We start from the raw sequence: 132,500 nt of genomic DNA, 5'->3' as shown, positions 1-132,500 counted from the left end.
TTTTTGCACGTACGGCCACGCACGTACAGGCACATACTCGTAATTATAAGGTTTATATATTTGATTACGTGGATTGTGAAAGAGCTTCATTTCTTTGCTGAAGTGGATTAAAATTGCATTCTGCAAGCAGGTAGATTCATCAACAATGAGTGATCGATTAAGAATGAGCTCTTTATTTAACAGTTTATAACCATCGTAAGTTTTAATGTAAATATGTCAAAAGTTATGAAATATTACTATTATTTACACTGTAATTGGCTGCTCGGCAACGCTAATAAGCAGAGTTTATGATTATAAGTAAAAGACAAACGTCAATGGGTGGATCTGGAACTTATCAAACCGAAGTTGAAAACAAACTGTGATTGTTATACTTTTGTCGCTGTTCACTACATTGCATATCGTTAACAACAGCCAAGTCGAGTTATCATGTTAACCTAGCACCTTCCTATTTAGATTTGTTGATGTAATTTAGATTAGTAACGAATATAACTATTGTGTAATAGGCTGCGATTATATGGTTGGTCGAGCTTCAATTCATTAACCGACAATAATGCAGTACATTTTCAGTACACTATAACAAGTCATTCACATGCTCTCAATAGATGATGCAATGAAGAAGGCATGCCTTACTGGGTTGATGAAACGATGCTGCGAAACATAAATTGGTATACAATGCAGCAGGCTGTAAAAACAATGAAAATTATGTAGCCAAAAACAATGTACAATACACATCCAGAAATTTCTCCACCTTCAAGGTACAAAGGACACAGAGTCCAGGGGCAGTTGGGTGCGACTCAGTAGAGTGGGTACAGAGAGCGAGGGGTTGGAGACACAAGATCTGTAAGCAAACACAGAATTGAGGCATTTGGCCTTCTCAATAGCAGAGTCAGATGTGGTGCCATTTGAAGTGAGGGAATGGATGGAGTGGGAGCATACTCTGGAGACAAACATGACAAGGCACCACCAGGTTCTCGAGGAGGGAAACAAAGTAGAAAGTTCAGTCTTGAGGTTGGACAGATTTCTGGCTCTCCAGAGTGGACACACACTTGTTGCAGACTTTGTGGAATGATATGAGATTGCCTTCGGTCGAGTTTGCATTCCTGGAAGAGAAGGAAAGTTGTTTCAAACCAACAGCCTCACTGCAAGATTCAGTGTTCCATGGAGGGAAGAAGGGGAGGATAAGTGAGGATGAGATGGTATGGATCTGTACATAAGAGAGAGTAGGTTTCTGTGGAGGAATTACCAAGCTTAATTAATATCAGGGGTGATAGCTATAGGAGACCAGTCCTGAAGTGAGATGACTGCTTGTAGTCCCTGCCAATCTGCTTGAGTGAACTGCCAAACTTGTCAGCGCTGAGGCGACTCTCTGAGGATAGCCAGAGATGTTGACTCTCACAATCATATGATCAGATGAGCCAACTGTAGCAGAGGAAGAGCAGGAGACATTTTGAGGGACAGAGAGGATATGCCATTGGGAGAAATCCAGGTTGGAAGGTTCACAGATCAAGTTGGTCCCGTGGAGTCACAGGAGTCCCTTGCTGAAGTGCTGTAGCTGGTGAGAGAGAGGTACCAACACCCTCCCAATTGTCATCATGACAATTGAAATCACTGCATATGAGGAAGAGATAGTTGGGATGAGTGGTTAAAAGATGGTCCATGTTGTCTGAGAAAAAGAGAGGTAGATGGAGTCATCACTGTTTGGAGGATGGTACAACGCACAGACAAGCAAGAGGGGGGGAATGGAGGGTTAGTAACAGCCGAAGGTATGCCTGGGGGTTGGGAAGTGTTAAATGAGTTAAAAACATGGACAGTAAGACATTGAGTTATTGATGCAAAGTTCAACTCTGGCACTGGGGTGGGGTTCAGGATAATCATATTTGAGGAGACAATAGCTATGGAGAGACACAAAGGAGTCATAACGTCCGGTTGGAGGAAGGATTCTGTAAAACAGATGATGTCCGATATTAGAAGATGATGTTAAACAGATATTAGAAGCGGCCTGGATTTAGAGATCTGTCAGGTTGAAGCAGAAGCCTCGGAACTTTGATGTCCACACACTTAGGGATAGAGGAAAAGGCATTAGGAGGGTGGTAAATGGGGGGGGGCTATGGGGGTGGGGCTCGGAGGGGAAGTTTGAGGATGTTGGGTGAGGGGGAAGCTTTGATGGGATGGGGTAAGGGAGGATACAGAAAGAAGGGACACAAAATAAGCTGAAGAGGGGCATACATAGAGGGGGTGTGGTTGGAAGGACACAGACTTGTCGGAGATGTTTTGTGGAGGATACTGACACCATTAAAGGATGTGAAAGGGATTTAATTGTAGTGAGCAGGCAACCTCTAAAAACTGGACTTGTCAAGATTCCCAAACTGGACTAACGCAGACAAAGATCATGGGACGGGTGGAAATATTTTTTTGTTGAAGGTATGGGGAAAGGTGGTGCTGTGGGTAGGGGAGGAGAGTTTATGGGTCAAGCACTTCAGTGAGAGACTGGTTTGGAAAATAAACTTTGTGAAGAAGAAGAAGAATAAAAAGACGAAAAGATCGTTCTGAAGAAGAAAAACATGTGGGGTACTCACGACAGATAAATAAGAAAGAAAAGCATTTTAAAATGTTTCAAAATGCTTTTAAAGGAAGAAGTAAGAAGCATTTCATTCAATGAAGATTCAGTTTGGAGATATTGAGAAAAGGGAGAGATAAAGAATGAAGTCCAGGCAGAAGGAAATTCAGGCAGATTGAGATTGTTTTGGAGTAAAAAAAAAAAATTTGAAGCAAGGAAGGGGAATAGGTTAATGTTGAGGAGGTAGAAAGGACAATACTTGGGAAAAAAATAAGTGGAACAAGGAATAAGTCATCAAAACAGAGATATAATTTGCATGGCAGCAATCCAAGGAGTAGGCCTTGAGCAACATGAAAACAAATTCAACAATACATCACAAAGTATGATTCAACACAGAAAATTGGATGAAAACTCAAACAGCAACAGAGGAGGGAAATTATAATAGAACAAGAATGGTCACAATGTGGTCACAACCTGTGACGCAAATAAAACAAAAAAGCCGGCAGTGTATAATCAGCAGAGGCCTGATGTCTTAGGCCCACCAGAAAACCAAGATGTCGGCCAAATCATTTTGTCTGGGTGCCATGGTGGGTGGAGTGAAGTGACAAATGTGGGTCGGGTCCGGCAGCTGTCTGACCAATAAGTGCACATTTCAGAAATCGACGCCCAACAACAAAAAAATAACAACATGCAGCTCTTGCAGACCTGTGACATGTTGCAGGTAAAACCATGACTAATCCAGTCTGGAAAACTTTGTTTTGAAGGTGTTATTGGGTTGGTATGGCAAATGATGTTAAAATGCACTGTGGATGTTATACCAGATGTATTATCTTCAAAGAAGGAAAACATCCATACAATTGTTGGGTCTGTTGTCACCAAAAGGCCTTAGGAAATAACTGCCAATGACTTCACTGTTTTGGAGCCAGTTACTAATAAATTCAGAAATGTGTTGCTCGTCATGATGGATATACTAAACTCTTTTGACAGTAGCATGAGTTATGGTGAAAAAGTGGTTCTTAAAGTATGGTATTCCACAGAGCCGACACAGGGACCAGGGTCACAACTTCGGAGACAATGTGGTTGAGGCTTTGTACAGGCTCTGTGGTAATGTCAAGACAAGTACCATTCCATCTCACCCACAGGGGAAAGGGAATCTGTGAGTGATTCAATAGAACCACATACAATCTTCCAAGAACTCTGACACAGGAAAATAAGTGGAAATGACCAGCCCTTTTGCCAGAACTTCTCCATGCTTACAATTGTTTGCCCTCTGCGAGGATGGGCAATGCCCCTTTCCACCTTTTCTTTGACCATGAACAAAGGTTCCCATTGGACTCCCTACTCATGAGACCAGATAAAAGCTTGGAAAATGGAATGGGTAGCTGAACACCATAGACACATGGCAGATGCCTTCCGATTGGTCAGCGAAAAAAAACCGAGAAGACAGCACTGAAGAGGTGAAAACAAGTTAATGTCAAATGCAATGACAAACTGCAGGTACTGGGATGAAGGGTTTTTCTCAGAAGTGCTAGATTATCGGGTCATAGCAGAAAACATACAACTCACTGTGGTGGATCTACCAAATACATCAGACAGTGAGGAGGAAACCAATAATCAATAAGCTATGGATCAGTGGATTTAATTGTTAGAAGAAAACACTGATGAACACCTTCCTTCTAGCCCTCCTCTGGAAGAAGCTGAGCCAACGATAAAAGCCACTGGACATTTTAAGCCAATTAACCCGAGTGATGGGATTTACAGAGTGAGTATGCTCCACACATAAAATGGTTGTGGATGGTAAAGAGGAAAATAGGGGAGTTTGACTTCACTCCTGAGGATGCACCAGTGATGCGTAGGACTACACACTCCACAGCAGGAACACACCCAAACGTGCACAGTATTTTCTTCAAATGCAGACTGTCGGAGGCAGTCCTTTGTCTGTGTTAAAGCAGGAAATTAGTATGAATTTGAACGTTCTAGCCAAGGTAAGTTCTAGCCTGAAGCACAGTTGCTAATGTTCCAGATGCTAGCTGGGGTTATTGGTAGAAAAGAAAAAAACCTCAACGGATCACTATATTATAGTCTACTCGCAGAATATCTGCCCTATGGACGATCTTGTTCCAAGCATGCAACACATTCTTCTGACATACATTTATCTTGGTGGTGTATAGGCAACTGACAGCTGCCTCAATTGCTCGAAAAAATGAAAAATAACCCAGGTTACATGCATGAAGCAAAACATACCTACTGCTGATAATTCAAAACACCACGCTGCATTGGAAAACATGGGGACAGAAACACTGCACTGTAAATGGTAGAGACCTGCAATACCCTCTCCCACCTGGGGTGGCGCTATATGATACACATTTACTTGGAGAATTTGCATCCGCACCCCGACCCCCACCCCCCGCAAGACCAGTGGGAAAGATAAAAACACCCTTATACACTAATCGGGGTCATGCTAATCCTATGTAGCAAGTCTGGATGTAATTGGTTCAGAAGTGTAGCAGAACCGCGACAAACAAATACACGTACAAACACACAAGCAAGAAAGATATTATGATACTTGCGAAATCCCGAAAACAAATTTGATCATAAAAATAGTTGGTGGTCGAATTTAGTGACCTGATATGCAAATCCTCTTCAAATTTCAAGTCAATCAGATGAAAATTGAGAATTTTAGAAATCTCACTGAAGTTGTTGACCTTTGGGTTACATTGATCTTTTGGCCTATGTTGACTTGAAAATAATGGATGCTTGAATTCAGTGACCCGCTATGCAAATCCTCTTCAAATTTCAACTCAATCCGATGAAAATTAACGATTTTAGAAATTCGAGAAAGTTGTTGACCTTTGGCCTATGTTGACCTTTTGACTTCAAAATCAATAGTTTCTTGCTTATGACCAACTCAACCATTTCGTGAAGTTTTGTGAAGATCGGTTTTAAAATGTGACTCAGAGGCATTTGACATACGAACATACTTGAAAAATCTTCGATTTTCACAACTAACAAACACACAAACATCAGCCCTGGAGTAAGGATTCTGGTTTTAAACAGCTGTAAATTCTGTTGAATATTTCAAACCTGGTTATTTTGTCAAAGATGACAATATTTAAGTAGGGGGTGGATGAACAATATTACATATATGATCTAGAAATATTATAAATTGCCTGAACTGTATAAGAACTGTAATTGATTATTTCGTTGTTATTGGAATAAGACATTCGGTGATGATGACAGTGTGAGCTGTATTATTTTGGGGATATTTAATAAAATGGTCCCTTCATTACCCTACTTGCTCGGGGATATTGGCGAGGAACATCTTCGGCAAGAGAGCCACCATTTTCTTTGAACTGTCTTTGAAACTGTGTTTCTGTCTTTGGAGAGCTTTGACATTTGAACCATTTTGAGTGTGTCCAGATTGGGAAGTGATGTTCTGAGTGAAGCTGTCATGCCTGTGGAGTGGTAAAGAACTGCTGTCGTACCCACGTTAGTGGTGCATGACGGTTTATCTGCTGTACAATCAGGGAGTAGGCTTTCCATGTACCGTTAGCACAGAGGGCTCAGAGCCCCTTTAATTCTTGCCATTTTTGTCATGATTAGTGATGGATATCACACTGACTGGGGATGATTATCAGGTTATATGCATTTCAAACTTTATAATTATGTTCACTTCTTGAAATTGTTTTTCAAAGTTAATTTTAATTAATTGTTAGTTCAAGTGAGTTATCTCCCTTGGCAGGGGTTCTGGAATCCATCTGTGACAGTTTAAACAATGTCGTCGCCAAAGTGCTGTGGAATATCTCAAAGTTAACATCATTAATGGAATGAACTCTTGTGGTAATTTATAATGTTTTTACTATTGCGATTGTTTGTGAGATACATCCACAGATTCGGTAATGTAATACATTGACATTCAGTATGTACTGGCGAACCTGGTGAAGGGAACAGAAATCCATTGTGTTGTAATAGTGTGTTTATGATGCAATAATGTCAGATTCAATGGAATATGTGATCGAAGCATTTGTGTTGCTCTTAGAGGAAAACTCACATCATATTAAAGACCCCTTCTGTGGAAACTCAATGGAAGGCTTGAACTGATCATTCGACGATGTCCGTATCGTGGGTTTTCACCAGACACATGTTATATTGGAGGCTGGATCACAACATTTGTCGGCCAAAAAACTATAATTTTTCAGAATCATTTCACACCTTGCTTTGTTTGAATATACATAGTGTGATCACGTGATTGACAACTTTATCCTCAGCGCCTGCACATGGGTCGGTGACTGAGGGCTCAAGAACAATTGCCGATAGATAGCACAATTCCTCATTTTATCGGTGATGGGTCATATTGTTCCACAACAGATTGCTATTACTATCATATCCGAAATGCACAACATTTCAAATGCAATAATCAAGTGCACAGGGCCTATAAATCATATGAGATAAGCTCGATTAAAAAGAGTTGATGTATTTCATGTATTTCATGAACAATGACTGTCTATCATGCAGGTGATGTTACACGCACAGACCGACCATCTCACCTGCATGGGATACAGCGATGACATAACTTCAAGACTTCTTCATTCAATTTATATGATGGTTATGTCGGTTCACGTTGCCTCGAGCACAAATTGATGAAATGTCAAGCATCGCCTTAAAAATAGCCTTCAGATTCCATTATATGGTGCGGGGCTCCTTGTGAGGTTTCTGGTACAATATAAATACAGTATATAAAAAAAGAATCCACCTTCGACCCCAAATGACCGGTATATGTCACCAACAAACAAATTTCAATTTACCTCGCTGTCCAGATGATTGTAATGTGTACGGTATCTGAAATCCCTCGCCGATGACGGATAGTAAAATAGCATGAATTGTTTATCCGAATGTTATTAATGATATTTATACAATAAATTCTGACTGTTTGGCTTCACAGGGTTGCCTATAGCATGTGACATGCATCGCAAAGCATCTGTTTTGGGTTTCATGCACTGTCGCTTCTCAAACTGTTTCTACATGAGAATACAGTGTTTCTAAATACGATACCCTACATCTCATAAGCTGCACTTGAAATGTGCAAAAGTTATTTGGCTGAAAAATATTTTCGTTATAAACTAGTTAAACAGTATACTTTCATACATCTGCTGCAACTACTAAAGTGCAATGAAATAGTTTTGTGAATGTCATTAAAAGTATGCATCAGAAAAAGTTTTCTTATTTCATGTGCAATTATTTGGGGTTCATTGTCTCTGAACTTCCTTCGGTTTCTTTCTCCTCCGTAAGCAGCTTTGGTGTTCCTGCAATGGTAACACGATCCGGGCCAGACAGGCATCTCGCGGCGTTTGGAAAGAGTTAGGGGTGCCAACAGCACTGAAGCATAAAAGTGAGCAGGATTGAGTTTAAAAGGTGCCTCAAAACGCAGAGAGAAACTTGTGCTGTTAGCAGCCCGTTAAATCGTTTGAGTTGACCCCAGCTGCCAAATCGTTTCCTCCCTTCGAAGCGATTATAGCAGGGTGGAGGTCTTACCGACAATGGGAACAAGAACCGTTGTCGGAGGCAGTCTATAGGCGGCTGCTAATGGCGGTCGCCTTCATCTAATTTCCCACATCCTGGCTGCAAGGACCTGTGCCGCGAACAGGAAAAGACCAGGTCGTTCAGAAATCCACACCAACACCATCTGAGAGCAGATACTCACAGGGTGGCCGATACCGGAGGTGCTCCCCCCCCCCAAATTATTTTTTAATCTTTTCTTTACTGTGTCTTTCTCCTCTTTTTTTTTTCCTCTCTCCTCTCTCCTCTTTACCTTTGAAACAAAGTTGTGGAGGGGTCGAGACCTCGACAATGGACATTTTCCAGCTGATGACATTGAATCAGGAACAGTTGAAGTAATCCCTTAATCTCTTTTCTTCTCTGACCCTGGTGGTCAAACGAAATTCACAGGCACATCGTGGATTCAACATCAGGCTCTGCACCAGTTCTCCAACACAGAAATGAAAACTGTGACAGATGAGCTTCTCAATTACTGTGTGCTGGCTATTTTAATAGAGTGCAGGTGCTAAGGTTAAGGACATCAAGGAAATCCATTCAAAACCATTATTGTTTGATTTGGATTGCAATGGATCTATTTTTTTTTTTAAATAAGTTAAGAAGAAAGGTGTAGGCAACAAAGAATTGCACAAAGTAAATATTACTCTCCCCTTTTGTCACAAATAAGAGATATCAGACCTTGTTGCAGGTGACGTTTCATTCATAACCCACAGACTGTTTTTTTTCAATTTGAAGTTCTTGTTTGTGGGCTGATTACTCGACTATATCCATATCTCTGGACGACAGGATGAGTCAATTGATCGAGTATTGTTTCAACAGAATGGCAGGGGCTCAAACTCAAGACCCTAAGATCTCAAGCCAGCCACCATAACCGTTAAGCTAACACCAGGCTTATAATCTGTGGCTGAAAGCACCTGAGAGGGTTCATGGGGTGCAGAAGAAATGTCGCTTGAGATGAGGTCTGTTCTGTTTTGTTTATGACAAAATACAGGAGATGGAGTTGTATATACTTGGTGCATTTGTTGGTAGGCTGTGCATTTTTTCTCTTCTTTGAAAAAAAAAACCAACTGTATATGTATATATATATATATGTGTTACATATATAAACATAATGAAGCTGCATGCGTATGAAGCCTTCAGAAACCCATTGGCTGGAGAGCTGGCTTGACTCCAACCACAATAATTGTCAGGAAGAAATCATACGTCCGCCATGTTGGTATTCTGGTAAGCCTAAGATATATTTGGAAGTCTCGTATTCACAATTTGAATTATCCTACCTTTATAACCACAATCTATTATATATGCACATAAGCAGTAAGCATATTAATTTTTGCTTCATATCGGGTTATTTTGATTTCTGTGAGCGATCGAGGTTGCGGTCTGGCCAATACACTACCAAAATAAAGGAATGAGCAATTTATAGGATAAATGAAGGTTTATGTACGTAATTTTGGTTTTAGATTGGGTTGTCAAGGCTTAATAGTATGAAAATAGAGAAGGATCACCCATCATCATCAACGAACGACAACTGCAGGCAACAATTGCAGGATCACACAAAACGGTGTGAATTCCTGGCATTGCATTGCAGCCCACTGACGAGTCCTTTCCATTTGTTTGGCAACGATAACAGTTCCCATTACAGTACAGCTCGTATTTAGCATGACAATAAATAAATAAGACTCAAGATTAAGCTTTGCAAGGAGTTGAAGTGAACCTGTGAGATCCAGTTTTCGCACATGGCCTACTATATGGAGCTTTCACCATTGTGTTTGTGGGAATTTCAATAACCAAATTTTTAAAAACAGCGTTGCATTATAGATGTTTTATGGAGATGTGCATAAACATTAATCTTTGTAAACAGCTGCATGTGACGGGTAGAAAAAAATTGGCTCTGTAATTTAGAAAACATGTTAATACGGCAAACGGCTTGGGAATCCTGTGTTATCAAATATATTTTGTTTTGAAACTCACAAAGAGAAACCATGTAACCTTTGTAAAGCACACCAAGTCATATAAAATAACCACTTTCTTTAGAAACAGTCACGAGGACAAAGGAAAATGTGATCGCTCCTACGCTGCTGAGGTTAAAAGTTAAAACCTCCACCACCCATCATCATCATAAGATACGGGATGAAACTTTGCCACCGCGGTGCCCGTAACCAAGCATGCAGGCATGCACACACAACCACGGAGAGTCCCTTTACAGATCCAAATCTACCCATATGTTCCTCTGCCTTGAAGCAACTGCTGACTGTACATCCCGATCGGGACACAAACTGCACCGCTATTGACTGTAGGAAACTCGGCAAGTGGCTTCAGCACTCAGGCAAGCACTTCAAGTAAATGGTTTATAAGGTACGGCTGGCTTGGCAAGTAATAGCAAGCTTGGTAATGGCACACACCCACAAAAAAAAAACATTGATGATTTCTTAACATTTTCAGATTTCACTCCAGATTTCCAGTTATTTAATCCATGTGATCCAATCCTCCAAACTCAAATTATATTTCTATTATATACTTGAATTAGTCCGTGAGATTAGATCGTGGAAAATCGCATCACATAATGAATAAAATTACTCCAAACTCCTAATTTGAAAACTATAGCACTCACAAAAGTGTTGTATACAGCGATCTGTAGGTACGAAAATCAGGCATTCAATGATATCAGTGAGGAAAATGAAAAAAAAATACATTTTGAGGACTTTATCGTTAATAAACCATTGCGTCCTGTTCCAAGTCAAGGCATTAATGAGCAGGCTGAACAACATGGAAAATTAAGACCACAGCAAGGTGTAACCGAGGATGCGCCGTAAGACCCCGTTTGAGAGTGAGGTGTCCGAGGATGCACCTGATAAAGGATATAATTAAATAAGGTCGTTAATTATCTTCAAAAGGGGTGTTTTAATTAACCCAAACACCCAATTTTCACTTGTGCACTTCCTTGGAGTTCCCATGGTATGCTTGCAAGTTTGGGGCCACTAGGTTTCATGGTTTTGGAGTTATGTAAGAGACAGATGGACTGATGGACACACTGACATTTGTTAGTATAGATAAACTGTCATGGTTTTGGAAACTTACCCCGGGGAGAGCATACATGGACACATAGGAGACCCGAGGATTAGTTATTTCATTCATCTTTGTGTAAATAGTCCTAAGCCACTTGTCTAAGGGTTGTGGGTTGTTCACGTGGTATGCATTGGTTAGTTTGTGTTTTCCCAGTGTGATGTCTTCCCTTCTCCCCTCAACAATCCATCCTTTACTTCATCGGCCCATTCCCCCCACTCCTTTCAACAATCCCTCCTTTACCCCAGCAATCTGTTCCCTCCCCCCCACACTTCTTTCAACAATCCCTCCTTCACTCCATTGGTCCGTACCAAACCCTCTATTACTTTCCACCCCAATTGGTCCACCTCCCCTCCCCCCCCACCACACTCTGCTCCTTTCAAGAATCCCTCCTTTACACCATTGGTCCGTTCCCCCCTTTGCCTTTCTCAATCCACCAATAACATCCCCTTCGCCAAACATCATTTTGACAGTTCCTCCTTCACCCCATTGGTCTTACCTTTTGCCCCACAGCCAACCCTTCATCCCTTGGTCCAGCGGCATCTCTCTCCGATTTCACTCCATGCATTCTTTAATTGAGCACATTCGGTCCATTTGTGATCATTAATCCTTCCGGCTGATCGGATTACCTTCACCGCATGGGACTGTGTCCACTCTCACATGCATGTCTGTGGCACGAGGTGCGGCGTTTTTCCCGTGCATGGTGGGGTGTGGCACATCTCACAGCCAGGGTACAGTGGAGACTGTAAAATGAATGCTTACGCGCGAGGGAGGGAGTAAGGGCTCTCATCGCAGCCTTGGGCACGTGAAGGGAGGGTAGGGGCTGTGTTGAAATTCCCACAGAATGAGGGGGCATTGTGTACCCACTCCGATCGGATGCACACCAATGAGAAAGAGGCTTACACGAGCAGACATGGAGAAAGCTATATGAACAGGAAGAGGCCAGGAGGGCAAGTGCACAGGACAGTCGCCAAAAAGGTTGTCCTGCGAGGAGGAGAAGGCTCAGAGATGGGAGAAAAAGCGACATCCTGAGAAAGAAGAAGCTGCGGAAGAGGAGGGTGAGCCACGTATCTTGCCAGAGAGGACTTAGCTGCTGGGTCTGGACACCTCAGGGACGTGGCTGCATGTCCCATCACGCCGCATTGCCACTGCCCATCTTCCCCAACATTTCCTCCCTGTTCCCTAGTATATTTGGACGATGGTGTAGCCCCGTTGGGCTGTGCGAGGTGAGGGAGAAAATAAGTGACCCTACTTTTCTTTTCTTCTTGAGTTCTTCTTGTTGTGTTTTTTCTTCTCCCCTGATAGAATTATGGCCTTGTTTCTTGTGTAAATAAATTGTCTAAGAAGGAATATATGTTCGTTAAATCCTCTCTTATGTGCCTTTTGCTTTATTGCCTGTAATTACTCACTTTTAAATGATTGCTTCTGTGTGTGTTTGTGTGTATGTGTGTAATAAATAATTGTTTGTTGTTACATAACATGGCCAAAAGTATGGAGACACCTCCTCACCCAACATCTCATTCGAAATTCATAGGCATTAATATGGAGTTGTCCCCCCCCCCCCATTGCTGCTATAACAGCCTTCACTCTTCTGGGAAGGCTTTCCACTAGATATTGGAACATTGCTGTGGGGATTTGCTTCCATTCAGCCATAAGAACATTAGTGAGATCAGGCACTGATGTTGGGCGATGAGGCCTGGCTCACAGTTGGTGTTCCAATTCATCCCAAAGGTGTTTAATGTGGTTGAGGTCAGGGCTCTGTGCAGGCCAGTCAAGTTCTTCCACACCGATTTCGACAAACCATTTTTGCATGGACCTCACTTTGCGCATGGAGACATTGTCATGCTGAAACAGGAAAGGGCCTTCCCCAAACTGTTGCCACAAAGTTGGAAGCACAGAATCGTCTTGACTCTAGAATGTCATTGTATGCTGTAGCATTAAGATTTAACTTCACTGGAATAAGGGGCCAAGCCCAAACCATGAAAAACAGCCCCAGACCATAATTCCTCCAACAACAAACTTTACAGTTGGCACCCAGCATTCGAGCAGGTTGCGTTCTCCTGGCATCCGCCAAACCGATATTCGTTCGTCAGATAGTGAAGTGTGATTCATCACTCGAGAGAACACGTTTCCACTGCTCCAGAGTCCCATGGCGGTGAGCTTTACATCACTCCAGCCGACACTTGGCATTGCACATGGTGATCTTCGGCTTGTATGTAGCTGCTCGGCCATGGAAACCAATTTCATGAAGCTCTCGATGAACGATGTTTATGCTAACGTTGTTTCCAGAGGCAGTTTGGAACTCAGTAGAGAGTGTTGCTACTGACGACAGACGATTTTTTTCCCCGCAACATGCTTTAGCACTCGGCGGTCCTGTTCTGTGAGCTTGTGCAGTCTACCACTTTGTGGCTGAGCTGTTGTTGCTCCAAGACGTTTCCACTTCACAATAACAGCACTTACAGTTGACTGGGGCAGCTCTAGCAGAGCAGAAATTTGACGGTGCCACATTGCTATCTGATGCAATGCCATCCTATGACGGTGCCACATTGCTATCTGATGCAATGCCATCCTATGACGGTGCCCAATTGAAAGTCACTTGTTCTTCAGTATGGCCCATTCTACTGCCAATGTTTGCCGATGGAGATTACATGGCTGTGTGCTTGATTTTATACACCTGTCAGTAATGGGCATGGCTGAAATAGCAAAATCCACCAATTAGAAGGGGTGTCCATATCCTTTTGGCTTTGTTGTGTATTTTCAATATGTCTCGGTTGTCCTTTCCTTCATTGGTCCGACACAGTGTACAAGTATAGTTAGACGGGAAGTTGTACCCCACCTGATTTTCTCTGCTAGCCGTTGCTGCAAATATCTGTTCAGCTTGGCAGAATATCACCAGGTGTGGTGCCGAGGGCATGGATTCTAGTTAGGTTGCCATGCCAATAGAAAGGTATCACGGAAATATCGAAGCATAAACCTGTTAGGCCGGTCATCTAAGTCAAGCGGACACTGCTGTTTAAGAAGTACAGCTGGTTGGACCATGGGAAATGCCAGTGTCTTTGACTTTTGATTAAACCTGTCAGCAAAGTGACAGGCAGGATTAGAATTGCAATGATAAATGTGTAACAACCTGCACGGAGCAACAGGTCGAATAGTTTGACCACAGTGGTGAAGTCTTAAAAAGTTAGGTGAGCAACCCTAAACTATACGACGGTCAGTTGAGGCTGTGAATCAACTGAACTTGAAGGTGAAGCCGAAGCAGCTCATTCATGGGCTACTCCTGCAGGAGTAGCTTGGCTGTCCCCGTGCTGCAGGCCAGTTTGTGCAGAACAACAACATTATGGAAGACTGTGCGGTACAGGTATATGATATACAAAAATTCAAACTGCTCTCAGGGCATATGATATACTAAGCCACAATGAGCTCTGACCAATAAAAGCCTTGAGGGCACTTCAATAAACTGATAGAGTATATTCCCATATGTTGCTTGAGTTATAGTGATGTGCAGACTCATTATTGTTGGCTTACGAGCTCAATCTAGATGCAGTGAACCAATTCAAGATGGCACTTGAGGCAGGCCATCCACTCAAGTATGAACCAAGTAAAGTGAAGTGACTTGCCCAGGTCCATCATTAATTATAGGAAATAAGAAAAGTTCTTGCCTATGATTTTTAAGTTAATCAACGATTCTTTGTAAATATGAAGTGAGTTAATGCTTAGGTGCTGAACAAAATGTGGGTAAGCACTTTTTACGCGAGTTGAGGCAGTCAGAGCAGGCTATATGGCCGTAGCCTCAGAGGCCATTTTGAGGCCACCGGACACTGTTTTAAGGCCTTCCGAGGCAGTTCACACAATTGTAATTTTAATCAAAAAATTTAGTTTGGTTTTGATTTGTTTTTGCAGGAAACCATGATTAACATGGTTGATTTAATCACAAAACCTGAGGATATGTCCTTTTTTTCTCGGTGACCCTGCGTGAAGCTTTAAAATGCCACACAAAAAACAGTCAAACCTCTAAACATACAGCAAAAGCCAAAGCTGTAAGGAGAGAGAGAGAGAGAGAGAGAGAGAGAGAGAGAGAGAGAGAGAGAGAGAGAGAGAGAGAGAGAGAGAGAGAGAGAGAGAGAGAGAGAGAGAGAGAGAGAGAGAGAGAGAGAGAGAGAGAGAGAGAGAGAGAGAGAGAGAGAGAGAGAGAGAGAGAGAGAGAGAGAGAGAGAGAGAGAGAGAGAGAGAGAGAGAGAGAGAGAGAGAGAGAGAGAGAGAGAGAGAGAGAGAGAGAGAGAGAGAGAGAGAGAGAGAGAGAGAGAGAGAGAGAGAGAGAGAGAGAGAGAGAGAGAGAGAGAGAGAGAGAGAGAGAGAGAGAGAGAGAGAGAGAGAGAGAGAGAGAGAGAGAGAGAGAGAGAGAGAGAGAGAGAGAGAGAGAGAGAGAGAGAGAGAGAGAGAGAGAGAGAGAGAGAGAGAGAGAGAGAGAGAGAGAGAGAGAGAGAGAGAGAGAGAGAGAGAGAGAGAGAGAGAAAAAAAAAACAAGGCAGTGTGAAAGATCATCTTCAGCCAGACAGCTTGTTTTTGATTGGGAAAAAGCAGCATTTAACTATGATCCAAGCCAAGAATATGTGGAGAACACTTTTCTCTCAATAGGAGCCATGGAAACACACTGTCTACATTGCAATGAATTAAAATATGAAGGGGAGTCTCCAGGCATGTGCTGCTCCAATGGAAGGGTTATATTGCCTTTATTACATGAACCACTTGAACCTTTAAAATTATTACTGAAGGGAGATTCTCCAAGGTCAAAGTACTTCTTGGATAATATTCGAAAATATTTTTCCTGCTTTCAAAGGACATCATTTCGATGCTCCAAAGATGCCACTCCAAGTGGTTGGAGATCTACTTTCAAAATCCAAGGTCAAGTATACCATTGCATTGGATCCCTCTTTCCACGAGAGAATGCAGAACCAAAATTTGTTCAAATATACTTTATGGGAAACGAAGAGGAGCAGTATGCTCATAGATGCAAAATAACACCTGGTTTAATGAGGATATTGTTATGTCACTGTAGCATCTGCTGCATGAGAAAAATGCTTTGATAAAGGTGTTCAATTATGCTCTTGAGAAAATGCCAACTAATGATCTACAGATTGTCATCAATGCTGACAAGAGACCAGCTGGAGAGCATGTCAGAAGATTTAATGCCCCAACAACAAATGAAGTTGCTATCCCGTTGGTCAATGAAGAATATGAAAAGAGAGATATACTGCTGAGGAGGATGGACAGTGTCATCTTTACTATAATTCAGGGACTAGTGTTTGTGGGTTTGTTGTAGGTTTGTTTGTTTGTTTGTTTGTTTGTGGGTTTGTTTGGCGGGTTATTCCTCCTATGGTTCTGGCCCAATTACATCCAGACTTGCTATAGAGGATCAGCATAACCCCAATGAATGTATAGGGGTGTTTTATCTTTGCCGGTGGTCTTGTGGGTATGAGGGTGGGGGGATGCAAATTCTCCTGGTAAATGTGTATCGTGTAGTGCTGTTTCCAGGTGGGGGAGGGTATAATAAGTCTCCACCATCTACAGTACAGTATTCTTGTACAGAGCTGTTATACCTATCCAGAGCTGTCCATTGCCTATACACCGCCCAATTAAGGGTATGCGTCGAAAGAACGTATTGAATGCTTGGAACAAGATTACCAGTCGGGCGGGTACTCTGCACGTACAAAAAATACCTGAAATCCACAGATCCTACGATGGACTGCAATATCTTCACGTTTTGTCAGGGAGAAGATGATTATTACTTCCACATTCCTGAAATAGATCCAAACACAGGAACACATCACCAAAGCAAGAAAAGTCAGTGCTGCTGACTTCTATTCTAAAAGACTAATGAAGCACCCACAAAGCTCCAATCACTTGGTCAAAATGCAAGATCTCCTTAGTCCATAAATGGTTAACATGTATGCTAAGGTTGAATCTGAACAGTTGCTTTCATCAGACTGAATCAAAATAAACGAAGAGGAGATGATTACGCTCATCTCAAAGATGCTGTGTTGAGTGATGGCAATGTCACAGATTAGATATCCTACCATCAACTCGTACAGGTGTAGCAAGAGACATGCATGAATAAACTCAGGATGCTATGGCATATGGAAGACCTGACCTGTTTATTACCTTTACCTGTAATCCAGTGGGAAGAAATTTTACAGGGACTTCAACCTGGCGAAAAATCTCAGCACAGACATGACATCATTTCCAGAGTGTTTAGCCAAAAGGTAATCAAGCCAAATGCCTCATTAAGGAGAGTCATGTATTTGGCGAATTAGATACTTTTTGCTCACCATTGAGTGGCAGAAAAGAGATGTACCTCATGCTCATATATTGGTTTGGCTCAAACAAAAGATTCGTACCAGCCAAATTGACTCATTCATTTATGCAGAGCTACCAGATCCTGCAGTGGATAAAGAACTGTTTGACGTAATTAAGTCATATGATTCATGGACCATGTGGAACCATGAACCTAGGGTCACCAGGCATGCAAGAAGGAAAGTGTACAAATAAATACCACAGAGGTTTTGTCTAAGATACCATTACAGGAGAAAATAGCTATCCTCAATACAGAAGAAGAAAGCCTGAAGATGGTGAAATCAGCTTTAATATGAAAGTTAGACGTCGTGAGGAGTAAGTCGACAACAGATGTGTTGTTCCTTACTAGTCCAGGCCGTATCGGAAAAAGACTGTGAACTTCAGAGGACAAATATGCCCTTTGGCACATAGGTACATTGAAGCTTTCTCTTCATTTCAGGAAACAGCCTGCCGGTCTGTCTGTCTGTCGGTCGGTCTGTCTGATGCATCATATCTGTCTGTGTGTGAACATTTTCGTTTGCTGGCCAAAACTTCTAAACTGTTTCATGTATCATCATGAAACTTCACAGACACTTCACACTATTTGTAAAGAAGCGCCTTTTACTATTTTGGACTTTCTGGTATCTTTTTCTTTTTTTTCGTTTTTTTTAATATCTTCTTCTTCTTCTTCTTTCGGCTGCTCCCGTTAGGGGTCGCCACAGCGGATCATCCGTATGATCCGCATAGTTTTACGCCGGATGCCCTTCCTGACGCAACCCTGGTCGCCTCTTACGACACAGGGATATGGTACACCTATTTTAACCGGGGTATACACCGGCCCAGTATACTGGTACTCATTTCGCCGACCTCGGAAGGATGACAGGTTGAGTCAACCCCCTGGTGTATTAATTCAGTGGCCCAACGGGGCTTGAACTCAGGACCTCTTGGATCCAAAGCCGCTGCCCTAACCACTGCGCCAACACCAGGCTATTTATTTCTTTTTAATATATATTTCTTTTTAAAATATTTTCCATTTTATGACCTCCACCACCGAAGGTGAAGGTGGTATGGGCGTCGATTGGTGGGGGATGGGGGGGACATGTCCCCCTCCCCCCACTTTTTATCAAGGGGGGGGACAACATATCGATTGTCCCCCCCCCCCCACTTTTTTCATTGAACATAAGTTACGTAACACTGGAGCCTCTCTGGATCTTTACTTTTAGCCAAAAACAACAAAAGAAAAAGAACCTTTAATTTTATTGGTCTATTATAGTTCTATTAAAGATGATAGGTTAACAATTCAACATTGAGAATCCATGCTTCCCAAGCTATGGTCTCCCACCGGCCAAGCGTCCATAGCGACGTCGCTTTTTGATGCTTCGATGTCGGCTCTTCCTATCATTGCGAAGCAGAATTCGCCAAGCGTTGGATTGTTCACCCACTAACAGGGAACATGACCTGGACATTTTGAGGTATGTTGGGACGTTTTCGGACTTTGTATCATCATTTTATGAGTGTTTAAATAAATCGCGGCTTCATGGCCTGGAGCGCCACGCCTTGGATAGTGTTAGGCCGCAACGGCTCGGGGCCCCTTTAGCGACCAAACTAGTTTATTTCACCTTTCTAACTTATATCGCCAGATGCCTGATGTTATTACCTGCACGATGATGTGTGTGTTTAATTTTTGTGACTTTGCACCGTCGAGTTATAAGCCAATAAAATATTTCGCGGCCTGGTATGCTGATTGAGATGGTGGAGCTTGTGCAGGATGACGCAGTTTCACTTTCCCGGCTTTCACAAATCCCGAAAGAATTACATAAATGTTCGCATTACAACTGATTTTAGCTCATTCCTTTGGTGAACCCTTTTGATGGCATGCAAATCAAGAACACAATCTTCAAAGATTGTGGTTCAAAGTGGTTCAAAGATTTTCCGTGGCTTCATTTTGATCAGAGCATCGGCGGTGTACTCTGTCACACCTGTACGGATGCTTCTCGTGAAAAACTTACCGAACTTGCCTGCTGTGCAGAAGACGCATTTGTCTCAAAGGGCTTTCGGAACTGGAAAAAGGCTACAGAAAAATTCAGACAACACGAACGATCAAACACACATAGGCTTGCCTCTGAAAATCTGAAATGTCGCAGAAGTCAACCTGGTGTCCATGTGCAGCTGAGCAGCAAACTGCTGGAAGAGCAAAGATCTGCATGGTCAGCACTTCTGAAGATTATCACCTCACTCCAATATTTAGCCTAACAAGGTTTTGCAATTCGTGGGAAGGATGCCACGAATTCTACAGTTGATGAGTCATGCCATCCTCAGAAATATCTGCAGTAACGTGAATGAAATGTTCACTCAGTTCGGACTCGTAACTGATGTAATGCAAGATATTCAGGGTGATGAGCAGGAGTCGGTGTGTGTGCGCTATGTGATGGATTCCTTTGATGGTCAAGAAGATCTCATCGGCCCCTACCAAGTATCATCAACAACAGGAGTATCACTTTGTAAGATGCTTCAGGATGTCCTAATTCGGTGTCAACTCCCTTAGAGCACATACTTACGATGGGGCAAGCAACATGTCCGGAAAGTACAAGGGCTGTCAAGCACAGCTAAAAAAAACTCCAACCGCTGGCCAATTATGTTCACTGTGGAGCTCATGTCACCCAACTCATTACATCCAAAGCCCTACAAACTGCACCGTTCAAAAGAGACGCCCTCGATTATGTCCAGGTACTCAGCAACATCCACAACCACTCTGGAAAATTCAAGCATCTGTAGTTGAATATCCATGCTGACACTCCTTGCCCTACACGCCTGAGGCCAATTTGCCCGACTCGTTGGTTAACTCGTTCTCCTGCCGTGAAATCGATATTGGATAACGATGAAGTGGTACTGGATGCCCTTCAACAAGCAAGTGATTACTTTGGTACGAACACGGCATCGTGAGCCAATGGTATTCGAAGCTGTCTTTCATCAGGAAAGTGTGTTCTGGGTCTGTTTGCATCATTGCCCGTTCTCCAATCCCTTGAATACCTCAATAAGGCACTTCAGGGTTCACAAGTTACCGTCTCTGGTATGCTTACTGTTGCAAAGATAACTGCACAGAATCTCCAATCTCTCCGTACCGACCAGACGTCTAAGGAGGTTTTCGAAGCAGCACAACAGAAGCTCCAGCAGTGCCAACTAGATCCAGTGACCCTCCCTCGTAAGCGCAAGCTTCCGAAGAGACTTGATGGAGGCACGCAGGAATACACTGCCAATTCTGCAGAGGAGGTATACAGAGTTGAATTTTTCAAAGTCATCGACAGCGCATCCGAGAACTTGAATGAGTACTTTAGATCAACCGACCTCATGGCGTATAGGGACTTGGGTGAAATGCTCCTGTCTGGGTCATTCAAACCATAAATAGTCCGCAAACATCCCGAACTGTCGGATTCCCGAAAGCAAGAACTTGGCTTCTTTCGTAACCAGTTCAGTGGTTCATCTGTTGAGGATTACCATAAGATATTTGTAGACATGGTGCCGGAAGTCCGTCGAATGTTCCCACAGGTAGAACGTTTGCTTCAGCTTCTATTGGTTTCCCCAGCAAGTTCATGTGAAGCTGAACGGTCATTCAGCGCACTCAGACGTATGAAGACTTGGTTACATTCCACAATGACCCAACAATGCCTCAACCATCTCATGATCTGTCATGTTCACCGAGATCGTCTGACTACACTTGACCCCTAAGACATTGCAACAAAGTTTTTAATTGGATCGGCAGACAAGAAGGTTCATATTTTTGGCAAGTTTTAAGGTAAGTTAATTGTACTCGTGTAATATCAATTTGTATGTCAGTCTAGTTTTCAGTTTATGTTTAGTGAATCAGTTCAAGGGTCGTGAGAAGGAGGCTTGATAAACAATTATATATATATATATATATATATATATATATATATATATATATATATATATATATATATATATATATATATATATATATATATATTTCTTTGATGATACTTGAAACTTTGAAATGTGTATGATTTAATGTTTAATTAATTTCGCTCCGTCTGCTTATATTTGATAAAAAAAGATGGTCGATAGATGGTCAGATTAATTTAAGGGATTTGTGTGATCAGAGGGCAGCATGTCAACGAGCGTATAGAATCAAGAATTTGCAAGGGTAGACTTGCTGTGTCCACGCCGGTACGAAGTGGGCTTCGTGGTCTGGACATGCAATGTCCCCCCCACTTTTCAAAAGCAATCGACGCCCATGGAAGATGGTTATGTTTTCACCTCTTTCTGTCTATTTGTTTGTTTATCTGTCTGTGAGCAGGATATCTCAAAAGGTTGTGGACGGATCCAAATGAAATTTTGTGGACAGGTTCGGGTTGTGATGAGAACGAACTGATTCAGATCCAGCTACTATAATTTTTTAAGTGATTCTTCAACATTGAGAGATAGGGCTAAAAACGATATATAGCACGATATCTCAAAAATGTAATGGGCCCAATACATTCTTGTGGATCAGGCATTGCGTAGCGGAGGTAGCGCTCTACCAAATGTCCTCCTTCTAGTTTTGTATAGCAATCAGTCTGCCTGCCTGCTAGCCTGTCTGGCTGGCTGCTATCATGTCATACAAGGTGAATCTATTTGACATTGAACCAAGTGGCCAGACAAGTACAAGAGAAACACCACCGCCAGCAACCGACTGGAATATGTGTGATCTTTGTCAGAGTGGGACGGTTTAAAACCTGGTTTATCCAACAAAGTCTACAAGACAGAACACTGGCAGCACTATTAGTTACGAAACTGTTGCACATAACCTGAAGACATTTGAAAAATTTGCAGAGGTGCAAATGAACAAGACTAGACTATGGGTTTGAAGTTGAAGAAACACTCATACTTGTAGAGCAAAGTGGCATAAGACTTGCTTAGTTTGAATCGACAATCAAAAGAAATTAAACGAATGCTCGGGAAATAGAAAGCCGATAATGGCAGTGATGTTAGCCAAAAGAAAACAAGACTCCATTGTGATGCAATGCAATGCACCATGGACACTTAATTTTTCTGTGACCACAATGGGGGCTACTGGTAACCAGCTCATACATGCTGCTACCAAGCAACTCCACACAAAAATACATCAGTGTGCTACAACCCTGCAAGACACAAGGGGTTTCGCCAAAAGGGCTGATAAGGACTTAAGGCTGATAAGGATCACGGACAGAGCACCCCCCCCCCCCAAACTGGACGTCCATTACACCATGGCGGAGTAGTACAGACGTGTACCAAACTGTCCTGGTACAAACATTACATTTAACCGCATTTCATCACCGAAAGAAAATGCACAAAAAAAGTTCAACCGTTTAAATAATGTAACAAGTATCCCAAACCTTAAAAGTTATCCCTTTGAAAATGCAAAAGCAAAAAAATAGCAAAATCCCGGACGTTTCTCGACATTTAAAAAAAAAGAAACGGACGGACGGAGGTTGAAAGAGGACACGTCCGGGAAAAAACGGACCCCTATCGAAATATTTAAAAGTGAAATGTTTGTTTGTGACTCAACTCCTCTGAACTCCCAAAATTAATCACCACAAAACTTTATCGGATCACATTGTTCAACATGATGCACCTAAATAGGGGGTTTTAAACGGTCATTTTCTCACAACTCGTCTATCTATAATTCCAGCTGTGTGTGTGTGTGTGTGTGTGTGTGTGTGTGTGTGTGTGTGTGTGTGTGTGTGTGTGTGTCCGCTGTTTCCCGACAACCACTGGTCCCATCTAATTGAAACTTGCCGGGTTTATTGCTGGGGACCTGAGGATGTGCCTTTTCAAGGTTTGATATTAATCGGACAAGTGTTTCCCAAGTTATGACCATTTATTTACCAACCAATGACATGACACGTTGCTGTGTTGGCCGGTGCGCGGCCGGCCGACGATGACGTCACGTGCCATGCCGGTTACGATGGGGAAAGGGAGCCATTTAGTTCCCGTGGCGTAGGAGTGGCAATGGTCAATGGCAGCGAATGTCATGGCAAGCAAAGACAGGGAGGTAAACTTGATTTTAATTTGGATTTTAATTAACTCTGTGTGTGTAAGTATCACAGCAGTTGTTACTTCAATGAAAGCGATAATTCGTGGAATAATGTGAACATTCCGTACGGGCACGCACCACTTCCGGATAGTGATGACTTACCTTATTCTAATAATTTCTCTTTCTTTTGGGAATTTAAAGATAAACACAATGCCCCAATCCAGTCGTCATTTACGAGAGCGAAGGAGCGGCCTGTGTGGTTGTTTCTGGCTCTTGGTTTGAAAGTTTTTTCTTTTTTTGCACGTACGCCGACGCACGTACGGGCACGTGAGAGCGAAGGAACGGCCTGTGTAGTTGTTGTTTCTGGCTCGCAGTTTGAAAGTTTTTATTATTATTATTATTATTATTTTTTTTTTGCACGTACGGGCACGTACTCATAACTTATAAAACACACAAGCTACCACTTTGTTGCCATCTCTGCGAGGAGAGATCCGTATATACAATGCTTTATAAAAAGCTCATTTTCTTTCGTATTTCAACCTGGATACCAATATAATTGGTGAGCTGGTGACCTCCGATCGTAAAACTATGGGATCAAATGTGAAAAACAACTGCGAATTAAGACGTTTCCATGATCAGTAAGATCGGACATCGGCAAAGGAGTCACGTGACCTCTCAAATAAGCTAATCATTCAAAAACGGAAAATCGTACGAACACAACCCATACATCGATTTAACGGTAATTTTACTGCTCATCTGACGACTTAACTCTCGAAGGTGAAAAAAAGTTTGGAGAAAAAAAGATGTTGCCGTCTTCGCTACGAACTTCATCAAATATACACCTCCAAATATACATCATATAGTTTTAATGAACCAAGTTAACATCGTGATTTGTTTCTTTCATCGTGATTTAATCGTAGATGTCTCACCTCAAATGAGCAATTTTTTGGAGTGTGTATTATGGGTAGAAACAGGAATTTAGTGTAAAAATTCAGATGACATCTCGTAGTGGGTGCACGCAGTAACCTTGGCAACCATTAAATGGTTCGTGGGCGCCATCAGTGACCACTATTTTCGTTGTGTCTGTGTGTCTGTGACTCTCTCCAGAGCATAGCTCCGTGACGTTTGATGCAATCTTGATGAAACTTGGACACAAGCTAGTAATCATGGTCGAGTTGTGTCTTTTTGTATGAGGGACGCCCCACACCCCTTGTGGGCATCCCATGCCCACTTGAACTTTTTATTCATTTTTTTTCTCGCAATTTCGTTTCCTAGAAGCTGTGCGTAATGTCCATAAGTGCAACATATAAAAAAATCCGATTTGATTTGGTCAATTTTGACGGAAGAGATAGGTTTTTACGATAGGGCTTCCACTAACTCAATTGTACCTATCGTGACATTGTCCAATAATGCCCACGAACCATCGTCACCTCCCGGCTTGTTTTTTTTTTTCATTTTCAAATGGTTTCTGGTCACTATTAAAGAAATATTCAATCACAGAAGAGATACATTTCATTTCTTACAGTATTATCGATATCTCCGACCTCTTAACGATGTCTTATCTAAGGCGCTGTTATGTATCCCACATGCCTGGTATATTACGTTCCTGTGATATTTGGTGACGAGCACAAAAGACACAGACTCTTCTGAGGTCTCAATAGGCACTGTCTTTATTTTCCGTTTCCACTCCACAAGGGGCGTGCTCATTACAATCCCGTGCAGTACATTACATCTTCACATTTTACAATTTGGAGAAAACAAACTTTTACAACAATATTACACGGAGTTTAATAACAATCCGAGTGATCAGTTGGTATTAAGATCTAAGGTTAACATTTATAACACAAAACAACTTAGTCAGGGTCAAGCAATGCAACTCTATCTCCTCTACCGGACATTGATAACACAAAACAACTTAGTCAGGGTCAAGCAATGCAACTCTATCTCCTCTACCGCATCATCATGTCTTCCCAATATTTTAGAAGTTTGTCTTTTCGAGCTCATAATGAATGTATCAAAGAAATGTCACATGTCAATTTTACGAGTCGGCACAATGAGTCTGCCACTTCTTGTAGTAAGGCCAAAAAAAAAAAAAATGTTGCATTGGCGTAACCCGCCCGACCCTAAAAATTCTGCCGACCCTACGTTTTTTTTTTGTTTTTTTGCTATCGAAAAATTTTGCCGACCCTATTTTATTGCTATTTTTGTTGTTTTGCTATCGTTTTCAAGTATCTTGTTGATTGCGATCGCGATCGCAAAAACCCGGAAGTGTTTCGGACAGAACCCGCCGACAAAAAGGGTGGTACTCGAGCCGGGGGAGATTTTGGGAGGGATTTATTAGGAAAAAAAAAAAAAAAAAAAAAAGATCCCGACCGACCTACCCTATTTTTCAGTGACCCGTTACGCCAATGCAACATTTTTTTTTTTGGCCTAATGGGCTGTCAAGTTGGGACAGTGTCATAGCGAGTTGTGTTTTGACGACATGACTGCTCGGCCAGATCGTGTGCGACATCCTTATTTTGAGGACAGGGTGTGTGTTCTTTCGGGTAGGGGTCGGTCGGGGGAACAGGGAATCTGTGCTTTTGGGTGGGGGTCAGTTTGGGAACAGGGAGTGTGTACTTTTGGTTTTTGGGTCAGCGTGCTCCTTATACCCACACTGATGGCTGGAATGACATGCTTCCAATTGCACCAGAATCATTACCATCCAGCACAGTCAGTACATTACAGCGGGCATTCAAAAATTATGTACCTAACGCATGGGGGTTGGGGTTTGGAGTGGGGTGGGGGTGGGTGTATTGATTGAGTTTTACAGGGGGTTAGGGGCTGTTTCCAGAGACGATATGTCATGACCTTTATTGTTACATATTAAAACAAACTATCAAAGGACTTTATGGATGTTCCTGGGTGAGCTTTCCCCTAACCTTGAATGAGGTTATGATCGAGCTTTTCTCTCTTGGTCTTAGCCATGGCTTTGCCGAGAGATCTCACTGTAGGCTGGTCAATGGAAGAAAAAAGTGACACCACCTCCCTGAGGAGAGGAATAAGAGGGAGGAAGAAGAGGCTGCAGCAGCAAAATAAGTTTTCCATCTCTGTATATATAAGCGAAATGTTTTTTTGTTTGTGACCTTACTGCTTTGAGCTCCCAAGGTTTAATCATGACGAAACTTTCTACAATCAGATTTTTAACCACAATGCTCCTAAATAGGTGTTTTAAATGGTCGTGAGGAGGTCAATTGTGCCCATTGTTGCCGTGTTGCATTCTAGAGTTAATTTAGTTAATAACATGAGGTCATTTCATTACTGCAGATTCACACCCTTTATGGCCTGTAAACCCCATGAGACCATTTACACCCTTTAATTCTCTCACACCTATTTAGACCCTGAGATGTACAGCCCTTATTCGACCCTTTCATCACTTTTCAGACCTATAGACCTTTTAAGGCCTTTTGGACACTTCAGATCCTTTGGCCCTTTAGACATTTCGACCCATTTAAGACCATTGAGACACTTTAATACTTTAGACCCCTTTTTGACCATTTAAGACCATTAAGCCACTCTATACACCCCTTTTAAGACCATTAAGCCACTCCAACAAACTGAAGCTGCTGGATAGGTTGGTCTGGAGGTGCTATATTCATGGAACCCGAGATGGCATAGGCTAAGGCCAATATACGCCCTCGTATGAGTATTAGTAGGAGACACCCTTTAGAAAATCGAAAAAAATTCCCCCTGAAAATCGTTTTTGACGATCTTTTCCGTACACTATTCGCATCGCATCACAAGTTGTGATGTCGAATCGAAACTGATATCCCAAAGTGAACCTGTTACTGAACAGTAAAACTGAAACTACTGATCTATGGATCATCAAATGGGAAAGCAGAATGCAATGCTGTGAGAAATAATGAATGGAAATTGCCGAAAGCAAAGCTTTGGGGAGTATAAAGAGAGGGGGTGGGGGGGGGCAGGTCGGGGACTGAAAAAGCAATGTGGAGAGGAATCAGTGCCTGTTGGTGGTCAGTTGACATGGAAAGAACTTTGGTGATCTTCCATCAGGTGGTAGGCCCGAAACTTGCTGAAATTTGTTTCCCAGCCAAGCTTTCATAATATAACTCTCACTCCCAATCAGTATTTCAGAGATACAACAAGCATGAATTGGAAATCTTTGCTGGTGGAATGGAACGAGGTTGCAAAGGTTACCAGCTCCACCTACTGCGATATCTGCACACTGAATAATTACACTGAATTCCTGTTTCTACCAATACACGCTCATTTGAGGTGAGACGTTGCTCATTTGAGGTGAGACGTGGACAAATCCATCAGTGATGGGTACCCTGTTAGTATCATACATAGAAGAATTGAGGGGGGATGATGATTTTACGATATTTAAACTCGCAAACCTTGCAGAGCTTTATAACAAGAGGCTTTGCCAGTTCGATCAAAACAGAAATGTTCGTTCAACATGATTGAAAAACAGGCTGCTGATTGCTGTAACAGGGCTTTGTTCTGAAACCAAATGAAAAGATATACTGCCCATTGTTAAGCAAGATCTGCATATGTTGTATTTGAAGATGATGTTGGAGAAACTCTATCTCAAGCATGTAAAGCCAATGAGGACAGTGATGCAGTTAATCTTTTGAGAGCAGCCCAAATTGATCGAGGAGATATTTTTGGCAGGAACTTTCAGTTCAATGGAACATTTCCAGAAGCATGTGAGAAAGAGGCAGTACCTGCTTGTCTCATGCAGTTTGTAAACATGATCATTGATTGACTGAATATCATACAACAAATTCCACAAAAATTGTACAAAACCCCAAAAAATAAAAAAAAGCACTTAATTTTTCTCACAACTCTTGATATATCATTCTGTGAAAAAACAATCAGACCTGGAGACCAATGTGGATGACTCGTCCAGAGGCACCAAAGGTTGTCGAGAATAGATTTGATGTCACCGCAAGGTGCTCTGTTACAGGAAATTGCAAGTGGTCTCAGTAAAGTTCATATGCACCAAATTGTGTTCCTGAAAAGGTGATTTCTCCAACAATGAAGACAATTGAAAATGAAACTGTCTTGAATGCTCAGTTAGATTATTAGTAATATGACACAAAAGTAACTTCACATGTAAATTTTGACAGTTTTATGTTTTATTTAGTGTTTAAAACAAGCAAATATCCAATATTCTCACCAATTTATACCTTCGACTCCTCAGCAACAGTCTATATACCAAATAAATACTGGAATTGAAGGATTCTGCCCATAAACGATTTCATTTGTAGGCTCAAAAATTACTCCTTATCTAATAAAATAAGATTTTCATTAATGGTTGTTTTTATTTGTTTTAAAGATAAAAAAAAAATGGTTGCCATGGTTACTGATCAATTTCACATGCTTACATGGGCCAGACAAGGTGTTTCCTGATCTTACATGAAAGAGCAAAGTTCAAAATAGTTGTGCGTAAAAGGGCATATTTGTACTCGAAAGTGCACAATTCTTCCCCAAAATGGCATACACAGCCAAGACTATACTGCCCATTGTTAAGAAAGATCTTCAAAGCTCACATTATTGTTGAGTTTTGCAACTCGGTCAAATCAATCAAACACATTTGCAAGTATGTACATAAAGGATCTGACATGACAGTATTTGGCACCAACATTAAAAGGAATGATGAAATTCCATCCATCCAGTGGGACCGTACTCAGTGCAGGTGCTGCCAAAGCAGCCTCCTGAGCTATTGAGCGCAATCCTGGACGGGTCGCCACTCTAACACAGGATACTCCAATGGCTCAATCATCCCAGCAAGCTGGTTCTCATTTTGACACCCGACCTGGTATTAATTCAACGACCATGCAGGATTTGAACTCAGGACTCTAGGATCCAAGCCCCCCCCCCCCAACCTAACTATTAAGTCAACACCAGGCATCTGAAATAGCATGAAACATTTGTACCAATGAAGCCATATGGAGACTTTTCAAATTTCACATTCATAAGAGGTATCCAAATGTTGTTCACTTGGATGTTAATCTTGAACACCTTAGAGGGTATGTTTCATGGGGGAAACTGCCATAGAACAGGCTATTGCTCCAAAACAGACAAAATTTATAGCTTTTTTCGCATTCTACCAGAAAGACAACCTTGCTCACACCCTACTCTACCCAGATGTTCCAAAATACTGCACCATACCTGGAGTGCCAACAAATGGAAACAGCGAAGTTACAGTGACCCAGTTGAGGGTCATCCTGGAGTAAAGTCATGTGATGCCGAAAGGGGGAATGTACACCATCCATCCAAATCAGTTTGAATGTTTCTGGGTTTTTTTGTTTTATTATACACTGTTGAGGCTCCAATGAGAGCTAACACACAGAACGTACACAAGGGGAGCAGGAGACAAGAGAGGTGGGAGAGGGAAGGAAAAAACAATGTGGAACAGAGATATGAGGAGTCTGTGGAAGGGAGAGGGATGGGGCAGGGTCCACAGGGTAAGCAGGATGGACATTACAGGGACTTTCAGGTCCTTACACGATAGGGACTTCCAGGAAGGAAAGCAGGGATTTGAGGGTGGATTAGCAGGGGTAGAGAAGATCGAGGTTTGGGATGGGGGAAGATAAGAGATGGTGGTGAACAGCTGCTTTGAAGACCTGGAGGGAAGAGTGGGATTGAAGAGAGTGTGGGAGTTTGTTCCAAAGGTGGGGAAAAAGAGGAATGAATGAGTGAAGGTGAGCAGTGATTCTTGATTTTGGTAGTTTTACCAGAAGGGGGTTGCTGGCGGACCTTGAGCGCCCTGTAGAAATAAAGGTGGGACATATCTCAGACAGAGCAGGGGGACAAGGCCAGAGAGGAGATGGCAAAAGACAGAAAGACCATCAAACTGCCTGTGTGAGAGAGTGAAAGACCCAAAGACTTAGCTTCATCGCGGGAGATAGCAATGATCCTAAAATCCTAGTTTTCCACAGCGTGAAACCGAGAAAGGTGAGAGGCAGGAGCACAAGCCTACAGGGGAGAGCAGTACTCCATCAGGCTGTGGATGAAAGCTTTGTATGTGGTCAGGAGCACAGGTGTGCCTAGGAAGGACTTTGAACGACAGAGGATGCCCATTCGGTGATTGGCTTTGGAGGTCAGCTTGGAAATGTGGCTTTCCCAGGAAAGATCATGGCAGACAGTGAGAACCAGAAGCTTGAATGAAAGGACTTCTTCAAGAGGATTGTTGAGAAAGTATATGGGGGGGGGGGGGGGTTCCCAGATGGTACTTTTGGAGAGACATAGTGAGAGTGTGAGATTTGTCCGGATTGAAAGACATTTTCCACGTGTTGGACCAGTTTGTGATTTTGCCCGGATCTGCAGAGAGTGAAGAGGCTGCTGATTGCCGTTCTGAGGGATGGCAGATGGTAAGGCAGAGGGTGGAGTCATCAGCAAAGTGATAAAAAGGATTTTCCCGGCCACATACAACATGGTAAAAATACAACATGCTGTTCATTATGCCCGGCCACTCCTTTAAAGCCACAAACTCCGAACTCAGGGTATAGATACAACTTTGTGAGGGAAGTAACATGGGCTTTGTGGCCATGGTCTCAGAGGCTGTTTTGAGTCCACAATGTGATTTCAAAATGACCAATACAGCAATTTTTGGCAAACAGGATGACTAATTGGTCCATAAAATCTGTTACTTTGATATGAGTAGACAGGATGAAGCCTCCGGGTTGGAAATTACACTTTGGTGTGCACTTATGCAGGACATTACGTCCATTGGAGATCAGGGGAGCGCTTGTCATGCGCCACACATTTTGATTTATCCACCCGATCACACAATGTGCCTTCTGGCTGATTAGTTTGCGTTCACAGGAACAATCGTCTGGGTGACAGACAGGCTGTTGTTCTTTTCAGATTATGCAGTCTTGCCATGTGAGACATAATCCATGGCTGATGCTCACCATTTCAGCCAGGAGGTACAGTTGATACACACACACACACACACACACACACACACACACACACACACACACACACACACACACACACACACACATACATACATATATGTATATTGTTGCGGGCCGGGGGTCGGTGGCGAGAATGACCACTCGGTGGGGAAAGCTACGTGGTCTCCACCAGACTCGCCAGAATTGTAGGCCGTCACTCCGGATAATTCCGTGACATGGCTGGTCCCTGAACCGACCATGGTCGCCAATATTTCAACCGTGTAGCGTAGGGTCTATTTGTCTATAACCAATTTACCTAATTGACTACGCGATTTCGACTACCGGGGAAACCACACCCTCGGCACATCTTGATCGAACCGGGTCACTCTACCGACTGCAGTAGAGTTCCAACTACCGATTACCAACTCCGGTTTGGGTGCAGCCGAGCAGAAACTGTCAAAGCCGTGCCGGCTGGAATTAACGGATTATCGGGGATAAAAACCCGGCTAAGCTCAGATCCGAACCATGCTGGACCAATGCAAGAAGGGACAGAAATGGACTGGGAATATTTCTTAGAAGTTTTATTGACAGTAAAAGACAAAGGCAAGACTTAACGCGAATATGAAAGCAAGGAATATTTACAATGATCCAAAAACACTTATTCAGTTCTACTTAAAGAGGGGCCCACAGGCAGACACACACACAAATGAAAATAAACCCAGAGTTCTTTATTGGACCCTCACAACCGAGGAGAGAGACAAGCTGGGGTTCAGAGTTCGGATGGGTACCTGGCAGTCGGAGAAAGGGGGTACTCCATGCTGTGGCACCTGACAATGGTCGCTGGTTTGGTCCCCAGTCACACATGTGGGACTCGAGGTTCATGGCGGAGCTCGGGTGGTGAATGGCCGGGGTCCATGGAGGGGGGTCGTGCTCGCTCTTTCCTTCTTTGTGGAGGGCCAGCAGAGACACGTTCGCCGCCTCGACGACCTACTGCTCAACCCTCGTGACAGCCCTCGTAACAACCACTGTTATCATCCCTTCGTAACAGCCTTCATAACAGCAAAAACCCACCGAAACTCTGCTCTCAGAGAGTGCTCAGGGATTTTTTTTAACCTCCCTCAACGGGGAAGGGCCCTTGGTGAAACACACCTCGCTTGTCCACCTTTGATTGGACAGTCCGATGGCCCACCCTTCCAGGGCAGGGCCTTGGCCCCTGCCGGGAAACCCCAGCCACTCTTCCACGTGAGTTCATACTTGACGAGCAACAATATCAATGTTGCAAAGAGTTACAACATTTGTGGGAGCTGAGAAACCAGAACCGCGAGATCTTGCCTTAGCACGTCAGGGTGTAAGAAGGCAGCTGGTTGGTGGTGGATCATGATTGGCCGAGGGGTCATGCAGATGGGATGGTTGTTAGATGGATTGTTAGATGTAATAACTTAACTAAAAGAATTCACAACGCACGCCTTTGATTCTCCCACTAGACAAAAGGAAGGGGATCTGACTACACACATACTTAATGACATAACTGACTTTTGGAACATCTGTATGTTGAACGCATATGGTTTCCAGATCCGTAAAAATATGAACAGGCAAACAGACATACGTATATGTGGGAAAGCTATGCACACAGACTGGGTATCAAATCCAGGTCCTCTGTTGAACCATACCAGTGCTTTGCCACCTGAGATATCTGGGTGACCCAGCAGCTGAGTACATAATTCTCCCACATATAGAAATGCCACTCTCTTTCTCTCACTGCTTCTGGGACCCTCACTGCCAACCATAGGAGCAGCGAGGGCCTATCCATGAGAGGACTTGCCCTCTTGTTTTGTTTCCGTCTTCACTGTTATTCTATGCAGAATCGTTTTGCTTCACTGACAGGAGTACTAAGGTGGGGGAGGGGGGTGGGAAGAGGGGTGAGAGAGACTTTGACTTTTGTATACCTTTATATCGGTGGGATATACATGGCAGCCCATTGTGGGCACAGGGGGGACCCCGGAGGCAACATCCTCTTCCATCAGGATCCAAAACTATCTTTGCACACATTAGGATGCCGTATGGTAACACAAAGGTAGTACAGACACTTTTTAGCAACACTAGGAAGTGGAGAGGAACACAAGATCACAGTTTCTGTTAATGCCAGTGATGTTATACGCAACTGCGGAAAGAAGGGGGCATGGATTGCAGGGACAGCATTGATGGTATCTAAATGGAGTCCCAAACTTCTAGAGGTATGCAGAACCTCCTGGACGAGCTGGGAAACAGTTCTCAAAGAGTGCATTCCAACGGGAGTCGTAATATGCCCGACTGAGTGCCATGTTTTGTTCTCGTTCCGCAGATCTCATATGAGACATATACAGGAGTTTATGAAGCATTGTATGTAAGCACATGATTGAGGAATGTTTGGAAAAAGTGCATTGTAGAAGATAGGCTCATCGAGAAAGTTGTTGATGTTGTTGTGAGCCATATCTCAGTGCACTACAAGAGGCTGCCAGGCTTGCAACAGGTCTTGGTAAAACAAGGCAATGGAGAGATGTCCACATGTTGCAAGTCCATGAGAAAAAGTTCCTGATTGAAGTGGAGCACGCCAGCCATTTTCAGCAAATGGTTAGCAGTGGGGCACTATGGCAGTGATGCAGAAAAAAGAAAGCAGTGGACAGTGGCGACTCAAAAGGCCATCAGTCTGCTGAGAATGTCAACAAGATCATGACCACCATCTGCCAATGGAAGGTAAAGGACTTCAGGCTTGACCTAATGTTTTTCACCCCAGAAAAATCAAGCAGATGTTTCTGGATTGTCAGCAGCATTGCTTCAGGAGGGTGCAGGCAAATCATTTTGTGCCACAAGGAAGCCAACAGGTTATTGATCATGAGGGCATGACCTCTGTACGACAAGGTAATTAATATTCCTCTCCACTTCTCTCGTCTATTATAAATTTTGTTAACTGTATTTAACCAGTTCTGAGCCATAAAAGCTTGGGAGCCAATGCACACACCTAGATAGCAGATGCCTTCCTTCTCCCACTGCAAGTTTCTGGGAAGATGAGGCAAACCAACAGTTGGGGTAAGGGCCAATCCACAGAGGTTTACATTTGCTCCAATTTACTGTAGCTGTGCAAGCCAAAGAGAACTTTTCCAAGTCATTTAATAACATGGTGACATCATCACCATTACACACCATGACACACACATCATCAGCATATGCTGAGATAACAATTGGCCTTTCAGTTAGCATCACAGGAAAGCCTGGTAGATGAGCACGAAGGCGAATTAGGAGGGGTTCAATACAGAGGGAGTAGAGAATGCCTGATAACGGACACCCTCGACGGACTCCTCTTCCAACCATCAATGGTGCACACAGGCTATTATTAACTTTAATGATGCTAAAAACATGATTATACAACAATGAGACATGGGATATAAAAGTTGCCCCAAAACTAAACTGTTTTAAGGTGTAAAATACATATTCATGGCTAACAAAATCGAAAGCTTTCTCTTGGTCAAGTATTATATAAACAAGCCAGCATTCTGATTTTGAAGAGCACAGACATCCCACAAGTCCTGAATAAAAAACATATTATCATGAATAGACCAGTTTGGAATACAAAAAGATTGATCAAAATGAATTAAAAAGCTTAGAAAAGGCTTTACACGATTTACAAAAGGGCCTTGGAAAAAATTTGTAATCCGCACAGAGCAGAGAAATAGGCCTCCAATTCTGCAAGGTCTGGAGATCTCCTTTCTTCAGGATAAGGCACACGACTGCACGGCGACAACTTAAAGGGAAAAAAACCATCTTGTAAGCTAAACTTAAAAACATCTAAAAGTGTTGGTCCAAGCAAATCCCAAAATGTTTTACAAAATTCAACAGGTAAACCATCAAAGACAGGTGCTTTATGATCATGAAGGTCATTAAGAGCTATTAAAAGTTCATCTACAGTAAAATCTTGTTCTAAAGAGTGCTGTTGCGATTCTTCCAATTGTTGAAGATTTTGGGTAAAATCAGACATTGCTCGTTCATTACTTTTCTTTGTGGTAAAAACATTCTTGTAAAAAATCCCGAATAAAACACTTCAACTGAGCATTGTCTTCGATAATTTGTCCATCACTTGAACGTAAGTTTAACAGTGAATGATTAGACTTTGTAGTTTTTTTCAAAGTTAAAAAAGTCTTTACAGCAAGTTTCTGAAGTCGACAGACCTTTCACTCTAAGTCTGGTTAGCACTCCGAGAGCAAATTTTCTAATTAAACAATTCAATAGGGCTTGTTTCTCATAAAGCCGCCGGCACCATACATCCTTATCAATATTAATCGTGCTATCTTGTAAAAAGAGGAATTCTTTCTTTAAAATACTTATCCTAGCTTGCTTATCATTAGTGAAGTTATTCCTATATTGCTGACAGAAGACTCGGATTTGTGCTTTTATATAATCCCACCATTGACAAAGATTGGTAAAATCGTTCCGTGATTCTAGAATTCGAAGCCAAATTTTTTTTAAAGATTATTTAAAAAAGGAATCATTTAAAAGAGGTGTTTAAAGAGCAATGACAAGTATTCCTTTGAGGACGAGGAAAAGAAAGACGTATTTTAATTAAAAAAATGATCAGAAAAGCCAGAGGGAGTGATGTCAGTAAAACTTACACGATTTAAAAAGGAGAGACTAATGTAAAATTTATCAAGCCTCGCAAGCGAAATGTTATTTAACAAGCAATGACACCAAGTAAATTGTTGGACGTTCCCATGCTGTAGTCGCCAAACATCACCAAGATCATGTTGTAAGAAGAGTGTGGACAAAGGCCTAGCACTAGTTGGGTGAAGTTCAGGAGATGATTAAGAAAAGTGAAGGATTCAGTCAAGAAAGTTGTACTGACTGTACTGTCACTTGGGGCAAAAACATTGACAATTGATATCCGTTGGCAGTTATATATAAAATCAATTACAGCTAAATATACAGGAACAATTTCTTTTAAAACAAGAGAGGAGATGGAAGACGTGCAGAGATATAAAAAGCAATACCGGCACTCACGGAGGCCATGTTACTAAAAAACCAAGTGCCTTTCAACGTCAGCCTCCAGTCGACCATGCAACTTGCAGTCGCACGAGTTTCTTGTAAAAGAAGAATATCTACTTTTACATTATTAATTATCTGCATCGTTTGGACTTTACGTAAAGGATTACATCCTCCGTTTATATTTAAACTTGCTATAATCATAATCAAGAAGTTTTTATGCAATCAAGTGCTTCCTTGCTTTAATAATATATTTTTTCAGTCTCTTACAAGAAGCGCTGGAAATGGTAGTCACTTCCAGGTTCTTAACAATTATTTGTGCTTTATGGACAAAGGCACGCAAGTTGGGGAAAAAATAATTTAGATATACTCCCTTTTTTCGAGTATTTTTTTTTGTAAAAAAAAACTAAGATATCGCAAATAGAGATTAAAGTATCATCGAGACTACTATCTGGGGAGAGCTCCCCACCAAAAGCACTCGACATCAGAGAGGAGCAACCATCTGAATCATAGTCCTCAATTTCCTCAGGGCCTTCGCCCATTTGCTCAATCTCCATGGTTGATTCAGGAGGGGGGGACTAAAGATGCAAGAGGAACACTTTCAGTGGTTACATCCTTGGGTGTGCCATTAATGATAGTGATGGCGATGTCGCTATCTTTAACAGGAGCACTACAAGGCTGAGATGACTCAGAGAGTATGGAGGGGGTAAGTCCAGTCTGGGGGGAGGGGGGGACTGGTAGTAATAGTTGGAGGTTGCAAACCAGGGAGGGGAGGGGGATGAGGAGGAGGGGGTGGAGCAGGGAAGAAAGAAGAAGATGATGCAGTAGGGGCAAGGGGAGGGGGAAGGAGAGAAGAGCAAAGGGGGGAAGGAGGGGGAGGAAGGGAAGAAAGAGGTGGAGAGGGGATGGTAACATTCGCGTCGTTATAAGACATTTTCGAGGTACCAGGTGGTTCAGACGAGGAATCAACTGGTGAAACCGAAGAACATGGGGTCTGTGTTGCAGGGCAAGTCCCCACAACCACCTGTATGAAGTAGCATGGAGCCGCTGAAGCAGCGAGGATTTTCGATCCAGGCTCAGCGGTGTTTCGAGAAGGGGAAAGAGATCTTTTTGTACTTTTATTTATAGGAGCAGGGGCAGGTGCTTCATGGGAAGCTTCTGCTTCTGTCATGGGAGCATTATCTGGGACGGGGAGTTGTTGGGATGAGGAGCTTCATTACCAGTTTTATTTGGCATGTCTTTGGGGCACGATCTTTTAACATGGCCGAATTCACCACAACGATAACACACGAGGGTTTCTGTGTTCACATATCCCAGATAAGTATGTCCCTCGATTTTAAAGGAAAGCATTACCTGGAACCCTGAAACACCTGGCAGTAAAATCAGAAAACAATCCAACGAAACGACATGATGTGTTTAAAATTATCATTCCGACTACGGAATAGAATCATTGTTAATGGGGATACAACCGTACCATATTAACTGGGATACAATCTGATCACCTTTCACGAAAGGTGGTAAATTTGAAATCACAACTTTTTTTGCGGGAGTATCCAGAGAGAAAAAAGGAACATAAATATCGGTATCAAAGAAAAGTCCGTGCTCCACGACTTGAGCAACCCTAGGCACTTGAGAAACGAAAAAAAAAACAATCTTTTTGTTCATACGAGAAACCGCCTTAACACTCTCAATCCCGATAATCTCACCTACACCGACAATTAACTTCTCCATGTCGATCTCCAATGGAGGAATGCAAACAAAGCCATGTTTCCTGGTTGGCGCTTCAAACTAAGCGTACGCGAACTTTCACCCGCGATGACTCTTCAATGGCCGGATGTAGAAGAATAAATCTGCGAACACCGTTCAAACTTCGACGGGTCGCGAGAAAACAAGAATAATTTAAATGAAAGGAAAAGGTATAATGAATACAAAATAAATAAATAAATAAATGCGATAAACGAATAATGCACAGCCACCGCCCAAAGCACAACGAATGTACCGAATACTGCTGTACATGCTCTTCTCTCCCTCTCAACTCGGGAAAAGGGGGCACAATAGGAGGGGTGGGGGGAAGGGGGCACGAGGATTGGTGGGGGAAGAAACACTGCACAGCTGGGTAAGGTAGACAAGAGAGCACAAGGGACAACACAGAGTTAACACACGCACCAACACGCCGCCATGACACTTACACACAGAGCGGCTGGCCACCGGGGGAGGGGGTGGGGGGAGAGAGATATAAATGGTGGAGAGAGAGGAGGGAGAGTGAGGAGATGGAAGGGGAAAGAGAGAGGGAGGGAGGGGGAGCAAGGTGGGAAGCAGAGTGAGGAGGGTTGGGGGAAGGGAAGGCAGCATGAGGAGAGAGGAAGGGAAGCAGACATGTGGTGGAGTGTTAATTATGATTCCTACTGTCTCATCAAAATGATTCTGCATCAAAATGATCATAAAACAAAAAAAGAATAACAGTACACAGTCAACTGTCCAATATCACGGGTTTCTACCAATCGCGGGTAATCTATTGTGTTCCGATTCCATTATCGCAGGATTTCATTTCGACCAATCGCAGTTTTTGAGCTGAGATGAGTCATCATTTGCATCCCGTGTGTGAACGATTTCCTTCCATTACGAGCCTTGTGGTGTTTGTGAAGCGATTCACCATTTTTAATGAGCTCAAAAATGAATGTGGATAGAACTTCAGACCCCATCAAGAGTGAGGCATCCGAGGATGCGCCTGAGAAGGGATATAATTCAATAAGGCCATTATTTATCTTCAAAAGGGGTGTTTTAATTAACCCAAACACCCAATTTTCACTCATCCACTTCCTTGGAGTTCCGTTAGTCGGCATACAAAGTTTCAGGCTGTTAGCTTACATGGCTTTGGAGTTATGGTGGAGAAATATTGACTGACTGACATCTGACTGACATTTATTAGTATGTATGTATATATATATATATATATATATATATATATATATATATATATATATATATATATATATATATATATATATATATATATATATATATATGAATAAAGGTTTGGAAGAACAAAATTTGAAAATAGCAGAAAAAGATGAAAAGCTGCAAGACAAAAAAAGCTTTGACAATGTCTGTTTTGCTATTTTCAAATATATATATATATATATATATATATATATATATATATATATATACGCTCATTAGAGTACCATCAATGGAAATATATGTGTATGTATGTATGTATATATATATATATATATATATATATATATATATATATATATATATATATATATATATATATATATATATATATATATATATATATATATATATATATATATATATACACGCTCATTAGAGTACCATCAATGGAAATATATGTGTATGTGTATATATATATATATATATATATATATATATATATATATATATATATATATATATATATATATATATATATATACTCATTAGAGTACCATCAATGGAAATATATATGTGTGTGTGTGTATATATATATATATATATATATATATATATATATATATATATATATATATATATATATATATATATATATATATATATATATATATATATATATATATATATATATATATATATATATATATATATATATATATATGACCATCTGAGCACGTTCATGTGAAATATATGATGGCAGCAGATGCGCCTTTAGCTGAGTGGAGACCATGGGTTGCACCAGCGGATGACTGCTCGTGGACTCGGTCCTGGGGGAAATCCCATACATCATCTGACATGACGCTCCACGCTGTTTAAAGCATTGGGTGGATGAGCCGTGTTGTGGGGGGAGGGGGAACGGGGGTCATTTGGGGTTCCAGGCCTAATGAGTACAATTCAAACTTCACAGCCTTCTCCCTTCTTTTCATTCACAAATCAAGGCCCTTCTCACCTCCTTGTCAAGCTTTATGCTCTCACGGCACAAAGGGACGCCTTTCTACAGGGATGTCAGAGCGACAGGCAGCGGCGACACTACGCACTGCCTGATCTGATTCACAATGAAAGACGTTCGCCCCATGCCCGAAGGCCCGAACCTCGAGTGAACTCACGGTGGTATTTCTCACCTTGGGGACGTGGGTCGTGGACAGCGAGTGGGATTCCCATTGCGATGCTCGCTGCATCCCCTGCATATGAGCAAGCCCATCTATAAATATCAATTAGCTGCTGATACACCAACGATACATCTCTCTTTCACGAACACAAGTTCGTTTGATGATAATTCGTCAAACCACTAAATATAAATATTTTTTCCCATTGGGAGTATGGCATGTTTCCCTAACGTGCAACTTTCTCGTAATTATTACTAAAGCCTCTGTTTATTATAAATCACTCAAGCAAGACCTACAGTTATTATACAATACCTCGTCCCTTTGTTACTGCAGTGTCTGATTTGCTCTTGTTAAAGAATAATCACACACAGAGACCAAAGTGAATCAGGATAGTAGAAAATTCGTGCATGAATACGAATCAGTTTATAAACAGTTATGGTATGATAGTCCCTGTTGGAGGACAATACATATACTGGCATATTTCTTCCCTTTCAAAGAATTTACAAGCTTTTGTTAATGTGAACTAAACCAAGTCATAATTTGTGGACACATATGTGAGCATCAGATGTGTATATAAATATTGACATGATAAGAGTTTATACTTAGGCATGGGAAATAGTGTGTCTGACTTTGAAGGATGTGTTGCTGTTAGGGTTTCGATAACGACGATTATGGAATTGACCAGGAAATCCAGGGCAATCATGTCTCAAATCGATACAGAGCCTGGTTGACAATTGACATAACAGACAGAAATTGCCCATTGTATGGATTATGTTGTGTTGTACCAGACTCTATTACAGAGTGTCGGTGCTGCCAAAACAGTTTCTTGGCAAAGGTCATACTAGGTGGTTTGCCATTACCTTCCCAGCAGTAGTTATGGTTGGAAGTTGTAATTTAGCACCGATTCTTACTTACATTGGAGTGGGGAATTTGCTGAGCTGACTTGTGATAATGTTGCAAATCGTTATCATTGGAAGTTGCTGAGTTGTGTTTCTTAAACCTTACTGAGAAAATCAATCATGGCTTGACTTGTGTATTCTTCTGACAAATCAGTGTTCATTGGACACTGGTATACATCTTTATGGAGAGGCATCATCTTAGTATCCACACTTTTTTCATAGCTTGTCCCAAGTCATGATCATCATCATGAGGAATCATATTGAACACATCTTTGGTTTTGTCATGAAGCACAAGTATACTTGCAATGGCAGTTGTTGTAAAAACGAGATCATCTGTGAAATGCGTTGACAATGCAGTCGGTTACATTTGCCTTGACATGAGGGTGCTTCCATAACTTTGGTATCGTTTGTAAATGTCTGATGAATTTTATTATCTGTGATCGCTCAGTACCTATGTCAGAAACCAGTTTGTCATACGCTGGAACTTTTATTGAACTTCAATAGCACTTGACCCTGCAAGCTGCACCGATTTTGGTCCCATAAATGTGGTTTATGCTTGGTGTTGGCTTAATGGCTCGAGTGGTGGGCTTGGGATCCTCGGGTCCTGAGTTCAAATCCTGCTCGGCTGTTGAATTAATACCAGGTGGGGTTGACTCAGCCTGTCATCCTTCTGAGGTTGGCAAAAATGAGTACCAGCTTGCTAGCGTCCTGCGTCGGAGTGGAGACCCATCCAGGATTGTGCCCAATAGCCCAACAGACCGCTTAGGCAGCACAAATGCTCTGCACAATGTATGATCCCAATGGATGGAAATATGGTTCTGCAGTCATAGCGATACCTAGCATCTGCTGTGTGCAGGTTATTGATAGCTCCTTGTACTCTCACTGAAACTTCATCAGCTCGATGATCTCCGTGCACTTGACAATTGTCCAGTATTGCTGTTTTGAGTAGTTCATGATGGTCAAAGTAAGCAGTTCTACAGAAGACTACTCAGTTGCAGCGATTCGGATTCTTCTTATCTGGTTCACATGGATCTCCACAAAACAAGCAGCGTCTCTTAAAATCAAAATCGCGAAGGTCACGGCGACACTGATGTTTTCCTTGAGGTATTATGGAATTGGAGTGAGCTTCAGATTTCTCCAATCTCTGTGGTTTTGAATTTCACGTAGACACACATAAATTGGGATAATCAGAGAAGTTCCTGTCAATGTCAACATGCCAACCATCATCCCTAAGTTTTCTTGCATCGATGATGCTTGCTCTCCGTCATTATGTGCAAACTGATAGTGGCTGATTGGGATTACTGCAGGCATCAACTTTTGATGAATACACACTCCATATTTGTTTTCTGAAAATGATAGAAAGCCAAAAGTTAACAATGTGAAGGGCATTTCTTACTGGAGCATCCTTAACCATACCCGAATCTAATATTGTTGTGGAAATGACTTCTTGGGGCTAAGAATGTATTGATTAGAATAGTTATTTCCCTTCATGTGTTTGTGTAAGTGTGTGGCTAAACAAACTGTAATAGGATTATGCATTAATAATTGGAAGAACATCCTGCACAATGTGGTTTCTAAATCCCCCACTATTTTCCCTTCACCTCAACTTAATGTTTTAACCTTCGTAATCTGTCTTTTATGGATGCTTAAAGGGATCATGGCCTGATAACTCCTGCGCTTGAGTCTGGGTGCAATTCTAGCAAGCCTTGAACATTCTGATAGTGTCGAGTTAGCCGGGACCAACGCCACCTCCACCTATCAGTTCTGAGCCGGCGACGCTTGTTGATGTCACTGAGCGGGGCGTCAGACCGAGCTAATAAAAAAGACGCCCAAGTTGAGTGCCCAGTTGAGTTTCACTTCCTAGGGATGTGAGATATCTGCAGAACCATGGAAATCTGCCCCTTTCAAAACAATTTACCTTGTAATAAAAAAAAATACAAAACAAACATTTTCCATGTTTTTCACATTATATATTTTAAATAAAAGGGTTCAGATAATCGTACAGATACTGTAATTATCGTACATCTGGCAATGCTTAACAGTGAAAATGGATGTACAGTTTTACAAGCCTTGTCAGTGGCCCAAATGTGTGCTCTACTGATGGAGTAAGGAGGATTAGGAGGAGGAGGAGGAGATTGGGACCATACTCTATTCAGAGCATTGGTGATGCTTCAGCAGTCTCCTTGGCTATTGGGCACAATCCTGGATGGGTCACCACTCCGACACAGTATACCAACATGCTGGCACTCATTTCACCGACCTCAGAAGGATGACAGGCCAAGTTAACCCCACCTGGTATTAATTCAACAGCTGAGCTGGATTTGAACTCAGGACCCGAGGAACCAAAGCCCGCCACCCTAACCATTGAGCCAACACCAGGCATATGGAGGAAGATGGCACATTTTAGAAATGACATGCTCATTCGGAAAACCTATGTGACTAATATCGATGCAGGAATTAATAATGATCGTTGGCGATGGAACTGGCTTGAGAATGAAAGAGAAAATACCACACGAGGTTTTGGTTTTGCTGTCACAGCACAATTTATTGTGCTGTTGTGTTTGATAACACGCCAAAGCCCGGCTTGGGATAGTGCAAGATTTGTAACAAAGAAGTGAACTACGGAAAACGTGGTCATGTCACACGAGAAAACCACGACAAGGGCACGAATCATAAAGTCCTCGTCCAAATTCAGAAGACAAACCAGAGAGTTCATAGAATACCTTACTCTACGCAGTCTAAAGAAAAATGGACATGGGCGAAGTTCACGAACAGAATATTTAATTGGTCGAGATGATATAAAAATACAGTAATATTTTATCCAAGTACTGCTAAACGAAAGGTTTTGCAAAGTGTCAATAAGACGATTTGTGGTCTACATTGTTTAAGTACATAATTCAGTTGAAACAACATTTCAAAATTTAAAGGTTGTGGAAATTTTTCTCGAAAGTTTACCACCATTAACGCAGTATATTACACCACCTTATTTAACACGTTACATTCGTTCTTAGTGCCTGTTGTTTGTGTCCTTTATGACGTCCTTAAAAACAGTAAGTTTCCTGTTTGGAATGATTTTCATTCTTGTTTGACTGCTAGACAGGCAGACGTGTGAAAAAATGAACTCGCTCCTCTCTGCGCATGTGCGATGGAGACAAATTCAGAGAAATAGTACTGTAAAACTACAAGTGCGTGTTCCGATTCATGTGTTCAAAATATAACACTCAATTGATCACGAATCACTGCTCACCTTCACTCTTTCATTCCTCTTTTTCCCCGCCTTTGGAGTAAACTCCCTCACTCTATTCAATCCCATTTTTCCCTCCAGGCCTTCAAAACAGCTGTTCACCACCACCTCTTATCATCTCCCATCCAAATCCCCAATAAACCACCCAAGCCCACCTCCTTCAAATTCCCTGCTTTCCTTCCTGAAAGTCCCTGTAATGTCCATCTTGTATTCCCCATGTTCCCCGTCCCATCCCTCTCCCTTCCACAGATCTCCTAATGTCTCTGTTCCCCACTGTTTTGTCCTTCCCACTCCCGCCCCTCTTGTCTCATGCCCCCCTTGCTGTGCGTTGTGTGTTAGCTCTCACATGAGCCACGACAAGGTATACAAAAAAAAGAGTGAGGATCACATCACATGACTTAGGTTGCTCAGCCTAATATTAAGATCACTCATGTGATCACCAATCGGCGTAACACTCGATTGGTTATTCAGTGGTTCTAATGGTACGGTAGTGGAGATTAAAGGCCGCGATCTGACCCAGAACTGTGGAATCACCTGGCTACTATAGCTGCTTTAACGTGGCTTATCAGATTTGAACCGAGAAACTGGGACGAGTCTGATGACTGTAACAGTATTGTTGAAAAGTTACACTGGAAGTGTGAAAGACAAAATTAAAGGAGACAATGGTTGAAAATCTTCATTGAGAACCCCTGACAAGATGGAGGTTGTAAGAGCAGCTTTGCAGACTTCTCCAAAAATGTTCATACACCCACTTGCACAGCTCCAGTAGGAACCTCTCACATGACCATTGTCAGAATCAGACATGATGATCTGAAACTGTATCTGTACAAGATACAGTTAATGCAGCACTGGAGTGAAAGAAATAAATTGGAGAGGTTCGAATTTTGCACCGCCTTTGCCCAGCAGATCAAAGAAGACCAGGATTAAAAAAAAAAAAAATCTTTGGTGATGAGGCCCACTTCCATCTGAGCAGCTACATGAACAAACATAATATACAATTTTTGGCAGAACACCAACCACATGAACTTTTGGAAAGCCCAGTTCATGTAGCGAATTAACGATTTGCTGTATGATTGGACGTTGTGGTATAATAAGACCTTTCTTCTTTGAGAACGTTCGATGGGGTTGAGGTCAGGGTTCTGTGCCAACCAGTCAAGTTCTTCTACATCAATCTCGCCCAAACCATTTCTGTATGGACCTCGCTTTGTGTATGAGGTCATTGTCATGCTAAAACAGGAAAGGACCTTCCCCATACTGTTGCCACAAAGTTAGAAACAGAATCATCTAGAATGTCATTGTATGCTGCAGCGTTAAGATTTCCCTTCAGTGGAACTAAGGGGCCGAGCTCGAACCATGAAGAACAGCCCCAGACGATCATTCCTTCTCCACCAAACTTTACAGTTGGCACCAAGCATTCGGGCAGGTAGCGTTCTCCTGGCATCCGCCAAAAACAGATTTGTCCGTCAGATTGCCAGATGGTGAAGTGTTATTCATCACTCCAGAGAATGCATTTCCATTGCTCCAGAGTCCAATGGCAGTGAACTTTACACCACTCCAGCTAACACTTGGCATTGCGTGTGGTGATCTTAGGCTTGAGTGCAACTGCTCGGCCATGGAAACCTATTTCATGAAGCTCTCGACGAACAGTGCTTGTTCTGATATTGCTTCCAGAGTCAGTTTGTAACTCGGTAGTGAGTGTTGCAACTGACGACAGATGATTTTTCCATGCTATGTGCTTCAGCACTCGGTGGTCCCATTCTGTGAGCTTGTGTGGCCTACCACTTCGCGGCTGAACTGTTGTTGCTCCTAGACATTTCCACTTCACAATAACAGCACTTACAGTTGACCGGGGCAGCTATAGCAGGGCAGAAATTTGATAAACTGACTTATTGGAAAGGTGGCATCCTGTAGCAGTGTCACGTTGAAAGTCACTGAGCTCTTCAGTATGGCCCATTCCACTGCCAATGTTTGTCTATGGAGATTGCATGGCTGTGTGCTTGATTTCACTGAACAACAAATTTCAAAATTTTTTTTTTACTGGAGATGTGTAAAGTGATTAAGACTAATTTTGGTACGCTGATTTCAAAAATCATAACCGTTTTGCTGTATCACGTCAGGATTTTCAGGAACAGAAATATTCCCATTGCCTAGAAGTCAGGATTTCAATGAAATTTACATATGTCTTTAACATGTCTATTTCGTACAATTGTTGTTAACTTGTGTTATATTTCTTTCTTTCAGATAAAGATGAGTAGGCGTTCCTGTACCAATCATCCTGACAACTTCTGTTATGTCTGTGGTCGGTATACCAAAAAGATCAACAGCGAAGTATATCTACAGCAGTGAAAATGAAGGCCGCCTACTTTCACTACTTCGGGTGTAAGGTGGGGGACCAAGAACAGAGCTGGGCACCACACATCTGCTGCACAAGCTGTCACACAACCTTGACTCAGTGGTTGGTGGGCAAGCGCGCGAGCATGCCATTTGCGGTGCCCATGATATGGCGTGAGCCACAGAATCATCATGATGATTGTTATTTCTGCTGCACAAGCATCGCCGGCTTCAACAAGAAGAATAAAGGTCACATCAAGTACGCTGACTGCATCTCTGCTCGTAAACCTGTGCCTCATGATGACGAGAACCCCGTTCCAACACCTCCAGCTGATCACAGCATAGCTGTAAGCAGTGGTGAAGAGGATGGTGATGATGAACCTTTTGAACCCGACACTCAAGAATCACACCTTCTGAACCAGGGAGACTTAAATGATCTTGTAAGAGATCTCTCGCTGTCAAAGGCGAAGGCAGAGCTGCTTGGATCAAGGCTGCAGCAGTGGAATCTACTTGAACCTAACACCAAGATATCCTTGTTCAGAGCACGTCACAGAGACATGGCTGAGTTCTTTGAGATGGAAGACACGATGACATTCTGCAGTGATATCAACGGTCTGTTGAAAGAACTTGGGTGTGATCAAGATCCTGCAGACTGGTGCCTCTTCATCGACTCGGGGAAGAACAGCTTGAAGGCTGTTTTGCTCCACAATGGCAATGAGAAACCTTCAGTCCCACTGGCTCACGCGTTCGGCATGACAGAGACCTATGAGACTATGCGGCAGCTGCTTGATTCCATCAAGTACAATGACTTCAACTGGCACATCTGCGGAGACTTGAAAGTGGTGGCGCTGTTGTTAGGGCTGCAGTCAGGCTACACGAAATACATGTGCTTCCTTTGTCTCTGGGATAGCAGAGACGACAAGAATCACTGGACGAAGAAAGATTGGGAAGAGCGAAAAGAGCATGTACCTGGTCGACACAACGTGAAGCATGTCGCCCTTGTCGACCCAGCCAAGGTTTTCCTTCCACCACTCCACATAAAGCTCGGCTTGATGAAAAGTTTTGTACGGGCAATGGATCTGAATGGGCGTGGGTTTTTATACCTCAAGGAAAAGTTTGGCAACACCTTGTCGGAGGCCAAGATCAAGGCTGGTGTCTTTGTTGGACCGCAAATCCGACAGATTATGAAGGACGAAACTTTTCCGACAACTCTAAACCCCAAAGAGCTGGCAGCGTGGAGGAGCTTCAAAGCTGTGATGGACAACTTCTTGGGGAACGAGCGCACGGACAACTATGAAGAAATAGTGCAGCAGCTGCTGGAGTCCTTCAGGAAACTTGGCTCCAGGATGTCCCTGAAAATCCATTTCCTACACCAGCACCTGAACCTCTTCCCTGACAACTTGGGAGCAGTCTCGGACGAGCACGGCGAGCGATTCCACCAAGAGATTTCACTCATGGAGACGCGTTACCAAGGGCGGCACAACCCGAACATGATGGGCGATTTCTGCTGGTTCCTGCATCGTGAAACTGACACAGAGCAGCACAAACGCAAAGCCAAATGCCTAAAGCATTTTTAATTACATTCTAGTGGAGTTTTTCTGTAATTTCTATAATTTTGAAGCATTCATAAAGAAATAAATGAATAAATGAATTTTTGTAAATTTCATTGAAATCCTGACTTCTAGGCAATGGGAATATTTCTGTTACTGAAAATCCTGACGTGATACAGCAAAACGGTTATGATTTTTGAAATCAGCGTACCCAAATTAGTCTAAATCACTTTACACATCTCCAGTAAAAATTTTTTGTTGTTCAGTGTTTTATACACCTGTCAGTAATGGGGGTGGCTGAAATAGCCGAATCCACTAAATTTTGGCCATGTAGTGTATGTGTGTGTATATATGTATATATATATATATATATATATATATATATATATATATATATATATACATACATGTTTATGCATGCACACACACACACCCATGAGAGCTTGTTGTGGTGTTGCTTTGAAAAAAAAAATTATGGCAAAAAAAATTATTTAAACAAAAAAAATCAAAACATTTGGTCGTTCTTCCACAAGCCTCGATTATGTATGAAATAAAAAGTTTTAAAAATCACTTCTGTGGTGTATTGGATCAAGCAGAAGTCCAGCCAGCCCAAGTTGCGAGGGGGACAGCTACTCGTACAGTGGAGACGGGCCTGCTGTGGGTTCTTTGGTGTTGAGTGTTTTGTGTGCAATCAAAGACTGGCAGTGCACTCAAACTGCCTTGTCCATTTGATACTTTCCAACTTTTCTTGTATTCAACATTTTTGGTTTTGTTGAATGAATCTGCTGCTCCTGCGAACCAAATATTTTGGGGATGGCAAATGCAGGAATCACCAACATCTAGTTAGCCATATATGAAAACTGGATCATGCAGGTACACTGCATCTCTTCACACAGTTTGAACTTGAGACTTATTTATATATTGTTTTGCCAAATGTGAGCTGTACTGTACTGGGGGGAACTGACGTTGTTGCAAAACAAATGGAAAGAACTCGTCAGTGGGGTGCATTTCAATGCCGGGAATTAACTCCGTTTTGTGTGATCCTGCAATTGTTGCCTGCAGTCATCGTTTGTTGATGATGATGGGTCGCCCTTCAGTATTTTCACCCTATTCGGCCTTGACAACTAGGTCTAAACTGAAATTACATACAAAAAACCTAAATCTATCATATAAATTGCTCATCCCTTTATTGGGGCGGTGTATTGGTCATACTGCTGCCTCGATCACTACCGAAGATAAAAATAACCCGGCTTTCGTACATGAAGCAAAACCTTGCCTGCTGCTCATATTCATATATAACACATCATGGTTAAAAAGTTTGGATAATTAAAATTGCAAATATGAGACTTCCTTAGGCGTCTTCAACTTCACAGAAAACCAACATGTCGGATGTATGATTTTCTTCCTGACAATTGTTGGTGGAATCAAGCCAGTTCTCCAGCCAATGCAATTGAAGGTTTCATACACATGCAGCTTCATTATGGTTTAATTATCCAAGATATTTGGTCTCAGGTGACTCATGTATGGAATCATAAGACATTGAATGACAGTCAATTTCTCCCAGGGAAGGTTGAAATTAGGTAATTAATTTTGGAGTCCGTATAACATGTTGTCTTTTCGATACACATTGGTGTCCTCTATTTTACCACCTCTTCTTGATTCTAACACAAGAGCAAAATCGAAGAAGAGAGGGGGAAAAAAAAACAATGGCCACCAACGTGTTTGCAATGTGAGCGCAACATGCCTTGTACTTTGATGTTATTATGGGAGATGCCAACAATGTTGGGAGCATTATATTCCACAGAGTCCATGAGATATGTGTGGCTGGAGTGCCAGCTCACAGGGGTGAGCAGTACTGCATTTAACTACAGACAAAAGCCTCATAGGCTGTTCGTAGTTCTGATTTTTTTTTTCAAGAAATTACTTGGAACGATGGAAGATACCCAATCTGTGGCTGGTTTTGAAGGCTGTTGTTTTTTTTAATTGCAGACAAGTCAAGGTTATGGCTGATGGTGAGACCTGGATGTTCAAGAGACTGTGAACTTCTTTCAGTGCCTGATGATTATAAATAGATATGTAGGTTCATTGGACGGCCCTTGTAGCATGACATGGTGAGAGCGACAAGACGTAACTTCCAAAACCAGAATATAAAATTTCTGAAAACCAGAGTGTATTCATCAATGGTTTATAGGTCAATGGGATAATTCCCATCCCTTTTCAAAATACTGCATATGAAAAGTATAGTGCTATGCACCTCTGAAACATTCTCCTGTTATAAAAAAGGCTCAAGTATTAGATTTTTCAGGAAATTTCTGATTTAAAAAAAAGTTTTGTGATTTTCTTTTTTCCTTTGACCTTCCCAAACCTCAATACGGAGCACTTCCGTATTGAGAGAATATTTTCTTAAAGCCATTTAAAAATTGGAATCTTCTGCAAATTATGATTAGTCTATTTCATAACAAGCTTCAATACTCCAATATTTTTGCCTATTAAGTGTGAAAATTAGCATTATTAACATTTAATCGGCTGACAAATTCTACATGGCTTGATATGGTGTATACTATCCTCATAAATGATCATTACATTTAAGTGTAATGTACATTATCATTGTCATTATATGCACACATACATAATCCAGCTTTTGGGTTTGGGCTAAAAATCGCTGTACGATGTTTCAAGTGTACTCATGTGCACAGCAAGGACTGCACGTCCCCAAGCCGTGCACTGAGAGCTAGCTTATAGCTTTATGTTCCCACAGCGTTAGGCGTGGTGGGGAATCATCCTGAATCAGCATTCTGGAAGCATTTCCTGATAAAGCCACACTGACATGCAGCAAAAGGCACGCGCACGTTGCCTCCTGTAAAACATTGCAAAATCGTGACGGGGCAGTTTCATCAAGGCCTCGAGCTCGACAATTAATAGATATAATCGATCATCGGGTTAACTCTTTTACAGAAACAATAATAATTTATTTTCCACAATGCAAAGATGTATAAATGTTAAATATATGATTTATATTGATTCATATCGTCATCACTTATTCCTTGAGTATGTTCTTCAAATAGTGTGAAACCGTGGACCTCATCTGATCGATTTTAGCACATCTTCTCTCAATTTTACCACCAAGATACCTCACACTAATGGCAGATAAACAGAATAATATTTTACAATACAGTATTTACACGCAGCAACCTGTAATGTCTACATGCCCCATAACCCCATTGGATGGTATGAATCTCGAAGGCAGCATGAGCATGACATATCTGCACATTCTGTGTAACATCTTCTTTAAGGATTCTAGGCATGAATGATTAAAATAATGCAACAGCAGAATCGTCTGAATGTTGTGCTGTCCTACACTGCAGTTTTGCGAAAACTTTCTCCGTGTGTCTCCATAGCAATTTGCTACGCCTTGTCCACCTTCGTCTTCATCGATGATTGTCCTTTGTTTTGTAAGAGTGACTGATGTAAAGGTTATTGATAAATCTATACTGTTGTAGACGATGAGACTTTGTGGCTCTTTATGTTTGAAAAGATATGACAATGTTGAACATATTAAATTTAAAAGAACAAAGAAAATAAGAAATAAAATCGACATCACAAATCATGAAAGGCTTGTGGTGAACTGAACTTAAGGGGAATAGAGGCGAATGAAATGTGAGGGCAAGAAAAACGAGGGAGAGTGAGAGGGAGATGCTGTATATTCAACAAAAAGGGTTTAGAAAATAATTTATTTTTCCAAATTGTATTTATCCATTCAAAAAAAAAGTTTTCTTTTGTTTGTGACTCTCTTTTTCCATCCCTTTCTTATCTTTCCTACATGCATTAATCTGGACTTAATCAAATAAAATATCAAATACTGCATTAGAGATATCAGGAACCTGAATAACCAAAGATTGGAGACATTAGGAGGAACCTGGATAGGATTCAGGTTTCATTTGCTACTTCTCTACCCTCAAACCCATTCAGGAACAGGCAAGTGAGCCTTATTCAAAAGCAATTTGTAAGAATTCACCTCCTCATAGACAGGTAGAGAAAAAGTGAAATTGAGAGTAAAAGATACATAAAGTGCATAATATATGCGAAAACAATTAACAACTTACAGTTAATTAAAAATAATTAATTTTCCTGAAAGTCATGCATAAATGTTACAAAATATATTTATACTCCATAAGTAAAAATATATCACATACAGTAACTATTACTCACTGAAACTTATAAGATGACCCTGGTGTAATGGAAAGCATGTCAGAATACCATCTGAAAGACATCAGTTCTGCTCACCATTCGTGTCTCGTTTAATCAGTTACCTGGAACTAAAGGGTTTTCAATTTTCTCAAAAACCAATTGCTTGATGACTTTTTATGAATCACAAGTAATAAGTAAGTGCATCGAACAAAGAGCTCGCATTCAAATAAATGCAAGTACTGTATTATAAATTATGCAATCACACGTACAAGTGTTCACGCATACAATCACCTCGAAAAACAAAAGAAAGAGAAAGATAGGAGAGCTGGCATTGTGGTCTCACAAAAGGCCTACAGCTTGCTGGAATGGAAATCAATAAGAAGACTGAGAATACCCTGCTCCATCTCTTGCATTTCAACAAGTGTCCCAGATTGTATTTTTGCTTTAGGGTGATTCTATACTTTGTGCTTCGGAGATGCGGGTCATGGTGGTGGCTGTGGAAAGGCCCACCAAGGCCAGGTGGGGAAACTCAGAGTTTTCCAGACCTGGAGGCATGAACTCCCCCCTACTTGCTGTTTCTTTTTACCTTCTTCCATAATTATTTAATTGATCCAGAAATACCATATTGATCCAGGAATATAAGAATATGAAAATGACCATTCATCCAGGTGTTGAAGTTCCTGCCATGGAATGTATGTGGAAGTATTACAATGGCCTACAAAAGTATTCACCCCCTACCAATAATGCCACATTGAGATGAATTGCGAATGATGTAGAAAAAAAATTCCAAAAGAACTTTTTTATTCATAACTGTAGAGATCAAACGAAACGCTGTTATAGTTGAAGGAGGTTACATGTCAGGAATACCTGCAAAAAACATGTACAAATCAAAATTCACTGGTTGTAAATGTATTCAGCCCTTTATACTTGGTGAAAGCACCTTTTGCAGCAATGAGTGCTCTGAATCTTTGTGGGTAGGTCTCTACCAGCTTTGCACAGTGAGATGGTGACTTATTTGCCCATTCTTCATGTGAAAATTGCTCTAGTTCTGCCAAGTTTGGGGATCATCGATGGACTGCAATCTTCAAGTCTCACCAGAAATGTTCAATTGGGTTTAAGTCAGGACTTTGACTGGGTCACTCAAGAACATTTACTTTCTTCTTATTCAGCCACTCCAGTGTGGCTTTTACTTTGTGCTTTGGATCATTGCCCGATTGAAAATGTGAATCTCTTGCCCAGTTTCAGATTCATGGCTGACTCAAGCAGGTTTTCATCAATGATTCTCCTGTACTTTGCACACCCATATTGTCCCTTCCATCCTGAAAAGCTTGCCAGTCCTTGCTGATGAAAAGCAGTCCCATAACATGATGCTAGACCAGTGTTGGCTTAATGGTTAGGGTGGTGGGCTTGGGATCCTAGCATCCTGAGTTCAAATCCTGCTTGGCTGTTGAATTAATACCAGGTGGGGTTGACTCAGCCTGTCATCCTTCCAAGGTCAGCAAAATGAGTACCAGCTTGCTGGGATGATTGAATCATTCGAGTATCCTGTGTTGGAGTGGTGACCTGTCCAGAATTGTGCCCAATAGCCAAAGAGTCTGTTTAGACAGCACCAATGCCCTGTACAGAGTATGGTCCTGATGGATGGAACATGAGACTGCCATCACCATGCTTGACAGTAGGCATGGTGTTGATCGGGTGATGTGCAGTGTTAGGCTTTCGTCCGATGTAACACTTTGAATTTAGATCATAAAGTTCAATTATTGTCTTGTCTGACCACAAAACCTTTCTCCACTCAAAAAAACATGCCTGCAGTATCATTAAGATGCATTTTTTTTCAGTTATGGCCTCTTTCTTGCCACCTGTCTAGTGTCCATAGTGGCCAGCTTTGTGAAGGGAACAGGATATTGTTGATTGATGAACACTGACTGCCATCTTGGGCAAAAGAGCCTTGCAGATCTTTCAAAGTCATTGTTGCATTTACAGTGACATCCTGAACCAGTTTCCTGCTTGCCCATTGTTGAGTTTGGATAGGCAACCTGCTCTGGCCTCTGGGAAGAGTCTTGGTGGTAAGATAGGTTGTCCACTTCTTAACAATGGATTTCATCATACTCAAAGGGATAATGAGTGACTTTGAAATTTTCTTATAACCCTCTCCTAAAGGGTGCTTCTCTACCACTTTATGAGTGACTTCTTTGGCACTTCTTGGTCTTCATGTTTGCCTTGATGATTGACTAAGTGAGTTGCACCTTAAAACTCCTTAGATAAGTGATGGAGCTGAAATTTTAAGTAAAACCACTGATTACATGCAGGTGAAACCTATTACACTTATTTTTTAAACTTTCAAAAAATATAATTTGCCCCTGAAGTGATGTCGGATTAATTAGGCAATGGGTTTTGCATACTTATGCAACTGGAAGCCAGCTGATTTTCTGTTAATCGAAGTTATTCACATTTTATCTGCATTTTTAAAGCTTTATCACTTTGGAGTAGTTTGTGACGACTATATATATTAAGTCTGATGATAGTGGAATCACTGTCTGAATCCGAGCTCAGCATACACAGTTTCTCTATGAAAGCCACCGCTCAGAGCAATATGGCTTCAGGGTATGACGTCGCTTGCAAATTTGTAAATCTACACTATAGGGCTTTTTATCGACACTTTGTGATTGGCAAAAAAAAACATTCATTTTTTTTCCTTCAAATCAGACCATGATTAATGATTCTCAATGGTTTTCAGAAAAAAAACAATTGCGTTTGGATTCTCCTTTAACACCAGAAGACACACAAGACCAATGTCCATTCAAATGGTGATGCAAACATTGTGAAGTTTTACCTACATATTGTAAGCCACAATCTCTACAGGAGAGAAGGTAAATAACTAGCTTTGATTTGTATCCCAACAAACCCAAGTAATCAACAACAAAAGTCTTTCCTGTAACATGACTGACAAAAGTTTCACTAGTTTTGAAAACTTTAAACACAAACATAAAGACAAATTACACTTATGAAGAACAGCTTTACAAGTACTTAATGAAATTCATTCTACACTAATCTTTTCTTTTTTTCGGAGTTGTTTTCTTTTATAACCTGTATTTTGCATTTTCCAAATATGTTCTCTTCTCAACTATTTTACAATTGTTGCAGTCGAGACGCTATATATGTCCAACAGACACCTCTAACTCTTGTTTTAAAAGATAAGTGCTTCATTTAAGCTGAAAATAAAACTGCCATAAGGAACTGTTATTATCAGGGTATAAAGTTATTTAACTTTACTTTAAGTCTATCACTTGTTTTTGGCTATTCAAATCCTGTGAATGAGTCTCTGATGAAGTTTACTGGAAAGAGCTGGGTTGCCTTCTCTGATGGTGATTCTCTGGAGCTGTTGCCAATATGACTGAAACTAAGTATGAATTGAAAGTTAAATCAGCCCTTGTGCTTTGTTTCTGAAAAAAAAAAGATCTGCAAGTCTCAACAGTCCTGCCGATGAGGGCGCATTAAAAAAAAAATCATTATTTTGCTTGTTCTTTTTTTTTGGACATTAATCCTAGGCTCGTGGAGGAGCTTGCACACAAATTGCATACAGGATAAAAACATTGGTGTTCTATCATGTGAATTGCAAAGAAATTAGTAGATAATGGGCAATAACAAGAGTATACCAGATTTGAACTTGAGTTCCCAGCATCATAACCAATCAGTAAAGAAGAGAATGCTAAACAGGCCAACAAAACTTTCCTTTTGCTCGGACAAAGCATAAAGCTTGAAACATCAGCGCCATGATCCTTTACGGCAAATAACTTTAACCATTCTATTCTTGTATTTTTTTATTTTGTGTCATCAACTCAGACTGGTAGTTTTGTGTTGGAATAAAGCTTTCTCTGCTATGTATCACATATCAAGAGAAAGCTTAGATTATTTGGAAGCAAATCAACACAAAACACTAGGAAACAAGAAAAAGACAATAAAAGATTGCAGACCCTCGCCAGAGCCTGCTTGTGTGGTGTGTTGTGTGGTGTGTTGCGGTATATTTTGTGTGGCGTTTGTGTACTGGTTTGCTACGTAATTAATAAGAGACAAAATTAGAACTGCCATATTTTAACTACTGGCATTGATGACTGGTTCAGCCATTTCAGAGAAGAAGATATTTGAAGGTTTAAAAAAAAAAAATCAATGTGGCTGCCAAATCATGTGACTGATGACATCATCAAAAAAAAATTGTGAATGATTTTATCCCCAGATGACTCAACAATTCTACATATGCAATTATGATGTCATAAAAAAATCACACTTATTCCATATGAGGAGTATTGCCATGTGCCTAGTTTCAATTTTTTCCTTGTATTGGTGCAGTTTCAGAGATAGAGGCCCAAAGTTTTTCCATTTTTCCAACATGCCTGCCACACCACGTGACCTATGATGTCATAATTATCATTAAAACATTCCACATGAGTAGTTGCACCAATGGTGAAAATTTCATCTCAATCCGACAAAAGTGATTGTGAAGACAAACACAAAAATTCTGTGTGGACAAACAGACAAACAAACAAACAAGCAGTCATGGACTGGTACTTACGAAATCGTCAACTTGACCTCTGACTTTGTCTAATACAAGCTGTCTCCAGATAAGGTAGTGACGCAAACCAGAAGTTTCTACGATGATTCTGTACCAAACCATCAAAAATTGAATGTTTGACCTCACTGTGACCTTGACCTTTGACCGATTTTGACCAAAATCTAATCAGCACTAGCCATCATCGTCCTGAATCACGTGGTGTAATTTGACATTGGTAGCTTCTTCCGTTCTCGAGTTATAACTTTTTTTTGGATTTTGACCTCACTGTGACCTTTGACCTTTGACCGATTTTGACCAATATCTAAGCAGCGCTAGCCATCATCCACCTAAATCATGTGGTGTAATTTGATATTGGTAGCTTCTTCCGTTCTCGAGTTATCTGTACTAAACCATCAAAAATCGAATGTTTGACCTCACTGTGACCTTGACCTTTGACCGATTTTGACCAAAATCTAATCAGCGCTAGGCATCACCCTCCTGAAACACGTGGTGTAATTTGACATTGGTAGCTTCTTCCACTCTCGAGTTATCGTGCCTACAAACACACAAACAGAGTCCGAAAGTGATCAATATACTTACGAAATCTTTATATTTCGTAAGTAACAAATGGACAAACAAGCAGTCAAAGACTGGTACTTATGAAATTGTCAACTTGACCTCTGACCTTGTCTAAGGAAAGCTGTCTCGAGAGAAGGTAGCGATGCAAACCAGAAGTTTCTACGGTAATTCTGTACCAAACCTCTCATAAAACATCCGATTTTTACCAGAATTTTGACAACCGAGTGTTAAGCATACTTAACCGTTACCAAAAGTGAAGACAGGATTGAAATTGACTTCAAAACGAGCGCGTAATGTCGTGTGTTACAATTCCCATCATTAGCATAATCTTCAGTTAAGCCTCAGATACGACACCCGACATAAATCTCATAAAACATCCGATTTTTACCAGAATTTCGACAACCGAGTTTTTAGCATACTTAGCCACTACCAAAAGTGAAAACAGAATTGCGATCCGAGTAAAAACGATCTCGTAACGTCGACCGAAGCAAAAATCTCCATTTCTCCACGCAATTCTTCAATATTATTTTTATCAAAGTCACAAAACCATAATATTCGGCCATCCACCAACAATCTTTACATAATCCGACGGCTCAGTGAGTCAGACATGCGACGATAACCTTTATTGGGATAAAAAATGACTTTTAAACACCATCTTTATCGAAAACACCGTCAGCGCGCACACGCAAAACCTTTACGTGGGTCAACGACGCATCTGCTCGAGCGCACTGTATCATGGGACGACCCGTGACGCGTCGAGTGAAATATTTTTTATACAATCTTAAAACGTCTCCAAAACATCCGATTTTTACCAGAATTTCGACAACCGAGTTTTAAGCGTCCAAAGCGATCGCAAAAACCAAAGACAAAATTAAAATCGAAGTTAAAACGAATTTGTAACGTCGAGCGAAGCAAAAATACTCCATTTCTCCACATTAATTTACGGAATTATGTTTGACCTCACTGTGACCTTGACCGTTGACCGATTTTGACCAAAATTTAATCAGCGCTCGCCATCACCCTCCTGAATCAGGTGGTCTAATTTGACATTGGTAGCTTCTTCAGTTCTCGAGTTATCGTGCCTACAAACAAACAAACAAGCAGTCATAGACTGGTACTTACGAAATCATCAACTCGACCTCTGACCTTGTCAAATAAAAGCTGTCTCCAGAGAAGGTGGCGACACAAACCAGAAGTTTCTACAATGATTCTGTACCAAACCATCAAAAATCGTAACATCGACCGAAGCAAAATCTCCATTTCTCCACGCAATTATTTTATATTATTTTATCAAAGTCACAAAACCGAAATATTCGGCCATCCACCAACAATCTTTACATAATCCGACGGCTTAGCGAGTCAGGCATGCGACGATAACCTTTATTGGGATAAAAAATGATATCTTTAACGAAAACACCGTCAGCGCGCACACGGAAAACCTTTACGTGACTCAACGATGCGTCAGCTCGAGCGCACTTCATCACGTGACGACACGTGATGCGTCGAGTGAAATATTTTTTATACAATCTTAAAACGTCTCCAAAACATCCGATTTTTTTTTTGCCAGAATTTCGACAACCGAGTTTTAAGCGTCCGAAGCGATCGCAAAAACCGAAGACAAAATTCAAATTGAAGTTAAAGCGAACTCGTAACGTCGAGCGAAGCAAAAATCTCCATTTCTCCACGCAATTATTTAATATTATTTATCAAAGTTACAAAACCGTAATATTCGGCAATCCACCAACAATCTTTGCATAATCCGACAGCTCAACGAGTCAGGCATGCGACGATAACCTTTACTGGGATAAAAAAAAAATGACTTTTAAACACCATCTTTATCGAAAACACCGTCAGCGCGCACACGGAAAAGCTTTACGTGACTCAACGACACGTCTGCTCGAGCGCACTACATCATGTGATGAACCGTGACGCGTCGAGTGAAATATTTTTTATACAATCTTAAAACGTCTCCAAAACATCCGATTTTTTACCAGAATTTCAACAACCGAGTTTTAATTGTCCTGAGCAATCGCAAAAACCGAAGACAAAATTAAAATCGAAGTTAAAACGAACTCGTAACATCGAGCGAAGCAAAAATACTCCATTTCTCCACATGAATTTAATGTAATTTGACATTGGTAGCTTCTTCCGTTCTCGAGTTATCGTGCCTACAAACAAACAAACAAGCAGTCATAGACTGGTACTTACGAAATCGTCAACTTGACCTCTGACCTTGTCTAATAAATGCTGTCTTGAGAGAAGGTAGTGACACAAACCAGAAGTTTCTGCGATGATTCTGTATCAAACCTTCAAAAATCGAATGTTTGACCTCACCGTGACCTTGACCTTTGACCGATTTTGACCAACATCTAATCAGCACTAGCCATCACCCTCCTGAATCACGTGGTGTAATTTGACATTGGTAGCTTCTTCCGTTCTCGAGTTATCGTGCCTACAAACAAACAAACAAACAAACAAACAGAAACGGAAGGCATCAATATACTTACAAAATCTTAAGATTTCGTAAGTAACAAACAAACAAACTAACAAACAAACAAGCAGTCATAGACTGGTACTTACGAAATCGTCAACTTGACCTCTGACCTTGTCTAATAAAAGCTGTCTCTCGTGAAGGTAGCGACGCAAACCAGAAGTTTCTACGATGATTCTGTACCAAACCATCAAAAATCGAATGTTTTGGAAGTTTGACCTCACTGTGACCTTGACCTTTGACCGATTTTGACCAAAATCTAATCAGTGCTAGCCACCACCCTCCTGAATCACGTGGTGTAATTTGACATTGGTAGCTTCTTCCGTTCTCGAGTTATCGTGCCTACAAACAAACAAACAAACAAACAGAAACGGAAGTCATCAATATACTTACGAAATCGTTAGATTTCGTAAGTAACAAACGGACTCAATGCAATACCCTCTCCTTTGGCAAGGGTAATAAATAAGCAGTACTGTATGAAATAGGTCAACATATTTTTTCCCCAACAATGAAGGAATGGTCTTACACCAGACAAACTTGGCATCGACGTTTTTCTCTTTCTATATAGTTTACAGCGAGTGTCTCACATTTTTTTTTTTACCAGCGGTGAGTGAATTTCCTGATGCCATTGGTATTGGTATGGAAGTCGTATTATTGACTCTGGAACTTATGGGAAAGCATTTTTACCGTCCCTCATGTACAAACTATTTGTTCAGAGTAGGGGGTTCTGTGAGTTTGGTAACATCCTTGATTCTGCAGCAGTCGTTTGGCAGTGCTTTTACCATGTAACTGGTTGATATTCATCTGCGGCATATAAAGCACTGCTTTGAAGAATGCTACAGCAACTGCCCTAGGAGGTGGCATAGCCAGGAAGTAAAGACTTGACAATCAGTAATATCACTTCATGCCTGGTGTTGGCTGAATGGTTAGGGTGGTGGGCTTGGGATCCGCTGATCATGAGTTCAAACCCCACTTGGCTGTTGAATTTATACCAGGTGTGGTTGACTCTACCCGTCATCCTTCCGAGGTCACCAAAATGAGTGCCAGCAGGCTGGTATGCTGTGTCAGAGTGGCAACCCTTCCAGGATTGTGTCCAATAGCCAAGGAGTCTGGTTTTGCAGCACCAACGCTCTGCACAGAGTATGGTCCCAATGGATGGATGGTTGGAATATCACATCATCAACTTGGTGAGTTCCAGCACTAATTTCTCTCTGTACATGTGGGGTTGAGTCATGCCCATTTCTGCCGATCATCTCCTGCTTCAGAGAAACAAGGTACCGAACACACGTAACTCTTATCACATCAAACCTTCATGGTACGACGATGGAGTTTGGGGAGTAAATAGGATGTCGAGCAAGCACCAGTATAGTTAATCAAGCTTTACATTCTTTTTTTTTGTATACCTTGACAAGGCTCGTATGAGAGCTAACACACAATGCAGCGCAAGGGGCGGGGGGGGGGCATGAGACAAGAGGGGAAGGACAAAACAGTGGGGAACAGAGACATTAGGAGATCTGTGGAAGGGAGATTGATGGGGTGGGGAACATGGGGTATACAAGATGGACACTACGGGGACTTTCAGGAAGGAAAGCAGGGAATTTGAAGGAGGTGGGTTTGGGGTGGATTAACGGGGGTAGAAGAGATCGAGGTTTTGGATGGGGAATGATAAGAGGTGGTGGTGAACAGCTGTTTTGAAGGCCTGGAGGGAAGAATGGGATTGAACAGAGTGAGGGAGTTTATTCCAAAGGTGGGGAAAAAGAGGAATGAAAGAGTGAAGGTGAGCAGTGATTCGTGATTTTGATAGTTTTACCAAAACGGGGTTGTTGGCAGACCTTGAGCGCCCTGCAGAAATATGGTGGGGACAAATCACAGAGCGCCCTGCGGAAATATGGTGGGAACAAATCACAGCGCCCTGCGGAAATATGGTGGGGACATTCTGTGGAATGCTGTGTAAGAGCAGCTGCAATGTGAAAGAGTGGGAGAAACTTTTATCAGTGGGGCCAATGCACAGCATTTTTTGGTATGGGAGAACAAAGGTATATCCTGTGGCCTCAAAATATTGAAACAGTAGAGGTGCATCATGTTCATGTCCGTGAGATGTGTTCGAATATCATTTTTGGTCTCAGCAATATTAGCCACAAAACTTAAATTAACTTGGGCCCCGTATGTGAAACATGGCAGACAATTCAACTTCCAACATATCAGAAAGTGGTCGGAGATGTGAGAGTAAGGTTCTTGTCTGTTATTAAGGCACAGTGGGCCCTGAAATGCCTTGTTTCCATGTAACACTCAACCAATGTTGAAAACCCTGCTGTCTCCGATACCGTGTTTCTGTGTTAATTTAGCCAACCCAAATTAGTTGGCATTTAATAATGCCACTGATTTATTTTACACTCTTTTCCAAAGTGAGCCAAAGCTGGATGGGTGGAATTTGTCACAACATTGACCAATCAAGTATTGAGTTGATGTAAACATTGAATCCACATTCAGCGTGAGAGGGTATGCTTCTACATTATCCATGCTTTAATATTCTTGCATTTCTTCTTTTTGATAAAATAATGCCTCCGGCACCCTTGGTGTGGAGGTATAAAAATCTCTAAACAATCGTTCAGATTATCTGAAGCAAAACAATAGCAACCATCCTATCAGTTTTGTAAACAAATGAATGTGACCTTCACTGCAAGGCTTGCTGTGAAATCAAAAAAAATCTCACATTTGTCAAAATCTCATGCAGGAGTCTTTTCACTTAACTCATGTAAACTATCAATTCTGGTTGCAGGAGAACCCAGATCATCTCGCATTTGTGTTCAACCTATGCTCATGAAAATGAAGTAAGAGATATGAAATTGCCATTGACCAAGGCTTGTGATGCATTGTCAATAACATTGTGAAACCAATGAGATTTGTTAGGTTATTTATGTCTGACTTTTACATGTGAGTTTAAACCATGTGTTTTACAAAATTTAGGACTTGTTGAAGCAGTTTTAGGCAGGGGTTGTGCTGGGTGGTTTGTCATTGCCTTTCCAGGATTAATTAATTAGGGCAACAACTTGAAACTTGACACACAATGACATACTTTTTCCAAACACACGATGCCTCTACATTTGGCCACATCCACTTGGATAAAGCATCCACAGGTCAGGTGCTATCAGGCACATCACATGGCTTAATGCACCTTCCAAAATTATAGTATACTATGTGATGCAATGCCATACTTGAAAAATATCAGGTTTCAATTTATATACGAATACTATTCTATCAGGAATGAAACACATACTAGATATCTCAAACGTAAGTGTCCCTGAGATATCCTGCTACTGCTTAGCTATTCTCTGAATCCACTTCTTCATATACAGTAATGTAAATTCTTTTTTGATTTATCCTGGATGAATGCTGCAATTGCTTTGAATTGCCCACTGAAATCTTTAAGTTCCAAAATGTAATCTGATTTAATAAAAAAATACTTTAATTTGAGTTTCATTTGAGTGACACTAAATTAAATGGATGTCAAGAATACATCTCATAAAGACATGACCCATTGACATCACCTGAGCATGAATAGAAAAGAGGAAACAACAATAAAAGAGGAGGGGGGAAAAATAAGTAAAAGCTTGAATTTAAGTTTGTCAGTTTAGTATTTCCTTCTAAATACACTGCTCATGATTTTGGGATCCTAGGTTTCTATCCCATATACAACTAGAAGGGCACTCAGTCGAGTGCATATCTCTGCCAGGCTGAACAATTTCCCATTGATAGGCCGGATCTGCACCCAGACCTGAACCAAAATCGAATCGACTTGTTCTTATCACACGCCCAACTCATCTACCAAGTTTTGTCTGAATCCATGCCAAACTTTTTGAGATATCATGTTCTATATTGGTTTCACAATATCACATAATGGTGAAGAGGAGGAGGAGATTGGGACCATACTCTGTGCAGAGCGTTGGTGCTGCACAAGCAGTCTCCTTGGCTATTGAGCACAATCCTGGACGGGTCGCCACTCCGACACAGTATACCAGCAAGCTGGCACTCATTTTGCTGACCTCGGAAGGATGACAGGCCGAGTTAACCCCACCTGGCATTAATTCAACAGCTGAACGGGATTTGACCTCAGGACCTGAGGATCCAAAGCATTCCGCCGAATGGTGAAGAATCACTTAAAAATTCTAGTATCCGGATCCGGATCTCCACCAAAGTCGAATCGATTCTTCCTTGTCACACACCCAACTTGTCCATCAAGTTTTGTCCGAATCCGTCCCGAACTTTTTGTAATATCGTGTTATATATATCGGGTTGGCCGTATCACTCAATTGGAAAGAATCACTTAAAAATTCTAGTATCCGGATCCGGATCCAGATCTTCACCAAAATCTAATCTATTCTTCCTTGTCACACACGCAACTTGTCAAACAAGTTTCGGCTGAATCAGTCCAGAACTTTTTGAGATATCGTGCTATATATATATATATATATATATATATATATATATATATATATATATATATATATATATATATATATATATATATATATATATATATATATATATATATATATATATATATACATACATATACAGTATATCGGTTTACCCATATCACTCAATGGTGAAGAATCACTTTAAAATTCCAGTATCTGGATCCGGATCAGGATCTTCACCAAAATCTAATCTGTTCTTCCTTGTCAAATACCCAACTGGTCCATCAAGTTTCATCCGAATCCGTCCAGAACCTTTTGAGATATCCTGCACACAGACAAACAGGGATGAAAACATAACCTCCGTCCACCTTTGGTGGCAGAGGAAATGAAATGATAGTTCCATCGTCTATGAATGTCCTTGTAATTATTAATGTAAAAGTAATACTGATCTCTACCAATGTCCTTCTCTGTGATGTGCTTTATGTATAACCTTCCTCATGAGCCTTGAAGCAATGTAAAATACGAGAGCAAAGACAAAGAGCTCGAGTGAAAATACACGAAGGACTGCTGGCAAGCACAAACAATTGCAGCTTTTCACTCTTCCCAATGAACGTATGCCCCCTTCTTTTTTCTATTTCATATCCTGGTGCGGAAGGCCCAACTCAAAACCCTGCAGACTCATTTCGTGCTGTTCAGGCAGATTCCAACATGGCTCTCAGCACAGACGGCTTTTCTGTGAGGCTACACTGCATTTGCTGATCGATCACCTACCATTACCCAAAGGCCTGGAGGCTGGGAGTGTCACCCCTGCTTCTAACCCCCCCCCTTTCACCCCCAGCTTGTCCGTTCTTTACAGACCTCTTTGCACAACAGGTCATCGTCGGGGGTGGGAGAAACACGTATCTGCTATTTAGGTCGAGAAATGCAACACACACTGACAAACATTACTTTCTGGAAAATGCCAAGTAACCTGGAATAGAGCTGTTTTTTTTTAGGTAAGTATTTGCTCTATTTGTGAGCAAAGATCAAAATGTTGATGGAGCCATCTGCTTTTCTTCAATTTCTGATGTATGTTGAATTTTTTTTGCCCACATTTCACCTTCAAAATCATAACATTATTGCTCAGTATATACAAAGGTTCAGTAAGTCAATGACCAAACATATTATAGAAGTGGGAAAATGAAAGATGAGTGATTGCTCAGTAAAAAAAAATTAAGATTCTTGTAAAAGGGTTATAAATGAAGATTAAATAAACATAGAAAAATATGTTTGTTCATTGTCTTGACTTTTTATGTGCTGGCCACACATTTATAAAGAAATGGTGTAATGTCATCAACCTCTAGGGAATATAAACGAAGGAATGCATTTCCCTTTGGATGCTTTCATGAGATTACTATATTTTGGGTCTCAGTGTATGACCATTTACAGACCAGCCCAACTCGCCCAGGGTATTTGGAATTCCTCAAGAGGTCTGTTTTACCTTATTATTCCTGAAAGATCAATCGTCCTTAGTAACCTATCATAAGGGATTCATTGTCCAAAAAATATTTTATGAGAGTTTTCAAAATTTGACTGCACAGACACAGCACGACTTCGGCGACATTTTGTAACTATTGATTTTGTGTTTGACATTATAAATGTAATTTGGACAAATTATATTAAGCAATGGAATCGTTGGTTGAGTCGTATGGACAAAATCTCACAAAAGGATGAAGAATTTCCGTAAGTACCACATGAAAGGCTTGTGTGCAGAACGGAAGCCAGCACATGTCCAGGGGGCTTGGAGTAGGACGCAGGCTATGTGGGACGGACCAGGCTCGATCTCGGGCCTGTCTGAGGAGGCATTGTCATGCGAGGCCTTCCATTGAGGGTGCGGTCGTGCCCCGTCTCTGTCCCCCACCTCACCTTCGGTAGCTTCCAGGCCATACATCATCCCGGGGAGCAGCACCCCTTTGAGACGCAGCCAGGCACGGCGGGAGAGGAGAAGGGATGGAGAACGGGCCGCTGTCATTGTGAGCCATGATGTATCAGGAGCCGAAAGGCACATGGAATGCTCTGGTGTTAACTGTGCTAGTCTCTGCCACACATGGTCTGTGAACAAAACTGAAGATAGTAATAAGACGGACTTTTTCATGAGTTCAAGCCATGATCAAAAATTGCAACTCCAAACAACAGGAGTGTTTCCATCCAAGCACTCAAGTATTTTGTGCAGTTCCTCGATTAATCAAAAGTGATTTTTTTTTTTTGAAACAGAATTCATTGACAAGCATATTAATCTTTTAATCACACAATCACACTCTTTACCCCTATAAAAATCTAAAGACTTTCTGATCAACTCTTGATTAACATTACAGAGAAAATATCAGCACAAAATTGACAAATCCGTGCAGCAGCACTGAAAGTCAGAGCATTCTTTGAAAGTTGGTATAAAGTTTTTTTTAACTCGTTTCTAATACTTTATAGGCTTGACATTGTATTAATACAAAACCACAACAGATTATTTATTTATAATACATTCATTAATGATTTATGTTTTTACTGAAAGTATTTATGCTTTCATGCAAACTTGGTTGTGAATGAATATTTTGTGTATATACAACCAAATTTCCATATATATATATATATATTTAAATGATTGACCCCTCGCACACTCCTCTAGCCAAAGTAGCTGCATAAAGCAACCCAATAAGACCAACAAAAATTAAGTGCTACACTGTTTTGAACACTTCCCAGAGTTCCTCTCCAACTGTAAAGACATTCACACATATTACAGAAATGAGAATCCCAATGCTGTACACCCCCTCAGCTACCAGACCTGTTTCATCACTTGCTGGCAAATCATCAGCGACAGCGTAGAGAGCAATGTATACCAATGAGGCTCCAAAGAATGTACCACATGCAAACGTCAAAAGCAGTCAATAAATAAATAAATAAAGACCCACCCACATCTCTCACCTGTGAATAGAGGGAATAGCCAATCAGCTCTCACCTAATCGAGTACACCCTGATGGCTAGGATTATATAAATTATTGACCCCTTCAACACTCCTCCAGCTGAAGTAGCTGCACAAAGCAACCCAAGAAGACCTACACAAGGTAAGTGCTACACTGTTTCGAACCCTTCCCAGAGTTCCCCTCCAACTATAAAGACGTGCACACATAGCACACAAATGAGAATCATAATGATACACAACCCCTCAGCTACCAGACTGGTTTCATCGCTTGTTGGCGAATCATCAGCGATAGTGCAGACAGCAATGCATACCAATGAAGCTATGCATTGCTATCTACACTGTCAAAAAAAAAATATATATATATATATATATTTGTAGTGGTAGGGATTATACATTTTAAAAGGAACAAGTCTGAAGACGACGATGGTTCACGAGCGGTATTTGACGATGTAGATTGTTTCAGAAGTCAAGGATGACACAATGTGATAATGTTTGACTAAGTAATAAAAATGATCAACATGATGTGGTACGAGTGACAGGTTATTAGCTGCAAAATGTCGAAAACCCGGTTTCATCCAACAACTTTCAAAATTTGACCTTTGCATAACCTTTAAAGGTCACAAAACAATGTTGTGGACATTAAAATAAGGAAACAGGATACGTGCTATAGCTTAATGGAGTTAGTTCGCCGAAGAAGGTCGACAACCCGGTTCAATTCCCACAACTTTGAAAATTTGACCTTTGTGAACTTTAAAGGTCAAAGGTCAAGGATTATGACCTTTGGTGCAAAACTTCCTCTGGAACATTCCAGGAACAATATAATGTCATATAGGCTATATGGCATTTCGCACTCATCGGATTATCCATACTTTGTAATTATCCATCAGCGTAAAAACAAACTTGAAGGGGCGCCATGGGCAAGGTGTTCGAGATAGAGCAAAATGGTTTCAAGATTTTAGGTGGGGAATGACCTCAAGATTATGCATAAAAAATATTGTCATCCTCGCTCTCAAAGTTTGGGCGGTCGTATGATTTTTATGTCAAAATTCAAAATTTACTAAGTTCGTGACCTTGTGACCTTGACCTTGGGATGAAAATGAAAAATCGAGCTCCGTGGGGCTATGCAGGTGCCATTGGGCTAACCAAATACCGAAAACACTGTCAGATTCAACAAACCCCCTCGGAGAAGATGCAAATTGAAATCGGCTACCCCCTAAAAACACATGTTTTTGGGCGTGGCTCCGCCCATAATGGGCACACCACGCCCATTTTCAGGAAAACACAACTAGATCATGATATAAACCTCCCACCAAAATTTTGTCAGGATCGAATCAAAACCCACGGAGCTATGCTTGGGACAGACAGACAGACAGACAGACAGACAGACAGACAGACACACAACAATAACGAATATAGTGGTCACTTATTTTTTTTGTGAAAATATTTTTTCGTGAACCAAAAAGTTGCATCTAACTGAAAATAACTAGATCTACACTGTTAATTTTCGTGATAAACAAACAAGAGCAGATCCAGTCTCAGGTGACATTTCACCCGCTTCCCAGTGAGCTTCCTCAGGCCAAAATACCCGAAGCATTGGCACATGTTCACTTTTATTCCTGAGGTGACAATATACGAACTGACAATAGGTGACAAAACTGACGTTTGAATGCGAATGAGGACTTTCGCACATGCATTGTGTGTGTGAGTGTGTGTGTGTGTGTGTGTGTGTGTGTGTGTGTGTGTGTGTGTGTGTGTGTGTGTGTGTGTGTGTGTGTGTGTGTGTGTGTGCGTGCGTGTGTCTTCACTGGCCGGTTTGTGCTTGTATGGGACTTTTAACCTTCTGTTACTGGTGTGAAACCTGAAAGTGAATTTGTATTTTTAACACAATTTTCAGAGTACAATATGAATCTGTGGAAATTCAAAAATGGTTAATAGGCCAAGAATTATAAGTTAAACCTGGAAAAAATTTATAACAAACTGAAAATTTCAGGAAAGGTCCAGAAAAATGAGTTAAAAAAACATACCAAAAGTCCCCGAAAATCCTCCTTGTGCTTCTCAAGATGGCCGCCATTTTGTTGTGTTTTTATCATATTTTAACAAGTAGACATGGTAGAAATGCGAACAAAGTATCGAAACGTAGGTTTCCAAACACAAGCAATCCTATAAAATCATTAATTTCATGACTAAAACACTCAAAATATCCCAAACCAAGATGGCGGCCATTATGGTGCCCAATATGGCCACCGTTCTCTATTTTATCATTTCTTAGCAACCACATATGATAGAAATGCAAACAAAGTGTCTAAGTATAGGTTTGAAGACACAAGCAATCCAATAGAATCATTAATCACATGATTAAAAAGCCTAAAATGTAAAATCAAGATGGCGGCCAGTATGAATGTCAGTATTGCTGACAAATCCAAGCCAAATCAAACCTTACTTTTATGAGTAGGCACATATAAATTATGTATAATATAAAAGGAAATTAGGGAAGCCTCAATACCCTCTAAGCTTAGTTCTTTTCATAGTTTATGAATTGAGCATAAAGTCATTTATTATCATGTTACTTCATGGATGATCCTCATTGTCATCTTCAGTCTCGTTATCCAATGGCTTTGGTGCTGTATCTTCATCATTCATATCCAACAATGTTGGTGTAGTATTCTTGCAAGATTGGCCGGTACATTTGCTGCACATTGAAGTGCAAAACAATCCCAGTTTCTTGCATCCATCAATTTTGCACCCACATGAAACCATGTTGAGCAAAGTCTTCGTCTTCTTCTTTCGGCTGCTCCCTTTTTCGGGGTCGCCACAGCGGATTATCCGTATGATCCGCATCGTGATTTGGCACATGTTTTACGCCGGATGCCCTTCCTGACACAACCCTGGTCGCCTCTTATGACACAGGGATATGGTACACCTATTTTAACCGGGGTATACACCAGCCCAGTACACTGGTACTCATTTCGCCGACCTTGGAAGGATGACAGGCTGAGTCAACCCCCTGGTGTATTAATTCAGTGGCCCAACGGGGCTTGAACTCAGGACCTTTTGGATCCCAAGCCGCTGCCCGAACCACTGCGCCAACACCAGGCTATCATGTTGAGCAAAGTGTCAGGGGCAATAGGGAGGTCAGTTTCCACTGGTGCGAGGGTATTATCCTGTGACCTCCATCCCCAATCTGTTGGTGGCAAAGTATTTCCCATCAATTCTTGAACCGTGAGATAAGTGCAGTACGAATGTTGCTTTTCTGCAGCTCTAGTTGGAGGCAGACTTGCGAGCTGAAAAGGTGAACTCAGGGAACTGTGACCAATTGCCAATTTGTATGCAATGTGGCGGTATTCATCAAGTGATTCAAAGTTGCTGGCCCCATACAGCTTGAGAATAAAGCTTTCTCCTGCTCGTTTCACCTCGTCATCGGTGCTTCCAATTTTTGTGAAGGTATCCAACAAGTCATAGTCCTGTTTTTTTGTGCACAATGTTGAAAGCTTCACACTTGCGCTGACGATAGATTGCAGACACAGTGTCACAACCTGTCACACCATGTAGAAACATCAAGTGATTGCTGGTGTCTCCTATGGCATGCTGAATATCATGAATGTTGTAGACCGTTACAGGATTGCTGCGGCATAACATGTACATATCTGTAGGAGGGGTTGCTCGAGCCACCAACATGACAAGTAAGTCAGTGTCTGTACCAACGACAACAACTGGCAGCTCTTCTGACTCTGCAATGGCTAGCGCTGTTGAAACAATCAGTGTGTCTGCATCTGCTTCAGCCTGCTTGACACGTATGCCAGCCATAAGCATCTTTTCATGTAGAGTTTGTATTCATCTCTTCTTACTGTTACTGTAAGCTAAGAATGCTGCTTGTGTTGTGGTGGTTGGCATATTATCCTCAAATATGATATCACCGGATGTACACTTCTGGGCTCTCCGTCTCTGCTCAGCTATCTTTGTTGAAATTGTGCTACCATATCCAACAAACACCACGGTTGATTTAGCTCCATAATGCTTCAGGATGTATGAAATATATGATTGATATACACCAGCATAGGTGGACGGTTGTGGCCAAACAACTGATTGAAGTAGGTGGCCACCATTTAAGACAAAGAGGCAATTCTCTGGCAGGTTGGATTGTTGGGTGAATGATTTCAACAGGAGACCCAGGGAACTCTTTGTTGGCTTCCGCATCACACCGCCTTGGAAAAGGAAGGTGGCTGAGGAGCAAGTTCGTAAGCCAAGAATGATCCCATCTCAGAACTGTTATTCAGGACACATGTAATTCTGTTGAATAAGAGACTTGGATTGACTTCTGTGTTTTGTCCCCTGACTTTGACTGTCTTACTCTGGGCACCAATCGTCTTCACCTTGTCATTGCGGCGTAGTGTGATGTCTGTGAACTTCTTAACAGCCATTTCTGATGCTGCTGCAGACCAATTTCGACAGCATCATCACAGTTTACAGATGTATCTACAACAATATCAGTTGACAGGGACACCAGGCGATCTGGTTCTTATCCAGCAAATGGTGGATGTGCCTGCAGCCATTCAACAAAGATGCAATGTTCCCTGTTATCCCTTGACTGGGTACTTTGCTGCATGTCTTTATGTTGCTCTGAGGTACCAGTGTGCACTCCTGTGAACTGCTCTAGTGCATCACAGATAGGAACACAGTGAGGTAGTGCATGGACCCACTTTGTTAATGTACTGTCTGTGTTACCCCGACCTTGTGTCATTCCTCCAGAGGTTTTGAGCATCCGCATCAAGAATTGTTCAATGGTCTGATCGGAGAAGTTTCCACCCCAGAATGAATCTTGATGACGGATGGTGAAGTACCCCTTCTCTGTGAATAGTTTGTACTCGGCTATCGGCATAATTTGCTCCAAGGCTTCCATCTCTTGCAAATACAGTCTGGCAGATTGGGCGTAGGGAAGATGTCCTGCAGCATGAAAATGTGGAATAATTTCCCTCATACAGTAGAGATGGAGCTTCCAGTCGCCTGTCCTTTCGGCTCGAATGAAGTGTTGCAGAAGGGCCACTTGTCGTATATACTGCGCCCAGAGCTTCCCAGTTCTGCTGCGACTTGCAGCCTGGTCAAGGAGTTGGGAAATGGTCTGGCTTAACTGTTTAACACACTCCTCCTCGGCTACGTCAGTGGCATTCTGGCCCTCGTTGAGAACGGCTTGGTAAAGGTCCCGCAAGCAATCTTTGTCAATGTTGTCCATGCAGCCAGGTGTTTCCATGAGGACACAAATGAGGGCTGCTGAGGTAAGCATATTGGCACGAAGTGCACGTGAGAAGGCATGACCGGTTAACATGTGTACGACTGATCCTTTTGCGTAAACTCTTTCCCACAGTTCTGTTAGTCCACTTCCTGTCATAATCTGGCCAATGCTACCGAGGTCAGACATCAGAAGGTGGAATCCACCAAGACACACAATGATTTTGTCTAGATCTTGTGAAGCAGCTACTATTTCTGCAGCCTTTAGGTATAAAGGCTGGTCAAATGTGACTGGACATATTCTCAAGCCATGCTTTTCACACTCTTTCTGTGCAAAGCATAATGCAGTGTAAATAGTACTTGGATTGGAGGGGTCCAGATTGATGAAGGGCAGGGTTTCTATTCTGGTTCCCTCATATTGGTCACTCCTCATGGCCACTTTCATGAATCCACTCCATGAAGGACAAGGGGCTAGTTCCAGAACATAGCTAACAACCCAGAGGGAGTCTAGTGCAGCTGCTGAACAGAGAGGCTGGAGATCCTGGTCAGAAATCTTGAGGGGATCTATTACAACAGACTGCAGACCAAGAACAGCAGGTTTGCTATGTGTCTTTATAGGGATGTGTCCAAAGGCTCCAACTGTTTCAGCAGATGGTAGTTTCACTGTGCGTTTTATGGGTGAGGTATCCACAATCCCAGGTGGACTCACACAAGCTATGCCACCCATACTATGTAAGGTGTTGTGACCAGTGACTGCAGCTACATTGAAATCAGCATTGTCATAAACAAATTGTGTAAAACCACCGAGGTTATAAGATGGTTCACCACCTGATATCAGGGCATGTTCAAATCGCTGTACCTCTTAATAGTCATCAGAAAAGCTCATGCTGCTCAGGACGTCTATCAGTTCACGCGAAGCATACTTGCGGTGTATATACACAGCTATTCCAAGCAACAGTGGTGAAATGAAGGACCTTGGTCTGCATGCTGAAATTATGGAATGTCCTATGGCAGTACATCTTCTGTTGGTAACCATGGGACTTTTACCCTTCCGTTCCACCAAATTGTGCATGAATCGCTTGAGAGAATTTGGTATCAAGGTAGCTCCATTATCAGTTTCCTCCATGGTACAGTATTCATCACAGTCATATACTCTCAAACTGATATCGTTAAGTATGATTGAGGCAGCCATATCAATGATCCGTACGGATTCAGTAGCCGCATCAATTACCTTATCAGTAATCCACTTTTCACGGAGAATCTTGTGTGCGGAGTCATGAAAACTAACGATGCTTGATTTCCCAGTGATGCTTGTTATTGTGATATCATCACCATAATGTTCCTGCAGCTTTATCTTGAGATACTTCATTGAATATCCTTCTGAACCATATAAGAAAGGGTCCATGCATTCTAAACGCTCTGCTACAGAATACTGACATTCGTCATTCTCATCGAGAAATTCACAAAGCTGCTTGAAAGCTTCATCCTTTACTCTATCATTTGGCCTGCCAACGGATTTTTCATGTTTATTTCCGAGGAATGCTGAGGCACAATTACGGTGATATTTTGCCTCAGTTGCCACGAGATCAAAGGCGTGTTGTTTGCGATCTGCAACAACATGACCCCAATCATCTTGTCTATTTGTGGTATGATTCAAGAGAGTTTCCTGGAATCGTAGGGGGTTCATCGTTGCTAACAACATTCCTGCGTTTGGTCGTTTTTTATAGTCAACAGCTATAACTTCTGAACAGAACATACAGTCACGTTTGATGTCAAATGTAGAAACACCTGATCGCAGTTGTGGTGTTTCTTCGTCTTGTATCAGAGTAGCAGGTGATTTCCTCTTTTCAGCAGTTATTGTGCTTTGATGGGTATAGTTCTTGCGGCATGCAACATGAAGTCTCAGTGGTGATGTTTTCTTCAGTACTTCATGAAGCTCATCTCCTCACTTGAAGCTTGCCAAAGCAAGTGTTTTGCGGCCCTTATCGCCAACTGTTGCAACGTCAGTCAAACCCAGCTTCTCTTTGCATATTATACAAGGCATATCCATTATCTGAAATGACAAATAAAAGCAAAAACCTTGGTTGGGGGGATTTGGGGTTTTTAAAACATAGAATTTATAATTTCATCAGATTGCTTGGGTCTTCAAACCTATGCATTTCTATCACAAGTGGTTGCCAAGATATGAAATTGAGAACGGTGGCCATATTTACTGCCACATTGGCCGCCATCTTGGTTTTGGATATTTTAAATATTTTAGTCATATACTTGATGATTGAACTGGATTGCCTGTGTTTGAAAACCTATATTTAGACACTTTATTTGCATTTCTACCATATCTGGTTGCTAAGATATGATAAAATAGAGAACGGTGGCCATATTTGTGGTCATACTGGCCGCCATCTTGGTTTTGGATATTTTGAGTGCTTTAATCATGTAATTAATGATTTTATAGGCTTGCTTGTATTTGAAAACCTATGTTTCGACACTTTGTTTGCATTTCTACCATGTCTACTTGTTAAGATATGATAAAAAAAACAAAATGGCGGCCATTTTGAAAAGCACTGTGGTGAATTGAGGTGAATTGAGGGACATGACGCGGGATCACATGTTGTGCGTCTCGCGTATAAGGGGAGGTCTCTGCGGAACGGAGTGATTGTCCCCGGGGCATTGCCATTGACATCGGCTGTCCACTTGATGCTCGTTAACTGAAGGTGCTCATTGACTGGTGAGAATGGAGATTATATCGAACTCCGTGCTTACGCGGATTTAGTCTGCAATGATTAATCGCACATGTATACGTTACTGCTTATGTACTCCTAGCTGAACCTGTATTCCCCGGTGTGCCCACAGAAGCGGCTCCAATCAAATGGAATAAAGCCTAAACTCTGAAGGTTCTTCTCTCGCTCTCATTTCAATTTATTCCATTTGGTTTTCTCGGCTCTCTCAACCAACGATGGACAAGATCTACAAACCAGAGAGGTTCGACGCAGACCCAAACGCGACTGACGCAGAAATGAAATGGTCGCATTGGTTCTGCTCCTTCTCACACTATCTGACCATCATCGAGGAGGGAGCTGACAAATTTGCCGCTCTCGTGAATCATGTCTCGCCCAGCGTGTACAGGCTCTTCTCGGAGTGCGACACTTACGAAGCAGCGATCGACGTGCTGCAAGCGCTCTACGTGAAGCCCAAGAACGAGGTATACATACGACATCTTCTCAACACACGCAAGCAAGCAGCCGGGGAGACAATCGATCAGTTCCTGCAAGCTCTGAATCAGCTGGGAAAAGACTGCAGCTTCCGGGCCGTAAGCGCCGAGGAACACCGAAAGGAAGCCACACGGGAGGCATTCATCCAAGGACTCAGATCAGCCCACATACGGCAACGCTTACTAGAGAAAGCGCAACCCACTCTTGACAAGGTAGTCGATCAGGCACGAGCGATGGATACGGCTCAGCAGCAATCTGAGTCATTTGGGACACCGATGCTGCTAATGAACGCTGCTACGATGGGAACCCAAGGAACCCCATTGGCACAGACACAGCCAGACATAGGGGATGGAGAAACACCCGAGGAGCCGGATACCCAGGCCACGTCAAACTCCTCAGCAACTGCTCCGGTTGGTAAATGCTTCTTTTTTTGGGTACAAAAGGCACCCTCGTCAAAAATGTCCCGCCAGAGATGCCACATGCATGAATTGCGACAAGAAAGGGCATTATGCCAGGGTATGTAAATCTACTCTAAGGAGAAATAAACCCACTTCTGCGGCTCTCTACTCGCAAAATAAATTAACTGCAGCCTCCCCGGGGAATCTATCCAAGGCTATCATCAACATACGAATTAACGGGCATATGGCTGAGGCACTGATTGATACCGGTAGCTCTGAAAGTTTCGTCAACAGCTCGCTAGTGAAGGGCAGGAAATGGATAATCCACCCGACTGACAATACGGTATGCATGGCCGCCACCTCACTACAATCCCGCGTACGAGGGTACTGCAATGTTGAATTGGACGTAAAAGGGTACACGCATCGGGATGTAAGGGTACTGGTGCTTCGTGATTTGTGCGCAGACGTAATTCTGGGTCATAATGTCCTCAAGCAGCACACGAGCGTCGAAATACCCTTTGGAGGAAGCAAGCCTCGTCTAATTTTAAATGCGTTGACCACCGCGGAGGTGACGTCCCCCCAGCTGTTCGCTAACTTGTCGCCGGTCTGCAAACCGATAGCGATTAAATCGCGGCGATATACCACTGCTGACATGAATTTCATCACCTCAGAAATCAAGCGATTACTGGAAGAAGGAATTATAGAACCGAGCGATTCGCCATGGCGCGCACAGGTGTTAGTAACCAGCAGTCAGAACCATAAGAAACGAATGGTTGTCGATTATTCCCAAACGGTCAATCGCTTTACCCAACTCGATGCCTACCCCCTGCCGCGCATAGACGAGATGGTCGAACGCGTGGCCAATTATAAGGTATTCAGCACCATCGACTTGCGAAGCGCCTATCATCAAATTCCCATCCGAGAGGAAGACAAACCGTACACTGCATTCCAGGCAGGGAGGCGCCTCTACCAATTCAGGAGAATACCTTTCGGTGTCACGAATGGGGTAGCTTGCTTCCAACGGGTTATGGACGACATCATCTCAGATGAAAACCTCAAAGACACTTTTGTTTACGTGGACAATGTCACAGTGTGCGGTAGGGATCAGGGGGAACATGATAGGAATCTAGACAGATTCTTGAGCATTGCTAGAAAATATAATCTGACTCTCAACTATGAGAAATGTGTATTCTCGGCAAGGTCAATTGACCTTCTCGGCTACACGATAGCCGACGGCACAATTAAGCCTGATCCTGAACGATTGCGCCCCCTTCGTGAGCTACCCCCACCTCAGGACCTGCAGGCAATGTGCCGGGTGATCGGCATGTTCGCTTACTATGCAAGATGGATTTCGCAATACTCCGAGAAAATACATCCCCTAGTGCATTGCAAAAACTTTCCACCAGATGCCGCTGTTGTAAGAGCTTTCCACAACCTCAAGGATGATATCAGTAAGTCCGTGGTTTTATCGATCGACAGCTCGGTGCCCTTCGTGGTGGAAACCGACGCTTCAAATCACGCCATAGCTGCAACACTTAATCAGTCTGGGCGGCCGGTCGCGTTCTTCTCGAGAACTCTCTCTAGAAGCGAGCAGAGACACTCAGCGATAGAGAAGGAAGCGTACGCCATCGTCGAAGCGCTGCGGAAATGGAGACATTATTTACTGGGAAACCACTTCACGCTCGTTACGGACCAACGATCCGTGGCTTTCATGTTTGATGGGAAAAATAACGGGAAAATTAAGAATGAAAAAATTATGAGATGGCGGATAGACCTAGCTTGCTACAGTTACGACATTGTTTACCGGCCCGGGAAGGAAAACCCTGCTGCAGATACCTTCTCTCGGGTCTACAGTTCGGCAACAATCAGTCAGGCTTTGCCAGACCTACACGTGTCTCTGTGCCACCCAGGGGTAACCAGAATGGCACATTTCGTACGCAGACAGAACCTGCCCTATTCTATTGAAGATATTAAACAAATGAATGCTTCATGCCCTGTTTGTGCTGAACTAAAACCCAGATTCTTTGGCGCGGCATCTGGCAGACTGATCAAGGCCACTTCCCCCTTCGAGAGACTAAACATCGACTTCAAAGGGCCCCTGCCGACCGAGACAGACAACAGATACATATTCACCATTGTTGATGAATATTCAAGGTTCCCTTTCGCATTTCCGTGCTCGGATATGACCTCGGGCACTGTCGTGAGATGTCTCTCTGACCTCTTCGCTATGTTTGGGAAACCTTCGTACATACATTCAGACAGAGGGCCGTGTTTCATGTCGGCCGGGCTAAAACAATTCCTACTAGAGCTCGGCATAGCAACTAGTCGAACGACGGGTTACAACCCACAGGGAAACGGGCAGGTGGAACGATATAATGGAGTTATTTGGAAAGCCGTAACTCTGGCGCTGAAATCGAGAGGACTGGGCCCCGAGCGGTGGGAGGTTACTCTTCCCGACGCTCTGAATTCCATACGCTCTTTGCTCTGCACGTCCACCAATGCAACTCCTCACGAACGAATGTTTACTCACCAGCGACGTTATGTTGACGGTCAAACGGTGCCCAACTGGCTGACCCATCCCGGTACAGTGTTCATGAAACGCCCGGTCCGACAAAGCAAGTATGAACCCCTGGTGGAGGGGGTCGAACTCATTGACACTAATCCAGAGTATGCTCATGTCAGGCTCCCGGATGGCAGGGAGACCACTGTGTCGGTTCGCCATCTGGCTCCCTCAGGTACTCCTCCCGCAGGTACACCACCTTCTGGCACTCCTCCTTCTGACATTCCCCCCCCAGGAACTCCACCGGGCGACGGGGCTGCCGCGTTCCACCCGAGAGCGATCGAGGAGTCATCCCCGGCACAAGTCGAGGCTCACCAAGAGGATCGGGAGTCTCCCTCAAGTGAAACTGCCATTTACTCCCGGAGAGGTAGACGAATAAGGCCCCCTTGACGACTCAATCTGTAAAAGGGGATTATCGGCATTCTCGCTGCTCATGCTCCTATATGCTCATTATATCATATATCGATGCTCATTTCCATGCTCCGACAACTCAAAATAATCACTGCTTGGCATGTATGCTTCTGTAGACCTATTAGTCCGCGTTGCTTGAAATGTATACTCCTATAGTGCTAAAGCAATCATGGTGTGTAAGATGGGCCCCTAGTTGCATTTTAAAGGTGGGGAGAATGTGGTGAATTGAGGTGAATTGAGGGACATGACGCGGGATCACATGTTGTGCGTCTCGCGTATAAGGGGAGGTCTCCGCGGCACGAGTGGTTGTCCCCGGGGCATTGCCATTTACATCGGCTGTTCACTTGATGCTCGTTAACTGAAGGTGCTCATTGACTGGTGAGAATGGAGATTATATCGAACTCCGTGCTTACGCGGATTTAGTCTGCAATGATTAATCGCACATGTATACGTTACTGCTTATGTACTCCTAGCTGAACCTGTATTCCCCGGTGTGCCCACAGAAGCGGCTCCAATCAAATGGAATAAAGCCTAAACTCTGAAGGTTCTTCTCTCGCTCTCATTTCAAGCACAAGGAGGATTTTTTGGGACTTTTATATGTTATTTATCATACCCATCGGCATCTTTCCTGAAATTTTCAGCTTGTTATAAATTTTCTCCAAGTTTGGGCCTATATATACACTATTACTCTTGGCCTATAACCATAATTGTTGTATTCCTGGATGCAAATTGGAGTCACAAAAATATAGAAAGTACGAGAAATATTCATGTATGAGACTGAGAGGTGATGAGTTCTGATCATTTCCTGTTAGTTAATACAAGCAAGCGGCCACAGTGGATATATGAAAAACACATATAATATGTATGTACATAAATATATATATATCACGCAAAAATCCAGTATAATTTCTCTTGTTGCCCCAGAACTAAATAAACATTATATTAAAGCAGCCCTCACAGTTCTCATATCTCCCACCTCCCAACATGATTAATAGTAAATATCATCATTTTACACTTACCCTGTACATTCACAAGCCCTGGATATGTCCTTCCTTTCAATGTTCAGAAGCATCTAAAACAGACACCTTGTCTTTTTCAGGGAAGTCTACCTCATACATCCAGCTCCCTCATAAATATAGCTGGCAAAAGTTTTGTGTATTTTCACATTGCAAAGATGTCTTTTGCCAAGAGTTGGTTAACATTACCTGGTAATGATACACAGCATTGTCTTTCCAATTCCAGACATCCATAAAATAAATCACCAGGCCTGTCATGTTCACAGGAATCGTTCCCACGAGGTTAAAAGTCCATTCACTTGTCGCGATCCATCGGAGGTTTGTGCAGCACACGTCCATCCACTCGGGCCTTGCACCAGCCCACATGGTCGGGAGTTTGCAGTACAGGCAGCTGCCATTTCAGTGAGCTGAGAAAATTCTCCAAGTGTTTCATTGTGCAGAGGTACAGCCCTTTCTCAAAGGTACTTTTCCAAATATTTTCAGCTTCTCTTAGAGGCTTTGTGATTCAATTCAGGCAACAATCCTTATCTCGCGCACACAATATACTTTAAGGTGCCACAAACGCCGCTGTTTTGAGGGGTTTCTGTGCATGTGCTCCGAGCATTCTGGGGAAGATTATGTCATTTTGAAAGTTGCATATTGGTTTCCGGTCAGGTGCCAGTTTCTTAAGGAGTGATTTTATTTTGCCAAACCTTAAACAACAAACACCAATCACATCATCAGTCGTCTGCTCTGCTTTTTATTATTTACTCGTGATCTGGTATTGTATGTATGGGGGTAAGTAAGTGTGTTTGTTCATGCTTGGTTTTGTGTTTCCAAGACATGAATGCAGCTGGGTTTGCATCAAGGTTGGATATGGTGATGTTCAGGATGTGTGATTGATGAAGTTTCTTTTGGGTGTTGTAAACGTGTGTGTGTGTGTGTGTGTGTGTGTGTGTGTGTGTGTGTGTGTGTGTGTGTGTGTGTGTGTGTGTGTGTGTGTGTGTGTGTGTGTGGTGTTGGGAATTGAGCAATGTTGTTTTGTGCTCCCTTGTCCAGCTGTTTGCACCATCCAGTTTTTGCCATTTATATCAGAGGTGTGTATTGTGTGGGTATGTCTACGGTCTACCGAGTTAGACGACTCTCTTAGCTCTTGACCTGCCATGCCTCCAGACTCAATCTGTGTCGTTTGTTTGATGTCATGTCCAGAACAGGGGTCCCATCTGAGTTAAATTTGTGGCCAGATTGCAGACAATGATGCACTATGGCTGACTGCTCAACCATTTCAAGGCTAACTGCTCTGTCATGTTCATGTAGTCTTTTTTAAAATTCCTTCCAGTTTCACCAATATCGAAATTGTCACCATATCTCAATGATGAATGGTAAACAACTCCTGATGCTTACCAGTTGATATCCTGTCCTTTAGCTTTGGAATGGCATGACAGATGGTGTGTAGAATCTTGTATGCTACACCAATCTTTGCACTGCGTACTATCTTGTTAATCTTTTCGGAAAGCCCTGGGTCGTACGGCAGCATCCAGTGTCCAAGCCTGTCTACCTCCTTATGTTCTGTCAGTTTTGGTTCTTTCTGAGTGGGAAGTACCCCTATACTACACACATTATTGAGCAGGACACCTCTAACTTATCTGATTTATTTAATTTAATTGACTTTGGAAGATGACACAGTCCATACCCTAGCTGCCAAAGTCCATGCGACACTATGTTTGTGGGTGATTGGGTTGCAAGAGTTAAAATCCAGCAAACTGTTGGTGTGGGTTGATATCCTGCATACCAACATCTTTAGGTAGCCATGAGGCTTCCTGTAAAACTCCACATCTAAAAATTCCAATTTGTTTTCTTTTCTAATTTCATTTCTGAAATTACAAAATACTCGGCAAAAGGCCCTGTCACACCTTGACGATTTAGCCAGCGTATGCCTGACGTATGCAAAATTTGGCTAAAATGCTGGCACACGTCGAATACGTTATGGGTAAGTTTGTATACGTTAAAAGCACGCTGGCATACGTCATACGCTGGCTTTTTTTCATAGTACGCTGACATACGTCGTAATATGCTGAGGTGTTAGACAACTTTTCCATGCTTGAAATTTTTCGACGTATGCCAGTGTATGACTCACACATTCCGCATACGCTGGCATAAGTTGTAGGCACGTTACGTGATCGTTGACACACGTCGACACACATTACTTGTAAGTTACTCATAAGTTGAAACACGTCGAGGTAATGGTTAGCATACCCGAAACTTATTTCTGACCTATGAGTAACGTGTTGTCGGCACGTTACGCGATCGTTGACACAGGTCGACCACACGTAACTTGTAAGTTACTCATAAGTCGAAACACGTTGTGGTAATGTCTAGCTTAGTGGTTCTCAACCTTTTGCAGCCGTGACCCCCCCCCCAAAAAAAAAAACATGGAGTCTGAAACACTGACGGGTTCCTCCTGTGAACCACATTTTTTATATACCAATTCCCCTAAACGCTTCCAATACGCCATTATACGGTAGCTGTAAGTTAGAAACACATTCAGTAAGTTGTGTGGTCGTCTGGAAGACGTCAATCAAATACGTCTACATACATCAATATGCATTGGAGATACGTTACACATAGGTTCAAAGCACTGTTACTCATAGATTAAAAATTAAGTTTCGGGTATGCTAAACATTACGTCGACGTGTTTCGACTTCTGAGGACGTTACAAGTAACGTATGTCGACGTGTGTCAACGATCGCGTAGCGTGCTTACAACTTATGCCAGCGTATGCGGAACGTGTGTCATACATTGAGTACGTTGAGAAATTTTCAACATGCTGAAAATTTCTCGACTTACTCAGCGTATGACGACGTATGCCAGAAAACTACGACGTATGGCAGCGTACTACGACGTATGCCAGCGTGCTCTTAATGAATACAAAACTTACCCATAACGTATTCGACGTGTGCCAGCTGGGTTCGGCAAATTTTTCATATGTCTGCATACGCTGGCGAAAACGTTAAGGTGTGACAGCGGCTTCACACTTCGATGTCTAGTGTGGTTATGATTTGAATCGTCGAGCCACAGTCTATGAATAGCCTACGCCACGTGATCGTCAGCGATACGCTGCCACACGCTATGCATAAGTTAGACTATCGTTGGGCATAGGTTGTGAACGCCGACAACACGCTCAGCATTCATTGGTATAAGTTATCTATATGTGATTAAAACGTTCTGTGTACGTTACTAATACATTATACATAGGTCCAACACGTTATTATATGCCAAAAACTTAAAAAAAACATCAATAGTTCAGCGGACGCCAGCGTTTTACATACATTTTGAGACCTTGCCATACACTGGCTAAAACGTCAAGGTATGACAGCCCCTTAAGTTGCCAAGAAGGTGGTCTATTATGTCTCGATGCACAATGGCAAAAGGGTCATCCACGTACCTGTTCCAGTATCATGGGAGCCAATTCTCATTGGACTCTAATATATTTTGCTCAAGCTCCTCCATCACCAAGTTAGCCACAACAGCAGAGACCGATGAACCCATTGCTGCACCAAATATTTGTTGATAGTACCATTTTAGATTAAGGTAGTGCGATTTAGACACATATCCAGCAGGCTGGCAACATCCTCAGGTGTTAATTGGCTCTCCTGTCAAGCCATTTTTTAGTCGATAGAATGTTTCAACCAATCGAGCATAACACTCACAGCCAGATTGACTGGGACATTGGTGAAGAGTGAAACCATATGAAAAGATACCAGAGTCTCATACTATACTCCTGGATTCTAACCTTTCTTATCATGTTGATAAACTCACCACTACTCTTAACTCTTTTATCAGTCTTGCCTTCAAGCCTCCCAGTGATATGTTGTAAGATGTCAGATGGTTGGAATGATGAAGTAGTAACAGAGGACACAGTGGTTCTCAGGGGTACAGCATATGTAAATCTTCATATATACATATACAGTATATATGTATATTTACATATATATTCTACTAGTAAAGGTGCCCGTCTTCGATGGGCGTCACTGGCAACATATGGTAAAAGAAGATAGCATGAATGTATTTTAAACAATATATCATATCATTTTTATCCATTGATTTATGAGGATGTTCAATATCACTGTTAGGATCAAGGCTTGGGCTTGGACTTGGGGGGATGCTTGCAACAGAATTTTCATCAGAGGAGTGACTTGAGGAGTCATCATATTCCTTGTTATTATTGGCATCTGCCATCACGATCAAACTCTGACTTGTGAGACAGTTGAAGAAGTACTTTTACGGAGCGGTAGACTCAAGGCTCACTGAAGCATTGAAGGCTCGAAGGCTATTTCTGTCGGTTCAAATTTCAAGGATCAAGCGGCCATTTTTGTTCAATTCAAGTTGGGTTGCCAGATTTTTATGTGCACGTGCTCAATCCCGCACCCGCCCGGAAAAGACCCAAGTGCACTGTCAGTACTCACCTCCACACTAAAGCGATGATCATGATTTTGGGTTTAACCGTAACTGACCGGGCGATACTTTGTTGGCAGTTGGTCCGGCTGGGCAGCGGGTATCGGTCGATGAAAATTTCAAAACGGCAACCATGTATAAAAAAAGCAAAGAAATACTTTGTACTTAGTCAGAAAGTCATGGTTTTGTGAAGAAACTATGGCACATGGAAAGTGGAAATTAGTCAGGTATGAACTCAACTGTTTTCTCCCCAAATGGAGCGTGATTCTATGAGCCGAACTCATCTTTGTGGTCCTCTAAAAAATGGGAAACATTTTTATTTCTTTTTTGTGCAATAATTCCTCCCATTTTGCAAATGGAGTTTTTGAACTGTTTAACTACCATAATCATCAAAACGAATTTTGAGGGGCCTCTTAAGGAAGACAATAATATCATTACTATATATGTCAAAGCTTGTTTCATTTCATGCAGTAACAAAAATCTGATGGTGGAACAAAAAAAGGGCGTGCCGAAATATATATATATATATATATATATATATATATATATATATATATATATATATATATATATATATATATATATATATATATATTTGTGAGGTATGCTTACACATTATATGCAATAACGAACCATGCTCCCCCATGTCTTGGGTTGCTCATCTGCATTTGTTTTTTCCATTTATATATTTTCATTTATTTATTTTCATTTATTTACATTTTCATTTAGGGATGCTTTCCGATAGTTCTATGATTTTTTTTTTCCTCCTGTATCGGCTTCGATGTCCGCCGGCACACAAAATTACCATGCTTCCCCATTGTCTCGGGTCACCCATCTGCATTTTATTTTTTTCATTTATTTTCAAGTCTCAGGTCAGGTCTCAGGCGAAGTTTCATTCGTGACACATGAACTTCTTCAAAGCCAAGTGAACAATCGATATAGAACTGAATATATTGAATATATATATATATATATATATATATATATATATATATATATATATATATATATATATATATATATATATATATATATATATATATATATATATCTGAATACAGTTGTGTATATAATATATACACACATTTATTCAGTTTGTTTTAAATGTGCAGTCATTGCGATTGAATGTAGAGACACCTGGTTTCTCAAGTCCAAATCCAGCTGTTTTTTTTCTTGTGTGTGTGTGTGTGTGTGTGTGTGTGTGTGTGTATAGCTAAATGAGTTTTAGGAATATGTGCAGCGTACTTATAAGCCGATTAGGCCCTGTACGCATTAGCATGTGAAACTGATCGTCTCAAATCCACATCGCCTCATCACTTCACCCATCACACCCTTTGAATCGTCTTCTTGTGTATCATGAATTCACCAAAAAGCTATCGACGTCCACAGTCAGATCATTTTACGTAAATTCATTTTTGATACAATTGTTGCATTGGGAAGAGTTAAAGTGCAATGTATGTGATGGAATAAGTCAACGCCAAATCATAATTTTGGCGACTCTATCATCTCAGTCATGTCAAAAGGTACATAATGTTGATTATTATATAATTCATACATGTTCCTATGCAAGATGCATATAATTCACATTGTTTTGTAAAACCTTTATCACACAATTTCGACATCTAATATGTACAGAAATGATCAGTGATCAAACGATGAGCATTCTCTGAGATCAAAATAATTGGAGTGCTTCTCGCCTCTTACTTTGAAATCAAGTACTAATGTGGAGTACACATGTAATTCGATCCTTTAACGATGACAACAATCTTTGTCATGAGGGACGGTGGTTCGAAAGGTCAAAACCTGGTCATAGGGTTTGTCCTCTTACCATCCTGTGCAAGCATGCAGCAGATTGAGTTGGTTTGCCTCTTTGCTGTCCTTGATAAGTGCTATCGATTCTTTTTAACACTCATGCTAAGCCTATGGCTAATTAGGTGATTTCTCGCTGCAATCTGTGGCACAAAAGGTCAAAGAGCTGGACAGCACGAATGGGTGTTGTATGGCAATTGTGCTGTAAGAAGGACGTTGTGTTTCACGTTGAGAGGATTAATTCTGCATAAATATGGCACCTACCTTACAAATCCGGTTAACTGTAGGATAAATCACCCATTCTTTGAGCGATATTACATATCTCTTACAAAGAACCACTTTTCTGCAACCTACAAACTGTAACCCCCCTGCAAAGAGATTCTGGTCCAATGATACAGAATTAGATTTCACAGTACCTGTAGTGATATTCACTACTGGCTGATGCAAAGCCCTTATCCATGTTTTAGGTGAAATTCCAGGTGAGGGAGCAGTTTTTGGTATAGGTATACAAAAATGTGTCTATAACAGATTTATGGCTGGCTATGAGTTGGCAATATTCATCAAAGAGTTCAGTTGAAGGTTAAGTATTACAAATGTTTTCTTTTCAAAAGATATAGAGAATGCTGATGATCAAAGTCATAAAGATGATTGGTTTCAGGATTCTATTTGAAGGTGCACCAGCTCCAGACGAACTGTGATGTCTTCAAGAGCACCGTGCTGTTTGAACACAGAAGCACGATCACAAACCCAAAATCTGAAGAACCATGTACGTCCTTAATCAAGAGTTTATCAAGAAACTAGAAGGGCACTCTCTGACGTCACGACCTCACCAGCAATGCCTCTGCCCACATTATTACATCATTATACATACTTGTACCAAGTTTGATTTAAATCCCTGAACCAAGATTCAAGATATAAATAATTCTGGCTGCCAGAACATGCTTCCGATGAGGTTGAAATATAAAACATAAATTCCCCATGATTATGAGATCATAATTGTGAAGTTTCATCTCGATTTGATGAAGTGGTTCAAGATAAATGTTTTTTTTAAGGATTTTCGTTCAATCCAACATGGCTGCCAGACCATGTGACCTATTAATTATTTGTGAACACCCTGGTATCCCCAAGGCTTGGGGAACATGTGGGTGAAGTTTCCCCTTGATTTGTCAAGCCATTCTGGAGAGGATTTTTAAAGGTTTATTCTTCAAACAAATCATAGCTGCCAAACCATGTGACCTATGACATCATAGAAGGAAGAACTTTTTGTTCCTCATTGATAGGCAATCATACCTGTAAAGTTTTGCCTTGATCTGTTCAGCCATTTTGGAGAAGATTTTTAAAGGTTTTACGTTAAAATATATGGCTGCCGGACCTAGTAACTGGTAATGTCATCAATTCCCCCCCCCCCCTCCATACAATTTAGCCCGAGATGACCCTCAAAAATTTTCAGACTGATCGGATGAAGCGTTTGACATATGCAATTATCACATAATAATGAAGCCACCTATGACACCATCAAAACATAGGGGCAATGCCCCTGGGCGCTCACCTGGTAGTGGCTGGATAAGATAACCAGAGAACCACTGGTAGGCATGGATGACCCATGAAATATGTAATGGAGAAGAAAGTAAATACCGATGGATATTTTCTTAATGCCGTGAACAGACTTTGGTGCATCACGGGTGATAACGGTTGTGGTAAAGTTTCATCAAAACTGTGTGTGTGGTTTCAGAGAAGAAAGCAAATACATATTTTGGGGGGAAACCCCCACATACATTCCATTAGACCCCAAGTTTTTTTTAACAGTGTGAACAATCTTTGGTTTCATCATGCGTTATTAAGGTTGTGGTCGTTTCATCGGAATTGGGTGTCGTTTCTGAGAAGAAAGCAAATACCTATTTTGGGGAGCAATACTAAAATACATCAACCCCCTGAGGGGCCGACCCCCTTAAGCAAATACATAGACTCCCTTAGGGCCCAATTTTTTCATGCCATGAACAAACTTTGGTACATACATGGTGATGAACGTTGTGGTAAAGTATCATCGAAATCATATGCGTCGCTTCAGAGGAGAAATTGAAACTATTTGTGGATGGACAGACAGACTGACTCCTGGATTCTAACCTTTCTTATCATGTTGATAAACTCATCACTACTCTTAACTCTTTTATCAGTCTTGCCTTCAAGCCTCCCAGTGGTTCTAAGATGTCAGACAGTTGGAATGATGAAGTATTAACAGAGGACACAGTGGGTCTCAGGGGTACAGAATATGTAAATCTTCAGACATACATATACAGTACATATGTATATTTACATATATATTCTATATATACAAAAGAAAAACATTATGGGATGGCACGTCATCCTGAAAATGGCCTTCACAAGAGGAACCCATCAGTGTTCCAGACTCCATGGTTTTTTTATTTTTATTTTTTTTTCTTCGGCATGACGGTGATGTTGACACTTCGATTTCTAGTGCGGTTATGATGTAAATCGTTGAGCGGCAGCCTATTAATAGGCTACACCACGTGATCGTCGGCGATACGCTGCTGCACGCTATGCACATGTTAGACTATCGTTGGGCATACGTTGTGAACGCCGACAACACGCTAAGCATTCGTTGGTATATGTTATCTATAAGTTATCGAAACGTTCTGTGTACGTTACTAATACGTTAATGCATACGTCCAACTCATTATGAATATGCCCAAAACGGAAAAATACATCAATAGTTCAGCATAGAAAAACATTTTAAACGAGAACGGGCACTCATAGAGCACATACCTTCGCCACCACTACTTTTTACCTTCGCATTCTGCAAAAGGTTATGTTTTGGTCGGCGTGTATTTATTTATTTATTTGTAATCTTGTTATTCATATAACTCAAAAAGTATTAAACCGAATTGCATGAAATTTGGTGGAATGATTGGTTATTAGCCAGGAAGCATTCGATTAGATTTTGGGATTGTTCGGGTCAAAGGTCAAGGTCAAGGTCACGAAAAGGTCAAAATCGTCTTTTTATGATAACACGGTCAATTTTTATTCAATTTGCATGCAACTAACGCCAAAATGTTCAGAATTCAACGCCTCATCTTGTGATATGCAATATGATACAATGACGCCCATACTCTTGTTACCGGTTAGGGGTCAAAGGTCAGGGGGGTCACGACCTTGAAAACGAGATTACCTTCTCTTGTTGAAACGTTGTATTCACCGAGCTTGCAAGTGAAGACTCGCCAAAACGACGTGAGTTGATGGTTGTTTAGTCCGTAGCCCCCGAAAGTCGGGGGGGGGGTCATGACATTATAGATATGTGGTTTGTGTCATAAGACCATTCATATGAAACCAGTTCCCCACACTCATACCAAGAACAAAAAAAGTAGTGGCGGTGAAGGTATGCACTCTATGAGTGCCCATTCTAGTTTTGTTCTTGGTATGAGTGTGGGGAACTGGTTTCATATGAATGGTCTTATGACACAAACCACATATCTATAATGTCATGACCCCACCCCCGACTTTCGGGGGCTACGGACTAAACAACAATCAACTCACATCGTTTTGGCGAGTCTTCACTCGCAAGCTCGGTGAATACAACATTTCAACAAGAGAAGGTAATCTCGTTTGATGCTGGTTTCATGCAAATCGAATAAGAATTGACTGAGTTATGCCGAAAACCGCATATTTTTCAATGGCGTGACCCCCCCCGACATTTTACCCCAACCGGTGACATGTGTTATGACGTCATTGTGTCACAAGATAGGTCATTAAATTCTGAACATTTTGGTGCTGGGTTCATGTAAAGCGGACAAGAATTGACCGCGTTATGACAAAAACCGCATATTTTTCAAGGTCGTGACCCCCCTGACCTTTGACCCCTAACCGATAACAAGAGTATGGGCGTCATTGTGTCATATTGCATATCACACGATGAGGCGTTGAATTCTGAACATTTTGGTGTTAGTTGCATGCAAATTGAATACAAATTGACCGTGTTATCGTAAAAAGACGATTTTGACCTTTTCTTGACCTTGACCTTTGACCCGAACGATCCCAAAATCTAATCGAATGCTTCCTGGCTAATAACCAATCATCCCACCAAATTTCATGCAATTCGGTTTAATACTTTTTGAGTTATACGAATCACAAGATTACAAATAAATAAATAAATACACGCCGACCAAAACATAACCTTTCGCAGAATGCGAAGGTAAAAATGGCAAAGAAAACTTCGAAGAATGCTGCAAAGAAGTCTCCTGGCTGTTGCCATGGACGCGGACGCAAGGAGGATCCATCATCACCCACACCCTCCCCATCACGCTCACCTACTACAACTGACCTGGACCAACTACTACTACTACTACTACTACTACTACTACTACTACTACTACTACTACTACTACTACTACTACTACTACTGACACGCTCACCTACAACTACTACTGATACTACTGACATGGACATCTACTCACCATGGAGTCTGAAACACTGACGGGTTCCTCCTGTGTGAAGCCCATTTTTATATACCAATTCCCCTAATCGCTGCCAATACGCCATTATACGGTAGCTGTAAGTTAGAAACACATTCAGTAAGTTCTGTGGTCGTCCGGAAGACGTCAATCAAATATGTCTACATACATCAATATGCATTGGAGATATGTTACACATTGGTTCAAAGCACCTTACTCATAGGTTAGAAATAAGTTTCGGGAACGCTAAACATTACCTCGACGTGTTTCGACTTTGAGTAACTTACAAGTAACGTGTGTCGACGTGTGTCAACGATCGCATAACGTGCCTACAACTTATGGCCAGCGTATGCGGAATGTGTGAGTCATACGATGGCATACGTCGAAAAATTTTGAGCATGCTTAAAATTTGTCGACGAGCTCGGCATTCTACGACGTATGCCAGCATGCTTCAGCGTGCTCTTAACGTATACAAAACTTACCCATAATGTATTCGACGTGTGCCAGCGTTTTACATAAATTTTTCATACGTCGGCATACGTTGGCTAAAATGTCAAGGTGTCACAGGGCCTTGACACTTCGATGTCTAGTGCGGTTATGATTTGAATCGTTGAGCGGCAGCCTACTAATAGGCTATGCCACGTGATTGTCAGCGATACGCTGCCGCGCTATGCATAAGTTAGACTATCGTTGGGCATAGGTTGTGAACGCCGACAACACGCTAAGCATTCGTTGGTATGGATGGCCCTAAGCATGGATAACTCACAAAATATTTAATGGAAAAGAAAGTAAATACCAATGGATTAAAAAAAAAATCTTTGGCACATCTCGGGTGAACAAACTTTGGCACATCTCGGTTGATGAAGGTTGTGGTCAAGTTTCATCAAAATTGTGCGTAGTTTCCGAGAAGAAAGTAAATACCTATTTTGGGGGACAACCCCACTTCCCTGTAAACACCCCTAAACCCTGATTTTTTTTCAAACAGCATTAACAAACTTTGGTACATCACAGGTGATGAAAGTTGTGGCCAAGTTTCATCAAAATTGTGTGTGGTTTCAGAAAAGAAAGCAAATACATATTTTTGGGGGCAACCCAATGTATTTTTTGATGTTGATCTAAATGTGTTGTATGTTTTGATGTTGATCTAAATATGTTGTATGTTTTGATGTTGATATAAATGTGATGTATGTTTTGATGTTGATATAAATATGATGGATGTTTTGATGTTATTTGGGAATATAAATATGATGTATTTTTTGATGTTGATATAAATATGATGTATTTTTTGATGTTGATATAAATGTGATGGATGTTTTGATGTTATTTGGGAATATAAATATGATGCATTTTTTGATGTTGATATAAATATGATGTATTTTTTGATGTTGATATAAATGTGATGTATTTATCGATGTTGATATCAATATGATGTATTTCTTGATGTTGATTTAAATGTGATGTATTTCTTGATGTTGATATAAATGTGATGTATATTTTGATGTTGATATAAATATGATGTATTTTTTGATGTTCATAGAAATGTGATGTATGTTTTGATGTTGATATAAATGTGATGTATGTTTTGATGTTGATATAAATGTGATGTATGTTTTGATGTTGATATAAATGCGATGTATGTTTTGATGTTGATATAAATATGATGTATGTTTTGATGTTGATTTAAATGTGATGTGTGTTTGGATGTTGATATAAATATGATGTATGTTTTGATGTTGATATAAATGTGATGTATTTTTTGATGTTGATATAAATGTGATGTATTTCTTGATAATGACATAAATATGATGTATTTTTTGATGTTGATATAAATGTGATGTATTTCTTGATAATGATATTGTTACGGCTGTGGAAATTCGCATTACACCATAAAGGGTCCTCAGGTGAGATATATCAGCAAGTTCATGTGTAGTTAGCCCAAACCCGTTGGATGGAGGGAATATATGTAATCCATCCGGGCTGCGATTCTTCAGTTAGTCGTTTTTCTTTTGCTGTTGTTAATTTGGTGCAAGAACAACAACGAACATCGCCACAACCAACATCTCAACGATCACGCTATTCACTACACGATGCCAACAATCACGCCATTCACACCACGATGCCACCTTCCACAACTACGCTACCACATCTTCGCCACTCGCCATTCAACGAGCACCGTGCGGTCACGATCTCCGCCGGACAGATGAAACAGAGCTGAGTGGCAGCTTAAATATCTCCAGCCAAGATCTCCCGCCCAAAACGCCCGTGCTTTGGCATGGGGGAGGTGTGATTTGAGCCAGAGGTCAAAGGTGAAAAAAGGTGGGGGCCTGATTTTGGGGGAATAATTCCCTGGCCCCGAGCCAAAACTGACTTTCCTCGTCCCCCGCACGGCGCGGGGAGGGGGGAACGAGAGGGCACGCCCCTTTTTGGGAAGCTGCCAGAAGGGAGGTGGAACCAGAAATGGGGCGGGACGAAGGGCGGAGCCCACCCTACAAAAGGGTGGGCGTGAAGAGTCGTGTGGTTGGTTGTTGGTTGTTCCCTTGTCCCGGTTCGAGTTGGGCTCTTGTTCGGTCGGTTGTCGAGGGGTGGAGAGTCCTTGCTCTTGGTGTGTGCATCGGATCGCCCTGGGAGAAGCTCGCAACTAGGAGAGGCTCGAGACTGTCGGAGCAAAGATCGTACCGTGTGTGCATCGTCCGTTCTGTTCGTGGTTCGGTTGAGCACAGGGCTTCTCAAGCCAGTCGGTGCAGTCCCTGGATGGAGTGACTGCCATTCCCCACCCCGTCCACACCGAGATAGCGGCGAAACCCGGTCCAGTTCCCTCAAAAACCCAGTCCAAGCTGTCGGGTGGACGACGCGAGCTACGTGCGGCACGAGCTCGGTGCACCACGCCGGAGGGACTCGAGGCTGCGGTCGCCAAGGCTGGACGACGCGCTTAGGGAAGTCACGACTTCTTTTCTTTTGGGTTTTTGTGTAAATGTCTGTGGGTGGTGCCAGTCTGTGAAGTAAAACTGTGTAAGTGTTGCCATGTGTAAATCCTATTCGGTAGTAGATCTGCGTTCGTGCATTGCTTTTGTTTCTTTACCACTGCATACGTGTGTTTCTTTGGTTTTATTGTATTCCTGTGTATTGCTTTTGGTGTATTACTGTATTATACGTGCCTTCCGTGCTGCTGTGTGGTGCGGAATAAATGTGCTTGTCCAATTGTTCCCACTTTGCTTCCTCTCCTTCTTTTAATTGACTCTCCATCTTGCATCACGTAAGGGATTCGTAGTGGGTTTCAACATCCCAGGAATTAATCGGCACAGTCAAGGCCGTCGATAACTCCGCTCGGTTATCCCTGTAATACGGAACGAACCGCTTAAGCGGTTCGTGTCCGGAGTCGGCCTGTGGCGTAGTCCCATCCCTCGGCAGATTACCGGTGTGAGTGCCATAGGTATATTGACTTTCGGCGATTTACCCTATCTTGCGCGGGTGGACTGCGGAATGGATGGTGGTGGTGTTAAATCCCCACCCGTGACTGGTTTCTGGCGGTAGTTCCCGGAGGATCACGACTGAATTGTCCGTCCGGTGGGCGACGCGGTCGCGATTTGAGTGACGTGGCCGATCGCACGCCGGCGGGCGCGAATTCGCAAAAATATAAACATGATGTATTTTTTGATGTTGATATAAATAACTTTTTTGATCTCGATAAATTTTTTGATCTCGAACCGGGACAAGGGAATGTGATTTTTTTTTTTTGATGTTGATATAAATGCGATGTATGTTTTGATGTTAATATAAATATGATGTATGTTTGGATGTTGATATAAATATGATGTATGTTTTGATGTTGATATAAATGCGATGTATTTTTTGATGGTGATATAAATGTGATGTATGTATGGATGTTGATATAAATATGATGTATTTTTTGATGGTGATATAAATGTGATGTATGTTTTGATGTTGATATAAATATGATGTATGTTTTGATGTTGATATAAATGTGATGTATTTTTTGATGGTGAAATAAATGTGATATATCTTTGGATGTTGATATAAATATGATGTATGTTTTGATGTTGATATAAATGTGATGTATTTTTTGATGGTGATATAAATGTGATGTATGTTTTGATGTTAATATAAATGTGATGTATTTTTTGATGTTGATATAAATGTGATGTTTGTTTTGATGTTAATATAAATGTGATGTATTTTTTGATGGTGATATAAATGTGATGTATGTTTTGATATTGATATAAATGTGATGTATTTTTTGATGTTGATATAAATGTGATGTTTGTTTTGATGTTTGTATAAATATGATGTATTTTTTGATGTTGATATAAATGTGATGTATGCTTTAATGTTGATATAAATGTGATGTATTTTTTGATGGTGATATAAATGTGATGTATTTCTTGATAATGATATAAATATGATGGATGTTTTGATGTTCACATAAATGTGATGTATGTTTTGATGTTAATATAAATGTGATATATGTTTTGATGTTAATATAAATGTGATATATGTTTTGATGTTAATATAAATGCGATGTATTTTTTGATGGTGATATAAATGTGATGTATGTTTTGATGTTGATATAAATGCGATGTATTTTTTGATGGTGATATAAATGTGATGTATGTTTTGATGTTAATATAAATGTGATGCATGTTTGGATGTTGATATAAATATGATGTATGTTTTGATGTTGATATCAATGCGATGTATTTTTTGATTGTGATATGAATGTGATGTATTTCTTGATAATGATATAAATGTGATGTATTTTTTGATGTTGATATAAATGTGATGTATTTCTTGATTATGATATAAATATGATGTATTTTTTTTGATGTTGATATTGTTGCGAATTCTGGCCCGCCCGGCGTGCGATCGGCCACGTAACTCGAATCGCAACACGTCGCCCACCGGACGGACAATTCAGTCGTGACCCTCCAGGAACTACCGCCAGTCACGGGTGGGGGTTTAACCTCACCACGATCGTGCCAATTGCCCACCCGCGCAGGATAGGGTTGCTCGCCAAATTCGACCTACCTCAGTACCTGCATGAGTGGTCGACCGGGTGATCATACCACGCCACAGGCCTACTCCGGACACGAACCGCTTAAGCGGTTCGTTCCGTTTTACATGGATAACCGAGCAGAGTTATCGTCGGCCTTGACGGTTCCGATTAATTACCGGGCGTTTTAAACCCATTATGGAATCCCTAACGTGATGCAAGATGGATATTCAATTAAAGGACAAGACGAAGCGAAACGGGAAAACAGTTCACACAATGCACTTTAATACGGACACACACGGAAGCATGTATATACAGCCATACAGTCATGCAACAAAAGCAAATGCAATACGACGCAGAGCTACAACCGAATAAAAGCAAAGGTTTATTTACATGCACTTAAACAGTTTCTACTTTACAAGACACGGCGCCACGGCATGCATTCAACCCGAAAGAAAGAAAGCCACCCTCATAGGCAAGGAGGCAGACAGGTCCATAGACCAAATGTTCGTGGATCCTGAAGAATCGGCCAGGTACACGAGACCGGGGAGGTCTTACCCGTGTCCTCGTGACACGAGTGTGGGCAAGCCGCAATGTTCGCGCAGCTTCGCCTCAACTCTGTGGCCCTGGCGTGGTCGGCGAGTCCTCTCCGGCGTGCTCCGCGTGAGTGGTTTTGTTGGCACCACGTTTAGGGTGGGGAGGAACGGGGGCCCCCTCGGCACTATCTCAGCGCGAATGGGGGGTGGGAGGGGGGAAATCGCTGATGCTCAGGGAGAGGGGTATGGCTGGCTGACTTGGATCTCGCGACGAGACAAGCGACCCCCTCACTGCAACCTTGTTGCCATCCGCCGTCTCCCCTGCAACTCCTCCACAACTTCTCCGCAACTTCTCTCCAACTCTTCTCGAACTCCTCCCAGCTCAACTCACGCGCGCGAGTTGCCTTGCGCTCGCATCTTTATAGGTCTCAGGAGGAGCCTCTATGCAAATATTCGGATCAAAACGCGATTGGAGGCGGGGCCACGCCACCCTCTGTTCAGCCATTGGTCGGGCAGAAAGGGGGCGTGAAGCATTCCTGATCTGAATTCTGCTCGTGGAGAATCCACGTTCATCTTGCTTGGAGGCGGGGCCATACAAACCGACGCTTGCCCATTGGACGGAGAAAAAGGGGCGTGAAGCCTTCTGGATCCGAATTCTCCCTCGGAAAGGCCGCCATTTGCGCTCGCGGCTCGATGCGTTTGGCACCGATCGCCGAACGGGCCCTAGACAGCCCGACATTCAGTGTTCACAGGTGTTGCGGTTGGTAGTTGGGGTGGTCATGGTTGTTGTGATGGTGGTATGGTTAGCGTTGTGGTTAAGGTGGTTGTTGTAATGGTGGTTGAGACGTGGATGGTTCAAAATAACGACAGAAAAGAAAAACGGCTATCTCAAAGCGTCGCTGCCCGGATGAATCACACATATTCCCTCTATACAACAGGCTTGGGCTAACTACACATGAACTTACCGATATATCTCACCTGAGGACTCTTTATGGTGTAATGAAAATTTCCACAACCGTAACAATATAAATGTGATGTATGTTTTGATGTTGATATAAATGTGATATGTTTTGATTTGATATAAATGTGATGTATTTTTTGATGTTCATATAAATATGATGGATGTTTTGATGTTGATATAAATGAGATGTTTGTTTTGATGTTGATATAAATATGATGATGTTTTGATGTTGATATAAATATGATGTTTGTTTTGATGTTGATATAAATATGATGGATGTTTTGATGTTGATATAAATATGATGGATGTTTTGATGTTGATATAAATATGATGGATGTTTTGATGTTGATATAAATATGATGTATTTTTTTGATGTTGATATAAATATGATGGATGTTTTGATGTTGATATAAATGTGATGTTTGTTTTGATGTTGATATAAATGTGATGTTTGTTTTGATGTTGATATAAATGTGATGTATGTTTTGATGTTGATATAAATGTGATGTATGTTTTGATGTTGATATAAATATGATGTATTTTTGATGTTGATATAAATATGATGGATGTTTTGATGTTGATATAAATGTGATGTTTATTTTGATGTTGATATAAATGTGATGTATGTTTTGATGTTGATATAAATGTGATATATGTTTTGATGTTGATATAAATGTGATATATGCTTTGATGTTGATATAAATGTGATGTATGTTTTCATGTTGATATTAATGTGATGCATGTTTTGATGTTGATATAAATGTGATGTATGTTTTGATGTTGATATAAATATGATGGATGTTTTGATGTTGATATAAATGTGATATATGTTTTGATGTTGATATAAATGTGATATATGCTTTGATGTTGATATAAATATGATGGATGTTTTGATGTTGATATAAATGTGATATATGTTTTGATGTTGATATAAATGTGATATATGCTTTGATGTTGATATAAATGTGATGTATGTTTTCATGTTGATATTAATGTGATGCATGTTTTGATGTTGATATAAATGTGATGCATGTTTTGATGTTGATATAAATGTGATGTATGTTTTGATGTTGATATAAATATGATGGATGTTTTGATGTTGATATAAATGTGATATATGTTTTGATGTTGATATAAATGTGATATATGCTTTGATGTTGATATAAATGTGATATATGTTTTGATGTTGATATAAATGTGATGTATGTTTTGATGTTGATATTAATGTGATGTATGTTTTGATGTTGATATAAATATGATGTATTTTTTGATGTTCATATAAATATGATGGATGTTTTGATGTTCATATAAATGTGATGTTTGTTTTGATGTTGATATAAATGTGATGTATGTTTTGATGTTGATATAAATGTGATGTATGTTTTGATGTTGATATAAATATGATGGATGTTTTGATGTTGATATAAATGTGATGTATTTTTTGATGTTGATATAAATATGATGTATTTTTTGATGTTCATATAAATATGATGGATGTTTTGATGTTGATATAAATGTGATGTTTGTTTTGATGTTGATATAAATATGATGGATGTTTTGATGTTCATATAAATATGATGGATGTTTTGATGTTGATATAAATGTGATGTATTTTTTGATGTTCATATAAATATGATGGATGTTTTGATGTTGATATAAATGTGATGTTTGTTTTGATGTTGATATAAATGTGATGTATGTTTTGATGTTGATATAAATATGATGGATGTTTTGATGTTGATATAAATGTGATGTATGTTTTGATGTTGATAGAAATATGATCTCTTTTTTGATGTTGATAAAAATTTATGAAGAAGGAAATGCCTTCAAACTCACAGAACACTTGTAGAACTTCACACCAAAATGTATTTTTTGATGTTGATATTAATATGATTTATTTTTTGATGTTGAAATTCAGGTGCTGACACAACTATTATAGTAATAGGGACTATCAGTGTCACAGGCCAAGCCATGTTTGAGGTGAGGCCCATGGACTGAAAGCATATAACGGCAAGCCCATACCTAGTCTAGGTATATGCCACATGCAGCTTGAGCGCAAGGAGCAGACATTCATTATCAATGTGGAAGTTGTTCGTGATGGCCAGCCTGCACTACTGGGGTGCTAATATTGCCTCGTACTGGGTCTAATGAAATGGGTGTACACTGGAGCAACAGAGACCTTGTGCTCTCAATCAAGAGCAACCACATTCAAGGAGCAGGTGGAAGAGACTCACTCATTGCTGTTCACTGGAAGAGGATACTTGCCAGATGAGCACTCTATCCAACTACGTGAAGATGCAATACCAGTCATTCATGCACCGAGGCATTTGCCTTTTGCATAGCGGGAAAGGTTCCCAGCAGAACTCGACAGACAAGAGCAAAAAGGATATATCAAGAAGGTCAGTGAGCCTGCAGAGTGGGTAAACTTGTAATGATAGAAAAGGCAAATGGTAAAATAAGATTATGTATCGAGCTTAAAGCCTTGAAAAAAGGCGATTCAAAGAGAGCACTCCCAGCTGCCCACCAAGGAAGAAAGTTCTTTACAAAGATGGATGCAGCAGCATCATTCCATCAAATTAGATATGTGCTCATCCAAATTGACAATCTTCAATACTGCACGTGGGTGATGTCATTATCTTCACATGGCTATGGGTATCTCGTCCACTCCAGAAGTGTTTCACAAGAAACCTAGCCAGCTACTGTAAGATTTGCCAGGTTGTCGAGTGTTCATTGATGATATAATTGTGTGGGGATGCATAGCTGGGGAACATGATTGGAGGCTATTACTTGATCACTTCGTTGAGGTGGGACTTCGCCTCCACCTAGTTATTTCAGGCAGACTGAGGTTATGTACCTTGGAGATCATACAACAGCGCAGGGAGGGCAACCTCATTAGGCCAAGGTGGAGGCGATCGCCAGGATGCCCACACCCTCTGAAAAAGATGCATTGCGAAGAGCACTCTGGCTGGTGACATACGTGTCAGTAGGTTCATGGCGAACCTGTCAGCACACACAACCGCTCTCAGATCATTGTTGGAACAAGATGCAGATTGGCAGTGGAACCATGAGCATGCTAAAGAGTGGCAGGATATTAAACGGCTCTTGACCAAGGAGTCTGTACTGCAGTACTACGATCCACAAAGGCCTACCAATGGGTCAACAGATACCAGCAAGAATGGTTTTGGAGCCGTACTCCTGCAAGAGAGGGAGCAACATTGGCTACCCATCACCTATGCTGCGAGATCAATGACTGTGGTGGAGACTAATTACACACAGATTGAGAAGGAAATGCTAGGCGTAGCGTATGGTTGTGAACGTTTCCATACTGACATTTATGGCCAGAAACTCAATGCAGAAACAGATCATAAGCCGCTCATTGCAATAGCAGGCAAACCTCTTGTTGGTGCACCGCCTCACCTAAAAAGACTTCTCCTACAAAAGTATGACCTTCAGCGGCAATATACACTGGAGAAACACCTGTTGGTTGCAGATACACTGAGTCGTGCCTGTCCGATGGGAGTTGTGGGTAGGACAATTGAAAAAAATGTAGAAATTCATGTCTGCATGGTCTGAGTGAACCTTACAGTTTCTAGAGCAAAGTAGGCTGAACTCGCAGCAGTGACTGCGGAGGATACCATCTTGTGACAGGTGATCAGCTACATCAAGGACCTGAGTATACAGTGCCCAATGCCTTACTCCACATTTCAGGATGAACATACTAAGGTAGATGGTGTCCTTCTGAAAGGCCAACGAATAGTCGGATGGTCACCAGCAGAACTGCTTACGGAGCGGAAGCTCTGAACCCACATTCCAACCATTACTTCAAAGTCAGAGATGCAGCGCCCTGAGCCTCGATCTATCCAAGGTAAGGAGCTGTCACAACTGCAAGCAATGCAAACCATCCATGTGAGGAACAATGGCTGTTGGTAGGACCGAGGCCGAGTAGTGCGGATGGTGGGTCCCAGATCATATTAGGTGGAGCTCAATGATGGACGAAACTTTGAAGAAACAGGTGACATATCTTGGCTACCAAGGAGAGTTACTCGACTCGACTTTACTCGACAAGCCACTACATCACATGATTATTGTGTGGCCATTGGCAAGTCAAGGGTGAGCCGTTACGATGTTTGTTTTTTCCCCTCCACTGCCAAACTCTGGAACGCTTTACCTTCTCATGTCTTCCCAAACACTTATGAGCTTCCCCTTTTCAAAAAGCAGAATTTTTACTTTCTCAAAAACTCTTAGACTATTCTCTCTTTTCTTACTTTTCTCTTCATGCAGTCCTTTTATTGAAGGCTTGGCCTCGATGAGGACTATTCAGTCCATGCCTGTAGCCTTCAACATAAATAAAATTTAAAAAAAAAATAAAAAAGTTACACACCACAGGGTAGGTGGCCTGTGATAAATGAGAAGTTGTCGGACACAGTGGAGTCGGAACAGTGACCACCTCAAGGAGAGCAAGCAGGACCAGCTACCCAGCCGGTGCCAGCGCAACGTCAGGTGCAGGAACAAATCCTTGCACCAGCTTTGAGGCGCAGTACTCGGATCTCTAATAAGCCTGCCAGATTAATTGAAGAGATATAAAGACAACATCTTACTATCTATAGTAGTGTTAATTAGCACTAATGTGACAATGCCATTCTATAGACGAGTAAATTTAGCATTGTTGTACGAGTCAACTTGACCGATTATAGAATAGATTGCTTCACACTATCTAAAGAAGCAATCCCATCTTGTCCAAGATTTACTTCACACTTATATTTGATGTCTAATCTCAGCAATATTTGCTTAAAGGGAAAGATGTTTTGATACCGGATCATATGTCATGATCCTGGGCAAGCTTCCTGGTGTTGTTATGGTTGTTGTTCTTTTTACTGACTCGCGAGATTGACTAAAACGACAGTGAGACGTGATACGGTGATGGCGTCTGGATCCTGCTTATGATCACTACACCTCAGGGCAGTATGCTACAAGGCCATGAAGAATAATAAAAATTTGGTCCAATGGTGAGTTGACAACTTGGCGTTGTACTCGGGGTGTTCCCAGGAAGGTTTTTTGTTGATTTAAAAAAATATCTTGTCCTGAGGATTCAGGTTGGGGGGGAAGGCTCCAATTCTCCCGACGTAAATGTGTATGGCATAGCGCCACTCCCAGCAAGAGGGAGTATTGCAATTCGTACCAAGAAAGAGCAATCAGAGATTTCAGACTTTTACCAGGACTTGTTTTGTGTGGTGTATTTTGTGTGGTCTTTGTGTACTGGTGTGTTACATCAATAATAAGAGACATAAATAGATCTGCCACTTTATAACTGCTGGCAATGATGACCGGGTCCCAAGACACCCCGCTTTGATGGGACACTTGACCCTGACCCATGACATTTTTCATTATTATTCAAATAAATTGAGACTGGGATTAAAATTAATTCAATTCAAAACAAATGGAAGACCAAATAGGTACAGTCCGACATTGGAGTGATCAGAAGGAACCCGAACAAGCAAAAAGCAAAGATGAAGTCATCAGGAGGAACCTGGATAGGATTCACATTTTAGCTGCTACTCCTTTACCCTCAAACCCATCAAGGCACAGCCAAGTGAGCCTCATTCAAAAAAAAAAATAATAATAATTTATACGCAGTACTGTACCTAAGTGTTGTAAATGGCACTCCATGGAGTTGAATTCATTTTAATAACCTCTTTTCAAACGTGTTTAATAAGCAGGCTGTTGTTCACAACGAGTTGTCCCAATACACGAGTGTTGCGGCCTCTCCGCATAAAATATAATGGACTACCGGCTCCAAACTCTGTCATAAGTGCTGGCTGGCATTGAGAAAGCAAATACGTCTATTACAATGGTGAAAATAGAAATAAGCAAAAGATAGAGAAAGGGATAGGAAATGTGCGGAAACACGCCGAAGACAACATTCGAGTACTGCACAGCTAAAATAACAAAAACAAACAAACCTTAAAAAGTAAATATTAAAGTAAAGCAAAGCAAAGGGCGGAGGAGCTCCTTGTGAGCCAACGGCCATCCATATCTAGTGCCCAACTGTGTCTGCGGACGTCCTCCTGCAGTTGGGTTACTTCTTATTAGGAGGTTGGTGGCAGGATTTGCACTCCAGCCACCGTAAAACGCTTCATTCCGCAAAACGCAAAAACGCAAAAAAATCTGAAAACCCACTCCGTGGGAGTACCTCCTGTGCAGCTTCCCTTCGCAGGGCAGCTCACCGGATGATGGGATTGGGGCAAAGCCTTCGGGACCCCCAATCTTTGATAGGAGGGAAACCACGGGGTAACATCCCTGGGTCAGATTGCGGGAGAGTGTGTCGGAGTGGTGCTGAGGTGTCGTCCACCAGACGGCGGTCTCCTTGGGTTAACCTGAGGCGGTCCCTTCGGGTGGGTGCCTGGAATGTCCTATCCCTAAGAGAGGATGATCACCTGTCTCTGTTATCATCTGAGCTCAAGCGTTTGGACATCGGGATTGCAGCTCTCTGAGGTTCGGAGACCGGATTGCGGCGAGATAATGGTGGGTGGTTACACCTACTATTGGTCTGGTCGATCTGATGGTTACCATGCCCAAGGAGTTGCTGTAGCTGTGTCCAATAAGCTGACCCCAATGATAATTGAGGTAACACCGGTCAACGAGCGTATCATGAGATTAAGGATTCGTCACTCCTTAGGTGTCATTTCCCTGGTCTCTATTTATGCTCCGACTGAGGCGAGTGATCTTACCGTGAAGGATGCATTCTACGCCACACTCGAATCTGTGGTTGATCAGTGCCCCAGACGAGATACACTTCTAGTCTTGGGGGATTTCAATGCATCGACTGGAACTGATAGGGATGGTTATGAGGTGTGTGTTGGTCCCCATGGGTCAGGAACTATGAACCAGAATAGCACTAAGTTCCTTGACTTTGCAAGAAGTCATGGACTTAGGGTGGCTGGTTCATGGTTTCAGCGCCCGCAAGCTCATCGCTGGACTTGGTATTCCAACGCTGGCGGTGTGGCAAAGGAGATTGACCATGTCCTCATTGACGGTCGTTGGAGGATGATCCAGAACTGCAGGGTCTACCGGAGTGCTCAGTTCCTCAATACTGACCACAGGCTTGTTGTAGCAACTCTAAAGCTGCACCTAAATCCTGGAGAATGGTACCATCCCAGCCGAGGCTGGATGTTGCCAAGCTCAGGGATGAGAGAGTAGCTGAGGAGTTTGCGAACAGGCTGAGTGGACACTTGGGGGTCTGGGTGCTTTGGGGGGTCCTGAAGAGTTGTGGAGCACCTTCAAGACCACCATCCTTGATGTTGCCGGTGGATGCCTTGGAGTTCACCGCAGGGCAAAGAAGAATTTTGTCTCTCAAGGGACACTGGATACCATTGACCAGAGTCGCAGGGCCAGGCTGAATGGCAGAGCTGAGCTGTTCAGGGAGCTGAGGCGTAAAACTGTACGTGCACTGAGGGTGGACAAGGAGGCCTATGTGCGAGGAATCTGTGAGGGGGTAGAGCATCACCTGTGGACAGGTGATTCTCGTCCCGCTTACAGGGGAATTCGCGCGCTTACGTTCATCCAAGCCCATCCCTCGGAGCACTGCAGTTCGAGCAGAGAGTGGTAGGCTCTTGACAGAGGAGTCTGAAGTGAAGGCCCGCTGGGCCGGTTACTTTGGAGCGGTTGTACCCAGGCTGATCCCCCAGCTGTTGAGTTGGACGTCAAGGGTGTTACAATCCCTGTTGCTGACCCTCGAATCAACTGGGTCCACCTCTTGTGGAAACACGGGCTGCGGTGAACCAGTTGAAACGGGGCAAAGCTCCAGGGATCTGTGGCATCCATGCTGAACTTCTCAAGGCTGGTGGAAATGCTGCACTCGCGTCCTTGCATGCAGTTTTGTGCTCTGCCTGGAACACAGGCATCATCCCAACTGACTGGAAGAGGGGCCTTGTTGTCCCTCTCTGGAAAGGGGAAGGGTGATCGCCAAGACTGCAACAACTACCGAGGGTGACGCTGCTCTCAGTGCCGGGCAAGGTCTTTGCTCGGATAATTCTTGATAGGGTTCGCCACCATCTGCTTGAGCACCAGCGTCCAGAGCAGTCAGGCTTTACACCAAAGAGGTCAACGATTGACCGTATCCTTGCTCTTCGTGTCCTCACTGAACGCAGACGAGAGTTTCGGCAGGGGCTGCTTGCAGCCTATGTTAATCTCTGTAAAGCGTTCGATTCAGTGAATCGGGATGTCCTCTGGAGGATTCTTGGTCTTCGTGGGGTGCCACCGAAACTGATCGATCTGATGTCTGAACTCTACTCTGGTACTGAGAGTGCTGTGAAGTGTGGTGGTACCGCCTCTGACTTATTTCCAGTTGTTACTGGAGTTCGTCAGGGATGTGTACTTGCCCCCACACTTTTCAGCACTTGTATGGACTGGATTTTTGGGAGGATGTCGGAGAGATCAAGTTGCGGTGCATCGTTTGGCAATGTCAAGATCTCGGACCTTGATTTTGCAGATGATGCAGTCATCTTTGCGGAGACTTTAGACATCCTCTTGGGGCCCTCGAGGTGCTGAATGAGGAGTCGGAGCCGTTGGGATTACGGATTTCTTGGGTCAAAACAAAGATCCAGGCTTTCGGTGACATCTTGGATGCTGCTGTCCTGTCTGTGTCTGTTTGTGGTGAGGATGTTGAGGTCGTGGATAGATTCACTTACCTTGGCAGTGATATTCATGTCTCCGCAGGTTGTGAGCCGGAGGTCAATAGACGTCTGGGTCGGGCCTGGGGAGTCATGGATTCACTGGATCATGGGGTGTGGCGCTGCCGGTACCTGTGCGGGAGGACGAAAGTCCGAGTCTTCAGGTCCTTGGTACTTCCAGTCTTGCTCTATGGGTGCGAGACTTGGACTTTGACCAAGGATCTGAGACGGAGACTTAATTCCTTTGGTACCAGGTCTCTTCGGAGAATCCTTGGCTATCGCTGGTCGGATTTTGTGTCCAACGAGCGGTTGCTGAGAGAGACTCGGATGAGATTTGTTACCTGCATAGTCCGTGAGCGTCAGCTGCGGCTGTATGGACATGTGGCTCTTTTTCCTGACGCTGATCCTGCTCATCAGATTCTCTCAGCGAGGGAGTCTCATGAGTGGAGGAGGCCAGTGGGCCGACCACGTGCCTCATGGTTGCAGCAGGTTGACCATCATCTCAAGGAGATGGGGATGGGCCTGGCATCTGCCTGGGGGATGGCCAGACGGAGGCCCCTGGAGTACCGGCGGAAAGTGGACGCAGCGACGCGCTGTTCTGGCACATGCTCCCATACCTGACCTGACCTGATGAGTTGGAGAGTCACACTTGCCTCCAAGCTGTCTCGCCTGGGTTTGATTCATGACCCAGCTATAAACTGTCATCCAGGTGTTTCACAGGCAGGATGATTCATCAGTCACACTTTTCCATGTTGATACGTCAAGTCCCTCGGATAGACGTCAAACTGGGCGCCCGTAAGCCAGCATTCGTTGGTGGGCGTTAAAGATCCCATTGTGTCCATCACGGAACATCGCGAGCTATCGCCGGCACCATGTCTAAACCTCTACCCTTACATATAGGGGGCACTGCATCAGCGGCACAGCCACACCCTGAGCCATTGATGCATGCTACCCTGCAACCTTGTTCTGCATACAAAAGAAGAAGTTGGATCGTGTGCCATCATCAAGGTTTTGATCGTCATCAAGGTTAACCAAGGGTAAACAACGCCATTCTGTCATGTCAAGTCTGCTTTTGCAGACAATAAAAAGAAACAAAACTGAATGAAAGAAAATGAATAAATTATTTTAAATCATTGCATTTATGATGAAAGAGTGAATAAAAAGGATGTGAATGAATAAACACAGGAAAAAGGAAAGTTTGTTTTTTAAAACCTCCTATCAGTTCTGGTTATATGGTCAGTATCCTGTACATCTGCACAAGAGGGCTCTTGGGAGAGATGGAATGTTTGTACGATGGAGCATGCAGTTTTAGATTTTAAAAAAAAAAGTTCAGCATGCTGAACAAAGGTACCGAGGAGGACACATGTATAGATGTATAGATGTTGGGTAGGAGAAGGCAGGAGATGAGGGAGCGTGGCTGGGGGGAGGGAGTGGGTGTGGAGGGTGATCTGGGGGGGGGTGTAGAGGGTTGTGGGGGAGGGAGAGGGGTGTAAAGGGTGGCAATATCTTGATCGACGTTTCCTGGGAGGGACATCTTGCACCACCTGACTCAAATTGTGACTACCATTTCTGTTAATGGCCCCAATTATTCCCACCTCGTGGGGTCAGCCATGAAAAGTTTTTGTGCATTGTCTTTCATGAATCAGCTGACCCGACCTGATGTTCAACTGAAACGGACATCCACCAACGAACGACCAATGCTGGCAGACAGGTCCACCGGCTTAACGTCCTACTGATGGATGGCACACACATTGATGCATCACCATGTACGCAAAACACCAGGTGTCGGTTTATATGTGGGTCAAGATTTGAACCCAGGCTGGACAGCTCAAAAGGAAGTGCACATACCTCAGCTATCCTGTCAGACATAAGTATTTATTACACTTTCTTAAATACTCTTTAACTCTTCATCCTGACAACACCCTCCTTGGCTGCTCTATTGAGAGTAAAGCTTTTGGTATAAAATATGTAGCCGAAGATGAAAGAAAGTCCATTTCCATTGAATAATACCAGGGATTATACTAGAAAAGAATATTTACTTTTTGATGCAAGAAACAAAAAGTTAGTTTCAACTTGAACGGGTTAGAAATCAATATAGTGATGAACGATAAATCAGTCAAAACTTCAAAAATAAAATAAAATATAGTAAACTTTATTGTGCGCAAAGTAATGTATCCACTGACTACCAATAATCTCTATGCATTCAATTTTTTACTTTAAAAGAACAAAGAAGATAATTTTTATGACCATGATTATCTTAACAAACGTGTAAAACCACCAGCTGCATTCAGACAACATGTGCAAAAAGTTTAAATGAATTTGCGGGAAAGAGGCAAATGATGTGTGGGGTGGGCCACGCATTTCCTAAAATGGGAAAACAGATGAGCTCTTACCAAAATATTTAAATTCTAATTAGGTGATATTTTATAGTTGGCCCCAAAAAATGGTGGAAATAATACAAAGAAGAATGTTCACTTGGTGGAGTGCATACCTCCGCCATGCTGATTAGTTTTTGTTTTGTATCCTACTGACAGGCTGAATCTGAATTCGGTCCTGAACTAAAATTTAGTCGACTTGTTCCTGTCACCTAACTAACTCAATCCACCAAGTTTTATCCGAATCCGTCCACAACGTTTTGAGATATCGTGCAACACTTCGTTTTAGCCCTATCTCTCAATGGTGAAAAATCACTTTGAAAATTCTCAGATCCTAGGTCCGGATCTTCACCAAAATGGAATCAATTCTTTCTTGTTACACACCCGACCTGCCCACCAAGTTTCGTCGGAATCCATCCACTTTTTGAGAAATCCTGCCATATGTCGTTTTTGGCCCGATCTCTCAATGGTGAAAAATTATTTTTAAAATTTTCAGATCCAGATCCAGATACGGATCTTCACCAAAATCGAATCATTTTGTCCTTGTCGCATATCGAAATTCTCCACCAAATTCCTTCCGAATCTGTCCACAACTTTTTGAGATATCCTGTTCATAAACAACCAAACAGACAGGGGTAAAAACATAACCTCCATCAACCTTCGGTGGTGGAGATAAAAGTGCAACAACATTTTCACGTCAAAACAATCTGAGTGTAGATAATATAAAGCAAATTCTTCACTGTAGTCTAAAGCATTCATGGAAGAATACCAAAAAAAATTTTTTTTCATCAAAATTTGCATACCATCAATAGAAGGCGTGCTGCTATAAAAACGAAAGATACTGTAATGTGCGTCGATTGGTATTATATCATCGATAGAGATATAAATAACATTCAACTGGCTGGTGTTTCTACACTTCATGCTCAACACGCCGTCTATTGCCATCTAGTGGCTCCAGCTGTTATTTGCAGAATAAACATACGTGAGACTTTGTTTCAAAATATTCTCGGAACGAGATATTCGCAATAGTCCAAGAAACACGAAATTTTATTTTGTATCGAAGTGCATATAGTTAGAAATATATATCCAGGTGATGGCTGATTCTATGAACCCAGGAAGATGAAACTTTCCACGATGTGCATCTTATTGTCCCGCAATCTGAACACGTCGATCTTCTCAGTTGATAAGATTTTAGAATTTTAAAGGTATAAATAAAGACCAGCCTTTTCCCTTTCCTTCTTCACTATCTGCAGCAGTTTCATGAAGTCATGTTTGCTTTCTGCTAACAGAGAGGAATCATCAGCGTATCATCGGTGGTTGATACGTCTTCCTCTAATCCTGACTCCAGCCTCGATGTCATCCAAGTTTCATTTCCTCATAATGTACTCATAACACAGATTGAACAAGTAAGGGGAGAGAATGCACCCCCTGCACAACACCTTTTCCAATTCCAAACCATTCTGTCTCTCCATACTCTGTTTAGTTCTTACTGTAGCTTCTTGTTCAGTGAACAGGCTTCTTATCAAACATATCAGGTGAAACTCTTACCAGACATCCAAGTCTTAACAGACATTTCACATGGCATCACATTCCCATTCTCTCAGCATAATCCCCATCATTTCACAATCAACACAATTGAAGGCTTTGCTATAATAATCTAGAAAACAGGATACGCCTTCCTTTGATACTCCCTTTCTTTTTCCCTGATCCATCTCAGATTTGTGATTTGATCCCGAGTATCTCTTCCTCTTCTGAAACCTGCTTGCTCAACAGGTATTTCTCGCTAAATGAAGTCTTCTATTCTGCGTAGAATGGTTTCCACATTTTAGGCCATACAATCCTTCTCCAGATTTGTGTACAGATAGCTCTTAAAATTTTGAAGAGTTATTATGGAATTTTGTCATCGGCACCTGGTGCCTTTCCATTTGCCAGCTCGTTCAAGGCTCTATGTACCTCACATTCTATCACAATTGGTTCTTGCTCATATTCCTATTCTTCGAAGGTTACCATCACGTTGCTATCTCGTTTGTATGGCGTTTCAATCTATCCATCTTTAGCTCTGCCAACTAAGGTGGACAGACACTATGTTTTCACCCCTGTTTGTCTGTCTGTCTATTTTTCTGTAACAGCATATCTCCAAAGGTTATGGACAGCATTGGCCAAAACTTGGTGGACATGTTGGGTCTGTGACAAGGACGAATTGATTCGATTTTGGTGAACGTTCGGATGCCAAACTGTCCTATCAGTGGGATACAAAACATAAACTGCTCAGCCTGGTGGAGGTATGTGCTGTAACCAGTGCCACTCTACTTCTTCCCACTTGTGTTTCTTCTGTCAGACACTGTATTTTCTTGTTATACTCTTTAGGATGCCAGTACTCCACCGAAACTTTCATGAGATCTCTTTTTTTTTTGCCAAATTGTTTCCTTAGTCTGTTGTCACTTTCTATCTCTTTGCATGCCACTGAAATATTTCCCTTTGTCTTTCCTAGCTTGTTGTTGGCAGTCGGAATTTAGTCACTTAATGTCGACATCTTGATTCCCCTTTGGTTTTCATCTCTCTTCTTTGGTCTACAATATTCATTCCCTCTTCTGACAGCCATTTTGCTCTCTTTTTACCCTCGCCAGAGGAGAGGGTATTGTATTTGGGTTCGTTTGATTGTTTGTCTATTTATCTGCACAGAACGTGTGTATGCATATTAATTGCATTAGACTCTTTAGAACCCTAAGACCCTTAAAACCCCTAATACCCTCTAGACCCTTTAGAACCCAAAGACCCTTAAGACCACCAAGACCTTCTAAGACCTCTAAAACCCTTTGGAGCCTTTAGAACCTGAAGACCCTTGAAGACTCTTTACACCTTAGACCCCTAAGATCCTATAGACCCCTGTACACCCTTTAGAACCCTTAGATATCTAAGACACTTCAGATCCTCAAAGACTCTTTAGAACCCTGAACACCCTAAGACCCCTTTCAGACCTTTTAATACACTGTCAATCCCCTTGACATTTAGACCCATTTTTAGACATTTTAAAACCCTTTAGACCCCTTCAGACAATTCTGACCCTTTAAACCTTAAATTACACCTTTTAAACTCCTTTGACCTTAAAGACCCTTTAGACACTTTCAACTAATTTAGACCTTTCAACATTTAGACCCTCAGACCACTTGACCTTTACACATTTACAACTAGACAATTTTGATCTTTTATTTGCAATGAACTACATTTCATGGAGTACATCCTTCCATTTATTTGCAACACAAAACAAGTCTTGAAGAGGGTCTGCAATCTCTCATTGCTCTTTCTTGTTACCTCCGCTACCGAAGGTGGATGGAGGTTATGTTTTCACCCATGTCCGACTGTCTGTCTGTTACATGGCAACATAATTTTGCCAAATACGTTGGTCGGTAGCATCTGTTTGCCTGTATGTTTGTCACAATTTTTGTTCACAGTTTTCAAGCAATCATTCTGAATTTTTTTGTCTATATAGGTACCTGGCCAAGGACAGCAACGTACATTTTTGGTCAGTATTCGGACTATAATTTATAAAGTGATTCTTCACCATTGAGAGATGAGGCCAAAAACGACATATATCATGATATTTCAAAAAGTTGTGGACGAGTTATGACAAAACTATGTGGAAGAGTTGGTTAGGTGACAATAACAAGCCGATTAGATTTTTGGTCGAGGTCCGGATCCAGATCCGAACTATCAGTGGGATACGAAACGTAAACTGTTCAGCCTGGCGGAGGTATGCGATCTCCCGAGTGCCGTTCTAGTCAGCCCGTCCCCTACACAGCAGAAGACGGGGTTTTGCAATTTCTTCAGTGTGTCTGTGTCTGTCCAGACCATGCATTTTTTTGAGCTTTTGGCTTCAAATTTTCAACAAAGCTTTATTATAAGAATATGGAGAACACAAATTGATAATTTTGTTGAAATAATTTTCATTGTTATTATTTTGATTATTGTTAGTCTTAGACCCTTTTTGATCTTTGTTGCACTATTATTTTTTTTTAGCATTTTCTTTTTTCTCAGTAACCACTTTTCCAATTGACGCTAAATTTTCAGGGAAGGAGCAACTCTCCATGGAGAATATTTTAATGAAAATTGTGACGTCCTTGGTCATGTGGTCGGGCAGACACCTTGGATTAAACACAAAAAATTAAAACATTATATCTGAAACCGCTGATCAGAAAAATTTGAAACATGGCACATCTCATTCTACTCCAAATGGGGAGTAGTGGATTGTAAGGATGACATTATCGGTCAAGTGGTAGATCAGCCATAAATGTTTTAATCAAAATCCTTGTTTACCATTGAGATTCAGTGTGTATGTCCAGCCGGTCACATTTTTAAAATTGAGCTTTTGTCATCAAATCTTCAACAAACCTTCATTATGGGATTGTGGAGAACACAAATGAATAAAATGTACAATGTTTTTTAACTGTCACTTTCATCAAGCTTAGTTTGAGTACAAAGCGGACGTGGACGGGCTTTGCATTTTCCGATGGTTTTTAGTTTTTGCTCGCTTTTGAAATGTTGTTTTTGGCCTCTTATTTGATAATGTCTTCAACCTGTTGCCATAAATATTAATCTGGCATTCTATCAATCAAGTCCATCTCTGCAAAATTTTCTTCTTTATTATTATTTTTTACCCTTTATTACATATTGTTGAGATATGTTTTCAATGCTATATCTGATTGGCGTTTTTGATCATTCAGTTCAGGCAGCTGAGGTGTAAAATTGTACAATTATTGAGGGCAGAGGCCTATGTGTGAGGAATCTATGAAAGGGTAGAGCATCCCCTGTGGTCAAGTGATTCTCGTACTGCTTACAGAGGAATCTGTGCATTGTGTTTCTCCAAACCTGTTCCTCGGTATACTGCTGTTAGAGCAGAAGGTGGTGATCTCTTGACAGAGGAGTTGAATTGCCCTCTGGGACAATTACTTTTCGTGGCTTTACCAGGCTGACAAGCCTGGTGTTGGCTTAGTGGTTAGGGCAGCTGGCTTGGGATCTTCGGGTCCTGAGTTTGAGACCTGTTTCTGTTGAAATAACACCAGGTGAGGTTGACTGAGCCTGTAATCCTTCCAAGGTTGGTGAAATAAGTGCCAGTGTACTGGTAGAGCACAGCACCAACAAAAAATATAGTCGTGGCCAAAAATATTGGCACCCTTGCACTTTTTTCAACTCACAATTTTCTCAAAAATTAGTTGAAATTGACAAAAGTATTTGGTTTCCACAATTCTATATTTCACTGTTAATATTACAGAACCTTTGTTTTTGATTCAGAGTGAAATATATCCTTTTAAATCAGAAAATAAAAGAAATGGCATTGACAAAATTATTCACACCCTCGACTTAATATTTGGTAGCGCAGCCTTTGGACAAAATAACTGCAGTCAAGCACTTCCTATAGCCATGAATGAGCTTCCTACACCTCTCTACTGGCAGTTTGGCCCACTCTTCTTGTGCAAACTGCTCCAGTTCTCCCAGATATGAAGGGTGTCTTCTATCAACTGATGTTTCCAGATCTCCCCACAGGAGGTGTTCAATGGGATTTAGATCTGGACTCATTGCTGGCCACTTCAGAACAATCCAACGTTTTGTCTTGAACCATTCCTGGGTGCTTTTTGAAGTGTCTTTGGGGTCATTGTCCTGCTGCAAGACCCATGACCTACGATGGAGATCTAGCTTTCTGACACTGTGTTAAACATTGCGCTCCAAAATACCTTGGTAATCTCCTGATTTCATGATGCCATGCACACATTCAATGCACCCAGTGCCAGAGGTAGCACAGTAACCCCAAAACATCACTGAACCTCCTCCTTGTTTGACTGAAGGGAAGGTGTTCTTTTCTTTGAAGGCTTCATTTTGTTTTCTTTAAACAGAGAGATGATGTGCTTTACCAAAAAGCTCTAATTTGGTCTCATATGGCCGCAGGACTTTCTCCCAGAAGCATTTTGGCTTGTTCAGGTGTGTTTTGGCAAACTCCTGTTGGGCTTTCTTATGTCTCTCTTGCAGCAGTGGGGTCCTCCTGGGTCTCTTACCATAGAACATCCTTTCATTGAGTTGGCGATGAATGGTGTGAGTTGAAACTGTCATAACTTATGTCTGAAGGTCAGCATGGATGTGCTTGGCAGTTGATCAAGGTGCTTTCTCCACCATTCGAACAATCCTTCGCTGCAATCTTCGATCAAGTTTTCCGTTGCGGCCACGTCCAGGGAGGTTGACTGCAGTGCCATGGGCCTTAAACTTCCTGATAACATTACATACGGTGGAAACAGGAACATCAAGGTCTCTGGAGATGGACTTGTAGCCTTGAGATTGTCCATGCTTGGCTACAATCTTGTGTCTGACCTCCTCAGAAAATTCTCTGGTTTTCTTTCTTTTCTCCATGCTCATTGTGACATAAAACTGCTACACACAGTGACAAACAGCAGAATTGACCCCTTTTCTCTATTCAAACTGGTTGAATGAGTGATTTTTATTTTGCAGGCACCTGCAACTCACCACAGGTGAGGTCAATTCCAAAGTTAAGGAGAATCTCCTGCTTGAAATCCAATTATTTCGAACAACTTATAAAAGGTGCCAATAATATTGTCCAGGCCATTTTAGGATTTCTTTGTGGAATAAGCAAAGATTTAGTTATTTTTTTCAGCCTTTTTTTGTTTTATTCCACTGCAAACAAAAGAAATACAAATGTGGACACCAAAATATTTTTTAATTTCAACAATTTTCTGGAAGAAATGGTGCATTATATGAAAAAAGTGCAAGGGTGCTAATATTTTTGGCCACGACTGTATGCTCCCAGCAATGATGCAACCAGCAGCCACGGGCTGCATACAACTTTTAAAATTGTTTATGTATGTCGGGGGTACACACACCTTGGGGTTTCCTTCCCTTCAGTGTATGTATGTTGTTCATGATGCCGAACCCAGCACGTTCTCTAACAGCTGCAGTCCAAGCTTTGAGCTTCATGAGTCTGAACAAACATACCTGTTGGCTACCACTCAAATGGATCTTTGTCAGTTGGGGTCTGTGACTTATGAGTGGTGTTGCAGTGATCCCATCAAAAGCGTAACGTTTTTGAAACTTGTATTTCAAATAAACAGATACAAAGTCGAATGAGGAAGTTCACCGTTACATCCAATGCGATGTCCAACAATGATTCCGGTGTTGAGTTATTTCCACCCAGTGTCTCTGTCCTGCTGGCTCAACTCGCATTCACCTCGTCCTCAAAGGTTGTCAAATGATTGAGTCTTGGCACGTCGTTTTATCTCATACGCTGGCCCATTCAGGATGATTGAAGAGTTCAAAGGAATTATTTCCTAACACACAATCTTAATGAGTTTTAATGAACTGAATTATAATCGACACCACACATTAACAACCGCTCTGGACATTAACACCTCGTTCACCCATCAGAGTTAAATCGAGTACAGGGACGATCAAAACACGGCTCGTCACATGTCACCCGTCTCTCTATACCTTGCTATCGCAGGTTGAAAAAGTAACACAGAACAATCCTGTGCCTTCCAGCAAATGCAATTCCAGTCTATCTTGGAAGTATCTTCTGAGAACATTCCAGCTCGTTCACGAATCTCACCAGGCAGCTTACAGTACAATACTTCACTCGACAGTCAAAATATGCTCATGACATCAATCAGTTCATTTAGAATTTACTGACGTGTGTTATAGCAAACTTATAACATGAAACCATCAATTTTACTCATTCATGTATAGGCATTTTGCTAATGCTTATTCCCAAATACCACAACATCGAGCGTTTAACTGACAATGTATGCATACACATACACATATACTTGTTGATGTAACATAACCTTTACCGTGTGTTGGTCCTGCCGAAGAAGTTTCTTGACAAGGGCTACACTGCGTGGCTTGCCGTTGGCTTCCCAGAGATTATTTTGTTACGGTTGTGGAAATTCGCATTACACCATAAAGCGTCCTCAGGTGAGATATATTGGTAAGTTCATGTGTCGTTAGCCCAAACCCGTTGTATAGAGGGAATATGTGTGATTCATCCGGGCTGCGACGCTTTGAGTGAGCCATTTTTCTTTCTCTATTGTTATTTTCGACCATTAAGCCGCCAACAACGCAAACAGCCACTACCTTTACCTTCACAACTCCATCCTGCAAACATCGCTTCACCGCCATTCCCAAACGACGCCCGCCAACCACCAAACCACCACAGAAAACCCCCCACCACCTTCGCCTATCTCCTTCTCCAACCATCGACCACACCACCAGTCAACACCAAACGTCATGCTGTCCAGGGCCCGTTCGGCGATTGGTGCCGAACGCATCGAGCCGCGAGCGCGAATGGCGGCCTTCCCGAGGGAGAAATTCGGATCAGGAAGGCTTCACGCCCCCTTTTTCTCCATCTAATGGGTGAGCATCGGGCAGTATGGTCCCGCCTCCAAGCGCGATGAACGTGGATTCTTTACGAGAGGAATTCGGATCAAAAAGGCTTCACGCCCCCTTTTTGCCACGCCAATGGCTGAACAGAGGGTGGCGTGGCCCCGCCTCCAATCGCGTTTTGATCCTGAAATTTGCATATAGGCTCCTCCTGCGGCCTATAAATACGCGAGCATAAGGCGACTCGCGGAGTTCGCGTGGTTCAGTTGCAGGCGGCTGGTCGGGGCAAGTGAAGAGTTCAAGTTCGAGTCAAGTGAAGACGGCGGTCGGCAACGAGGTTGCGGTGTTGGGGTCGCTCGTCTCGTAGCGGGGTCCAAGCCAGCCAGCCATTCCCCTCTCCCTGAGCATCAGCAATTCCCCCCCCCATCCGTGCTGAGATAGTGCTGGGGGGCCCCGTTCCTCCCCCACCCTAAACGTGGTGCCAACCAAACTGCTTGCGTTGGAGCACGCCGAAGAGGGCTCGCTGACCACGCCAGGGGCACGGAGTCGGGGTGCAGCTGCGCGAACATTGTGGCTTGCCCGCCATCACGTCACGAGGATGCGGGTAAGACCTTCTCGGTCTCGTGGACCTGGCCGCTCCTCCAGGATCCACGCAAATTTGGTCCACGGACCTGTCTGCCTCCTTGCCTGTGAGGGTGGCTTTCTTTCCTTTGCTTTTTTGCATGAGTGATGTGGCGCCGAGTCCCGACAAGTAGAACTGTATAAGTGTTGTAAATAATTGCCCTTTTATTTGGTCGTATTGCAGATGCTTTTATTGCATCTTGTCTTGACTGTAATATACGTGCCTTCCGTGTTTCCGTAATAAATGTGCATTGCTTGTTGAACTGTTTCCCGCTTTGCTTCGTCTCCTTCCTTTTATTGAATCTCCATCTTGCATCACGTAAGGGATTCGTAGTGGGTTTCAACATCCCGGTAATTAATTGGAACCGTCAAGGCCGACGATAACTCCGCTCAGTTATCCCTGTAATATGGAATGAACCGCTTAAGCGGTTTGTGTCCGGAGTCGGCCTGTGGCGTGGTACAACTCCTCGGTACGCTACTCGCACGAGTACTTAGGTAAATAAACCATTCAACGATCGGACCCTATTTCGCGCGGGAAGAATGCGGACTGAGTTGTGGTAAGGTGAAACCCCCACCCGTGACTGGCTCCAGGCGGTAGTTCCCGGAGGGTCACGACTGAATTGTCCGTTCCGGTGGGTGAGGCGGCCACTTTTGGCTTCACGTGGACGATCGCTTGCCGGCGGGCGCGAATTCGCAACAATATATATATATATATATATATATATATATATATATATGTATATATATATATATATATATATATATATATATATATATATATATATATATATATATATATATATATATATATATATATATATATATATATATATATATATATAGTGTTGTGGTTACCAAATTCGCAAACCACCATTCAGGTCCCTTAGGTGAGGTATCTCGGTAAGTACATGTGTAGTTAGGTCCAAACCCGTTGTCTAGTGGGAATACATGTCATTTATGCGAGCTGCGACTCTTCAGGATAGCCGTTTTTCTTTTACTATCTTTATTTTGGACCAACCGCCATGATCACAACCACAACATCAACCACCGACCACAACCACCGCTTCACCACAACCGCCACGACCTTCACGTCACACCTCGCAACCGTAGCATCGCCACCGTTCTTGCCCCGCTGTGGGTACCGGTGTTGGACTCGTGCAGGGCGCACGTTGAACAGCTTGTACAAAATCACGGATTTTGTGCTTCAAAAACGGATCAAAAACGACACACGCCCACTTTTTGCCGTCCAATCGGTGAGCGAGGGGCGATTTGGCCCCGCCTCCAGAACGATCGATATATGCAAATTTGTGGATCAAAAAGCCTTCACGCCCACTTTTTCTCGGGCCAATGGGGAGCGAGGTGAAAGGTCAAAGGGAGGGGGTCAAAGGCAAAGTTACGGGGGGATAAAAGGACGGTGTTCGTCAGTCAGAAGGAGGAGAACGAGAACGAGAACGAGAACGAGAACGAGAACGAGAACGAGAACGAGAACGAGAACGAGAACGAGAACGAGAACGAGAACGAGAAGGAGTCGGAACGAGAAGGAGAACGAGAACGAGAACGAAAAGGAGAACGAAAAGAGAACGAGAACGAAGAGAGAGAGTAGAAGGAAAACGAGAACGAGAACGAAAAGGAGAACGAGAACGAGAAGGAGTCGGAACGGAGGGGACGAGTGTGGAAGTCTGGAGCCCGAAGCCTGCAGTGGCTGGAGAAGCTGAAGAGAGTCGGACGAGGGGGTGCTCGCGTCGGTGCCAGGAGCTGCACGCCCGAGGGAGGCCGGCAGCGCGACCTGGCCGAGGTGGAGACGCACACCAGGGATAATAAAGATCCTCTATACCCCGAGCATCAGCAACCCCCTCCTGTTTCCCCCCGCGCTGAGATAGTGCGACCAAGGGGGCCCCGTTCCCACCCCCTGCCAGGCACTGTCCACGAGGCCCGCGGGTTGCGGGGCCATCGCCGCTCCGCGTCTCATCACCAGACGGGTAGGCGCGACCCGGTCTCGGCCTCAGGCCCGCCTCATCCTTGAGGGTATTTCTTTTCCTTGGTTTTGGGTATGTGTTGTCGGCGCCGTCTGTGAAGTAGAATTGTATAAGTGTTGCCGTGTGCTCGGTAGTCGGTATTAGCTCTGCACTGTGTTTTCACTTTTATGTTTGCTTTTTGTGTAAATGGAATTGTGTTTTCTTTTTTTTGTGTGCATTTGGTGGAATTGTATTTGTGTGCTTCCCGTGTGCCGCGAATAAATGTGCTTTATTATTGAACTGTTTCCCGCTTCGCTTCGTCTTTTCCTCCATTGAATCCCCATCTTGCTTCACGTAAAGGGTTGGTAGTGGGCTGAATACGCCCGATAATTAATCGAACCGTCGAGGTCGACGATAACACCGCTCGGTTATTCTGATAGTACGGAACGGGTCGCTTAAGTGGCCCGTGTCCGAAGTCGACCTGCGGCGAGGTGCGATCGCCCGGTCTACCCTCCGCGTGGGTACTTAGGTAGTTCGAATTTGGCGAGCAACCCTATCCCACGCGGGGGCTGATTGGCTCGATCGCGGTGAGACCGAAAGGTCCACCCGTGACTGGTTCCCGGCGTTAGTCCGAGAGGGTCACGACTGGATTGTCCGTCCGGTGGGCGACGTGCTGCGATTCGAGTTACGTGGCCGTCAGCACGCCGGCGGGCGCGAAGACCGCAACAATATATACTAGCGATACGCGTGCACATGCACGGGATAGCAGTACAACATAGCTGGCAGCAGGCGACAGACTGTACACGGGTAATGACAAAAATACGCATTGTGCAAAATGCAAGTGGTACTATGGAACGCCAAGACTTCCCAAACATTGTCGGCATGTCCGCTAAGTGCCACAGCAATTTCCTACGGATCGTGTGACGGCGAGCCAAGTTTTTAGTATGCAAGCTTGGTATTATAATAGATAGATATATATGTATATGTATATATGTATATGTATATATATATATATATATATATATATATATATATATATATATATATATATATATATATATATATATATATATATATATATATATATATATATATATATATATATATATATATATATATATGTATATCCTGTCCTGTATCCTGTTGATGATATACATCAATTAATCCTGGTGTTGGCGCAGTGGTTAGGGCAGCGGCTTTGGATCCAAAAGGTCCAGAGCTCAAGTCCCGTTGGGCCACTGAATTAATACACCAGGGGGTTGACTCAGCCTGTCATCCTTCTGAGGTCGGCGAAATGAGTATCAGTATACTGGGCCGGTGTATACCCCGGTTAAAATAGGTGTACCATATCCCTGTGTCGTAAGAGGCGACCAGGGTTGCGTCAGGAAGGGCATCCGGCGTAAAACATGTGCCAAATCACTATGCGGATCATACGGATGATCCGCTGTGGCGACCCCAAATGGGAGCAGCCGAAAGAAGAAGAAGAAGAAGAAGAAGAAGAAGAAGAAGAAGAAGAAGAAGAAGAGAATATATATATATATATATATATATATATATATATATATATATATATATATATATATATATATATATATACATGTTGTGACGGTTGTGGAAATTCACAGATCACCATTCAGGTTCCCCGAAGATCAGTTATGTCGATAAGTGTGTGTCCAGGTTAGATTTCACCACCGATGTATAACGGGAATTATTCGTGTGCCGGGCTGTGAACCTTTGAGGTAGTGTTATTCTTTTCTGTCTTTTATTTATACAATCATCTCCTCACCACCTTCTCCACAAACAGACGAACTTCTCCTCACCATCATCTCCACAAGCAACAAAATCTCCACAAACAACAAAATCTCCACAAACAAACGAACTTCTCCTCACCAGCATCTCCACAACACCGCCATCTTTTCACCAACAACAACATCCCCAACAAACAACATCTCCACAAACAAACACGATGGCATCCTCGACAGCGGCAAAGTGATCTCAAACACGGCCGCGTTGTGAAAGTGATCTCAAACACGGCCGAGTCTGATGACGAGATCGGATCAGAACGGTGAAAGGGGCGGAGCCGGCCGGGGGTGAAATTTCAAAGGTGAAAGAGGGGAGAGCGCTGATTTGGGGCGATGAAGCCAAGCGCCCCCTCCCCTCCGGGCTATAAAAAGGCGCGTTTCAACGCCGAGAGGTGGTTGGTCGTTGTTGGTCATTGTTGGTTGGTTGTTGGTCGTTGTTGGTTGGTTGTTGGTCGGTGGAGGGAGTCGAGTTGGGGAGTCCAGTTGTTGGTCGTGTTGGTTGTTGTTGGTCGGTGGAGGCAGTCTAGTGGAGTTGACAGAAGAGTTCGGCTGGGCCGTTGGAGTCAGCAGTGGAGTCGGGAGATGGGAGAAGCTGGCAGTTGAGTTGCAGCCGGAGAGAAGTCGCCAGCAAGCTACGTAATGTTCCGAGCGATCGTGCCCCGAGTCGGTCGAGCGACGCTGAGGAGTGAGCGGGCTCTTAAAGAGCATCAACTCGAAAAGAGCAAGGCCCATTCGCTCCTCTGAAACGTCATCGGCCAGGCCCGATCGACCAGGCCACGGGGAAGGCCAAGCGACCGAGGAGGGCTGCCCGCCAAGCTGCTTGAGCCGCTTAAGCGACTAACGCATTTGGTGACACCCCCCAGTGAAAAGAGACATACGGAGGGTCGCCGACCAAAAGACCCATCAAGTCGCCACAAGGGCGACGAGGTAACCTACCCGGCCTCTCGGAGCTCCTTCGGTCATCCCAGCTCCGACGAACATTAAAGGCTTATGAGCACAGTTCTTTCTTACTTTCTGGGGTTTTTTCATGGAAGTCTGCGATGCCTTGTCTCCCAAGTATAACTGATTAAGTGCATGTACATAATAAATAGATATCGGCTGTAGGTTTTTACTTGTGTCTTGTCCCCTACCCCCATTCATTGCATTGCTTACATGTGCAAATAAATGTTCCCTATTTTTGAATGTCACCTGCTCGTTGCGTCCCTTCCTCCATTGACTGCCATAATTGCGTTCGGAATAATTAGCTGGCTGATTATAAGCCGATAAAACGTACATCTGGTCCGACGGGGCTTGGCGATAAAAACTGCTCGGCAATCGCAAATGGAACGAGCTGCTTAAAGCGGCTTGTTTTCGTGCAGGTTCCGTTGAGGTATAAATCCCCGGCATTTCTGTCTGTGCGAATAATTAGGTGCATCAACAATTCGGCGATCGACCCTGTAGCACGTGGACAGAAGAGTTGGCTGGTTTATGGTGTGGTTAAAAACACCCGTAGCTGGGTTTCAGTGTTGATCCGAAAGCTGCGACGACATTGCTCGTTCGGTGGGCGCGCGGCCGCAATTGAGCTAAAGGTGGTAGCCCGCATGCCGGGCAGGCGAGAACCCACAACACTGTTGTCAGGACGTGGGATTCAAATTCATCCTCCTCCAAACTAAATTAACGGAACTGGATCAAGGGTGTGCGAGGCGACCCTCCGGTTCCATTAAATTCAGAGCGTTCAAATTTATTATTTCCGATACGCAAAATGGCAGCTCAAGGCGAGCAGGCGCAGGGTGGTTTAGAGTATGAGTTAATAGAATCTTTGGCTCAGGACGAAATCACAGTGCAGGACTCCGTTATGCAGGTTGACTCTTCCCTGCAAATATATGCAGAGACTGAAATGGGCGCAGTGGCAGGGGCGGCGGACGGACGCCCCCCACGTGCGAATCCGCCCACGGAGCGGATGATGGAAATGTTTGAGGCGTTGATGAGCGAGATGAAAACAAATTCACGTGAAATGAAAGAAAACGCACGCGAAGCGAGCAACAAAATGGGAGCGATGGATTTGAAACATGTTGAGTGAGCGAAGGCGTTGCCAATCGACCGCAGTACGTCGAGAGTGGAGAAGGTAATTGAGGTGAATTGAGGCCCGTCGAGGCTTCACGACGAGGGCTTGCGTCGTGGAGTAAATGCTATAACGCACCGCCTGCATGGCTCCGATGAAGTGTCCGTTCATTGTGTGTGAGGCTGGAGATGGCGGTGGCTGCATCCTGAGCTCTTTTTCTTCCAGCCAGGCCATCATCGGGCCCGAGGACAATCCCTTTGCTGATTACATGTTGATGGAAAACGAGGAGGAGTTTGAGAGGCAGGTGGAGGAAGAATTTTGAGAGGAAGAGTTCATGGAGGAGTGTTTCCGTGAAATGGTGGAGGAAGAATGGAAAAAAAAGCTATGTGAAGAAAAGAATAAAGTAGAGTGGTTTACCCATTTCTTGGAACATGAGAAGAGTGAACTGAACAAAAGAATAGAGGAGGAGCAAATTAGTAATTCCCAGAATAGAAAGAACTTGGAGGAAGAATGGGAAACAAAGCTGGAAGAGGAAAAACGGAAACACGATTTGGAATTGAAACATCTGAAGAAAGAGGTAAGATCAGGCAATCAGATAAGGGAGAGCCTGGAACAGGATATAAAAACAGGAGAGAAATCTCTGGAGCAAAGGAAGGAAGAATTGTTGGAAAAGTCAAGACAGTTTGAAGAACTACAGGGAGAAATGAGGGAAGTAGAGTGGAGTACCCATGAGTTGGAACAAGAGAAGTGGGAACTGAACAAAATAATAGAGGAAGAGCGAATTAGTAACTCCCAGGATAGAGAGAACTTGGAAGAAGAATGGAAAACAAAGCTAAAAAAGGAAAAATGGGAACACGATTTGAAATTGCATCAACTGAAGAAAAAGGTGAGATCAGGCGATCAGATAAGAGGAAGCTTAGAACAGAAGATAAAAATAAGAGAGAAATATCTAAACAAGCCGGTAGGCGACATGGCTGCTCGCTCTAGATGGAAAGCTGGCCGACGCGACTCGCCGATATTCATGTACATGCTATCAATCAATTTAGCACAATAAATATGATTATCACAGCCCTCTTAGTTTGCACCCAGAAACCCGCCTTGTGAAATTTCAGGCATGTTTCCAAAGAGACTTCAACAAATGGCAGCCCTGGTAATTCCATTTATCTATTCGCTAAAGATTTTATTTTTTTATATGATGCTGTAAGACATTCTCCTTGGGCACAAAAAAACAGGTCCCTCGGAGGTCCAGTTTCGGAGGTATTGATTTTTTTGTACAGTCCACAATAAGTGTACGATGTACAATAAAGTATTTTAGCTGTTGCTTAGCAACGGAGATGTGCATAGCAACCATTCATTTTTGTGTACATGCTAGCCACATTGTACACATTTCACCCAAGTTTCATCAAAATCAGACTCTTTGTCTTAGAGATATTCACAATTAACCGTTTCTGAAATGTTCGACATGTACTCGCCCAAAACCTATCTCCTCCTACAAATATTTTTCGTTAGGGCAGCAACTTGTCATGAAGAGAACTAGATAGATTGCGCACAGAACTCTAAGCTTCGATTTTTTGATTTTTTTTTGATTTTTAAGATTTTTTGACCACTTTAAAGGGCCGTTGCTATGCCGTTGCTAGGGCCCGGGGTCCCATATTCGAAAGCACACGATTCCCAGAAATATTGGTCCTACCTACCAAATTTCATTGGAATCGGTTGAGTGGTTTAGCCCCTAGGCTTGACCAAAGTTTCGTGGACAGACAGACAGATGGAAATGTCCAGAATAAGGGTGCTCTAAGAGCAGCCAAAAAACTAAAGGAATACGGTAAGACGGTGGACAAAATGAGGAAGGAAGAATGTGAAAGAGGTGTGGAGATGAGAAAGGAATTGGAAAAAAAAAGCTCCTGAGTTACGGAAACACCAAAACAAAGAGACGGGATTACAAAACGAGCTGAGGATGTTGAGAGAGGAAAGAGAGAGAACGGAGAATGAAATGTTGAGGAACCACACTGTGCAGATTGAACAGTTAGAAGCAGAAGCAAGATTAAAGAATGAGATGCAAGAAATGTATATATATATATATATATATATATATATATATATATATATATATATATATATATATATATATATATAAACTCCCACAGTCTTCGAGCCAAAAAAGCTGCATAAAGCAACCAAGAAAAGCTACACAAGGTAAAACCTTTGCTGCTTCAAACAAACCCGACCTGGGTCCCTCTTCAGCTTCAGGCAATCACAAGTAGTATATACATGCAAATCTCATTGTTGTATGCACCTCTCAGCCACCAGACCGGTTTCATGACTTGGTGAGTCATCAACGACAGTGTAGACAGAAATGTGCACCACTGAGGCTCCTCAGCATGTACCATGTGCAATGCAAATAACAGTTAACATATAAATAACAAGACCCAATCACATCTCTCACCCGTAATTGGAGAGAATAACCAATCAGCTCTCACCTAATCAATTACACCAGGTGACATCTGAAAATCATAGAAAAAACAACCAGTTGGTCCAATCTCAATGCATACATGCTGGGCGTACCCAGGGTCAGGTCATGGGAGAAAACAAAATTCTCCATGTATGTGTGTGTACACATCTGAAAATCAAAGAAAATACAAAAGGACAACATGAGACTGCTCGACAACATGCAAATCACGAGAAATCGACCTTAAACAAGGAAATGAGTCCATTTTGCCCAATATTGCCAATATTTCGCCCAATGGTGCACTTCCGGGTTACTTTTTGCTTCAGCTTTAAGCATTAATTATCTCAATGTTTTACAAAAGTCTAAATAACCCGATCTTGATCGGGTGACCCAAGTTGTCCATGTATATATTGAACTGCTTCCAAACAGCATTTCTTGGTTCCAATAACTTTTTGAACGTCTCACATGTGATCGTAAACTCCAGCATGGCTCGCGTGTGCATCCGTTAGCCCAGCTCGTTCCCATCACAACACCGTGCCAGGGAGGCTGCTTGCATTTCGAGATCTGTAAAAAGGATGGATTTGAAAGCTCAACAGAAACGAACACCTCCCTCCAAACATACCAACAACAGCGTTTCTGACCGCCTGGTTTTTGCGGTCATTTCCGGCAATGCTCGTGGTTTTGTTATGCCAGCGTTTTGTGCAGCACGGTTCATCTCGTTTCATTGCGTCCCTCATTTCTCTCCAACTCCTGTCCAGTCTAAACGATGCAAGCAACGTGTATCGCCCTCGTCACCGTTCTACAAGGTAGAGTTCAAATGTTTACAAAGAGTTATTAGAAGTTTAAACTCTGCTGTTACAGCTAAACCTTCCGACTGATGAAGTGTGGATTTGTGTTCTGGACTGTATGTATGTGTGAAAGCATTGATCCACAAGCAGATATCCCTCACTTAACATTTATACAATATATACACTTATCATTTATTTAATTGGCCAGCTTAATTTAATTGAAGAACACTAGGTTGGTGTTAACGTCATTCATTACCTGCAATAACATTTTAAAATAGGGGCAACACCTCTGGGCACTCATCTGGTAGAATAATGATACTGAGGAGGAAGTCAATGTGGAACAGAATCAGCAAAATAGGCCAATGAACCAATGTTGTAGCAAATACCTATTGTGAGGGACAACCTCCCCCCCCCCCTCCCCTGTAAATCTCCTTTGACCCCAATTTTTGAAATAGTGTGAACAATCTTTGGTACATCACGGGTGATGAAGGCTCGTCAAGTTTCATCGGAATTGTATGCGCCGTTCCTGAGAAGAAAGCAAATACCCCTTTAAGGGGGGGGACCCCTGGTAAACTCCCTCCATCGACCCCCTTAGACCCCGATTTTATTTTATGTATTTTTTTTACATTTTAATGTCGTGAACAAACTTTGGTACGTCAAGGGTGTTGAAGATTGTGGTCAAGTTCCATCTGAATTGCATGTGTAGTTTCTGAGAAGAAAACAAATACCTATTTTGGGGAGCAAGCCTCGTTGGCCCATTTTGGGTCCGATTTTTTTTTTGTTGTTGTTGTTGTTATGCCATGAACAAACTTTGGTATATACTGGGTGATGAAGGTCGTAGGAAAGTAAAATCATAATTGTATGTGCAGTTTCTGAGACAAAGTTGCAAGTATTTGTGGATGGACGGACCGACCGACCGAGGGACGATGCGCTATCCCATAAGCTCCCCGGAACTATGTTCCAGGTGAGCTAAAAATGAACGCTGTCAATTTATAACTTTGCAATATATTTGTATTTATCTTATACATTATACAGTGTTTCTAAATCAATATTTTTGCATATTTTGTACAAAATTAATAAACTATTGATGACTTCTAGTGAAGGGGATTGAAAAGTTTTGAGGATGAGATGCCATCATTCATTAAATACCAATCTGTTAACACTATTTTTCCATATTTGTGGAAGTAATTAATATAAACTATATTTGAAAATTATTATTTAAAGGCCTTCGTTCAACAGGATAGTGTAGCGGTAGCACACTTATTTGTGAGCTGTATAGAATCTGGGTTTGATTCCCAACCGAACTAAAAACTGTGAATTTAGGGCTTCGCAGGCAGGGAGTTGGATTACAAAGTACATCGTCTATTGGATGGATGTTAAACTGAGTGACCCGTGTACCAGCATTATTTGCATGCTGGAGTTCTGCCCAGAGGCAGGTCCAGATGCCAAAAGGGTTTATTGGCAAGGGTTATGCTGGGTGGTTTTCCGTTTCCTTCCCAGCCATAGTTAGGGCAGGAATTTGGCCAAGCCATCAGTGAAAGCTCACCTACTCTTCACGAACACGGTTGGATCTTTAATGTCCACCAACTAATGCTGGCAAATGGGACTCCCGTTCCGAGGGACGGCACACACATTGATTAATCACCGTGCCTGTGAAACACCGGGATCACAGTTTTTAGTTGGGTCAGGATTCAAACCAAGTCTCGACAGCTCGGAAGTGAGTACGCCTACTTCTCGATCATCCTGCCAGCCCCTACCAGCTTGAGTTGAATGTTAATGATCCCACGGTGTCTTTGACAGAGAGTAGGCAAGTTATTATATCCTTGGCATCCCTGGCAAGCCAAAAAACAAAACAAAACAAAAAAACAAAAACAAAAAAAATACAATTTTTTTTCCTTCATTAATTAGAAAGTTTATTTTTTATTTTTTGCATTTTCTTTCCTCGATCTTGGGTTGGTGTGGTGTTCGCACAGGCATGATGGGCTGAATGGCCTCCACCTGTGTTGGATTTTCATGTTGTCCTTGTTATCCTGAACAAATTTCAAATAAATCTTTGACTCTACCTTCTACCCTCTCCCCTCTACCCCACTCCACTTTCTCTATTTCGAAAACAGTTGTCCCTCAAAGAATATTCAAAATGAAATTATCAAAAGTTACATGCAGTGGACTGAACATTACAACAATGACAGTTTGTGACGTAGCAGAATTCTTCATTGAAGTTATATTATTTTGTGGCAGAATCTAATTTTTTTTTTACAATATGATATGTTTTATTAGACTGGCAACAATAGTATAGAGGTGTACACACTTGCATCTGACCAGTCTAGCCTGGGTTCGAATCCCAAACCAACTATACACTTTCACCCAGGTGTTTTGCATAGATATACATCAATGGATATACCGTCCATCGGATGGACATTTAATTGGGCGTCCCATCTGTCAGAATTAGTTGGTGGATGCTCAAAATCCTATGGTATTCTTCAAGAAGATTAGGCAAGCACCCTGACCAAATTCCAAATACCTGTTCTAACCTACTTAGTTGAGCTTCAGACCGTGCCAGCTGAATCGTGAAGGATTTGAGCCAAAATATTTTTTTGGCCATCCCCACTACAAGGTGGAAATAATAATGGTCATTAAAGAAAGCAAGACATATGTTTTGTTATCAAAGTATAACAGTTAATAAAACCCATCATTCAAATTGTTCACTGACACACACGACACAAGCCTTGACGAGAACAGCACTCGATAGAGCGCATACCTCCGCCAGGCTGAACAGTTTACATTTTGTATCCCACTGATAGGCTGGATCTGGATCCGGACCTAAACTGAAATCGAATCGGCTTGTTCTTGTCACCGAACCAACTCATCCATCCTAGTTTTGTCGTAACAAGTCCACAACTTTTTGAGATGGTGAAGAATCTCTCAATGGTGAAGAATCACTTAAAAAATTAAAAATTCTCATTTCCTTATTCAGATAGTCACCAAAATCTAATCAATTCTTCCTTGGCACACACCCAACCTCTCCACAAAATTTTGTCCGAATCCATTCACAACTTGTTGAGATATCCTGTTCACAGACAGCTGGACAGGGGGTGAAAATGTAGCCTCTGTCCACCTTTGGTGGCGGAGGTAATAAAGTCTCTATTCTACTAACTTTCATCCTCATCACTGTGTGTTATTTTTATAGACTGCGTAATCTTCCTTGAAGACCTTAAGAATGAGAACCTGAGTAAGAAGGTGAAAGACAGGAGAGAAGCTTTGATCAAGGATATCAAACAAGCCACAAGGTAAGACATGTCACAATGGAAAATTCAATCTTTCAGTTGTATTTTTGTGTTCAATTACGTCTCACTCATGTGGAAATACTGGTCAAATAGTATTATTATTTATCGTTTTTGTGATTATTATTGCTCTCATTAAAATTTTATAACTGTAATGATGATGACAACACAAAATATTGATATATTTTAGCACATTTTGACACATTCATTCTTGGGGAATAAGTTTCTGCCCAAAACTACTCTCGACATACACGATGAACTGATATAGGTGATAATGAAATGCTCAGATGTTTGATTTTAAATTACCCAGAAATAAGTCACGAATAAGCACTAAAATGTTCTTAAAAGAAATAGTAATGCAAGAAATATTATATGCCTTAAAGTATAAAACATTGCAATGTTGTGCACATCAGTGAGCATGAGGACAAGTGTCAGTGAGATTACTCCATTTTCTAAAATTAAAATATAAGAGCTATAGGAAGTTGGAACCTGCCTGTACTAATATTATGGAACACAAAACAATCAAGAATACAAATCCACATTGAGGACAAGCTCCGAAAACACAGCTTGAAAGGGGATGGTAAAGTGTCCTGCCCCGTGCCAGGGCGAACCACATTTTATCAACACGCACATGGTATGAGAGGGTAAAGTGGTAAAACGTATATAAAGAAATAAACAATTCAAGGTGGTATGTCGGTCGTTAAGATGGTAAAGAGTTTATCCATAAATCAACAATTTAAAGTGGTATATTTGTAGTGATGGTACAGTGCATAATAATAAATAAATAAATAATTCCCAGTGGTATGTAGATTGCGGTGAAGGTAGAGTGCATAAAAATATATAAATCAATCAATCAATGAAAACTTTTACATTGGTTGTGTAGATGGTAAAGTGTATATGAGTAAATATATAATGAAAGGTTGTGTATTGGAAATGCAAATTGTAAAGCGTATTAAATAAATAAATGTGTTATGTACTGTAAATTGTGGTGATGCTAAAGTGTACGCTGTATAAATAAATAATTAAACAATTCAAGGTGGTATGTATGTAGTGGTGATTGTAAAGTGCATACAAATAAATGCAGAAATCAAAGTTTGTGTTGGTAGTGAGCTGGTAAAGTGTATCTAAATAAACTAGAATGGCACTCGGTAGAGCGCATACTCGTAAGCCAGGCTGAGCAGTTTATGTTTTGGATACCACTTTCTAGCAATAGTAACTTTCCCCAGAGAGGGGAAAGTTTAAGTTAATCTATCAATATAAATTATATTTCATGAACTTTAAAAAGGTCAATTGTGTTGTTCTCTTGGTTTCACGTGGAGCCAAAGCTCTGAACTACTTTTCCCGCCCACCACAAAATGGTGGTGCAACATCGGGTGACGGAGGTTGGATTTGTCTCAAAAAGGTGCAAAATATCCTGGTTGCAAAATAAAATTTAACATCAATATTACTCATGCTTGTTCTTCCGTCATGTCAAAATTGAATGTTGAGCTTTTCAATGCAGCATGAGAAGCAGCCACCATAAACGGTAGACAGACGAACACACGGACAGACACCACGGTTCACAATATATAATGAATGACTTCCCTTCTAAGGAACTTCAACACAGAAAGAAACCATTCGGTCCATTAAGCCTGTATAATGGTTGCCAACCTCTCAGTTTTTTGTGTACAGAGTCAAGGCTTGTGGAAGAGCTAGAAGACAAAACGGATCAGGATACAAAAGGACAAAAGGAAGCAGAGTGAGGGTAGGGGGGGAACACTGACAGTGGAGCTGAAGGACAAAATGGAGGGAGGAATGAGGTGGACAGGATGGATGCAGAAAGAAATTTCTTCCTCCCCTCCCCCAACCTCCTATTCCCCTCCTCTCTCCCTTCATCCCCTCCCCCCTCCCTTTTTCCCCTCCTCTCTCTCTCCCTCCACTTCTTCTCCCCCCTCTCTCTCTCTCTCTTCCCTCTCCCCTCCCACTCCCCATCTCTCACCCACTCCTTGTCTCTCCCCAAATCCCCTCCTCTCTCCCCCAATCCCTTCCTTTCTCCCCCACTCCCCTCACCTCCCCTTTCCCCCAAACTCCCCTCCATCTCCCCTCTCTCCCCCACTCAGACTAGGTGGTTTTTCATTGATTTCCCAAAAGTAGTTCGGGCAGGAATTTGTAATTTGGCCACAGTGCCGGCAATAACTCACCCATTCTTCGTGAAGGACACTGTGGGGATCTTAACATCCATTAAATAATGTCGGAAGACAGGAGGCCCAGATAAAGAGTAGTAACAACACACACATTCATGATTCACCCAGCCTGTGAAACACCAGGATGACATTTCATAGCTGGTCGAGATTCAAACCCAGGCTAGACAGCTTTGAGGAAAGTATGGGTGGGTACCTCAAGGCCATCCTGTCAGTGGTTATATCTT

At 42.1% G+C, this 132,500-nt stretch overlaps 1 protein-coding gene and 2 pseudogenes across 2 annotated transcripts in view; 2 read left to right on the top strand and 1 right to left on the bottom strand.

Annotated features, from left to right (window-relative positions):
- Positions 1–14,444: 14,444 nt before the first annotated feature.
- Positions 14,445–66,773, bottom strand: LOC147021696 (uncharacterized; annotated as a pseudogene).
- A 55,343-nt stretch (positions 66,774–122,116) lies between these two features.
- Positions 122,117–125,433, top strand: LOC147021695 (uncharacterized; annotated as a pseudogene).
- Positions 125,434–126,652: 1,219 nt separating this feature from the next.
- Positions 126,653–132,500, top strand: part of LOC147021693 (src kinase-associated phosphoprotein 2-like) — a 145,781-nt gene continuing 139,933 nt past the window's right edge. Inside the window, exons 1-2 of one of the 2 annotated variants that reach the window (XM_085891951.1) lie at positions 126,653–126,830; positions 130,000–130,099. In XM_085891951.1, coding sequence (XP_085748077.1) covers positions 126,791–126,830; positions 130,000–130,099 — 140 coding nt within the window. In that variant the 5' untranslated portion in view covers positions 126,653–126,790. The remainder of the gene's footprint in view (positions 126,831–129,999; positions 130,100–132,500) is intronic. The other variant, XM_085891950.1, reaches the window with a different exon arrangement.

This window comes from Eptatretus burgeri, chromosome 8, assembly GCF_056783735.1.
Source record: "Eptatretus burgeri isolate ZD-2024b chromosome 8, Ebu_testis_v1, whole genome shotgun sequence".
In the NCBI taxonomy this organism is placed as follows: domain Eukaryota; kingdom Metazoa; phylum Chordata; class Myxini; order Myxiniformes; family Myxinidae; genus Eptatretus; species Eptatretus burgeri.
Note: the sequence above shows the minus strand (reverse complement) of the source record. Positions and strands in the feature narration are given on the sequence as shown.